The sequence below is a fragment of the Nerophis lumbriciformis genome, linkage group LG35 (assembly GCF_033978685.3).
Source record: "Nerophis lumbriciformis linkage group LG35, RoL_Nlum_v2.1, whole genome shotgun sequence".
Classification (NCBI taxonomy): domain Eukaryota; kingdom Metazoa; phylum Chordata; class Actinopteri; order Syngnathiformes; family Syngnathidae; genus Nerophis; species Nerophis lumbriciformis.
The window spans coordinates 23,019,274-23,163,452 of record NC_084582.2 but is presented as its reverse complement, the minus strand read 5'-3'; the positions used below and the strand labels follow the sequence as shown (position 1 = coordinate 23,163,452).

Here is a 144,179-nt window from a genome sequence, read left to right as displayed (position 1 = left end):
AGTTAAACAGGTAAAAGGTTTTTCTCCAGTGTGTGTTCTCATGTGTATTTGCAAACCACCAGTTCGTATAAAACGTTTACTACAAATCGGACAAGAAAAAGGTTTTTCTCCAGTGTGTATTTTCATGTGTTCTTTTAGCGCATTTTTTTTTTCAAAATCTCGCCCGCATTCTGAGCAGGAAAAAGGTTTTTCTCCAGTGTGTATCCTCATGTGTTTTTTCAAATGGTGTCTTTCAGTAAAATCTTTACCGCAGGTTGAACAAGAAAAAGGTTTTTCTCCAGTGTGTATTCTCATGTGTCCCTTCAGCACACTTTTAAGTGTAAAACCTTTACCACATTCAGAACAGTAGAAAGGTTTTTCCCCGGTGTGTGCTGTCATGTGTAGTTTCAAATGGTATCTTCGAGTAAAATCTTTACCACAGATTGAACAGGAAAAAGGTTTTTCTCCAGTGTGTTTTCTCATGTGTGTTTTCAGCACACTATTATGCGCAAAAGCTTTACCACACTCTGAGCAGAAAAAAGGTTTTTCTCCGGTGTGTGTTCTCATGTGTGTTTTCAATTGGTACCGTCGAGTAAAATCTTTACCGCAGATTGAACAGGAAAAAGGTTTTTCACCAGTGTGTATTCTCATGTGTATTTTCAGATGACTAGGGCTTTTGAATGTTGTGTCACAGTGAGAACATGTCAAGTGTGTGTTGTCAGTGTGACCTGTCTTATCTGCTTTAGAGTCTTCATCACCAGAATCGGAAGAGTGTTCCGTTGTGTCGTCACTATCTGATAGTGGAGCGAAGAGCTTGTCTGCTTGTGATCCCCCACAGTGGTCTCCATCAGCTTCTGTTGTCATGTGTTGACTTGAGCTGCTGCTTGGAGGCTCCGCCTCTCTCTTGTCCTCACCTTTGACCTCATCTTCAATCTTCACAATCACACCAGTCAATGGCATCTTGGTGACATCAACATCCTCCAGTCCTTCAAAATGCTCTCCCTCGTGACTGATGCTGTGTTCCTCCTCTTCCTCTTTAATGTGAACAAAGCTCTTCCTCTGTAATGTGAGGGAGGAATGGAACTCATTTTCTTCCTTAATGTAAGAGAAATGTGGCTTCTCCTCTTTGATGTAGGGTTGCTTTTGCTCATCCTCCTCCTCTTCCCCTTTAATGTGGGGGTAATGTGGCTCCTCCTCTTCCACTTTTAGTTGTTGGTGCTCCTCCTCTTCCTCTTTGATATAGGGGAACTGGGGCTTATCCTTCTCCATTCTTGAGGTCCACTTGTGCTGCTCAGGGAGAAGATGTTCTTCACAGATGTCTACAGGACACAAGAAAAGCAACACATAGTTTAGAAAAATCCATCTTTGCTAGTAGGCACATGAGACATTGTCCTGCCTATGTTCTGCTTTCAGTGCCACCCACACTGGATTAAATGTCATTTAGATTCAGAATGCCAAAGCCTAGCTGCCATATTTGTAAAAGTTGATTTAGCAATTAAATGTTTATATTTACCACATCAAACACTTGTTTGACTTTTCGAGCTGTATGTAAAAATGGGGCCATTGAAGTGGAACCTGTTTGCATCAACGGAGCTGTTTTAAAGGGTAACTGGACCTTTTTTTAAATGTATTTTGCATATACTTCACAATCCTTATAAGTAGGCCGGGGCGATATGCCCCAAAATAAAATCTTAAGATTTTTTCCCCTAATATTTAAGAAACCATTGAATACCAGTGAGAGATCATTCAAAACAAGTGTTTTATTTCATCAAAAACTAGCAGTTTGAGATGAGACTGCACACCTGCATCTTACCTATATTCTGTTATTCTTTTTAGACCATATATATATACATATATATATAAATATATATATATATATATATATATATAGTACTTTTTATGCATTCATTTACAAAAAACAAAAAGCAAAATCTGTATTGATTAAAATACCTCAGTTAAGAACAAATGTAGCATTGTACAATTGTATGCAAATAATGGTCTTCAACATTGAGATGAATAAAGAGCAAACTTCAAACTTCTGTCGTGAATAAAATACTTTCGTAAATAAAAATTGTAGTGTTATACATTGTATCCAAATAAATAATCAAGTAAAACTAGTTTGTTTCAGCAAGTGAACAAACCAAGGCAGTGATTGCTCAGTGCATTGTGCTTCTTTCTCATCAAACATACTTTGGGTAAATGATTCCACCATAGTAAGCTGCTTTTTAGCCCGTAGTCTGTCTGTTGTCGTCTTGTTCGCAGAGAATAAGTAGCATTCCCTACACTCGGCTGGAGGTTTTAAATTCAGATGTTGGAATAGGTTTGTTCTGCTGCTGTCTTTTTTAAACAAACTTTGCACTGTGCAGTCATTTGTTTCACGCCTGTTGCCGCAAAACCAAAGTAGAGGAAAGACGTGAGGAATCAAGAGCATGAATTATCAGGATCCAGGGATGGACCAATTGTGCTAAAAACCTTTTTACCAAAGTTATGGGTAGGAGGTCTAATGGACTCAAATAGATCTTTATTGAATGCACATTATATTTTAAGTATTTTAAAGAAACAGGTGAAAACTTATCACAGAATGGCTGTTGTTGGGTTGTAGTGGGTAGGGAAAGGATGGACAGCGGTATAATATTTGCCGTGACACTTAGTTGACAAAAAACATCATAAAATCACTGTCCTTGTCAGAAGACACAGGTGGAACTGGTGGTTGTGCACCAGGAATGTCATTTAAGGTGTCGAAAATGAGCCTCGGATATATTTTATTGGCGGTAATAAGATTCGCAAAATAAGAGGCTCATGCCACCTTAACTTGAATTCAACTAACAGATCTTATAGATGGAGACGATGGACAAAAAGTTGTGTTGCTTGGCTCTCAGACATTTGCGATGAGGCAATGAATATTGTCATCTAACCAGGGAGTGGGATTCACAGTTGCAATTTTATGAGGCTTCAAAAGGAGCAATTTCATCAAGAATGGCAGAGCAGTGAGATTGTTGTTGTTAGGAAATTGTGTTAGATGTCAATATAAACAGAATACAATGATTTGCAAATCATTTTCAACCCATATTCAGTTGAATATGCTACAAAGACAACACATTTGATGTTCGAACTGATAAACATTTTTTTCTTTTGCAAATAATCATTAACTTTAGAATTTGATGCCAGCAACACGTGACAAAGAAGTTGGGAAAGGTGGCAATAAATACTGGTAAAGTTGAGGAATGCTCATCAAACACTTATTTGGAACATCCCACAGGTGAACAGGCAAATTGGGAACAGGTGGGTGCCATGATTGGGTATAAAAGTAGATTCCATGAAATGTGCAGTCATTCACAAACAAGGATGGGGTGAGGGTCACCACTTTGTGAACAAATGCGTGAGCAAATTGTTGAACAGTTTAAGAAAAACCTTTCTCAACCAGCTATAGCAAGGAATTTAGGGATTTCACCATCTACGGTCTGTAATATCATCAAAGGGTTCAGAGAATCTGGAGAAATCAATGCACGTAAGCAGCTAAGCCCGTGACCTTCGATCCCTCAGGTTGTACCGCATCAACAAGCGACATCAGTGTGTAAAGGATATCACTACATGGGCTCAGAAACACTTCAGAAACCCACTGTCAGTAACTACAGTTGGTCGCTACATCTGTAAGTGCAAGTTAAAACTCTCCTATGCAAGGCGAAAACCGTTTATCAACAACACCCAGAAACGCCGTCGGCTTCGCTGGGCCTGAGCTCATCTAAGATGGACTGATACAAAGTGGAAAAGTGTTCTGTGGTCTGACGAGTTCACATTTCAAATTGTTTTTGGAAACTGTGGACGTAGTGTCCTCCGGACCAAAGAGGAAAAGAACCATCCGGATTGTTATAGGCGCAAAGTTGAAAAGCCAGCATCTGTGATGGTATGGGGGTGTATTAGTGCCCAAGACATGGGTAACTACACATCTGTGAAGGCGCCATTAATGCTGAAAGGTACATACAGAATTTGGAGCAACATGTGTTGCCATCCAAGCAAAGTTACCATGGACGCCCCTGCTTATTTCATGAAGACAATGTCAAGCCACGTGTTACATCAACGTGGCTTCATAGTAAAAGAGTGCGGGTACTAGACTGGCCTGCCTGTAGTCCAGACCTGTCTCCCATTGAAAATGTGTGGCGCGTTATGAAGCCTAAAATACCACAACGGAGACCCCCGGACTGTTGAACAACTTAAGCTGTACATCAAGCAAGAATGGGAAAGAATTCCACCTGAGAAGCTTAAAAAATGTGTCTCCTCAGTTCCCAAACGTTTACTGAGTGTTGTTAAAAGGAAAGGCCATGTAACACAGTGGTGAACATGCCCTTTTCCAACTACTTTGGCACGTGTTGCAGCCATGAAATTCCAAGTTAATTATTATTTGCAAAAAAAAAAATAAAGTTTATGAATTTGAACATCAAATATGTTGTCTTTGTAGTGCATTCAATTGAATATGGGTTGAAAAGGATTTGCAAATCATTGTATTCCGTTTATATTTACATCTAACACAATTTCCCAACTCATATGGAAATGGGGTTTGTAAATCAACAGTTCAAAAGACGATAATGTTCACTTTTCGCGAGGTGAAACCATGTTTAATAGCAGAGCAAGACCACCACCACGGCCTGTAGTTCTCAGACACATGAAATAGCAATCAGGTGGGCATATTTCCTTCACGGACACAATATTACTCCTTTTGATAAGTCTTAGTAAATTTTTTAAAATCTAAATCCAGAAAAGAGCCATTTATACCAGATAGTAGGAAGCTGAAAATAAATTTTTTCAGTAGGGATTAACGCTTTGGGAACCTGCAGAGGTAGTGGTAATGTGGAGCACTGTCAACAGAGAAGAGGAGAGGAGACAGGCACTGGAGAGTAGGTGTGGGATTTAAACAGCTTGCTGCTTCCTACCTTGCTCGAGGGCAGTCCGTCATACCAATAGAAGGACGGACGATTCCAAAATAAGTAAAAATTGTCAATTGAAAACCATGGATGGTGGTCTCGAGCCAAAAATGGAGCTGAAGGAGGCGGGTAAAGCACTCGGCAGCACGACCAAAGTTGGAATGAGGGCCGCTAACAAAAACAAACATCCCGCAAAGTTTTAAATAGTAAACCGTTTTTTAAGCCACTCTTTATAAGCTCAGACTGACCCCAGGCCACACCGTTAGTGTCAATGTGCGAAATGAGACATTTGATATATTGTGGAAATGTTTGCAGTAGAGCCAGGAGTTACTGTGTGACATCTGTAACAGTGGTGAAGAGGTCGCTGGTGTTGACTGTTCGCCGCTTCTGTGTACCCCCCAAAAACTGATGATATTATTGCTCACCTGGTGGTAAGTAAGTGACCGTTTAAATGTGTCTTTTTACTTTTTACAGTACTTTTGCGAGTGTGTGGTCCATCAGCAAGCCGCACCCACCCCCGCGAACGTGCTAACAGCAGCTCTGGCATTAGCCGGGTTCCAGACGAAGCAAAAGCCATTCAGCTCTTGGATGTATCTTGTCATCAAACGAAACCCCACATGTGGACTGCCATCTTCTCTTCTGTCGTGGATCATCTTGGCTTGTCTGACCGTCATCTACTGTTGTTGGGGCAAGTATCCTGGCTAACGTTAGCATCAGTTAACACAGACAGCTCGAGCACCGGCATGTTCGTCAGCTTATTGGAACTTCAGCGTCACCACACCAGCAAAGATCCGCGCGGACACCTCGATCTCCCTCGTGGCCCGGTTACATTCAACGGGGGTCTGACCACAGCGCCATAACATCCCTGTGGTCAGCTGAACGTCCCGTCGCGCAACACCTGCGTCGCGCTGCACGACAACAACGAGCACAGATATGAGCCAGCACACTGCAAAATCTGGAGTAGATCACAGTGTCCGCTGGCCTGCGGAAAAAAAGGACTCGATAAACCATAACCTATTTGAACAAATAAATGTAAAATCTTTATCCAATAAATCTGTATTTGTCCACAAACACATTAAGGACAAGGGGCTGGGCCTTCTCTACCTCACAGAAACGTGGCAGCAGCCAGAAGTTTATACAGCACTAAATGAGGCTTGCCCCTCTGGGTATAATTACCTGAGCAAAGCCCGTACAATTGGTCGTGGTGGTGGTCTCGCTGTTTTACGCCAGTGACATTGAACTGAGACTTCTGTCTATCCCAAATTTCTGTTCTTCTGAAAATCTACTACTCAAATGCCAACTCCCCCTTAATGTAACAATAGCTCTTATTTACCATCCAACAAAATCCCATTTATTACAGACATACACAATTTCCTCATTTCATTCTGTTCATCCTACATTTTGGTTATTGGTGATTTTAATATACATATGGACTCTTCCTCCAATCAGCTAGCCACAGAATTTAAATTAGTATTGGACTGCCTCAACCTCACCCAACATGTCAATGTATCCACCCACAATAAAGGCCATACCCTGGACCTAGTTATCACCAACTCCCTCACAGTCACGGATCATCACGTATATGACACTGGTCTATCTGGCTGTCTCCCTACCTTTTCCCTATGCAAAACCAAAATGTCCAATAACATCGATTCTGCCTCTTTCGGTCATCGTCTCCAACTGTTTCTCCCACCTACATCCTCCTCAGTCTCCAGCCTTGTGGATTTTTTACAATAACAGTCTATCCTCCATCCTGGTCTTTCATGCACCATTAAAAAAAAAAGGAAAGTCTCCTTCTCCCGATCTGCTCCATGGTAAACAGAGGAGCTGAGGCAAATGAAAAGGTCAGGCCGTGTCCTGGAGCAAGCCGGCGTAAAATCCGGCTTGACGGTGCATAAGTAGGCCTACCGGGAACATCAAAGGTCTTCCGCAAAAGCCCTTTCTGAGTCTAGGTCAGAACACTATTCCACAATCATCAATAATAAGCCAGGTAACTCCAAGCAGATCTTCTCTACAGTAAGTCACATTCTCAAACTTCAGATCACTCCATACTACACTCATACAGACAATAACTGCAACAAGTTCCTTAAATTTTTTACCTCCAAAATTGACAATATCTGCTCATTTATCATACAAACGCATAGTCACATTCAAGACATCCCAGCAACTTTCAGCACACACAATTTCTCACACTTCATCCCTACATCGCAGCAGGAGGTCGAGAAGATCATCTGCAGATCCAAACCCTCCACATGCTCCCTTGAACCCCTCCCTTCTCCTCTGCTCAAAACACACAACCTTTCCATTACTCTGCTCATAACAAAAATAAATAATCTTTCTCTCCAAACAGCCAACGTTCCTCCCTGCCTTAAAACCGCTCTGATAAAACCTCTGCTTAAAAAAACAACCTTAGACCCAATCCCTCTGTCAAATTACCGACCCATTTCAAATCTTCCATTCATTTCCAAAATCCTACAAAAGGTTGAGAACCTTCATAGACATCCAAGAAAAGGTTGTTTCCATTCAGCTTCACAGCCACCTCAAATCTAAAATCACCCTTATGAAAAATTCCAATCGGGTTTCCGCCCCTCCCACAGCACAGACACAGCTCTCATCGGAGTCACCAGTGATCCGGTTCTACATCCCTCCTCATTCTTCTTGACCTCTCTGCTGCGTTTCACACCATTGACCACAACATCCTCCTCCACCGTCTACAGCACTTCATCGGCCTCTCTGACACTGCCTTTCACTGGTTCCGCTCCTACCTGACTGACAGGACCAATCACGTGGTAATTTCATCCTCACACCGTCACCTGTGGGGTCCTCCAGCTAGGGAAAATTAAGAAACCTTGAGAAGGGACTAGGGATGTAACGATAAACGGTATAATGATAAACTGCGGTAAAATTCCAGACGGTTAGTAATTCCGTTAAAGTTTTTAATAAACGAAAAGCCGTCATTTATTAATGCATTTTAGTCAACATAGCTTAGTTATTTTATTATTATTATTATTAGCCTTTATTTAACCAGGTAAAATCCCATTGAGATCAAAGATCTCTTTTCCAAGGGAGACCTGGCCAAGAGGGCAGCAGCAAGGTTACATTAAAAAACAGTAAACAAATACATAAAACATCACATTTACAACATTAAAACTTGCTCACATGACACATGTGCATACAGACCAGGTAGACTGCAGTCCTTTCACAGAAGCTTTAAACTCATTGAACGTAACTAGGGTTTGAAGTTTAATATTCGATTGTAGGTTATTCCAAGCCTTCGGTGCTGAAAACCTAAATGCTTTCTTACCCAGTTCAGTTCTTACTTTGGGGACGACAAATTGCAGAACATTCATTGAACGAAGACTGTGACTTCCTTGTTTCTTTGTTAAAAGACAAGACAGATAAGATGGAGTGATACCCAGAATGGTTTTGTAGATGAAAACATACCAATGATTGAGGCGTCGAGCACATAAAGATGTACAGTTAACCATTAAGTATAACACACAATGGTGAGTAAGGGGCGCGCAGTTGGTGATGAATCTCAGTGCCCCGTGGTACACACTATCCAGCTTGTGGAGACAACCAGCAGTAGCATTCATGTACAACACATCTCCATAGTCAATAACAGGTAAAAAGGTTGTTTCCACCAATTTCTGTTTCACAGTAAAAGAAAAGCAATACTTGTTTCTATAATAAAATCCCAGTAAAAGTTTCAGTTTTTTTTACAACATACTGAACGTGCTCCTTAAAACTCAAGTGGTCATCAATTAAAAATCCTAAATATTTAAAAGCAGATACTAACATAATTTGTTGCCCATTTCTTGTTAAAATGTTCTCACACAGTGCTGATCTTACAGTTTTTGATGTGGTAAAGAGCATACACTTTGTTTTCTCTGCATTTAAAACCAGTTGAAGATAGCAAAGTTGTTCTTGTACTCTGTCAAATGCATGTTGTAGATATTTAAAAGCCTCAGCAAGAGTGGGTGCTGTGCAGTATATGACAGTATCATCAGCATAGAAATGGAAAGTTGAGTTCGGAATATTCTGTCCAAGATTATTTATGTAAATAGTGAATAATAAGGGGCCCAACACAGAACCTTGAGGGACACCCTTTTTCACTTCCTGAATGCTGAAGCGCCTGCGCAAGTGTACCAGAGCTGTTCAGCTTGCGAAACATGGCGGCGACTTCACAGACTTTGCTGTGAAAATGTTCCCTCCGAGCTAACGGAGCCCATCGCTTCGTTTTACTTCATTTCAATCGCTTCTACTTCCGTGGAGTCTCGGTGTGCGATTAAGAGCGCAATGCTGTTGGAGGAGAACAATACCTTATGTTGCAGTTTAATTTTTGAACGAGCAGCTGACATCCTTCCGTCAGCTGCTGGGACTGAGAGTTAGCATGCAGCAGGCGATGTGTCGGTAACTTTGCCACAACTTGTTTATAAAGTCTATAGTTTGTTTACTGAGATGCTCACTCCTCCTTTATTTAACTGCTAACCTGTTTTGTCCTCTCATCCAATTGAACGCAGGCTGAGTTGTCGGGGAGGCACAAAGATTGTGTATTAGATGTAAGAGGTATCACTCTTGTTTATTTTGTTTACATGGTTGTTGTTGAAGAACAAAGCTTGTTTAATTGACTTTATCTTCATTAGTCAAACTGTGGTGTGTTTTATATTGATATCAAAAAGTAAACAATGTTTTTACATTACTTGTGTTTTTTCATTGAACAAAGTAATTACTTTAATAACCATTCATGTGACATAGCATTTTGTTAAATGTTCTATGGTGTGTAATTAATTCTTATACGACAGATTTCTGCTCAAACTCTCAATGGATATGTCCAGATACAACATGTACATGTACACACATTAGTATATGTAATTGTGTGCACATGACTTTAAAAATACCCCCCTCTATGAACATTTAAAAATAGAGATAAGGGCATCATAAAAAACACTGACACGCTGATACTATTAGTGAACAAAAAACTAATATTTGTCTTTAAATATATAGATAATGTTTATCTCTAGCATTTGTATTAGATATCACAAATTACATGATGGCGTCACATTCACAACCCAACACTGTTTGACCTAACATACGGTAATTAACAATGCTGATTTTAATATTGATAAAAATAATCTTAATTATTATTTTGCCCACAACCGTGAAGCCCTATGTATAAGACGAGACCTCATATAGGAACACTATATTTATCTATATGGACAAAAAGTGCAGTTACGTTTTATGTCCATATGGTGTAATCTTGCAAAATGTTCACATTTATTTGTATTTATTTATAGTATTATTTTGTTTCTGCCATATTACTTTGTTTATAATGCTTGTTTTGCTTTCATATGCACATTCAACTTTCTACTTGAGGTACATATATACATGTTGCATGTGTTTATGTTTTTGTTTTGTTTTTTAAATAAAACTTGGTCAAAAGATTTCAGTATAAATATTTTTTGAAAATTTTAGCACAATTAAAAATTACCGCGATAACGATAACCGTGATAAATTTGGTCACAATAACTGTGATAAGAATTTTCATACCGAGACATCCCTAGAAGGGACCCAGATGTGGGGACCATCCTTACAGATGTCGTTGCAATGCATGTCCAGTTGATTTATATTCTATTTATATTTTTAGCACTACTGGGTACCTGGGGAGTCAGTCCTCATGTCTCCATTTAGTCTGGTCTGTAGCCTCTCAATGAAGACACTTTGTTGATTTATCTGTGTAGTGTGGGTTTGTCTGTGTCCCTGTACAAAGAAAAAAAAACATTAGTCACAATGAAACTGTGCTCTCCTACGAGTAGTTACAGTACTTTACAAACCTTTACTTCTGACATGCGCTTGTTGAGTCTTTATGGAAAGTTGTGTCCCAACTGAACAGGTCTTTGGTGATTGTGTCTGGCAGTCTGTATCAGTGTATGATGTCTGCTGACTTGTTGTATCTGTCTGTGGAAACACATTTTACAATACACTTTGTGAGCATTACTTCGCTCCAATATCATTCACATTAGGGCTGCAACTAACGACTATTTTGATAGTCGACTAGTCAACGACTATCTTAACGATTAGTCACATATACACATATTTAATGGCTCTAAATTTTCCACCGACTCAATTGCAGCTTAAGTTATTTTAGGCAGCTGTTACATAAAGTATAATGACTATTAAAATGTTGTCAATTTAAAAGAAAGAAAAGGCAAAGTGCTAAAAAAAAAAAAAAAAAAGCAATTAACCTTGTTTATGTAATTAAAAACAGTTAATATAGCAGCAATAAAAACAAAACACAACACAAAATCTAACTTCCTCTAAGACAAAAGCATTTTGTGATGTTTAAAAAGCTGCACACTGGTATATTGATTAACTCTTGGCAGTTTTAGCACTCTAATAGGCTCAATGTATAGAATTATATATTTGATTACCGTATTTTTCGGACTATAAATCACAGTTTTTTTCATAGTTTGGCCGGGGGTGTGACTTATACTCAGGAGCGACTTATGTGTGAAATGATTAACACATTACCGTAAAATATCAAATAATATTATTTAGCTCATTCACGTAAGAGACTAGAAGTATAAGATTTCACCGGATTTAGCCATTAGGAGTGACAGATTGTTTGGTAAACGTATAGCATGTTCTATATGTTATAGTTATTTGAATGACTCTTACCATAATATGTTACGTTAACATACCAGGCACGTTCTCAGTTGGTTATTTATGCCTCATATAACGTACACTTATTCAGCCTGTTGTTCACTATTCTTTATTTATTTTAAATTGCCTTTCAAATGTCTATTCTTGGTATTGGGTTTTATCAAATACATTTCCCCAAAAAATACGACTTATACTCCAGTGCGACTTATATATGTTTTTTTCCTTCTTTATTATGCATTTTCGGCCGGTGCGACTTATACTCCGGAGCAGCTTATACTCCAAAAAATACGGTAACTCTTCAAATATTGGTTATTTATTAGATTGTATGTTTAATCTTATGATACCTCCGCATTGGTGCGTGCCTGTCTGCGTGTGTTTGTGTGTGTGCACCATCCATTTTCTACCGCTTGTCCCTTATTATTTCTTTTTTTACGGCTGCTTTAAAAAGTATTTCAGTTGATGGCTGACTTCGGCTATAAATAATTGTTGTTGTTTTTTTCACAAAACTCCGTCTCACACTTACATTTGCATTACAAATTAAACCTATTATTATTATTATTATTGTTAGCTTGCTAGCAAGGTAGAAGGTAACACTCCTACCTAGGGATGATGTTTGATAAGAAATTATCGAGTTCGAGCCTATTATCGAATCCTCTTATCGAAAAGATTCCTAATCGATTCTCTTATCAAGTCCAGATAGGTTGTTGTATATGGAAAAAAACACACAATATTTGGTTTAACAAAAGCTCACTTTTATTATATAAGAAAAAAATAAAATCTAATAAATAAATAAATATTGACTGTTACCCCCCTAAAAATATTTAATAAAATAAATAAATATTGACTGTTGTTACCCAAAGTATATTAAGTGGGATTTTTCAGAAAAACAAATATATACAGTAACACAAAAACAACCTGTCTCTGTGATCACTATAGGTGTATAAATAATAATATAGTGTTAAATAAAATCAGTCCCTGGGGCACAAAACTGAAAATAATACAGCTCTCCAAAAAGTGCACTTCTGCTGCTATTTGACATAACTGTTTGTTATGATGCTTTGACATTTTTGCACTTTATTTCTTTATTGAAAGAAAATTCTATGAAGAGAAAAGTTGTTTGCAAATGTGGTTACAATGCTAACAAATGAAAAGTTAAAGCTAATAAAAGAAATACACTTTATTGAGTTAACATTATTTCTTTATAGGGGGAAAGATGTGATGTTATGAGCTAGGGAAAATAACAACTACACTACCCAGCATGCAACGGGAGTGATGAGCATGCGCGGTAGCCCCGAAAAGTGTTGTTGCATGTCGCCACCCGGCAGCTAAGAATGAGGTGATGAGCACGCTGTGAAAGCAAACGTCAAGAACTCAGCCAACACGCCTCGTCTGCATTATTTATAATTAGACAGACAACACATATACAGTGTGATTTTGTTTTGTTTACAAGGAAAGAAAAACAAAAGTTAAAATAGGGAGATGTCATATATGTTGTGTATATATGTATGTGCTGCGGTTGCTTTAAGAACGTTGCGACAGCGGCTGTAAAGGAGGTGCGTTGCTAGCCTGGTTGCTATGTTTCCGGTTGGTCGTAAAAGTGTTCGTCATGTGTTTGTACCCTGCTTAAATCTCTCAGTAAAGTTATTCATTGGATTATACCTTTTGTTTTGAACTTTATTACACCTTGGAGCGCTTTTTCCGTTCCATTTTTTTCCTGCTTTCCCTATCTGCGCCTAATGACTGAGCTACGTGACGTCATTTCTTGTGATGTCCCACGGAGCATTTCTGGTCGGGACCGGATTCGAATAAAGCACCAACTCTTTTTCTTTACTATAGTGGTCTCGATAACGGGTACCGGTTCTCAAAAAGGGATTCGAGTCCGAGGACTCGGTTCTTTTCTTATCAAACAACCGGGAAAACCGGTTTCGAGTATCATCCCTACTCCTACCGAGGTTGAGTCCGCATCCTCCCTCCAGATGTCCGAAATCATGCCTACGCGTTAAATGCTGGCGTATCACAGATGTACTGCCATTAAAAATAAGGTCTGCTCTGCAAAATGAGCACGGTGTTCATGTTTTTAACAAGAATAAAAGGAACTGTTCTCACCCTTTACATGTTAGCACTTGCCATGTTTTTGCAAGTGGCGGTGCGGACCCGCTTCCACCCAGAAAAATACGAGTGATGAAGTCATGACTATTCTCAACAAATATAATTGTTGGAGACAACATTTTATTGTCGCCTCATCGTTGCACCCCCTATTCACACATAAGCACTACTTCTACTGCTAGCTAACTAAATCAATGGCAAAACGCTGACTTTTTCAAGCTTATCAATGAACAGAAATGTGTATATGCCCACGACATTGTGTATATTAATAAACAAGAATTATTAAAAAGGATCAAACCCAGAGATTGTACACACTTTAGTGAAACACCAAAAAGCCTGATAAAATAATTATGTAAAATGTGTGTTTAACAAAACCTACACTGCTGCTTTGGCACAATCTTGTAAACAATAGCCTATAGCTAAGTTTTGTGTTGTTGTTTGTCTATGCACGGTGCAATCGGGTGTGTGTGCAATATGTATTTTGGTATTTTGGGATGTTGGTGAAGTGGTTGTCCTACATTAGAAGGCTAAGCTCAAAGCTACACTACAAATGGAGCTAACATTGCTAATGTTACAGGTCCCAAGTGACCAGGACGGTGGTAACAAATAGAAATCTTATTTGGTGGACGGCTGTTCTTTACGGAGCCCCTAATGGGACATGGATGTTTTTTTTTCCTGTCAGTGAACCGGAAGTGAAACAGACACAGTGATGGAAGAGCGGGAGCATGCGGGAGCCTACCCATCATCTGTGCTCTGTTGTGGGACCATAATACGATTTAATGTCCTTATATGTTAGGCTAATACTAAAATAGAAATCAATAAACGTCTCCCACGGATGATGGGTAGGCTCCTCCATCGCCTTGTCCGTTTCACTTCCGGTTCACCATCGCTGTGTCTGTTTTACTTCCGGTTCACTGACATCGGAAAAAAAACTTTCGCGATATCTCGCAAAACGTTTTTTTCCCTCCATGTCCCTTTAGGGGCCCCGTAGTTCTTCTTTCCCTAAAAAGCAAATACAAATTAACACAGGAATGAAGCACCGAAACTGTTCTTCTATTTATTCCACAATTACAATGTTTCCCTAGTTAACATGTCTGTTTAAAAAGCAAATGGTTGGCTGTCAAATCAAACAGAAAAAGTATACAACACACAGTGCGGTGTATATTTACCATTAACATTCAAATATAAATAAAACTACTTATCCAAATTCACATTGTTTCAAGTTGAAGTTCCTGTTTTCAGCATTGTTTGTCTAATGCTATTTCACACAGTGCAATTAAATAGTTTTGTTCCTGTGTAACATAGGTGAAATGCCACCATAAACATAATTTTGCTTTTAACACAATATTACTAGACATTCAAAGATGGTTTGTCTAATTTAGAAAATTAAATAGTATCTAGAGAATTGACAGTAAACAGAATGTTTTGTCTGCATGAGTGTTTTTCAACCATGAGATATTGCCGTGAGATATTGTCTGGTGTGCTGTTGGAAATTATTCAATTCCATCTATTTGGTCAGAAAAGTAATTTTTTGAAACCAGTTTCATGTTTAACATTTTCTGCTAGTGGTGTTCCTCGGGAATTTTTCAAAGAAAAAAATGTGCCTTGGCTCAAAAAAGGTTGAAAACACTGGTCTGCATCATACACAAGATGATCACTTTTCTTTTACTCTCAAGCACACAAATAACAGTTCTATACATACATATCAGATATCCCCAGTGTTGGGACTAACGCGTTACTGTAATGCCGTTATTTTCTGCGGTAACTAGTAGTCTAACGGTTTTTTTTTTTTAATATTCAGTAACTCAGTTACCGTTACTACATGATGCGTTACTGCGTTATTTTCCGTTATTTTTTATATAGTATCGGCTAGAAACTGAGAAGATCTGAGTGTGTTTTATTGCTGCGGTGTCGTCCTTCTGAATGTTACTGTGTCACAAGGAAGAGGCACGCCGCACGCTCTGTGTGGGTGTGTGTGTGTGGGGCGGGGGGACGTGTCTGTGTTTACTAACAAGACATGGCGGAGCCGAAGCAGAGTTTCTTAACATGGAGATATTCTCACTACTTGTCTTTTGTCGAGCACAAAGAAAAGAACATTTTAGTTAAATGTAAGTTGTGTCCTGGATCAAAGATCCTATCTACTGCCCAAAACAGCAATTAAAATCTGCTAAAACACCTACAAAAGCAACATGCTTCGACGAAGGTACACACTCTGTCAATTCTCTTATATACTCTATCATTCTAGACTTCTTGAGTGTTTGATTATCACATCACCCTAAATGTATAGACTATAAAGTTCACAAACATAAAGAGGGATCCTAGTGGGCCAGGCCAATCTTTCCTTTTCTCTAAACTAAAACTGGGGAAATGCGTAGAGTGTTCTGGGCTTCAGTACAGTGTTGATCTCATGAAGACATGATTTTATTTCACAATTCCTTGAGAAAAAAAACACCTGGTTAGGCGTGTGATACCAGTATGTGTGTTGTATATAGTGACATGACATATAATCTTGTCATGTGTGCATTCCTTGGGTGAAGCCAGGTTTACAGCTATGTTGTGACATGTTTTTATGATGCGGTTTGTTACTTATGTATGTTATGTTGCAGCTATTTAAAATAGTTTTGTCAATGTGTTCTGGCCCAAAATAAATTGGCCCTTTGAAACATAGCTTTGTCTTTGTGTGTTGTATGTAGACCACATTGCTTAGCAGAGTTCAGTGATGCAAATGCATGTCAAATTGATCAACACATTGTATTATTCTCCAGTGTAATAACAGTACTGAACTGAAGGCTAAAAGGGCATTAATGGGAGCCTTAAAAAAAAAGTTTTTAAATAAGTAACTAAATAGTTACTTTTCACGGTAACGCATAACTTTTTGGTGTAAGTAACTGAGTTACTTTTGAAATAAAATAACTAGTAACTGTAACTAGTTTTCAGTAACTAACCCAACACTGGACATCCCAATTCAGGGTCTGCATCCTTCGGAGGACCCGGCCTACGCAGCCTCAGAAGGCTGGACCTTCGGAGGGACCGTCTAGCCTGCGGAGGATTTCCTGGTTGACCCCCGCCACACAAAAATCCGGGTTGAACAAAGGCGCGCAAAGCATGTGACGTAGGCTGGCTTCAAATGAGCCCTTCGAGGGATGCAGACCCTGAATTGGGACACAGCTTTTGTCTCTATGCTGTGTGCGTGTTTCCACAATAATATATTTTACAACACGGCCATCTCAACAAAGGACTTTAAACAAACACAACTACTAACTCGACATTTCACGTCTACAATCCGACAAGAAGATCGTCAAACTTGTCATAAAACGTTCATGGAAGACGTTTATGTGATTTTCACCGTCTACCAACCTGAAAAGAAGAAATGAGGCACGGAAGCTGTCCTTTCTCCATCCAACATCAGTCTGGCAAGGAGGCGGAAGTGTCCTCGATCAAAGGAGTCCGGCGCACGTGGCGGGCGCTCACACTTTGGTTCCGCCCTCTCGTTTCCCAGTAATAATGTTTTGTTTCACACCAATAATTCCTCGATAATATTACACAGTAATAATATTTGGAAAATAAAATACTCCACAGTGTAAATAAATAGCCATCAGTCTTTTTTGTTCAGGACATGAAACAGAAAAACTACAAGGTAGACAACATGATGTAGCGGCTAGCTACGGGGTGTTAGCCAATGGCTTTGGCTGGGGGGCGGGACTTCCGGGGAAGTTAGGGAAGTGACGTTGTTGACAGGAAGTGTTAGTTCGAGTTTTGCCGGGAAAGAGGAAAGACGCACATTGGAGCTGTTGTGTGGTTACATTGCATCTTATCTAATAAAGACAAGACAAACGAATAAGTCTATGAGCCTACTGTTATGTTATTGTTTTAAATAACACATCGTTGGATGACTTGCAGAACTGTCTTTTAATCACGATCACATATTACAAACGCTACTTCAACACTCGTGCGTACAAGGTGTGTACCTCTCTGAAGAGTCCTACCTGACACATACTATATATTGGTTCCTAGTCATTTGTAGACTCTTACTACCACCATGTGGTCAAACACTATCATTACATCCCCCTTTCTAAACTAAGCACCCATTGCTAATACCATGTCATGTATTAAACAAATAACTTGTTTTTCTATCTTGACCACATGAATATGCAATATTTTCAAAAACTATCCATGCACCACAGTATTAAAAAACATTTAAAATATTTTTAAAAAACATGAACTCTTTAGCTTGTCAATCAGTTTGATATTATACGAGTTCAATAATACACGTAGTCATCATTCACAGGTTTCTTGATCTGCCTTGTGGATCTTCTCAACACAGGTTCAGGATCGTCAGTCACATCTTCATTCATGTGCTGCATTGGCATTGTTTCACAGTCAGTAGGTGTAGATGAAACCTCGGACTCAGCTGTTGCTTGGTTTGAAACAGTCGGTGTAGATGAAACCTCGGACTCGGCTGTTTCTTGGTTTGGAACAGTCTCTGGAACCCTCAGCAAACTGCGACGATTGCGACGTAGTATCTGTCCTTCTTCACTCCTCACAGTATATGATCGTGGTGATGTTTCTTGAAGAACAGTAGCTTTGGTTTTCCAACCATCAGGACTTTCAATTCTCACTGTGTCACTTGGTGATAGTGATGGGAGCGATTTGGCTGCTTTGTCATAAAACGACTTCTGCTTTAGCTTTTGTTGCTTTAGCTTCCGTTGTACTTTTTGACTCTGCGTTGGTGTAGACATACTTGGTAGCGTAGTACGAAGCTTTCTGTTCATCAGTAGTTCAGAGGGTGACAAGCCACACTCAAGAGGTGTCGCTCTGTAGCTAAGTAGTGCTAGGTATGGATCAGAGTTACTATCCACTGCTTTCTTCAAAAGTTGTTTGAGAATATGTACTCCTTTCTCAGCCTTTCCATTTGACTGTGCGTACAGAGGGCTTGACGTCACGTGTCTGAAATCATAGTGTTTTGCAAATTGCTGCCACTCTTTACTGTTGAAACATGGTCCATTGTCACTCACCACAGTATGCGGTATACCATGTCTAGCAAATATAGATTTGACATGCGTGATCACACAGTTTGATGATGTGCTTGATAGCAAAGCCATTTCAGGGAAATTAGAATAGTAGTCAATTACAACAACATACTCTTTGCCCTTCAAATAAAACAAGTCCATTCCCACTTTCTGCCATGGTGCAGTAAGAACTTCAGGCAATATCATGGGTTCTTTGGTTTGTTTGTTTCTGTATTTTTGACATGTTGCACATCTACCAATCATGTTGTCAATGTCTTTGTTGATTCCAGGCCAGTATACAGTGTCGCGTGCTCGTCTCTTGCACTTTTCAATCCCTAGATGACCTTCATGGATTCTTTGTAGTATATCCTGCCTCAATGTTTGTGGAATGACTATTCGGTTTCGCTTCAGTAAAAGTCCATCCACAACACTTAGTTCACCTCTAACATGGAAGAACCGTGGGCTGGAATGTGGAGGCCATCCATTCTGCATGTTGGTAATAACACGCTGCAACTCTTCATCTTTTGCCGTTTCCTCAGCGATTTGTTGTGATTTTATGTCTGACACTGGAAGTGTAGCTGACACCATATTCACATGGTTTTGTACATCCTCTTCAGTAGCACTGACGCTGTTTTTCATGGGTGCTCTTGAGAGTGCATCAGCCAGTATCAAGTGCTTTCCAGGTGTGTAGATGAGCTGAAAATCATATGGCTGCATCTTCATCATGAAACGTTGTATTCGTGGTGTCATGTCATTCAAGTTTTTCTTGATGATGGAAACTAGTGGGCGATGGTCTGTTTCTACAGTGAAGGTAGGGAGACCATAAACATAGTTGTGGAAGCTCTGCAGGCCATATGCTAACCCTAGACATTCCTTTTCTATTTGAGCATACCTACATTCAGCCTGTGTCATGGATCGTGATGCATAGGCTACTGGTTTCCAGTGTTCATCATCAGCCTGTAGTAAAACTCCACCCAGTCCATCTTTTGAAGCATCTGTTGACACCTTTGTTTTCTTTGTAGGGTCAAAGAACGTCAGCACAGGTGCAGTAGTGAGTGTTTCCTTCAGTCTCTGCCACTCATTCTCGTGCCTGGACGTCCACTTGAACTCTGTGTCATTGTGAAGGAGTTCACGAATGCAGGATGTTTTCACAGCAAGGTTTGGGATGAACTTGCCAATATAGTTGACCACGCCCAATATACGCTGTACACCTGTCTTGTCTGTGGGACTCGGCATTCTTTGTATGGCGTGTATTTTTTCATCATCAGGTTGAACGCCATGTGCACTGAGCTTGTCTCCCAGAAAAATTATCTCTGACACTCCAAACTGACACTTCTTTTTGTTTAATTTGAGTCCATATTGTTGTACTCTTTCCAACACTTTGGTCAGCCTTTCGTTGTGTTCTTTTGCTGTTCTTCCCCACACAGCAATGTCGTCGATGTACGCTCGCACGCCTTCCAAACCTTCAATGATATGTTCCATTGCTCTATGGAATATTTCTGATGCAGATTTGATCCCAAATGGTAGGCGTTGGAAGCAGTAGCGACCAAAAGGCGTGTTGAAAGTGCAGTATTTGCTACTGTTTTCGTCTAGTTTGATTTGCCAAAAGCCATTTGACGCATCCAATTTTGAGAAATATTTTGCACCAGCCATCTCACTGGCTATTTCTTCATGTTTTGGTATTTGGTAGTGCTCACGTTTTATGTTTTCATTCTAGTCTTTTGGATCCATGCATATTCTTAGATCGCCATTTTTCTTTTTCACACAGACCATGGAGTTTACCCAATCTGTTGGTTCCTCGATTTTCTTTATTACACCCAGTGTTGTCATCCGGTCCAGTTCCTTTTTGAGACGCTCTTTAAGTGCTGCTGGAACTCTTCGCGCTGCATGGACAACTGGACGTGCCTGCTCTTTAAGCTGTATTTTGTATGTAAAAGGTAAAGCACCAAAACCAGTGAACACACCAGCGTAGTTCTGCACTATTGAATCAGTTTCAATTTTTTGAGCGCTCACATCTGTGTTCACAAGATACACTCTTTTCACCAGTCCTAAAACTTCACATGCTTTGTCACCCAATATTGACTCACGTTCTTCAGTGACAACTGAAAATAGCAGGTAGTGCACTTTTCCTTTTACAGTGACTCTCAATTTGCATGTGCCCAGACTGTCGATGCTACGACCATTGTAGTCTTTCAGTACAACTGTTGTTTTGTGGATTTTCGGTTTTTCTCTCAATTCCTTGATGTCTGACATGTTGATCAAGTTTGCCTTTGCACCAGTATCTAGTTTCATGTTAACTCGAGTTCCATTTATTTGTAGCGGTGCAATCCACTTGTCTTTTTCAACAGCATTGACTACTTCTTCAGTTTTATTTTCACTGTTCACTAGGCCAACAAAGAATGTTTCACCCAGATCAGTGTCCTCCACTACATTGACAGATTTTTCCTTTTTAGCGCATGGTTTTCCTTTAGCAAAACATTGTTTGGCAAAGTGATTTTTTCCATAGCATTTGGAACACTGCTTACCAAATGCTGGACACTGCTTTGGCTTGTGCTGCGATCCACAGCGCTTGCATTGGAACATGACGTCACTCTTCTGCTGTGCAGGCTGCGACTTCCATCCCCTTGACACGACATGCACGTTATCGCCTCCCACGCTGATGGCTGCGGTGGACGCCATTTCACCAAACGTCTTGACGTGCATCTGTGACAATTCTGCTGCATGACAAATTTTAATGGCATTCTCCAACGACAATTCTGTCTCTCTCAACAGTCTTTCTCTGACTTTTTTGTCTTCTATGCCACATACAATCTGGTCCCTTATCATAGAGTCCTTCAGTGTAGCAAAGTTGCAAGTTTGTGCTTTCAGCCTCAAATCAGTCACAAAACTGTCAAAACTTTCTCCATGAGCTTGCACTCTTGAACGGAACACATATCTCTCATATGTCTCATTCTTCTTGGGAGAGCAATGCGCATCAAACTTTTCAATGACAACTTCCAACTTGTTTTTTTCATCTGGATTGTCAAACACAAAAGTGTTGTAAACTTCAATGGCATGTGGGCCTGCTATTGTAAGCAGTAACGCTACCTTCCTTGCATCCGGCTTATCCTGCAGTGCCATGGCCGCCATGTACAGCTGGAACTGCTGCTTGAAGGTGCGCCAATTGCTGTCGACATTTCCACTTAGCTTCAGCTTTTCAGGTGGCTTCAAATCCATGTCGCTTTTCACAATACACCACTTCAATGTTCGTTCACTCCTGGTACCATGTTATGTTATTGTTTTAAATAACACATCGTTGGATGACTTGCAGAACTGCCTTTTAATCACGATCACATATTACAAACGCTACTTCAACACTCGTGCGTACCAGGTGTGTACCTCTCTGAAGAGTCCTACCTGACACATACTATATATTGGTTCCTAGTCATTTGTAGACTCTTACTACCACCATGTGGTCAAACACTATCATTACACCTACGTTCCTGGGAACATTACACTGGTGTCAGAAGTAAAACCGGCGTTTTTCGAAAGAGACTTTGTCGCGGCAAGGACACGCTGCGTTCCGCGCATTAGCCAGTTAGCTTCAGTCTGTGAGTTAGCTAGGACCGCAAGCGTTTAGCATGTTTAGCTACGGTGAGCATAAGTTTAAAGTGGAGCGGGATGACGCTGTTTTGGAGCGGGTGACCGTCGAACAGCCGCCCTCCTGCTCGCACACGAGCGGCTCGTCGTCCCGTGGAGATGTAAAGATGTCGCCGCTGCCGCCCCCACCCGCAGCTTCCCCGCACGGCACGCCCCCCCACCGTCTGCTGCCTCAGTGAAGACGCCAAAATTTGCCGGTGGATTAGATTGGGAGGCGTTCCACGCTCAATTTGAACTTTTGGCGGACGCTAGAAGGTGGGAAGCAAGGGACAAAGCGTTGCAATTGGCTTTGTGTCTGGAGGGAGAGGCTCTTTCGTGCCTCCTGCTGCTGGACTCTGAACAACAGCGGTGCTACGCAGCCCTGGTGGGGGCGCTCAAGAGGAGGTTTGGGAGATGGTCTCAGCCAGCGCTTTTAAAAACTGAACTGAGAGGGAGGTGCAGAAAGCCTGGCGAGCCTCTCCGGGGGCTCGCTAATGACATTGAGGGCCAGGTGCGCCGTGCATATGGTCACCTGCCTGCTGATGCACGGAATGAGCTCGCAACTGACCTGTTTGTTGGAGCCATTACTCCTCCTGACCTGCGCGTGCAGGTGCAGCTTCAGCACCCGAGGTCCCTGCAGGAGGCACTGGAAGCTGCTGTTGAGAGGGAGATGCTGGGGAGTGCAGCTGCAGCCGGGGAACTGGAAATTAAACCCCATCCAGTGAGGGCGGCATCGTCACACACGTCTAGTGACGGGGCTCCGGCTTGGGCGACAGAAATTACCGAACTACTGAGGTCGGTGACTCTGCAAAGTCAACGTGGCCCGCGCCCCATGCAGGTCTGCTGGGGATGTGGCCAACCTGGACACTTTCGCAGGGAGTGCCCTGCCACTCGTCGTGAGCCGGGAAACGGCGCCAGGCCCGCATAGTCAGGGGTATGCGGGCCCCTACGTCCACCGCGGACCCTGACTCGCCAGCCCAGGCTCGTCAAGCGGGGGAGGGAGCCCAACAGCACAGCCAGGGGGGAGGGGCTCAATCCCCCCCAGAAGCAGACGACGACTCGCCTTCTGCTCCTTCTTCTCGCTTTCGGGCACCCGGAGGAGCCCAGCGACACAGCCAGGGGGGAGGGGCTCCATCCCCCCAGAAGTAGATGACAGCAGTGTGCCACCTATGGCGGTGGGCTGGACACGGGGGGGGCCCAAAGGTGGGGGCTCCTGCCATGTCGCTGTATCTGTCCAGGGGGTGCCTACCGTGGGCCTGGTAGACACGGGGTCATCGGTAACGCTGGTAAGACCGGACGTTCTGCCCAGCAGTACACCACTTGAGCCCACAGCAGTACAGCTACGCACAGTCACGGGCCAGCTAGCTCCTATGGTGGGGAAGGGGTTCCTGTGGTTGTGCGTGGGGGAAAAACGAGTTCGCCATCTAGTTTGGGTGGCAGACGTGCAAGACTGCTGCATCTTAGGGCTGGACTTCCTCCAAGTCACTGGGTGCCTGCTAGACATGGGGAGGGGTACACTTAACTTTCCGGGGGGCTCTACAGTTGCCATGGGTACCCTAGTTTCCGGGACCCTGCCCGTTTCACCGCATGCCTCTACAGTCTTGTTGCCTCACACCACACCTAGTTACTACCCCTGCCCTCTCCCTGTCTCCCTTCAGCCAATGAGGGGGGAGACAGAGCTGTGTATTACCCGGGGATGCCAGCCCTGGGCATCCCTACCCACGGCCCCCCACCCACAGCCATCATCCCCGGTCATGGGGGGAGGGGTGTGGAGGGAGGAGTATGGGGACTTGGAGAAACAGCAACAGGAGCAGCTGAAACAGCTGCTGATGGAATTCCAGGGCAGCTTTGCAATGAATGAGAGTGAAGTGGGAAGAACCCACTTGGCAGAGCATGTCATAGACACTGGCTTGGCGCGGCCCATCAAGTGCCACGCGCGCCGCATTCCCCTCGCTCGACAGCAGGTATGTGACAAGGCCGTAGATGACCTGCTGCGGGCTGACTTTATTGAGCCGTCTGAGAGCCCCTGGGCCGCACCTGTGGTCATGGTCGCGAAAAAGAAGGCTGGTGATTGGCGATTCTGTGTGGATTACAGACGGCTGAACGAAGTGACCACAAAGGACTCTTACCCCCTCCCCCGTATTGATGAGTCCCTGGACCTAGTTTCCGGCTCTTCGTGGTTCACCACTCTGGACCTTAAAAGCGGATATTATCAAGTCCCCCTTTCTCCTGAATCTCGCCCTAAATCCGCCTTCTGTACCGGCCGGGGCTTGTGGCAATTCAAAGTCCTTAGTTTTGGACTCTGCAATGCCCCCGCCACTTTTGCCCGGCTTATGGACAAAGTGCTGGCTGGTATACCCCGCCAAGAGTGCTTGGTATACCTGGACGACATCCTGGTACATGGGTGTTCTTTTGAAGCAGCCCTCGGGTCCCTGAGTCGAGTCCTGGAGAGGATTCGAGCAGCGGGCCTTAAACTGCACCCTGACAAATGCAGTTTCATGCGGCGAGGGGTAACCTTCTTGGGACATGAGCTGGGTGCCGATGGCATCGGCGCCATGGGCGAGAAGGTGCGGGCTGTGAGAGACTGGCCTGTCCCTCGGGACCAAGGACAGCTGAAGAGCTTCATCGGGCTTGCCTCTTACTATCGGAGGCACGTGCGGGGTTTTGCTACAATCGCCGCGCCCCTATATCGATTGCTGGAAAAAAGCAAAGACTTTGTGTGGTCCGAAGGGTGCCAGGAGGCATTCTGGGGGCTGAAACGGGCCCTGTGTGAGGCCCCGGTACTTGCCCCACCTGACCTCACCCTGCCCTTCTTACTGGACACTGATGCCAGCGGAGTGGGGGTTGGGGGGCTACTTGCACAGCCGTGGCAGGAAGGGGAGAGGGTGGTGGCCTACTTCAGCCAGAAACTCACAAAGTCGGAACGGAATTACTGTGTCACCCGCCGAGAACTCCTGGCAGTGGTGCTCTCTATCAGACACTTTAAATATTACCTGTGTGGCCTCCCCTTTGTGATTAGGACTGACCACTCTGCCCTCCAGTGGCTAATGACTTTCCGGGAGCCGGAGGGGCAGGTCGCCAGGTGGTTGGAAGAGCTACAAGGATACCACTTTGAAATAGAACATCGGCCAGGTACTCGCCACTCTAACGCGGACGCGCTCTCTCGCCGGCCGTGTGCAGCAGACGGATGTCGTTACTGCGAGCGCAGGGAAGCTCGGGAACAAGAGCGGCGGGCAGAGGGCGCCGAGTGTGCGGCCGTCAGTCAGGCTGATAACGTTGACTGCAGGGAACTACAGACTGTAACGAATGCTGATTGGAGGCACGCGCAGGAGGAGGACACAGACCTTCAGCCTGTCTTGCAGTGGGTGGAGGCTCGGCAGCGCCCACCTTGGGAGGCGGTGGTACCGTTCTCCAAGGCTACCAAGGGCCTGTGGGCCATGTTTGACTCACTGCGGGTGTCCCAAGGTGTGCTGCAGCGGGCATTTAAGGCCGCGGCCACGGGGGAAGAACAATGGCAGGTGGTGGTGCCAAAGGGACTGCAAGGGGCGGTGCTTAAGGCAGTGCATGGGGAAGGTGGGTCTGGACATTTCGGGGTCGCCAAAACACTTAAGCGGCTGCGACAGGGGTTCTATTGGGGTCGGCAGAAGAGAGATGTAGAAGACTTCTGCCGCCGCTGTGACCCCTGCGTTGCCCGCAAAGGCCCCACTGGGCGCTCACAGGCACCGCTCCAACAGTTCCCAGTGGGGTGCCCCATGGACAGGGTGGGGATTGACATTACAGGGCCGTACCCACGGTCTGACAAGGGGAACCGCTACGTCCTTTCCGCCATAGACTATTTCACCAAGTGGCCTGAGGCATACGCCATTCCCAACCAGGAGGCAGAGACCATTGCCGATGCCCTGGTGGAGGGCATGATAGGTCGGTTTGGCGTCATGGCGTCTTTGCACAGTGACCGAGGCACAAACTTTGAGTCCCGGGTGTTCGCGGCCTTGTGCGAGCGCCTGGGCATTCACAAAACCCGCACTACCCCATTGCACCCTCAGAGTGATGGGTTAGTGGAGCGGTTCCACCGCAACCTGGGAGACCAGCTCGCCATTGTCACCTCCCGCCACCAGCGTGACTGGGACCAACACCTACCACTGGTGCTGATGGCGTGTCGCTCTGCTGTCCAGGAATCCACGGGGTGCACACCGGCACTTCTCATGCTAGGGAGAGAGATGCGCACACCAGCAGAACTGGCCTTTGGCCGCCCACCGGATGCCCCGGCCTTCGCTGCAGGGCCAGAGTACGCCAGGAAACTACAAGACCGGCTGGACTCAGCCCACAGTTTCGCTCGGGAGCAGCTGCAGGAAGCTGGTGTAAAACAAAAACGCTACTATGACGTGACGACCCGAGGGAGGGACTTTGCGCCAGGCGAGTTGGTCTGGGTCTACAACCCGATTCGGAAGAAGGGCCGCAGTCCCAAGCTGGACAGCAAATGGACAGGACCCTGTAAGATACTCCAGAAGCTGGGAGAGGTTGTGTATCGTGTCCAGCTCCCCCCCGGGGCAGGAAGGTGGCCCTCCACAGAGACAGACTTTCCCCCTACCGGGGGGGTCCCCCTTCCCCTGCCTCGGATACACAGGTGACCTCTCCCTTGCCCGCCCAGCCCTTTACCAATACCCCGCTTACGCCCCAGGGGGAACCAATTTCCCCACTCCCCTCATCCCCCGCCCCCTCCAGCTCCCGCCCGAGGACTGGCACACCCGACCCAGCTGTTCCACTGCTGGGGGATGGAAGAGAGCGGCCGAGGCGGAAGAAGAGGCCTCCGGACCGCTTGCAAGACTTTGTGGTGTCCTTAGACTGAAGGACAATAAGGGAAGGGGGTGGGGGGGTTTGTGAACCTGCTTTTGTGTGATGTAAGGGTTATGTTTGTTTACACTGTTGTGTTTGCACTAATGGGTTGCTCTGATTTACATGCTGCTATGGTGTTGCCAAATGTTGCCTTACGGGTCAGTCCTCGAGGGCGAGGACTTTTTGTAAGGGGGGGGGGGGGGGGGGTGATGTAGCGGCTAGCTACGGGGTCTTAGCCAATGGCTTTGGCTGGGGGGCGGGACTTCCGGGGAAGTTAGGGAAGTGATGTTGTTGACAGGAAGTGTTAGTTCGAGTTTTGCCGGGAAAGAGGAAAGACGCACATTGGAGCTGTTGTGTGGTTACATTGCATCTTATCTAATAAAGACAAGACAAACGAATAAGTCTATGAGCCTACGTTCCTGGGAACATTACAATATATTAATATGAAGTCATTTAGTGCAAACATGAATATACAGCATGTCAACATGACGATCCAGATCTGCCAGAAAGGGAGTGGGATGAAGATAACGTGTTTGATCTCACCCCCAGAGTCTTATTGAGCTTCACTGTTACTTTGTTTTAGAATGATTGTACACACGTTAAATCATGGTGGCGTTCCCACGGGAAACACATAAGTATTACACTGTAACAACAATTTATACCAACAAGGTAAGAAGAATAAACAATACCAACGATGGTGAGGAAACATTGAGCACATGTTAATAACACTATGAGACAGAATACAACAGCAATTCAAATTCAAATGAAATACTTTCACCCTTAACCAGACCTGATGTTTATAAAATAGTCGAAATGGATAAATAGTAGGGATGTCCGATAATGGCTTTTTGCCGATATCCGATATTATCCAACTCTTTAATTACCGATATCAACCGATATATACAGTCGTGGAATTAACACATTATTATGCCTAATTTGGACAACCAGGTATGGTGAAGATAAGGTACTTTAAAAAAAATAAAAATAAAATGAAATAAGATAAATAAATTAAAAACATTTTCTTGAATAAAAAAGAAAGTTAAACAATATAAAAACAGTTACATTGAAACTAGTAATTAATGAAAATGAGTAAAATTAACTGTTAAAGGTTAGTACTATTAGTGAACCAGCAGCACGCACAATCATGTGCGCTTACGGACTGTATCCCTTGCAGACTGTATTGATATATATTTACATATAACGTAGGAACCAGAATATTAATAACAGAAAGAAACAACCCTTTTGTGTGAATGAGTGTGAATGAGTGTAAATAAGGGAGAAAGGTTTTTTGGGTTGGTGCACTAATTGTAAGTGTATCTTGTGTTTTTTATGTTGATTTAATTAAAAAAAAATTAATAAAAAAACGATACCGATAATTTTAAAAAAACGATACTGATAATTTCCGATATTACATTTTAACGCATTTATCGGCCGATATTATCGGACATCTCTAATAAATAGTTAGACATTTCTTGTGTTGTTGTAAGTGCAGTTTATTCCAGAGTTTCAGTCCGCATACAGACACACAAAAAAGTGTACGAGTGGTTTGAGCTCTCGGCAATAAGAAATATCCAAAACCTCTGAAGTTATAAGCCTTCACTGGTGTTATAAAAAAACATTGTAGGTTAGGCGGTAATCTTTTATGAAATGCTTTATATAAGATTATTGATGTATTGAATTTAACATGATCATCAAATTTGAGCAATTTTAAATGCATAAACAGATTACGAGTACTGTATGTTCTAAAAAAAAAAAAAACCTTGTGAATGATCCACATTGCTCTTTTCTGTAATATGATCCGAGGATTAATTGTGTTCTGGTAAGTATTCCCCCACACTCCAACAAAATACGTAAGGTATGGTAGTACCAAGGTGCAGTATGACGTACGGAGTGCATTTTCACCAAGGTATACTTTAGCTTTATTTAAAATTGAGAGGCTTTGGAGATTTTTCTTTTAATGATATTGGAGTTATGCTAAGGGTTAGGATTAGAATGGAGTATGGGGGATGAGTTAGGGTTAGGGTTAGGACCCGTAAAGGTCACAGCCCTGGGTAGCACTGTCCAACGGAACACTGACGGTCCCAAGCGCAAACCCCACCGAGGACCCCCGGAAGTCCAATCAGACACGCTTTATTAATGCAGGTCCCCCCGAAGGATCGGGTTTAGGAAGACTCCAAATGAGTTGCTGAAGCCTGTGTGTCAGCACTTTCATAGGCGAGTTCTGAGTGGTAGTGCTGACATCTCAGGTGGGCTTCACAGCGCCGCATGTAGTCTTTTGTAGGGCAGTTGAGGCTGGAGGAAGCGAGCTGAAAGAGGTGTCGACCGGGGGCCTGATGTATTCAGCACATTTTGGTCTGTCCCTCTCTGTTCCAGGTGGACTGCAGGTCGTGGGAAGGGGTTCATCGCAAGTCTCCGACTGTTTCTGTGGCTCTCTGAGATGGGACAGAGGGAATCTCCCGCCTGCATTTATGTCGCCGTCGTCTTGTCGCTCTGCGTTACAGGTGCGATGCAGGTACCGTCCGCGTGTCCGTTGAGCTATGGTCTGTCCGTCTGAGTTGCAGGTGCCAGGCAGGTCGTAGAAGGGAACTCACCAAGGGTCTCCGCCCGTGCCTGTAGTTCCCGGAACTGGACGAAGGGAGTTGCCAAGCTAAGGTCCTCAGTTGCTTGCAGCTCGCTCGGATGTGCCCTTGTATCCTGGCTGTGAGAAGGGGAGGGGGTGGATACTAAGCGAGAGGCTATTCGGGCCTCTGCTTGTACTAGAGTGTCGACTGCCAGTCTGCGCCCCGATTGTTTATTTGCCCAGACCGAGGCAAACCGAGGCAATCGGAAATGGGGACATTCAGTCTGTTCCGATCAAGAGGATCAGTTTGCCCATCTCAACTTGTAAGGTTTTTTGGTATTGGTCCCTCAAAATGCAAATTGTTGTGTCTACCCAATTTTTGCCGTTGTCCATGATCAAGGCTTGTGTATTGGGATGAATGACCGCCGGCCTGATCATGTTGGTCAGAGTGAGAACCATTTTAGATACAGTGGGCGGCTGATTTTCTTTAGTAATGTTTTTGAGATGATGTATAATTTTGATGATGTTATACATGCATCTGGCTTTGGAGTCAAATTGATTGTCATGCCTGGTATTGTCGGGGTGTTATGCTTTTTGGGTGTGTATGCTGGCAGAATATGTGCATGGAGTTCGAGAAAGGTTGAAGTGCAAGCAAGACCTCTATTATGATTTTGTATGCCTGTAGTGACACAATGTTGCCGCCGGGGGGCGGTCCATCGCCTGACCCAAGGTTTATCGCTATGACGTCGGCATGTGACGAAGCCGGGACAATTTGGGTCGCCAACTTGGTGTCTATGGTCCCCTGGTGTTGCTTCAGCATAGGTTACGCGAGGGGAACGCCGCGTCTGGTCAAGAAGCCGGCTATTTTGGCAGCTATATTCCGGGGGGAAGCAACTTGCGCCAGTGAGGTTGTCTCCACCGGACCGGAAATGGCGTCATATCGCCCTTCAACGTCATCGACATTGTGATAAATCTTGACAAAATATTGGAAAAAGTTCCAAATTTAAATTATTTACTGAACTTGTGTGAGCCTATGGCTTTGCACTTTGTTATATATATATTGTTTGCATTATATTTTAGTTTATAACCCCCTGGCGCTGATTTGTACTGTTTTTGATTATTAGTATGTCTCGACTGTTTGTAAGTGTTGCAGTTTATAAATAAAGGTTTATAAATTCAAACAAAAAAAACAAAAAATATATATATATAACAAAATAAATACATTGGAAAAAGTCGAGGTTGACTGCAAAAATGCTCCGTCAAAAAAAAAAGCATTAAAGTATTTTTGTCTCGCCGTCACAGCACGAATTAGGTGTTTTCGATAATTAACAAGAAAAACGAAAAAAAAAAAAAAAAAAAGTAGAGAAATATAGTAGGTATTTATTAAGACAAGTCAAGGCAACGTTTCGGTAAGTTATACCTCCTTCAGGTTGACTTAGCTAGCGTGAACGTCTCCTCGATGCTGTGTAAAATGACTTGTAAATAACAGGTAGGGTCAACCCGGAAGCAATATTTAAAGAGACAGTCGTCTTGCCATGCCGCTCATGGGCGACAGCACCCTCTTCAGGCCAAACACAGCTACAACAAGGTGTCTATTTTTTCTCCATTGTCGAAATTATGTAGAAAATAGAAATAATAATCAAACTAATAAATAACAAAATATTAATATTAAATAAAAAAATAAATAATATGAAATAACTTGAAAAATAACAAAACACACCCTTGGTTACACTGTTCCATTTTGGAATCTAAAAGAAGCATAACCAGGTGAAAAGAGAACTGTGTCCCAAAAAAAGTGTTTTTGGCCAGTTTTTTAAGGGATTTTTATAACTAAAATTCTGTTCTCTGCAACCCCAAATAAGTAGCACAGTAGTAATCCAATCCAATTCAATCCACTTTATTTATATAGCACATTTGAACAACAAAAATGTTTCCAAAGTGCTGCACAAAAATATTAAAAACAAGATTCAAATACTATCCTTAGCTCCAACAATGACTGAATAAAAACAACATAAATAAAAATATAAAATCAATATAAAAACGTAAATATGATTAAAAACGATTTTAAAGGGTAAAACTAATTAAAACAATAAATAGAAATAAACATGTAAAAACACAGAGGACCACACAACTCACATAGTGTTAAAAGCCAGAGAATCGTCATCTAGCGACTTCTCGCAACTTTTATGACAGCCAATAGCTACTTTCCTTACTGAAGAGTTGGCAACACTGTCCACTCTGACCTTGAACTGCTCATCGCCTTCTCATCTCTTCTCCAAAAGAGCTCAACATTTTCAGAATATTTTAAGTAATTTGTCGGCATCTTTTAATCCCACTCCTGGTGATGTTTGCACTGCGTTCAATAGCTCCTTGAACGTCGCCTGGTGAAAGAGAGCCCCTGATATCCCCGCCGACTGCGAAAATTACGTGTAGTTCCTGAATGCGACATGAAGGCGGCGGCGGCACCTTTTGATGTTGAGAGAAGCTCAACTTTCTGCGAATCTTTCAGGTAACGACGTTATTTTTCACCCTTTTCACGTCGTTTAATTATTTTTTAAAGTATTTACATCACTTTCGCGTGACGATATGCTGTAAAACATGCTTCATGAGACAACATGTACAATGTAGTGATTTCCTTCATACTCGCTGAACAGCAACTCGTCCTTAGAACGGAACATTAATACCTTATATAGTCATTATATATGATATAGTCATTACTTCATTCATTATTTTATTATTCACTGGTTAAATACAAAAGTGTCAATTAAGTGTATTAAAGTAGGGGCGATATTACTGTGGTACTATAGAATGCTAGTAAGTGCCTGTGTCAAGTTGGCCCCCCTTATAATTGCATCCATCCATCCATTTTTTTACCTCGTAATTGCAAATATTAAAATAACACTTCTGTTCATTGGTGCTGGTTTGTGCCATAATTATTTTTTAATTGTGCTGTTAGGTTAGGTAATTCTGAAATACATTTCTGACCAGTGACGTCACCCAGCCCCCTCCACTTGTCCAAATGTGTTCAAAATGATTTGTAATACATTTGTGCTGTCAAAAAACATTTGTGAACGTTTTACTATTCACGCGACATCCCCAAGCTTGTCCAAATCTCTCCAAACTTGTCCAAAACAGTTTTGCTACGCTTGTTCTATCAAAAAAAAAACAAAAAAACATTTGTGTTATTGATATTTCAGTATCAATCCGCATGTTACTTTGGGCGTGAATAACAATACAACGTTAATAACATTAAAACCACAGTAGCACACATTTTGTATTTGACAGCACAAACATAGCACAAATGTTCTGGAGACATTTGAACAAGGTGTGGTTCAGGCGGGCGCTGTGTATGAATAATAAAAAGTTTAACAGATTAAACCAGGGGTCCTCAAACTTTTTGACTCGGGGGCCGCTTTGGGTTAAACACATTTGGCCGGGGGTCGGGCTCTATATATACAGGTAAAAGCCAGTAAATTAGAATATTTTGAAAAACTTGATTTATTTCAGTAATTGCATTCAAAAGGTGTAACTTGTACATTATATTTATTCATTGCACACAGACTGATGCATTCAAATGTTTATTTTATTTAATTTTGATGATTTGAAGTGGCAACAAATGAAAATCCAAAATTCCGTGTGTCACAAAATTAGAATATTACTTAAGGCTAATACAAAAAAGGGATTTTTAGAAATGTTGGCCAACTGAAAAGTATGAAAATGAAAAATATGAGCATGTCCAATACTCAATACTTGGTTGGAGCTCCTTTTGCCTCAATTACTGCATTAATGCGGCGTGGCATGGAGTCGATGAGTTTCTGGCACTGCTCAGGTGTTATGAGAGCCCAGGTTGCTCTGATAGTGGCCTTCAACTCTTCTGCGTTTTTGGGTCTGGCATTCTGCATCTTCCTTTTCACAATACCCCACAGATTTTCTATGGGGCTAAGGTCAGGGGAGTTGGCGGGCCAATTTAGAACAGAAATACCATGGTCCGTAAACCAGGCACGGGTAGATTTTGCGCTGTGTGCAGGCGCCAAGTCCTGTTGGAACTTGAAATCTCCATCTCCATAGAGCAGGTCAGCAGCAGGAAGCATGAAGTGCTCTAAAACTTGCTGGTAGACGGCTGCGTTGACCCTGGATCTCAGGAAACAGAGTGGACCGACACCAGCAGATGACATGGCACCCCAAACCATCACCCAACCATGCAAATTTTGCATTTCCTTTGGAAATCGAGGTCCCAGAGTCTGGAGGAAGACAGGAGAGGCACAGGATCCACGTTGCCTGAAGTCTAGTGTAAAGTTTCCACCATCAGTGATGGTTTGGGGTGCCATGTCATCTGCTGGTGTCGGTCCACTCTGTTTCCTGAGATCCAGGGTCAACGCAGCCGTCTACCAGCAAGTTTTAGAGCACTTCATGCTTCCTGCTGCTGACCTGCTCTATGGAGATGGAGATTTCAAGTTCCAACAGGACTTGGCGCCTGCACACAACGCAAAATCTACCCGTGCCTGGTTTACGGACCATGGTATTTCTGTTCTAAATTGGCCCGCCAACTCCCCTGACCTTAGCCCCATAGAAAATCTGTGGGGTATTGTGAAAAGGAAGATGCAGAATGCCAGACCCAAAAACGCAGAAGAGTTGAAGGCCACTATCAGAGCAACCTGGGCTCTCATAACACCTGAGCAGTGCCAGAAACTCATCGACTCCATGCCACGCCGCATTAACGCAGTAATTGAGGCAAAAGGAGCTCCAACCAAGTATTGAGTATTGGACATGCTCATATTTTTCATTTTCATACTTTTCAGTTGGCCAACATTTCTAAAAATCCCTTTTTTGTATTAGCCTTAAGTAATATTCTAATTTTGTGACACACGGAATTTTGGATTTTCATTTGTTGCCACTTCAAATCATCAAAATTAAATGAAATAAATATTTGAATGCATCAGTCTGTGTGCAATGAATAAATATAATGTACAAGTTACACCTTTTGAATGCAATTACTGAAATAAATCAAGTTTTTCAAAATATTCTAATTTACTGGCTTTTACCTGTATATACATATACACACGTTAGGTCAGGAAAAAACACAGAGGCTATTTCATCCCTACAACCCTGTTTCAAAGGTTTCCCTGCTCTTCAGGGGATTTGATATCAAATGAAATAGCCTCCGTGTTTATTCCTGACCTAATGTATATTCCGCTCTACCAAAAAGAGCACTGTATAACGGATAAACCACAGTAACCTCGACTATATATATATATATATATATATATATATATATATATATATATATATATATATATATATATATATATATGTATATATATATATATATATATATATTAGGGCTGCAACAACTAATCGATTAAAATCGATTATAAAAATAGTTGGCGATTAATTTAGTCATCGATTCGTTGGAACTATGCTATGCTTATGCGCGAACGTTTTTCTTTTTTTTTTTAAATAAACCTTTATTTATAAACTGCAACATTTACAAACAGCTGAGAAACAATAATCAAAATAAGTACAAAAACAGCGCCAGGGCGGCGCTGAGGCTACGTCTCATGAGGTGCCAGTAAGCCAGCCAATGATGTGTCATGTGCAGCTCACGTGACGACGCCGTCTGCTTTGCTGGAAACATTCGAAAAATGGCGCAGGAAAACAGTACGGATAGTTTAGCGGAGAAACATCTTGAGGTTATTGCTTCAATGGAGAAAAGTGTACGACCTAAGTCGTCAAAAGTGTGGGAACACTTTACTTTAAAGACTTCAAACAAGACCGTTTCCTGCATAATGGCACAGAAGTACAACATTGCTTCAGGAGCACCTGAAAAGGAAACATGTTGGAGCCATGGATGAAGGGAAGAACTCACAGTACGTAACTTTTTAAGTCCATAGTGGCAACAGGCATTCATGAGTTCAGCTTTTTTGTGAGTAACGTTAACGTTATGCCTTTGCTGCAAGGCGGGGCTGATAATGTGTCTCCGGCACATTTGACTCAGTTTTGAGAGACAAAACGCACGGTTACCAATTTCGAAATAAACGTAACGGACAGAAATATCTCAGGTAGGTTTCATAATGGATCAATGTAGCCGATAAAGCTTTATAAATATATTTAGATTTGAGTGACGCTTTAGTATAACTAAACGTTATGAAGGTGCTGGAATATTTCATGCTATTATTCAGAGGCAGCCTAAAATTAATCCTTTATTATTCACAACAGAAACGTGTACAATATCTGATTCAGTTCTGATCTGATGAGTTACATTTCTGTGTTATTATTAGTGTATGCTGCATCCCCAATGTGCAGAACATGGTGCCAGTATGCTGTTTTTTTTTATAATAAAATACTGGAAAGGATAGAAATGTAGTTTGTCTCTTTTATCCGATTATTAATCGATTAATCAAAGTAATAATCGACAGATTAATCGATTATCAAATTAATCGTTAGTTGCAGCCCTAATATATATATATATATATATATATATATATATATATATTTCATGCATTAATTGACTGAAAGAGCACGCACTTGCTGCGCGCTTACCCGACACTGCGGCGCAAGCGCGATGTCTCGTTATCGATGAGAAAATGCATTTTTAGACAATATGACTTGCCTGAGTGGCTAGGAGACCCCTAGAGTAACAAGCGGTAGAAAATGGATTAAAAAGGACAGATTAAAAAAATAATAATAATAATAATAAAAAAAATAAAAAAAAATATATATAAAAAAAATATATATATATATATATATATACATATATATATATATATACTTCCCGCAGCCCATAGTATGGAGACCCTTAGATTAAACTATAATAGCACAAATGATTTTTCGATAGCACAAATGTTTGGGACACATTTGAACAGATTTGGACTAAAAGGAGATTGTGAATAGTAAAAACGTTAGTAACATTTAAAGCATAATAGCACAAATGTTTTGACAGCACAAATGTACCACAGACAAGTTTGGACAGATTTGGACAAGGTTGATATAATTAGAATTTATTCGAGTTACTTGAAAACCTTAGCAGCACACACAAAAACATTTTACGGCACAATCCAGCACAAAAGTAGCACAAACGTGTTAAATGTGTCTTATCGTGATTGCTTGACAGGCGTATGGGGCAAGAGGAGGACATCTTGTGGGAATCGCTGATCTCGTCTGTGAAAAGGGAGAGAAAAAAAGAGCCAAAGAAGGGCAAAAGCATCTCCAAAAGCAAACGCAACATTCCCGAAAAGACAAATGGGAGCGATGAGAAGAGCAAGCAAAAAGATGCAAAGCAAAGAAAGAAAGACAAGAAGAAGGAGAAGAAGAAGGAGAGGAGGAAATGTGTTACTTTCAAGACAAGTGAAATTTTCATGTCCAGCACCAACGAGTCCATACTGGTAGGAGACACCCACAACAAAAGCAAAAATAAAAGGAAAGTTGGCTTCGATTTGTCGTCCAGCCGCATTCTTGTTAAACGTCCCAACTCTGCATCTCCATCTCCAATCTTGTCACAAGACAAGGCGTATTCTCAGGTGAGTTATCATCACCAATGTCGAGAAGAAGATTCTCAGCTGGAGGACTTCAACAGCCAGGACTTGTTCATCACCCAAAAGACTTTCGGACCGTCCAGCTCTGAATCTAGCGGCGAGGGCGCATCCAAAGCCGTGTGGACACTACACGCAGATACACCACGCAGCTCTCTGGATGGTGTGGAACACCTGCAGAAGCATCCCAGGAACAAGAAGCAGGTGCATCGACTGAAGAAGCAAAACAAGAAGTGTTCCTTCTACACAGGAGGTGGGTCCAGCCCAGGTCTTGTCTCACATACTGCCAAGGCCCGTCCTCAGGTGGATGAGGGGGCCACTGCGGACGTGTCTCCAAAGGTAGCCAAGCTTTTAGTCCAGCAGACGTCCCTTAGACAAACGGTGAGCACCTCCACGCAGACACAGAACTTCTTCACCCCTCTGTACTCTTCCTACCTCTGCTTCCGCAAAACAAGACTGTGCGCTGAAGACGTCCACCCTCTGGACCTCAGCCTGCCGCATCGAGCCAGGAGACACCTTGGCAGGTGCGTGGAAGGAAGTGATGATGTCACCGAGGGGCGTGAGGAGCAAGCGAGCTGTGATCCTGTGTCCCATCCAATGATAGAGGAGAAGACAGAAGCTGATTTTGGACAAGAAGGTTGTGTCCGAGCCAAAAGGAAAGAGGACACAACCCCAAGTCCTCTGTCCGAATCTGAGACCAAGTCTGTGGACACCAACACCTCCAGCGACTGCAACCAAGCGTCCTGCCGCAGCAGAAAGTTGGACCCCATCCAGGTGATGAAATGCTTACCGTATTTTCCGGACTGTAAGGCGCACTTAAAATACTTTTTTTCTCAAAACTCGACAGTGCGCCTTACAACCCGGTGCGCCTAATGTACGGAATAATTCTGGTTTTGCTTACCGACCTCGAAGCCATTTTTTTAGATACACGGTGTAATGATAAGTGTGATCAGTAGATGGCAGTCAAACATAAGGGATACATGTAGACTGCACTATGATGGCAATATGACTCACGTAAACAACACCAACATTTTATATGTTCCATTGATAATATAGAACAGTGGTTCTCAACCTTTTTTCAGTGATGTACCCCCTGTGAAAATTGTTTTAATTCAAGTACCCCCTAATCAGAGCAAAGCATTTTTGGTTGAAAAAAAGAGATAAAGAAGTAAAATACAGTCATCATTTCTGATTTATTAAATTATATAACAGTGCAAAATATTGCTCATTTGTAGTGGTCTTTCTTGAATTATTAGGAAAAAAAGATAAACAAATAACTAAAAACTTGTTGAAAAATAAACAAGTGGTTCAATTATAAATAAAGATTTCTACACATAGAAGTAATCATCAACTTAAAGTGCCCTCTTTGGGGATTGTAATAGAGATCCATCTGGATTCATAAACTTAATTCTAAACATTTCTTCACAAAAAAATAAATCTTTAACATCAGTATTTATGGAACATGTCCACAAAAAATCTAGCTGTCAACACTGAATATTGCATTGTTGCATTTCTTTTCACAGTTCTTTTTGACAGACATTTTAGTGAGGGTCAAACCATCATGGCATGGGGGAAACTCTGGGTTTATGGTAATGAATGGAATAGCCTACTTGATTTGATGTTCAGTTTATGAACTTACATTCATATTTTGTTGAAGTAGTATTCAATAAATATATTTAAAAATGATTTTTGAATGATTGCTATTTTTAGAATCTTAAAAAAAATCTCACGTACCCCTTGGCATACCTTCAAGTACCCCCAGGGGTACGCGTACCCCCATTTGAGAACCACTGATATAGAACATTACACACTGCGCTCAAAAATCTATGAAAATGTTTTAGTACGACTTAAGTAAGCTATGTAGCCGCACCGCTTGATACATTTTCGGCGCATTAAACATACGAGTATTATTATGGTGTGTATAAAGTAAGACATATTATCTGGCGCGTTGTTGCGCGCGTCCGCCTTTCTAGTCGGTGCCGACCACGTTGTGGATAAGCTTCTTCTTTTTCTCTATCTTCTTGTTATGGGACATTTATCCTCCGCTGTTGCCATTTCTAATATAATGTAGTGTAAAGTTCTTACTTATATCTGTCAGTAAACTCGCCATGAATGCGCTAAAACACACCGGTGTAGTGTGTTTACATTATTTGGTCGGAGGTTTCTATCATATGTTTGAATTGAGTTTACCGTATTTTTCGGAGTATAAGTCGCACCTGAGTATAAGTCGCACCTGCCGAAAATGCATAATAAAGAAGGAAAAAAAACATATATATATGTCGCCCTGGAGTATAAGTCGCATTTTTGGGGGAAATGTATTTGATAAAACCCAACACCAAGAATAGACATTTGAAAGGCAATTTAAAATAAAGAATAGTATCTAGACTAGGGATGTTCCGATCCAGGTTTTTGCACTTCCGATCCGATACCGATATTGTTTTTGCACTTCCGATCCGATACCGATACTGACCGATACTGGCCTATCCGAGCATGTATTAAAGTTTAAAGTTATTTAGCCTACTTAGTTGTCAGAATCATGTTCAAAAGGGTTTTAGTACTCTTGATAACAACTAGCCAGCTGAATTAGGGGAGTCTGAATAATACACAATGGTTGGTAACAAGAAACTGACCTGTTTATTCAAGGATAAACACAAAATAGACAAAATTATACATGACAAACAGAAATGGCATCATTGAACTAGAAGGCTGGGCGATATGGCCTTTTTTTAATATTGCGATATTTTAAGGCCATATTGCGATACACGATATATATCTCGATATTTTGCCTTAGCCTTGAATGAACATTTGATGCATATAATCACAGCAGTATGATGATTCTATGTATCTACATTAAAACATTATTCTTCATACTGCATTAATATATGCTACTTTTAAACTTTCATGCAGAGAAGGAAATCACAACTAAAAAAATCACTATTTTTTTCATACGGTGTTGATCTGGAAATGTTTGCCTCGGCATTTTGATGGTGTGGATGTGTGGCACCGAATGGAGATAAGCGTCTCGACAGACGTTACAATATTTGAACAATGATGACGAAAACTGTTTTCTCTGTCATGTCCGTGTGTCGAAAATTGTTATGCGCTTATTTTTTTATTTGATTTTGTGCGTGGCATAGATTTGCCGTGCGCAGAGGATGCTTAAGCAATGCGCAATTGCACAGGTGCGCACCTTAGAGGGAGCGTTGCGCGCACGGCTGCGCTAGCATCACAGCTAACGTTAGCCATGCTGCTACGTCTCTGCTGTGAGAGGGCGTATACGTATGTGACGTAGGACGTGACAGTATGTGACGTGTGTAAGAAGGTGTGCTTGCTGTCTGTGAGAAGGAGACACAGGAAAGAGTGAGAAGAGCCTGTCGTGTAATGCCAGCAGCTAAAAGCAACTGCGTGAGAATCCACAGACCTGTGGATGTGTTGATGGTGTGCTGGAAAATGCGGAACGGAAATTAGGGAGCAGCAGAAAAGTGGAATGTATTATTTAAATCGGTGCGTTGGAAAACACTGACTGGATTTTTTTTTAAACTGGATCTGGATCGGCATTTTCCCATGCCTTGCCGATACGCATTTTTTTGCAAATATCGGCGGCCGATCCGATCCAAATATCGGATCGGGACATCCCTAATCTAGACATATCTAAACAAACTGAATACCGGTCACAGCAGTCATTTTTCAGCGAGACGTAAGAACTTGTTTTTGGGCAATATATTTTCTATTAATAATTTCACACATAAGTCGCTCCTGAGTATAAGTCGCACCCCCGGCCAAACTATGAAAAAAACTGCGACTTATAGTCCGAAAAATACGGTACTTTAACACTGTACTGTACTGTACACACCATAACTAAAGACCCTGTGTCGCTTGCAAAGATGTCACAGTGCGTATAAAGTACACTGTGTTGTGTGTATCATAACTGCATCCATACTGCTAAAACTAACATTTGCTTTTCCTCAGGTCAGACCCGTCCAGATGAGACTGAACGAGTCGTTTTTCTTTAAGGCCAAAGGGGACGGACTTTCGCCCAGACCTGAGTCACCGCTCATGAAACTCGCCGAGGGCAGAGTCGGCGAGCGGGACGTGAAAGGCAAGAAGAGACACTGACAAGTTAGCAGTTGTTTGTCATGTTTTCTGACGTTCCTTGTCTTAGAACAAAACGTTACTCGTGTTGAAAAATGGAGGCTAGCGTGGGGATTCGCTGCTCGTCATTAACGTCCTTACTTTTAATGCATGGATAAGGAAGTACCGTATTTTTTGGAGTATAAGTCGCACCGGAGTATAAGTCGCACCTGCCGAAAATGCATAATAAAGAAGGAAAAAAACATATATAAGTCGCACTGGAGCCCGGCCAAACTATGAAAAAAACTGCGACTTATAGTCCGAAAAATACGGTAATTACATGTTCAAGTTAACCTGAGATACTTTTGATTTATGTTATTGTGTTGTCAAAACATTATTAAGGCTTTTACGGAATTAATAAAGCAGATGTTATGGTATTGAACGTATTTGATTAGGGCTAGTGATAGCTGTTGACCTGCTACAGTATGTTTATTATTGATATTCCATGCGTTTCCTTGCATTCTTGCATTTTTGAGGGCCTCAAGATACACGAAAACTCACCTAAGTTTGCAAGCACCTAAGTAAAAGTTGGATACTTGAACACCAATGCTGAAACATCAGTAGCGCCCCCTTTACATTAAAAAAGCCTATTAAATGAATCCTTTGCACCCGTTTCACAGATACATTTTGTGGAAAAATCCATCATGACAGCAGGAACAAAAAGTCTCTACAACCCATGTCCACAAACAAAATGGAAGTCGTCTATTTTGGTTCGGATTGGTCATTTTGGGCCTGTCACTGCACAATTCACTGCGCAACACGCACAGCATAGCAACTTCTTGCTGCGCTTATTCAGTTTTTAAAGCTTTGAGTTGTAACAATTATTACAAAAATAACAATGTGTCTGGATGGCGAAAGTCATTCCCAAAAAATTAATTACTTCAATTATGAGCATGAAAAGAAAGCTTATTTAGTTACAGCAAACTACAGTATCCACCAACAAGGTCACCCAGATTCAAAGCTTAGCTGAAAAGGGCAGCTTTGTACAGTTAAAGTTAAAGTACCACTGATAGTCACACACACACACACTAGGTGTGGTGAAATTACCCTCTGCATTTGACCCATCCCCTTGTTACACCCCCTGGGAGGTGAGGGGAGCAGTGAGCAGCAACGGTGGCCGCGCTCGGGAATCATTTTGGTGATTTAACCCCCAATTCCAACCCTTGATGCTGAGTGCCAAGCAGGGAGGTAATGGGTCTCATTTTCAAAAAATCCATGTTGACAAAAACAATGACTAAACTAGATTAAGGCAATTCCTGAAGGAATTGCGTGTGAACGCTCCAATGCTGAAGTTGAGCTGAAATGCTGACAGAATGTAGTGTAAATGTAAGAATAGTTTGAATGTTGGAATGGTTTGAATGTTGAAAAGTTTGAATTTCCAGGGAAACCGGAATTTGGTTTGGAACTTGGGAAAGTGTTAGTTGGAATGTCCAGGATGAGGGGAATGTGTTGATGTTGGAACGGTTTGAATAGGTTGAAAAATGTGGGAATTGTGCAACTTGGAATAATGCCCCATTCATTTCAATGGGAACTTCCTGGAAATTTGGGAATTTGGGGAAAAGCGGGATTTTTTTGAAAATGTGTCCCGTGAAAAACCGTCCGACCGGAACTCTAATAACTAAAGTTCCTTGGGTGAATAATGTAAATTCACTACACCGGTATGTTTTAGCGCTTTCACTAGACGTATAAGTCCAAGTTTAAGGAAAAGGCAGACTGTCTTCTGACAATGGATTTATTACAATCTTCGCAAGCTGGGTAACGTTTGCTGTGGTCTGGAACAACATTCACTTCAGCTCAAATATACCTACAAATTGTCAGAGTTTGTAGGTGATGAACCCCAAGATGCAGAGAAGGCGGAAAGCATTGTGCGGGAAAACATGATTTAATGTTCATAAAATAAAGGAAAAAACACAAACCAGGAACTAGGAACAGGAAACAGGATGCCAGGAAAACAGGAACTGGAAGACGAGGAACAAAAAGACAGCAAGCTACAAACATCTACAATAAATAGCTTACCGCTAGCGCTTACAGCTACACTGGCATCGACAAGTAGGAATGACAATCCAGCACTGACTGGAGGAGAAGGCAGGTTTAAATAGCAGCTGGCTGATTGACACCAGGTGTGGCCAGGTGCCAATCAGCCACAGCTGAGGGGAAGCAGCACTCAGGGAGACAATCAGGAAATGAAGACAAAATAAAAGCGCTGACAGAAAACTAAGACAAACGCAGAGAAAAAACTAGAACACAGTCAAACTGTCAGGGACAAGCCTGACACAAACGAGGCATAATGATGCAATATGTACATACAGCTAGCTTAAATAGCATGTTAGCATCGATTAGCTTGCAGTCATGGATTGACCCAATATGCCTGATAAGCACTCCAGCACATCAACAAAGCTCACCTTTGTGCATTCACGCACAGCATAAAATGTTTGGTGGACAAAATGAGACAAAGAAGGAGTGGCATAAAACATGTCTTTCTGTGGCAGCATCGGAGAAAGTTGTACATGTAAACAAACTACGATGAATTCAAGGATCGCTGAAATTAGTAAGACAAAATGGTGCTTGCCAAATACTGTCATCAGTGAAGCATGTTTAATATAAACAGTGGGGATTTTAACAGTTAGGAAGGTTTGTGTCATGTTTGTCCTCCTACACAAACCTTATTAAAACAAAGAATATATTTTTTTCTTCATCTTTTTCCATTTTCACACATCTCTGAAAGAGGTCCAGGGAGCCACTAGGGCGGCGCTCAAGAGCCGCGCGGCTTTCGGGCCGCGGTTTGCTGACCCCCGTATTTGGCTATAGGCTACTAAGAGCTAGCAGCTAGACAACAGCTAAGCAAACAATAGCACACAAGCTAAAAATAAGCAATATGTGTCCTTAATTGAACAATAAAAACAGTACATTTGTCAATATAAACAATTACCAAATAATTATAGTTGCATATTATTACTAACGCATACAGAGTCTCCAAGGCAGAAGCGTATTAAAAAGTATCCAGTAACAAACATGTCCGCATCATTCAACTCACTGCTTCATGAGTACAACGTCATAAATTGTTGTGGCCACTAAGTGTTGCCAGAAAAACAATTGCAACTCCACTTCAACTTAAAGACAATATATGTCCATTCCAGATGGTAAATAATAAATATGTGTGTTGTCACACCTACCATTGTTCTTTTTCACTAATTTCACTCGATCAAACTTTTTCTTATATTCCACACTACGTATCAGATCAATACTCGTTACATTCCATATAGAAAGTGAAAAAGTTGAATAAAAATAAGAAATATCAAGCTGCCAAAATGCGCCAAACATGAAGTGTGGAGAGTGTTTTGCATTTTTCCCATTGTGCATTCTAATTGATTTAAATGGGTGTATTTTGTTTATGTTGCTTGGATGTTTTTTTTATAATACCCACATGGTTGAGTGAGCAGGTTGTGTCATGTGTGACTGTGTGTGTTCCCTTTTTTGTGTTGGTTGCATTTTTTGTGTGTGCCATGACTAGAGATGATGTTTGATAACAAATTACGAGTTCGAGCCTATTATCGAATCCTCTTATCGAACAGATTCCTTATCGATTCTCTTATCGACTCCAGATAGGTTGTTGTATATGGAAAAAAACACACAATATTTGGTTTAACAAAAGCTCACTTTTATTATATAAGAAAAAAATAAAATCTCATAAATAAATAAATATTGACTGTTACCCCCCTAAAAAAATAAAAAATAAATATTGACTTGTTACCCAAAGAATATTAAGTGGGATTTTTCAGAAAAACAAATATATACAGTAACACAAAAACAACCTGTCTCTGTGATCACTATAGGTGTATAAATAATAATATAGTGTTAAATAAAATCAGTCCCTTGGGCACAAAACTGAAAAGAATACAGCTCTCCAAAAAGTGCACTTCTGCTGCTATTTGACATAACTGTTTGTTATGACGCGTTGACATTTTTGCACTTTATTTCTTTATTGAAAGAAAATTCTATGAAGAGAAAAGTTGTTTGCAAATGTGGTTACAATGCTAAAAAATTTATAGTTAAAGCTAAAAAAAGAAATACACTTTATTGAGTTAACATTATTTCTTTATAGGGGGAAAGATGTGATGTTATGAGCTAGGGATTATAACAACTACACTACCCAGCATGCAACGGGAGTGACGAGCATGCGCGGTAGCCCCGAAAAGTGTTGTTGCATGTCGTCACCCGACAGCTAAGAATGAGGTTATGAGCACGCTGTGAAAGTAAACGTCAAGAACTCAGCCAACACGCCTCGTCTGCATTATTTATAATTAGACAGACAACACACATACAGTGTGATTTTGTTTTGTTTACAAGGAAAGAAAAACAAAAGTTCAAAAAGGGAGATGTCATATATGTTGTGTATATATGTATGTGCTGCGAACGTTGCGACAGCTGCCGTAAAGGAGGTGCGTTGCTAGCCTGGTTGCTATGTTTCCGATTGGTCGTAAAAGTGTTCGTCATGTGTTTGTACCCTGCTCAAATCTCTCAGTAAACTTATTCATTGGATTATACCTTTTTGTTTTGAACTTTATTACACCTAGGAGCGCTTTTTCCGGTCCATTGTTTTTCCTGCTTTCCCTATCTGCGCCTAATGACTGAGCTACGTGACGTCATTTCTTGTGATGTCTCACGGGGCATTTCTGGTCGGGACGGGATTCGTTCCTAGGGATTCGAATAAAGAACCAACTCTTTTTCTTTACTATAGTGGTCTCGATAACGGGTACCGGTTCTCAAAAAGGGATTCGAGTCCGAGGACTCGGTTCTTTTCTTATCGAACAACCGGGAAAACTGGTTTTGAGTATCATCCCTAGCCATGACTAGGGAAGGTTGTGTGGATTGGGTCGTATAAGTAAATGCTGTTCTGCACCTTTTTTAAGCACAAATCATGAACGTTGATCTGAATTTCTCTAAAAAGGTGCAGTCAGCAGTTTGTCAGATATTCCTGGTTAATTTAGAAAAAACCTAAGACCCAGAGACCTTAGAAAACTTTTGATGTCTCGCGGTCCAAATTAAAGGCCGTAGTTTGGACACCCCTCAATACTTTGATTAAATCAATAATAATGAAAAATGTCCTCTTACCGTGACTGAGTTCTGAACCAGCATCATTAATCATTGAGCTCTCCAACCACTAAAAACATTGCAGTTTTCTGTAAAACTGTATGGGTTTATTATTTGGGTGATGTTTGGCCAGCTGAATGAAAAGCATTGGTAAGCTGCTTTTTGAGAAACCCTGTACCAGTCAGATGGGCAATGATACATTGGCAGCTGATTCATCCTAGACCAGGGATATTCCACTAAATTGTTTTGGAGGCCACATACCAAGAAAGCTACAAACCAGGGTGATGGACAATTGGTTGTATTTTTTAATACTCGGAAGAACAAGCATCCTCTACAGTAGTCATTTGATTTTGGTCTACTTATCTTGTCAGTTACAGGGGCGCTTATCTGTTTTTAAGGACCTTCTACAAAAATAGCTGGTCAAAGATCATCTCTATGACAGCACTATTGCGTTTGTAAGATTCTGCTGCAAAAATGTAAGTCTTTCACAATCCTTTTGAAGTGAACTCACCAGTTGAATAGCAAAATGATGAAAGAGAGAGGACCTGAAATGGAACCTTGAGGAACACTACTAGTACAACGGAAGAAGCTGAACAAACGACTACTGACTGCATCTGAAGTAATCAAGCTAAAGAATGAAAAATATATATTATGAAAAAAATATTTAACTGCCAAAAAAGAGACTTCAATGGAGTGCCTCAGTTATGTACAAAACCCAAAACCAGTGAAGTTGGCACGTTGTGTAATTCACCGGATGTTTCTTTTTCTTCTTTGTTCCGGAGGACACGACGTCCACAGTTTCCAAAAACAATTTGAAATGTGGACTCGTCAGACCACAGAACACATTTCCACTTTGCATCAGTCCATCTTAGATGAGCTCGGGCCCAGCGAAGCAGGCGGCAATTCTGGGTGTTGTTGATAAATGGCTTTTGCTTTGCATAGTAGAGTTTTAACTTGCACTTACAGATGTAGCAATGAACTGTAGTTACTGACAGTGGTTTTCTGAAGTGTTCCTGGGCCCATGTGGTGATATCCTTTACACACTGATGTCGCTTTTAAATGCAGTATCGCCTGAGGGATCGAAGGTCACAGGCTTACCCGCTTACGTGCCCACCTGTTCCCAATTAGCCTGTTCACGTTTGGGTTGTTCCAAATAAGTGTTTGATGAGCATTCCTCAACTTTCTCAGTCTTTTTTGCCACGTGTGCCAGCTTTTTTGAAACATGTTGCAGGCATCAAATTCCAAATGAGCTAATATTTGCAAAAAATAACAAAAGTTTTCCAGTTTGAACGTTAAATATCTTGTCTTTGCAGTCTATTCAATTGAATATAAGTTGAAAAGGGTTTGCAAATCATTGTATTCTGTTTTTATTTGCCATTTACACAACGTGACAACTTCACTGCTTTTGGGTTTTGTAAATCCCAGGTTTGGACCCCAGTGTTGTGTTTGCTTGCAAGGTCAAAATGTGAATGCAAGGATCTGAAAATGTGTTTACAGTGCTCCAAGTTCCTCCATACAACATCATTCAATCAATGTTTACTTATATAGCCCTAAATCACGAGTGTCTCAAAGGGCTGCACAAGCCACGACGACATCCTCGGCTCAGATCCCACATCAGGGCAAGAAATAAACTCAACCCAATGGGATGACAATGACAAACCTTGGAGGGGACCGCAGATGGAAGTCGAGTGGATCTAGCATAATAGTGTGAGAGTCCAGTCCATAGTGGATCTAACATAATAGTGAGAGTCCAGTCCATAGTGTACCATATGTCCCGGCAAGAAATCTGCGTTCAAAGAACTCCGGCTTATTAGTGATTCCCAGAGCCCAAAAAAAGTCTGCGGGCTATAGAGCGTTTTCTATTCGGGCTCCAGTACTATGGAATGCCCACCCGGTAACAATTAGAGATGCTACCTCAGTAGAAGCATTTAAGTCCCATCTTAAAACTCATTTGTATACTCTAGCCTTTAAATAGCCCCCCTTTTAGACCAGTTGATCTGCCGTTTCTTTTTTTTTCTCCTCTGCTCCCTCCATCCCTTGTGGAGGGGGGGGGCACAGGTCCAGTGGCCATGGATGAAGTGCTGGCTGTCCAGAGTCGGGACCCGGGGTGGACCGCTCGCCTGTGCATCGGTTGGGAACATCTCTGCGCTGCTGACCCGTCTCCGCTCGGGATGGTTTCCTGCTGGCCCCACTATGGACTGGACTCTCACAATATTATGTCAGACCCACTCGACATCCATTGCATTCGGTCTCCCCTAGAGGGGGGGTTACCCACGTATGCGGTCCTCCCCAAGGTTTCTCAGAGACATTCACATCGACGTCCCACTGGGGTGAGTTTTTCCTTGCCCTTATGTGGACTCTGTACCGAGGATTTCGTTGTGGCTCGTGCAGCCCTTTGAGACACTTGTGATTTAGGGCTATATAAATAAACATTGATTGATTGATTGATTTTAAAATGTATTTCCGTGAGAGCCATATATTTTTTAACACTGAATACAACTAGATGCGTGCATTTTTAAGTAAAACCAACATTTTTTGAGTATAATAAGTCTCTTATTCTTTTTAATAACATTGTTATTCTGAAGCTAACCAATAATAAATACAATACTTCTTACCAGAAATACGACTACTTGAACAGGTGCGGTAGAAAACGGATGGATGGATTAAAATGCATGAGAATGTTTTATATTTTGCACGTTATTTTTAAAGGGGAACATTATCACCAGACCTATGTAAGCATCAATATATACCTTGATGTTGCAGAAAAAAGACAATATATTTTTTTAACCAATTTCCGAACTCTAAATGGGTGAATTTTGGCGAATTAAACGCCTTTCTAATATTCGCTCACAGAGCGATGACGTCACGTTGTGACGTCACATCGGGAAGCAATCCGCCATTTTCTCAAACACCGAGTCAAATCAGCTCTGTTATTTTCCGTTTTTCGACTGTTTTCCGTACCTTGGAGACATCATGCCTCGTCGGTGTGTTGTCGGAGGGTGTAACAACACGAACAGGGACGGATTCAAGTTGCACCAGTGGCCCAAAGATGCGAAAGTGGCAAGAAATTGGACGTTTGTTCCGCACACTTTACCGCCGAAAGCTATGCTACGACAGAGATGGCAAGAATGTGTGGATATCCTGTGACACTCAAAGCAGATGCATTTCCAACGATAAAGTCAAAGATATCTGCCGCCAGACCCCCATTGAATCTGCCGGAGTGTGTGAGCAATTCAGGGACAAAGGACCTCGGTAGCACGGCAAGCAATGGCGGCAGTTTGTTCCCGCAGACGAGCGAGCTAAACCCCCTGGATGTCTTGGCTCACACCGTCCCTTATGCCACCGAAGATGATCAAGAAAAGAATATCGACCCTAGCTTCCCTGGCCTGCTGACATCAACTCCAAAACTGGACAGATCAGCTTTCAGGAAAAGAGCGCGGATGAGGGTATGTCTACAGAATATATTAATTGATGAAAATTGGGCTGTCTGCACTCTCAAAGTGCATGTTGTTGCCAAATGTATTTCATATGCTGTAAACCTAGTTCATAGTTGTTAGTTTCCTTTAATGCCAAACAAACACATACCAATCGTTGGTTAGAAGGCGATCGCCGAATTCGTCCTCGCTTTCTCCCGTGTCGCTGGCTGTCGTGTCGGTTTCGCTTGCATACGGTTCAAACCGATATGGCTCAATAGCTTCAGTTTCTTCTTCAATTTCGTTTTCGCTACCTGCCTCCACACTACAACCATACGTTTCAATACATTCGTAATCTGTTGAATCGCTTAAGCCGCTGAAATCCAAGTTTGAATCCGAGCTAATGTCGCTATACCTTGCTGTTCTATGCGCCATGTTTGTTTTTGTTGGCTTCACTATGTGACGTCACAGGAAAATGGATGGGTGTTTATAACGATGGTTAAAATCAGGCATTTTGAAGCTTTTTTTAGGGATATTGCGTGATGGGTAAAATTTTGAAAAAAACTTCGAAAAATAAAATAAGCCAATGGGAACTGATTTTTAATGGTTTTACCCCTTCTGAAATTGTGATAATGTTCCCCTTTAATAACATTGTTATTCGGAAGCTAACCAATAATAACTAAAATACTTCTCACCATTAATGCGACTTCTTGAACAGGTGCGGTAGAAAACGGATGGATGGATTAAAATGCATGAGAATGTTTTATATTTTGCACGTTATTTTTAACACTGTGATTACCAGCTGAATTATTCATTACTTATCGTGTTAAGCAATGTCAGCTAAGATTTATCTGAGAGCCAGATGCAGTCATCAAAAGACCCTAACCCTGCACTAGTTGCACAGACGCTGTTCCTCAAATTTCAAGCAAAGTGCGGACTTTGAATGAACATAAACACCAGGCAGAAAACACAGTAAACATATTTTTATTCTTTTTTTCCCCAATTTCAGTTATGCCTGAAGAGCTTGATTCCCATCCAGCTCCACAGGTGGAAGAAGACATAGACAGGGATGGTGACAGGAAGCAGCAGGCTGTAGAAACACACATTATTACTGCTGGTGCAGCCTAGAGGGAAGTTCTCATCCACTGCAGCAGAGTAGAACAAACCAAATAGAGACACGATGGGCACCAGTCCAACCATCACAGACAGGGAGAACATACTTGCTCACTTAATATTTCTAACTTCTTAAACACTCTTCTGATGGATCAATGCACACCAGCAGCGCCCATCAAGATGAATTGGGTTGTATTTAAGAGGGGAGATTGTGTCCTTGTGCAGGAGATGTCTTCTCTAAGAGTCTGGCTTCCTGGGGGATCATGTTGGGGATGCCGTCGATGATGGGGTACGCGATGCCCAGCTCGTCATTGATCAGCTCGTTGGTCTTCTCATCAAACCTGGAGGGAGGAAAACAATTAGAAATGCATAACCAAGAGGTAGGTAAACACACTTTACAGTTAAAGCTAAAGTACCACTGATAGTCACACACACACATAGGGATGTCCCGATCCGATATTTGGATCGGATCGACCGCCGATATTTGCCAAAAAATGCGTATCGGCAAGGCATGGGAAAATGCCGATCCAGATCCAGTTTGAAAAAAACTCCGGTCCGTGTTTTCCAACGCACAGATTTAAATAATACATTCCACTTTTCTGCTGCTCCCTATTTCCCTTCCGCATTTTCCAGCACACCTTCAACACATCCACAGGTCTATGGATTCTCACGCAGTTGCTTTTAGCTGCTGGCATTGCACTACAGGCTCTTCCCACTCCTTCTTCTGTCTCCTTCTCACAGACAGCAAGCGCACGTTCTTACACACGTCACATACCTATACGTCCTCTCCCAGCAGAGACGTAGCAGCATGGCTAACGTTAGCTGTGATGCTAGCGCTAAGGTGCGCGCCTGCTCAAACGTCCTCTGCGCACGGCAAATCTAGGCCACGCACAAAATCAAATAAAAAAATAAGCGCATAACAAATTTCGACACACGGACACGACAGAGAAAACAGTTTTCGTCATCATTGTTCAAATATTGTAACGTCTGTCGAGACGCTTATCTCCATTCGGTGCCACACGCCCACACCATCAAAATGCCGAGGCAAACATTTCCACATCAACACCGTATGAAAAAATTAGTGATTTTTTTAGTTGTGATTTCCTTCTCTGCATGAAAGTTTAAAAGTAGCATATATTAATGCAGTATGAAGAAGAATGTTTTAATGTAGACATGCAAGCCTTGAAAGAACATTTTGAAAATCAAGACTACATTTCCTGCAAATGGGTGCATTTCTACCCTATATTTTAACTTTAGATTTATTCTCATACCAAACTCTTTTGGCTGTCTTTTTGACACTTACATCAGGCGCCCCCCTCCACACCCTGGATTATAAATAATGTAAATAATTCAATGTGATTATCTTGTGTGATGACTGTATTATGATGATAGTATATATCTGATAGTATATATCTGTATCATGAATCAATTTAAGTGGACCCCGACTTAAAGTTGAAAACCTTATTCGGGTGTTACCATTTAGTGGTCAATTGTACGGAATATGTACTTCACTGTGCAACTTACTAATAAAAGTCTCAATCAATCAATCAAAACACATAGAATCATCATACTGCTGTGATTATTTGCATCAAGTGTTCATTCAAGGCTAAGGCAAAATATCAAGATATATATCGTGTATCGCAATATGGCCTTAAATTATTGCAATATTAAAAAAAGGCCATATCGCCCAGCCCTAGTTTCAATGATGCCATTTCTGTTTGTCATGTATAATTTTGTCTATACTTGAATAAACAGGTCAGTTTCTTGTTACCAACCATTGTGTATTATTCAAACTCACCTAATTCAGCTGGCTAGTTGTTATCAAGAGTACTAAAACCCTTTTCAACATGATTCTGACAACTAAGTAGGCTAAATAACTTTAAACTTTAATACATGCTCGGATAGGCCAGTATCGGTTCGGAAGTGCAAAAACAATATCGGTATCGGGTCGGAAGTGCAAAAACCTGGATCGGGACATCCCTACACACACTAGATGTGGTGAAATTATCCTCTGCATTTGACCCATCCCCTTGTTCCACCCCTTGGGAGGTGAGGAGAGCAGTGAGCAGCAGCGGTGGCTGTGCTCAGTAATCATTTTGGTGATTTAACCCCCAATTCCAGTTTTTATACACTATTTTACCACCATAGAGTGTGTGTTTTTTGTGTCAAATAACATTTTATAAATCGTTTCTGAATTAAATGCAAATATCCTCACATTTACATCTTTGGACAATTTTAACAAATATTTTACATCAAAGCATAATAATTGTGTAAATGTATCGTATCCATAAGCGCTTTTAAGAAGGTTCGTTCTTGAAACCTTTATTTGTTAGAGCTATCAGACCGGATGTGTATTAACAGCGAGCGTGGCCGTTTGTACAATGTTTGTTACGTCGATGATGTCGTTCGCATCAAAATGAGACTTTTATTAGTAGGTTGCACAGTGAAGTACATATTCCGTACAATTGACCACTAAATGGTAACACCCGAATACGTTTTTCAACTTGTTTAAGTCGGGGTCCACTTCAATTAAAAGCAGATGAGATGTGTTGTGGGTGTGTGGCTTCTTCTTGCTAGTTAGCTTCGTAGTTAAGCCGCTGTTTCAAATGCTCGATATTGTTTGGTATTTCGAGATTGAATGAGAGTTCCCGGAGACATTATTTTCCAAAACGAACGTTGAGAAAAGTTGGTTTTGCATAAACGGACCCCTTTAAAAATGTACAAAACATAATGTCAGGAAAAAACGGCTGCTTCCGCTCGCTGATGTCGCTACTACATTTTCTATCATATATATGTATTCCCTTTAGTATCCGTGCGGAAGTGTACAAATTGAGGAGGAACGACAATCAAATATTTCCATCAGTAGTAAAAAAATAAACCACAGGACTTTTTTTTAACCTGAGCGTCTTTTTGGACAGCGGACATACGAGGAAGTCCAGCAGAGATGAGTCAAATGTCTTCGAGTCCGTAAATGTCCTCAGTGACGACACCGAAGCCAAAGGTAGAAGCGTGTGTCGCAAGGAGCGCTTTACAAAGGCAGATGTTGTCTGAAATGGGACAAAAACACTGCGCAACATGACAAAAGCTATTCAAGGTTTTTAGTGGCGAAAGAGATCCTAACCGGAAGTCCTTTCTTCTTCTTCGGGTTTATGGCGGTTGGCAAGCAACCTTCTGGTGTGCATTACCGCCACCTTCTGAAATGGAGTGTGGACCGAGGTGGAACCCTACACCAGTGGTTCTCAAATGGGCAGAGGTGGGACCAAGTCATTGTTTTGCAAGTCACAAGTAAGTCTCAAGTCTTTGCCCTCAAGTCCGAGTCAAGTCCCGAGTCAAGACAGGCAAGCCCCGAGTCAAGTCCAAAGTCAAGACTGGAAAGTCTCAAGTCAAGTCCTAAGTCCTGCATTTTGAGTTTCGAGTCCTTTCAAGTCCTTTTAACCACAGACTAATATATTAACACAGATTGTGTATGCTTTTCAAACGCTGTATTTATTTATTAAAACAAGTGCATTTTAAATTGCAGGAAAGAAAATTGTGCTGACATTGCACTTTATAATAGCACTATTAACCAGTCATTTTAAACATTAACTCATTCCTTTACAGAACAAACACATTAAAAAATAAAGTGCAAATGTACTTATTTGTACAAAAGTGTTAACATTGAAAAAACATGACATATACGTGAACATAACAAAAAAGTTGTACTTTTAATGTCAGGGCCCTATGCTGCATTGCATTTGCAAAAGACCAAATTAGCCAAGAGTCTGTCAGTCATTTGTGCACGATGGGGGCGTAGTATTTATTTTACATTTATTTTACTATTTTTGTCTTTTTTTAGGTGGCTAAAATACGCGGTGCTGCTGACCGCCGTCTAACGTTACGTGTGATATATTGACTAACGTAACCCTGCTTAAAAAAAATCACTGAACAAAAAGTATGAATAAGGTAGTGAACTGCAACAGATTCCCGTGTTTGCAATAACGTTATAACGTTAGCAGTGAGTTTACAGCCTCACTGATTTAACTACACAGCAAATAAAAGTCACGTTACTTAGCCAATAAACGTTATCTTACATTCAAAACGTACCGTTCTTTGTGCAACTTCAAATGCCGGACGAAGTTGGAAGTTGTTGCCTCTCCATCAGTAATTTTCGAACCGCATGTGTTGCATACTGCAAACCGTTTTGTGTTGACCACCTCGTAATTTTTATACCCAAACGAAATTATTTTAGGTATCATTTTTTGTTCACTGGCGTGTGGTTTGGACATGTCTTCTTCCTTGGTTGTCCTGCAATTTGATTGGATGAATGCTGTGTGATGAAAACAAAGTAGATCTAATTTGATTGGCTGTTGTACTGAGCTCAGTACAACAGCTGGTGTGCTCTAGAGCACACCAGCTGACACACGCAACGCTGATAGACAAGTACACAATGAAAAATACAGAGCACTCCCGAATAACTTTTTCATCTTTGGGTTTTGGGGAAAGTAGCAAGTCATGTCAAGTCATGTCAATTCAAAAGGCTCAAGTCCAAGTGAAGTCACAAGTCATTGATGTTAAAGTCTAAGTCGAGTTGCAAGTCTTTTTACATTTTGTCAAGTCGAGTCTAAAGTCATCAAATTCATGACTCGAGTCTGACTCGAGTCCAAGTCATGTGACTCGAGTCCACACCTCTGCAAATGGGGGTACTTGAAGCTATGCCAAGGGGTACGTGAGATTTTAAAAAAATATTCTAAAAATAGCAACAATTAAAAAATCCTTTATAAATATATTTATTGAATAATCAACAAAATATGAATGTAAGTTCATAAACTGAACATCAAATCAAGTAGGCTATTCCATTCAGTACAATGCAACTATGCAACAATTCAATATTCAGTGTTGACAGCTAGATTTTTTGTGGACATGTTCCATAAATATTGATGTTAAAGATTTCTTTTTTTGTGAAGAACTGTTTAGAATTAAGTTCATGAATCCAGATGGATCTCTATTACAATCCCCAAAGAGGGCACTTTAAGTTGATGATTACTTCTATGTGTAGAAATCTTTATTTATAATTGAATCACTTGTTTATTTTTCAACAAGTTTTTAGTTATTTTTATATCTTTTTTCCAAAAAGTTCTCGTTTGAATCACACATTAAGAGTGTTACTAAAACGGCCTTCTTTCATCTCCGTAATATCGCTAAAATTTGTTCTATTTTATCCACTAGCGACGCTGAGATCATTATTCATGCGTTCGTTACGTCTCGTCTCGACTACTGTAACGTATTATTTTCGGGTCTCCCTATGTCTAGCATTAAAAAATTACAGTTGGTACAAAATGCGGCTGCTAGACTTTTGACAAGAACAAGAAAGTTTGATCATATTACGCCTATACTGGCTCACCTGCACTGGCTTCCTGTGCACTTAAGAAGTGACTTTAAGGTTTTACTACTTACGTATAAAATACTACACGGTCTAGCTCCGTCCTATCTTGTCGATTGCATTGTACCATATGTCCCGGCAAGAAATCTGCGTTCAAAGAACTCCGGCTTATTAGTGATTCCCAGAGCCCAAAAAAAGTCTGCGGGCTATAGAGCGTTTTCTATTCGGGCTCCAGTACTATGGAATGCCCTCCCGGTAACAATTAGAGATGCTACCTCAGTAGAAGCATTTAAGTCCCATCTTAAAACTCATTTGTATACTCTAGCCTTTAAATAGCCCCCCTGTTAGACCAGTTGATCTGCCGTTTCTTTTCTTTTCTCCTCTGCTCCCCTTTTCCTTGAGGGGGGGGGGGCACAGGTCCGGTGGCCATGGATGAAGTGCTGGCTGTCCAGAGTCGGGACCCGGGGTGGACCGCTCGCCCGTGCATCGGCTGGGAACATCTCTACGCTGCTGACCCGTCTCCGCTCGGGATGGTGTCCTGCTGGCCCCACTATGGACTGGACTCTTACTATTATGTTGGATCCACTATGGACTGGACTCTCACAATATTATGTCAGACCCACTCGACATCCATTGCTTTCGGTCTCCCCTAGAGGGGGGGGGGGTTACCCACATATGCGGTCCTCTCCAAGGTTTCTCATCTTCATTCACATCGACGTCCCACTGGGGTGAGTTTTTCCTTGCCCGTATGTGGGCTTTGTACCGAGGATGTCGTTGTGGCTTGTGCAGCCCTTTGAGACACTTGTGATTTAGGGCTATATAAATAAAGATTGATTGATTGATTGAAAGACCACTACAAATGAGCAATATTTTGCACTGTTATACAATTTAATAAATCAGAAACTGATGACATAGTGCTGTAATTTACTTCTTTATCTCTTTTTTTTCAACCAAAAATGCTTTGCTCTGATTAGGGGGTACTTGAATTAAAAACAATTTTACAGGGGGTACATCACTGAAAAAAGGTTGAGAACCACTGCCCTACCCGATCTTTTTAAAATATGTATATAATGCTTAGTATCCTAGGTGTTCTGAGTGCAGCCTTAAAATATCTTCCACTACTAACCTAACCTTCTCTTTCGCTAACTTATTTCCCTGTCTCTCTTGTAGTTCCTACATTGTCCGGAAGTACTTTGGTGTGTGTAAAAATTATGTAGGTCCGCTTCCGGCGTTCGTTCCGTCTAATTGTTTGCATAATATGTTTGTGTCTTTCTGCATTTATTTTCATTTTGTTAGTAAATCAATTGTTGCTTGAAGTTGATTTAAAACATGTATACAGTTTCAATATGATACATCACATATCCATCCATCCATCCATCCATTTTCTACCGCTTATTCCCTTTGGGGTCGCGGGGGGCGCTGGAGCCTATCTCAGCTACAATCGGGCGAAAGGCGGGGTACACCCTGGACAAGTCGCCACCTCATCGCATCACATATAAACAAATGTAATTTAAAACATTTGTAGGCACGTACAACACTTAAGACCGGTGGTCCCCAAACTACGGCCCACGGGCCGGATACGGCCCCCCCAGCGTCCAAAATCCGGCGCGCAGGAAGTCCCAAGTTAAAAAAAACCCAAAAAACTATTTTTTTTGTATTATTTTTAAACAAATGTGTCCTTACTAGTCCATTTTCTACCGTCTCCTAGCCACTCAGGCAAATCATATTGTCTAAAAATGCATTTTACCATCGATAACGTGACATGCAGCAAGTGCGCTCTTTAAGTCAATTAGTGCGCAAGGAACATACATTATAAACATATATGTATATATATATATATATATATATATATATATATATATATATATATATATATATATATATACACACACACATATACATATATACATGGACATACACATTTATACACATTTACATATACATATATATACACACACATATACATATATACATGGACATACACATATATACACATTTACATATACATATATATACATACACACACACACACACACACACACATTTACACATATATATATATACACACATATATATATATATATATATATATATATATATATATATATATAACACGGCCCCCAGCCAAATTGTTTTACCCCAATGCGGCACCGGATTCAAAAAGTTTGGGGACCCCTGCTTAAGACCTTCAGTATATCAGTATGTGGAATTAAATTATGGAATAGATTAAGCAAAGCAATCAAACAATGTACTAATATGATCCACGTCAAGAAACTCTTCAAACTTAAAAATGTTTACAAAGTATGAAGAAGAAGAACCATGATAAACATTCTGAATTTATTTCATTCATCCATTCATTTTCAAAATCATCTTACCCATCTCACTATATGAAATATAACTTACTTCACCTAGTATTATTTATTTTTATTGTGATTACTTATGGAGTATATTGTGAATAAATTGAGAACAGGAAGTGACCAAAAGTTTTAGCAACTGTTATGTAAAACAAAAGGGGTAAGATTAATAAGCTCTACTTCTTCCTAGGGAATAAGCGGTAGAAAATGGATGGGATGGATGCTTCTTCCTACTCCTTTTCGAACATGTTGAAAAGAGGAACTGGAAATTGTGATGTATCATGTTGTATGCGTGCATGTTCCAAATAAAACTCACTCATATTTCCATTTCTCTTTACATGTCTGAAAAGGAGTAGGAAGAAGCAATGCTTAGTCATTCTTACCGCTTTTGCACTTCATGGCAATTATTCACATGCATGAAGATGGTAAATATAACATGACTATGGAAAAAGTGTTGAAAGCGTTCCTTTGTATGTCCACGCGGGTGCAGCAATGTTCTCCAGTTCTCATACTTAAACTTGGACATGAAATGTTATAGTTGTTATTAATGGGGACTAAAACAAAAATACATTAAGCAATTTAATTACATTTTAATTAATATTATCTATATATAATTTATTGAGGAATTACATATATAAATACAATTAAATATAGTGCATCTCTTATCGTCTAACAACATGTTTTAATTAGAGATGTCCGATAATGGCTTTTTTGCCGGTATCCAATATTCCGATATTGTCCAACTCTTAATTACCGATTCCGCTATCAACCGATACCGATATATACAGTCGAGGAATTAACACATTATGCCTAATTTTGTTGTGATGGCCCGCTGGATGCATTAAACAATCTAACAAGGTTTTCCAAAATAAATAAACTCAAGTTATGGAAAAAAATGCCAACATGGCACTGCCATATTTATTATTGAAGTCACAAAGTGCTTTTTTTTTTTTAACATGCCTCAAAACAGCAGCTTGGAATTTGGGACATGCTCTCCCTGAGAGAGCATGAGGAGGTTGAGGTGGGCATGGTTGAATTGGCGGTTGGGGGGATTAGGGGGTAACGGGGGTGTATATTGTAGCGTACCGGAAGAGTTGGTGCAAGGGGTTCTGGGTATTTGTTCTGTTGTGTTACGGTGCGGATGTTCTCCCGAAATGTGTTTGTCATTCTTGTTTTGTGTGGGTTCACAGTGTGGCGCATATTTGTAACAGTGTTAAAGTATAGAGCCGCCCTCAGTGTGACCTGTATGGCTGTTGACCAAGTATGAATGCATTCACTTGTGTGTGTGAAAAGCCGTAGATACTATGTGACTGGGCCGGCAGGCAAAGGCAGTGCCTTTAAGGTTTATTGGCGCTCTGTACTTCTCCCTACGTCCGTGTACACAGCGGCGTTTTAAAAAGTCAAACATTTTACTTTTTGAAACCGATAGCGATAATTTTGAAACCGATACCGATAATTTCCGATATTATATTTTAAAGCATTTATCGGCAGATATTATCGGACATCTCTAAACAATATTAAATGTTTTAAAAAAAGCAATACTAAAAACAATAATAACAACGATATCAATAAAACAAGATTAATAAAACAATGGTATTGAAACCGGCAGGAGGCCAAGGGGAAGACCCAGGACAGGTTGGGAAGACTATGTCTCCCGGCTGGCCTGGGAACGCCTCGGGATCTCCCGGGAGGAGCTGGACCGAAATGGCTGGGGAGAGGGAAGTCTGGGCTTCTCTACTTAGGCTGCTGCCCCCGCGACCCGACCTTGGATAAGCGGAAGAAAATGGATGGATGGATGGGTATTTAAACAATAATAATAAAAAATATTAATAAAACAATATTAGCAAAACAATACTAATAAAGGAATAATAAAACATTGTTAATGAAACAATACACAATAAAGTAATGTTTACAAATAACACTTTATCAAAGCGATGTTAATAAAACACAACACGTGTGAATAAAACATTATTCATCAAGCAATATTAATACAACTAATAATAAATGGTGAATGGGTCATACTTATATTGCACTTTTCTACAAACCCCGTTTCCATATGAGTTGGGAAATTGTGTTAGATATAAATATAAACGGAATACAATGATTTACAAATCTTTTTCAACCCATATTCAATTGAATGCACTACAAAGACAAGATATTTGATGTTCAAACTCATAAACTTGATTTTTTTTTTTTTTGCAAATAATAATTAGCTTAGAATTTCATGGCTGCAACACGTGCCAAAGTAGAAAGGGCATGTTTACCACTGTGTTACATGGCCTATCCTTTTAACAACACTCAGTAAACGTTTGGAAACTGAGGAGACACATTTTTTAAGCTTCTCAGGTGGAATTCTTTCCCATTCTTGTTTTATGTACAGCTTAAGTTGTTCAACAGTCCGGGGGTCTCCGTTGTGGTATTTTAGGCTTCATAATGCGCCACACATTTTCAATGGGAGACAGGTCTGGACTACAGGCAGGCCAGTCTAGTACCCCAGGGCCGGCCCGTGGCATAGGCCGTATAGGCAAATGCTAAGGGCGCTGTCCATCAGGGGGCGCCACGCCAGTGCCACAAATGTCGGAGAAAAAAAAAGAAGAAAAAAAAAAGTTGGTACTATTATTTCTAAATACAAAAAATAATCCCACGTTAATTAAAATGCAAAGTAAAGCCTATTTAATAGAAATATTATTTGTTACAACATTACGCCCCCTCCCCCCGCACGGTGCGCCCCCTCCCTTCCCGTATCATGACTCTTTTTGGACGTCACCACATCAAAAAATCAACACAAGATGTCAAAACGGCCAAAACTGTCAGGTGCCCAGGGAAGAAAAAAGAGAAAAGAAGAGGAGGAGAAACGAGAAAAAAGAGAGGTAGCAGGTAGGTGAGCCGAACATGAAATTATTTGTCTGTTACAGAATGTGATAGTAACCCGGCTTTTTAGCATTAAGCTAATGTCACATGATTCGGCAATTGCTAATCAATAAATAGCTAGTTCTGTTTTAACGTCGGGTTAATATTGTGGAGGGGGCTAAATTGTTATGGAAAATAATAATGTAACGTTAGGTAATTACAGTACTCCCACCTTACATTTTTCAGGGACATTTGTATTAGATCTTTTAAGCAGCTGTTTTTTGTTTACATTGTTATTGCCTTCTGGTTAGCTATGTTTGCCCTGCAGGTAATAGTCACTTTTCCACCCCTTTATATATTAGGTATAGTTGTAAGTAAAAAAAAAAAAAAGGTCAAAGACAAAGCTATTCGGTTTCTTGTGAGTATATACACTTCACTGCCGATGTGGGGGGGCGCCACCTAAAATCTTGCCTAGGGCGCCAGATTGGTTAGGGCCGGGCCTGTAGTACCCGCACTCTTTTACTATGAAGCCACGTTGATAAATAATGATAAATGGGTTGTACTTGTATAGCGCTTTTCTACCTTCAAGGTACTCAAAGCGCTTTGACACTACTTCCACATTTACCCATTCACACACACATTCACACACTGATGGAGGGAGCTGCCATGCAAGGCGCTAACCAGCACCTATCAGGAGCAAGGGTGAAGTGTCTTGCTCAGGACACAACGGACATGACGAGGTTGGTACTAGGTGGGGATTGAACCAGGGACCCTCGGGTCGCGCATGGCCACTCTTCCACTGCGCCACGCCGTCCCTGATGTAACACGTGGCTTGGCATTGTCTTGCTGAAATAAGCAGGGGCGTCCATGGTAACGTTGCTTGGATGGCAACATATGTTGCTCCAAAACCTGTATGTACCTTTCAGCATTAATGGCGCCTTCACAGATGTGTAAGTTACCCATGTCTTGGCACTAATACACCCCCATACCATCACAGATGCTGGCTTTTCAACTTTGCGCCTATAACAATCTGGATGGTTCTTTTCCTCTTTGGTCCGGAGGACAAGACGTCCACAGTTTCCAAAAACAATTAGAAATGTGGACTCGTCAGACCACAGAACACTTTTCCACTTTGTATCAGTCCATCTTAGATGAGCTCAGGCCCAGCGAAGCCGACGGCGTTTCTGGGTGTTGTTGATAAACGGTTTTCGCCTTGCATAGGAGTTTTAACTTGCACTTACAGATGTAGCGACCAACTGTAGTCACTGACTGGGTTTCTTAAGTGTTCCTGAGCCCATGTGGTGTTATCCTTTACACACTGATGTTGCTTGTTGATGCAGTACAGCCTGAGGGATCAAAGGTCACAGGCTTAGCTGCTTACGTGCAGTGATTTCTCCAGATTCTCTGAACCCTTTGATGATATTACGGACCGTAGATGGTGAAATCCCTAAATTCCTTGCAATAGCTGGTTGAGAAAGGTTTTTCTTAAACTGTTCAACAATTTGCTCACGCATTTGTTGACAAAGTGGTGACCCTCGCCCCATCCTTGTTTGTGAATGACTGAGCATTTCATGGAATCTACTTTTATACCCAATCGAGGCACCCACCTGTTCCCAATTTGCCTGATCACCTGTGGGATGTTCCAAATAAGTGTTTGATGAGCATTCCTCAACTTTATCAGTTTTTATTGCCACCTTTTCCAACTTCTTTGTCACGTGTTGCTGGCATCAAATTCTAAAGTTAATGATTATTTGCAAAAAAAATTTTTTTTTATCAGTTTGAACATCAAATATGTTGTCTTTGTAGCATATTCAACTGAATATGGGTTGAAAATGAATTGCAAATCATTGTATTCCGTTTATATCTACATCTAACACAATTTCCCAACTCATATGGAAACAGGGTTTGTACGTTCCAGGTACTCAAAACGCTTTGACACTATTTCGACGTTCAGCCATACACACACACTGATGGCGGGAGCTGCCATGCAAGGCGTTAACCTTGTGTGAAGTATCACAATAGACGTGACTCGGATGGCAGAAGCTGGGATCGAACTAGGAATCCTCAAGTTAATGGCACGGCCGCTCTCCCGACCGAGCCACGCCATCCCCGGTATTAATACAACAATATTAACAAAGCAGTATTAATACAACAATATGGTAAATAGTCCGTATTTATATAGTGCTTTACTAAACCTGGAATAGTACGTCACATTCACCCATTCACACACTGATGGCAGGAGCTGCCATGCAAGGCGCTAACCACGACCCATTAGGAGCAAAGATGAAGTGTTTTGCTCAAGGACCCAACGGCTGTGACTAGGATGGCGTCAGTTGGAATCGAACTTGGAACCCTGAAGTTGCTGGCACGGTTGCTCTAGCATCCGCGCTACGCCGCCCCGATATCAATAAAACAATGTTAATCAAACAAAAACAAATAATGTTAATAAAACATATGAATAACACCGTGTCAGTATAGCAGTGTTAATAAAATAATTTTAATAAAGCAGCATTAATACAGCAATATGAATAAAACAAGATCAATATAGCAGCATTATTATAGCAATATTAATAAAATAATGTAGAAATTGTAATAACTGGGCTGTAAAACTTAAGTTAACTCATAGGATGTAACTCATGTTTATGTGCAGATGAATCACACAAAGTGTACATGCACATTTACCTGCGTTTGGTTACCTGAAAGGTGTGTTGTTGTACGGCAGGTTTGTGCAGTTGAGGCCAGTCTCAGACAAAAACAAACAGGTGGCGACTTGTCCAGGGTGTACCCCGCCTTCCGCCCGATTGTAGCTGAGATAGGCTCCAGCGCCCCCCGCGACCCCAAAGGGAATAAGCGGTAGCAAATGGATGGATGGATGTTATAAATGTATTTTTCATATGATAAAATCACTTAACATTTACTTTACCACATACTACATACCTTGCACGATGTTGCCGATACATTTTTGTAGCATATACTTCTAGTTTGGTATAATCTACAGCCTATTTCATGTTTTTAAAGGCCTACTGAAACCCACTACTACCGACCACACAGTCTGATAGTTTATATATCAATGATGAAATCTTAACATTGCAACACATGCCAATACGGCCGGGTTAACTTATAAAGTGCAATTTTAAATTTCCCGGGAAACTTCCGGTTGAAAACGTTTAGGTATGATGACGTTTGCGCGTGACGTCGATGGTTGAAACGGAAGTATTCGGTCACCATTGTATCCAATGCAAACAGCTCTGTTAACATTGCAAAATTCCACAGTATTCTGGACATCTGTGTTGGTGAATCTTTTGCAATTTGTTCAATTAACAATGGAGACTGCAAAGAACAAACCTGTAGGTGGGATTGTGTATTAGCGTCTGGCTACAGCAACACAACCAGGAGGACTTTGAGTTGGCTAGCAGACGCGCTACCGTGACTACGCCGACCGCATCGATGATCGGGTGAAGTCCTTCGTCGCGCCGTCGATCGCTGGAACGCAGGTGAGCACCGGTGTTGATGAGCAGAAGAGAGCTGGCTAGGTGGAGAGCTAATGTTTTTAGCGTAGCTCTGTCGAGTCTCGTAGCTAAGTTAGCTTCAATGGCGTCGTTAGCAACAGCATTGCTAGGCTTTGTCAGGCTGTACAGCATTAACTGTGTGGTTACAGGTCCAGGGTTTGGTAGTATTGTTGATATTCTGTGTATCCTTTCAGTCAGGGGCTTATTTCTTTTGTTTCTATCTGCATTTAAGCACGATGCTATCACGTTAGCTCCGAAGCTAAAGTGCTTCACCGATGTATTGTCGTGGAGATAAAAGTCACTGTGAATTTCCATTTTGCGTTCTCGACTCTCATTTTCAAGAGGCTATAGTATCCGAGGTGGTTTAAAATACAAATCCGTGATCCACAATATAAAAAGGTGAGTGTGTGGAATCCAATGAGCCCTTGTACCTAAGTTACGGTCAGAGCGAAAAAAGATACGTCCTGCACTGCACTCTAATCCTTCACTCTCACGTTCCTCATCCACGAATCTTTCATCCTCGCTCAAATTAATGGGGTAATCGTCGCTTTCTCGGTCCGAATCGCTCTCGCTGCTGGTGTAAACAATGGGGAAATGTGAGGAGACTTTCAACTTGTGACGTCACGCTACTTCCGGTACAGGCAAGGCTTTTTTTAATCAGCGACCAAAAGTTGCGAACTTTATCGTCGTTGTTTTATACTAAATCCTTTCAGCAAAAATATGGCAATATCGCGAAATGATCCAAGTATGACACATAGAATGGATCTGCTATCCCTGTTTAAATAAAAAAAAATTCATTTCAGTAGGCCTCTAAAAGTGTTAGCAACTGCTATGTATTGTATTGTTGAAAAGGGGTAGGATTAAATAAGTGTTGCTTCTTTCTACTCATTTTGGAACATGTTGAATAGAGAAACTGAAAATGGTGATGTATCATGTTGTATGCATGCATGTTCGAAATAAAAGCAAGCTAATGGTTTTCTCTCATTCAATGGTGCTACCGGAAAACATTCCGAAAATTGTTACATCATAAGGAAACCCTATGGAGCAGGTTTTAAATTACTTGGGTTTTACTCTTGACCAGGAACTTTCATTTAAGCCCCATATTAACAACGTGGTCTCTAAGCTTAGGGTAAAGCTTGGTGTCATTTTTACAAATAAAAACTGCTTCTCTCTTAAGGTCAGAAAGAAATTGGTGACGACGACTAGCTTGCTCTTAATTGATTATGGAGACGTGCTTTATTTTAGTGCTTCATTTACAAACCCAAAACCAGTGTGATATGCCTTGGCGAGAATGAGGACTCAGATGGGGGATGATTGACACAGTCTTTATTTCAGCAGTTTTTTAGAACTCTCTTTAGACAGAGTGATTAAACAAATGGCTACAAACTCTATACTAGATACACTAGAGGTAAAAAGGGCATAAAACAATAAACGGAAAATCACTCCTGAGGGAGGAAAAAGGCAATAGCCAAATTCTACAAGGATCTAATAACAAAAAACCAACAATCTATGATTTGCTACTAGGGGTGTAACGGTACACAAAAATTTCGGTTCGGTACGTATCTCGTTTTAAGAGGTCACGGTTCGGTTCATTTTCGGTACAGTAAGAAAACAACAAAATACACATTTTTGGGTTATTTATTTACCAAATTTGCAAAATTTTCCACCAAAAATATTTTTCTTCGTGGAATATTTGATTTGAAGTAATCGGAACCTTGGCCAGGTCAATAATTCATAATAACATTGATTCAATATTATGTTTTGAGCAATGACAGTTTGAAAGAAAAAAAAAACAGCTTTGTTTTATTAGTCAACATTGCAACTTTTTCTAAATTACATTTAACCTTTAAGCTTTTTTATTTCACTTTTGTTATGTTTTTGTTTATTTTAATAGTATTTTTAGAACGTGCCGTGGGCCTTTAAAAAATTAGCTGTGAGCTGCAAATGGCCTCCGGGACACACTTTTAACACCCGTGTTATAGATAATAAATTAAATCTGATAAATCTATGGATAAAAAGCAGAGCTTGACGACGCATGCGCTTTTATCATAACTCTCGCGCTCGCGCTCTCTCTGTCTCTCCCTCACAAATGCTGCTGCGCGCACAATTTGTTTTGTTTTTAACCTTCTTAAACCTGAACGTACATTGTTAATACACGCAACCATAACTCAAAATGCCGGACATTTGAGGCATTTAAGAAACACCGCCTGGACAGCCCCGCAAAAGAGGACATGTCCGGTGAAAAGAGGACGTATGGTCAGTCTATCGTAGCCGGACATGTCCTCTTTTTCTAGCAGCTAGCGGCCTACTTCATAGACTGACCATACGTCCTCTTTTCACCGGACATGTCCTCTTTTGCGGGGCTGTCAGGGCGGAGTTTCTTAAATGCCTCAAATGTCCGGCATTTTGAGTATTGTTTACACAACGTGCAGTACGCTACTTAATATGTCCGTGTGGAAACTCGTTCGGTACACCTCCGCACCGAACCGAAACTCCCGTACCGAAACGGTTCGATAAAATACCCGTACCGTTACACCCCTATTAGCTACACAAAAGAAAAACCGCTCATGAAGAGGAGACAAGAAGCTTTAAACAGAAAGTACGCTATAAAGAGCTAAGAAAACTGAAAATTCAAGAGCTCGAAGAGGGGAAAAAGGAAGGCAAAGCACTAGTAATGGGTCCGGCAACACCGATGCATCGGCGCATGCGTCGAGCTCATAGTGCAGGGGTGTCAAACTCAAATACAGAGTGGGCCAAAATTTTAAACTGAACAAAGCCGCGGGCCAAGGTTGAACAAATTAACCTTTTAATAGGGACCCAAACAAGTTTTGCATTAAACATTGAACAAGCAAGGCTTATATAACTTTATAGTGACATGCAAAATCGAGTTTCAAATAATAATAATAATAATTAAAAAATATCAATGGCATATCAAATACAATTTAAATAAAAATTGAATGCCTCTTTTCTATTTGCAGCCTTCTGAGGTAAATATCAACATTAACTTTTTCCACAGGCTAATACATTTGAAAATAAAATAATGAATAAACCAACCATTCAGGACTTTAAACGGCTCAGTTTGCAACACACTGATCTAATCTGATGTGCCCAAACCAGATACCTGCCATCTTTTCTTGGATGCTAGTTCATTAATGTCAGGGCTCAGGCTGTGAGCTGAAGCAACCCTTATTATCGAACGAAGGTGTTCATCAGTCATTATTTCTCATATTCCAGTCTTGGGGGCGTGCCTGTAAGGCACTGCTTTTAACATCACGTCCGCTTTTCATCCCTTCTAACAACGTGCCCGCCCAGTTTCAAGATATGAGCGACTTCTGTACGCACACACACGTAAATGCAACGCATACTTCATCAACAGCGATACAGTTTACACTGAGAGTGGCCGTATAAGCAACTTTAATATTGTTAGAAATATACGCCAGACTGTGAATCCACACCAAACAAGAATGACAAACACATTTTGGGAGAACATCCGCACAGTAACACAACATAAACACAACAGAACAAATACCCAGAACCCTTTGCAGCACTAACTCTTCCGGGACGCTACAATATACATACACCCCCGCTACCTCCAACCCCCCCCCACACACACACACCTTGTAGCGTCCCGGAAGAGTTAGTGCGGCAAAGGGTTCTGGGTATTTATGGGTTCTGTTGTGTTTATGTTGTGTTACTGTGCGGATGTTCTCCCAAAATGTGTTTGTCATTCTTGTTTGGTGTGGATTCACAGAGTGGCGCATATTTCTAACAGTGTTAAAGGTTTTTATACTGGCACCCTCAGTGTAACCTGTATCGCTGAAGATCAAGTATGCGTTGCATTCACTTCTGTGTGCGTGCTACAGCCGCACATATTATGTAACTGGGCCAGCACTCGTTGGACTGGATGAAAAGGGGACGTTACAATTCTCGGGAGGGGCACTGAAATTTGGGAGTCTCCCGGGAGGTTTGGCAAGTATGAGAATTAGCGGTGTATCGCGGCACCGCCGCTGTATAGAATCGGCAGGCCAGCTCTAGTGTTAATTTGATATCGCCTCACGGGCCAAGTGAAATCAGAGTTTGACACCCATGTCATAGAGCGAAACCCTGTGTCGGTGCGTGTACCGCTTTTAGAAAGTCACGTGACGGATCATGAGCTGTTTCGGTCACGTGACCGATACTCGAACTGTGTTGCACTCCCGCCTCTTCTGTGTCCTGTGAGCGAGTCTTTTCTACAGCCGGAGAAATAATAACTAAGAAGAGAAATCGTTTGAAATGTAATACGTTGGAAAAACTTTTTTTTTTAATTAAAATGTGGGGAAAAACAAAAACATTCCCAGTCCACAAGCATCCTCATTCACAACACGTTCTCTTAGATTTCCATGTTATGATACATGTTCACATTATTTATTGACTGTATCTAAAAAAGATAAAAATATATCTTTATTTAAATTAAGATATGAAATAATCCTAAATGAAATACAATGACTTGGTTTATATTATTGTATATACTAGGTCATAAAATCAGTGTCAGTTGAGTCGGTCCATAGGTTGCCTGTAGGGATTTTTAATGTCCAGCAGATGTCAGTATTTAGTGACACAGTATCGACACAGTATCAATACAGCTTTGCAATGTGTCAAAACGCTTCATGACGCCTCATCAACCCATCACGACAAAGCACTATGAAATTAGCTATAAAAAAAACTGACCAAAAAAACTTTAGCAAATCAACATCACTCTTCTTCACAGGGTACAAAGAAATCAAGAAATAAGGCAAGGCAATACTTAACCACTTGGACAAGACTGTGGAAGACGGCTGGCGGTACACGACGAGACGATATACCCTAGCAACAAGACAGGGGAAGACGTGACACATGAGGGTGATGCAAGTGGGCACAATCAGGCAATCAGAAAAGACATCAGACCAGTGACACAGGAGCTAGAGCAAGTGGCCTAAAACGAGAGGAAGATTAGATTTTTAACATAAAACAGGAAGTTCGCCAGACAACCCCAAACAGGTCTTCCCTCACCGCGGTGTGACACAGTGAAGTTGGCATGTGTAAATCGTAAATAAAAACAGAATACAATGAGCGTTCTCCACGAGAACAAGTCTGCTGCAGGAGGAGTATGTTCTGATGGGGGAGGAGTATGCAAATATTCTTGACGTCAGACTGCTGCCATTGTTGGTGCCGTGAGGGGGAGAGAACCTTTTGCACCAATGCTAGCAGTCTGACGTCCAAGGCCTTTGGATATACTACCCATCGGCCCTTACTGGGACTGACTCAGACTGCATTTGAAGTTTATTTTTAGCGCTAGCATTACATAACACATTAGATCATAATCATCCGTAAATGTTGACAGGTAGTATCATATAGACTTCAATTTGCCTTGTTTTCTGCCACCATGTCTGTGCAAAGGGTAGCGGGACGTAGCCTACTTATACCAAATCGTTTCCTAGACCCATTGCGCTACTTCGGTAACGCATATACTAAAATTGGAACGATACAGAGAAGATTAGCATGGCCCCTGCGCAAGGATGACACGCAAATTCGTGAAGCGTTCCTCATTTTCATTTTAATAATAAATATTTTTCCTAACCCTAACCATGCAAGTATTGAAAAGTACCATATGCTTCATCTACATCATTCTTGCTACACACAGTGTCCCAGCTTTGTTCTCTCAAAATATCCTAGCTTTGTTCTCTCAGATCATTCTTCAAAGCTTTGATACTTTTCTCTGTGCTTCATTCGCCTCTTGCAGGACCTTAATTTCACGACTCACTGCTGTGCTGCACGCGCGCACAAAACAGAACACACACATCAGAATCAGAATCCGGTTCATTTGGCCAAGTATACTTGCATGTACAAGGAATTTGTTTTCGGCAGTTGTTAGCGCTCTAAACATACAACAAATAGACACGTATACATTCACTGAGCAAGCAAGTACTCGAGGTGCATACTTTACAGCAAGACATAACTAGTCACATATCAGCATTGTATACAAGTAAGACTATACAATATGTTGTGCAAAGTACAAATATATGCATAAATGAGGTATATAGTTACAACAAATGTAGAGAAAGAGTAGTGCAGTGCAAAAAAGGCCTGGTGCATGGTCTGTAATGTGCAATAAGTCTGGATGTATGAGTGATAAAGTCAGTAGTGCCAGTAAAGTCTGGCTGTGCTTGGGAACAGATCAGATTGTGTTGTCCACATTATATACTGTTCAGGAGAGTGATGGAAGTGGGAAAGAAGCTGTTCTTGTGTCTAGTAGTTTTTCAGGAAAGTCACAGCCACACCATCCCCCTTCACCCAGATGACTCCCACCCCCGTCTCCATTGTAGACTCCATCCGTTTCTTGGGCACCACCATCACCCAGGACCTCAAGTGGGAGCCGACCATCAGCTCCCTCATCAAAAAGGCCCAGCAGAGGATGTACTAGTCCGGGACAAGCATCGACTGCAGCGCATCGTACGTGCTGCTTAGAAGGTTATTGACTGCAAACTCCCATCCCTCCAGGACCTGTTCTCCTCCAGGAACCTCCTAGGAGGCGTGTGCGTCGGATCACAGCTGACTCTTCTCACCCTGGACACAAACTATTCACCCTGGACACAAACTATTCTCCACTCTCCCCTCAGGCAGGAGACTACGGTCCATCCAGACCCACACCTCCCGCCACCTGAACAGTTTTTTTCCCCTGCCATCAGGCACATGAACAATAACAAGATCTGATAGCCCAGTTACAGCTCATGTTATCCTATTTTATGTTTATATGTGTTTTATGTTGCACGATTGCACCAAGTAAAATTCCTAGTTTGTGAACCCGTTCTCAAACAATGGTAATAAAAACTATTCTGATTCCGAAAAGCTTCAAAAATTGGTCTCCTCAGTTCCCTGAGTGTTGTTAAAAGAAAAAGGCCATGTAACAGTGGTAAAAATGCCCCTGCGGCAACTTATTTGCAATGTGTTGCTGCCTATGATTATTTGCAAAAAAATACATTGTTTCTCAGTTTGAACATTAACTATCTTGTCCTTGCAGTGTATTCAATTGAATATAAGTTGGAAAGGATTTGCAAATCATTGTATTCTGTTTTTATTTACAAATTACACAACGTGCCAACTTCGCTGGTTTTGGGTTTTGTAGTTACGTCAACAGATATTTCCCTTTATGGGTTAGTTTGTGGGCCATACTATATCGGGATATAAGTTTTGATCCATATTGCCCAGCCAGGTTTTCCAAAGCCCTATTTTCACCTCTTATTGTAAAGTTTTCACAGTTCACATTTTTGAAACAATTCTAACCATTCCACCATCAAAACCGTTCTCTTATTTGGGACAACAACAGTTCATTTTTATTGTACAAATTCCCAAGTTTCCCCCAAATTCCGAAATACAAATTCTCAGATCAAAGTGTTACTACATCAACATTTGTCAACCACTTTAAACAATTCCCTAACACCAACCCATTCTAATCATCTAGGACAATTGTGATAATATTTATATTTTTAAAATGTCCTGGTTTTCCTGAAGTCCCCAAAATTCCAGGAAATTCTCATTGAAAAGAATGGAGATTTTCAAAGTTCCACAACTCCCACATTTCACATCCGATTCTAACCCTTCCACCATCCACACACTCCACTCACCCTGGACATTCAGGAATCTGATAATTCCCGCATTACCCGGAATTAACAGGAATTTACCCCCACTGAAAATTAATGGACAATATACCTTTACCTAGACCAGTGGTTCTCAAATGGGGGTACGCGTACCCCTGGGGGTACTTGAAGGTATGCCAAGGGGTACGTGAGATTTTTTCAAAATATTCTATAAATAGCATCAATTCAAAAATCCTTTATAAATTGGAAAAAAAGCTTTTTTTCCAAATAGTTCAAGAAAGACGCTCCTGCTACTTGTTACTCAACTGCTAGCATACTACCGTTAGCATGCTATCTTTTGCAGCTATTTTTTACACTTTTTTTGCTAATTTCACAGCCATACATCTTATAGCTACATAACTTGATATGTGATACATGCTATCTATTATTAGCATGCTAGCATCTTAACAGTAGCATACTAACTTTTTTTTGGATAATTTTGCAACCGTGTTCCCCAGAGTCATACAACTCCATAGTTGCCACATGCCAACTATTAGTATGCTATCGTTAGCATGCTGACTTTTTCAGCTAATTTAACACTTTTTCTGCTAATTCCACAGCCATACACTTTGGAGTCATACAACTTGGTATGCCACATGTTAACCGTTAGCATTTACATGCTAACTTTTTCAGCTAATTTTGCAACAGTTTACCCCAGAGTCGTACAACTCTACATAATTTAGCTGTTCATGCTAACTTTTTTTGTTTTGCTATTTTTGCAAAACATGACTCATTAAATTTGGTACCTGACACATGCTAACTGTTAGCATGATAACGCTAGCATTTCAGTTCGACTCACGCATTTCGGCGGATGCAGTCACACACAATTCCTACCCGAACTGCACGGATAGTCTAGTATGGTGTTTTATTCTTTTTAATTTATACTTTTTTTACATTTTAAATACATTTTCGATTTTTCTACTTTCTTATTTTATATTTGTCTAGCTAGTGGCAACAAACAGGGAAAATTAAGCACATTTTTACTTCTTAAGGCTGACAGTATTGGAGGTGTTAGAAATTACATACGTTGATCTAAGTTGGTGACAACTGAAAAGTAAGTAATACATATAAAGTTTTGAATCCTGATTGCACTACATTGAGAAAACGTGCTGGTTTTAGTTTTTGCAAGTAGTATTTTTTTAATATTTAGCAAGGTCGACCACACACTTAAATAACAAAAAACATCAAGGTAATGATATTTGTCTTCTGTAATGGCATATTGGTAAGGACTTGTGAAGAAAGCCATGTGATCAAGAGGCATGAGCGTTCTCCACGAGAACAAGTCCGCTGGAGGAGGAGTATGTTCTGATGGGGGAGGAGTATGCAAATATTCTTGACGTCAGACTGCTGCCATTGTTGGTGCCGTGAGGGGGAGTGAATTTTTTGCACCAATGCTAGCAGTCTGACGTCCAAGGCCTTTGGATCTACTACCCATCGGCCCTTACTGGGACTGACTCAGACTGCATTTGAAGTTTATTTTTAGCGCTAGCATTGCATACACACATTAGATCATAATCATCCTTAAATGTTGACAGGTAGTATCATATAGACTTCAATTTGGCTTGTTTTCTAGCACCATGTCTGTGCAACAGGTAGCGGGACGTAGCCTACTTATACCAAATCGTTTCCTAGACCCATTGCGCTACTTCGGTAACGCATATACTAAAATTGGAACGATACAGAGAAGATTAGCATGGCCCCTGCGCAAGGATGACACGCAAATTCGTGAAGCGTTCCTCATTTTTATTTTAATAATAAATATTTTTCCTAACCCTAACCATAAAAGTATTGAAAAGTACCATATGCTTCATCTACATCATTCTTACTGCACACAGTGTCCCACCTTTGTTCTCTCAAAATATCCCAGCTTTGTTCTCTCAGATCATTCTTCAAAGCTGTGATACTTTTCTCTGCGCTTCATTCGCTACATGCTTCATCTACATCAGGCCTGGCCAACCCGCAGCTCTTTGGCTGGTTTAATGCAGCTCTTGACTCTTTAAAAAAAAAAAAAAAAAAAAAAAAAAAAAAAAAAATTGTTTATTTTTTTTTTTTCCAAATCATTAGTACCCACGAGGTGTAGATGCGACAAACTCTTTGATGTCAGAGGCCCACGTTGCCGCGTTACTGTATTGTAGTATATCTACTGTCCCTGGCTTTCGCTGGGACGAAAAACACTACATTTCCCAAAATGCAGCGCGACCGAGACACACGGCCGTTTTATTGGACTTTCGGCGTTCTGCCTCTTATATCGGCCGTGATCGTGATCATCACGAAAAAAAAAGGAAATACTTGGATTACAATATCCGCATTACTTTTTCCGCCCAGTTTAGCCGGTTTGAGTTGCACATAAGAAGAAGAAGAAGAAGCCGATTTGAGTGACGTCAAACGTGCATGTGCGTGAGACCACAGTAGTAAACAATGTGTGACAAGTTTGCTCTCAAAATGGCAGGGAAAAAAAGCACAGCAAAACAAAAATATGAAGAACACAGGACATTTTAACAAGTGTGGGAGAGTTTATATTTTTTTGTTGAACGTAATGGCAAGCCATTCTGCCTTATATGTCAGGCATCATTAGCATTTCAAAGCTTCAAATCTTCAGCGTCACTTTAGCTCACTCCATGCTAACATCGACCAGGAATTTCCAAAAGGGACAGAACTTCCCAAGCACAAGTTGGCCACTTTGAAAAGTCAGGCAGAAAAGCAGAAATAGTTTTTCCAAAAATTTACGAAGCACTCAGAGACCGCCCTGCGATGAGGTGGCGACTTGTCCAGGGTGTACCCCGCCTTCCGCCCGATTGTAGCTGAGATAGGCTCCAGCGACCCCAAAGGGAATAAGCGGTAGAAAATGGATGGATGGGCACTCAGAGACCGTAACGCTTTCATCATATCAACTGGCTTGGAACATTGCACAGGCTAAAAAGCCATACAATGAAGGGGACTTCGTTAAAAAATGCCTCAGTGACGCTGTTGAAATCTTGTCTCCTGAAGACAACAAACTAAAAAGAAAGGTATCAGAAGTCCAACTGTCCCGCCACACTGTTGAACGCAGAATATCGGACATTAACACAGCTATTGAATCACAGTTGCACTCTGACCTTCAAGCATGACAGTATTTTAGTGTCGCATTGGATGAGAGTTGTGACATACAAGACAAGCCTCAGTTGGCAATATTTGCACAGTCTGTGTCAAACGATTGTGTGATAAAAGAAGAACTCCTTGATAATGTGCCACTAAAAGACAGAACCTGTGAAAGAAACAATGATGGCTGCATTTGCGAAAGCAAATCTGACCCCACCAAAAAACGAACTGCAATAGCCACAGATGGAGCACCAGCCATGATCGGATCTGTGAATGGGCTTGTGGGGCTGTGAAAGCTGACGAAACAATTACGAGTTTTGGAATTTCCACTGCATTATCCACAGGGAGCAAATCGTATCTAATACATTGAATTTAGACAACGTCATGAAGCCTGTGATGGAAATCGTCAACTACATCTGCACACATGCACTTAACCACAAGCAATTCAGGAATCTTATTGCTGAGCTGGACCAAGGGCTTCCAGGTGACCTGCTGCTGCACTGCACTGTGAGGTGGCTGTCAAAAGGTAAGGTACTTTCTCGCTTTTTTAAGCTTTTGGATGCTGTAAAACTGTTCATGGAAGAGAAGGAAAAGGACTATCCCGAGCTCTTGGACCTCGAGTGGATTATGGATCTGGCCTTTTTGGTCGACATGCTGTGTCACTTGGACAGACTGAACCTGACCCTGCAGAGTAAGTTAAAAAGGCTACCTGACCTGGTGCAAAGTGTGTTTGCGTTCATCAACAAATTGAAGCGGTTCTAGGCGCATATTCAAAAGGGAGATTTAACGCATTTTCCTACTCTGCTCAAAGCCAGCTGGCAAGTCACCAGCGCCGCCCTGAAAAACAAAAGAGACAGATATGCGACACTGGTTGAAAACCTGCACGTAAGCTTTGTGACACGGTTCCATGATCTCCAACTGAAATGGCCACAGATTAAATTCCTCGTCACAGATGAGGTTGCGGCTGAGTTGGAGATGATCAATCTTTGTGAGGAGGACAAAAGGGAGCATTGAGTTCTGGAAAAGTGTGCCAATGGAAAAATACCCCAATGTCAAACGGGCTGCGCTTAAGATATTGTCAATGTTTGGGTCAACATACGTCTGTGAGTCTGTTTTCTACCCTGAAACATGTGAAGTCAAAGCATCGATCTGTTCTGACTGACACCCATGTGAAAGAATTGCTTCGAGTGGCAACAACGGAATACAAGCCAGATTTGAAGAGGATTGTCCACGACAAGGAATGCCAGAAGTCACACTAAGCCACATACATAGTAAGACAAAAAATATATTTTACATTATGGATAATTATGATGCGTTCAAGAGTCTTACGGCCTGAGGGAAGAAGCTGTTAGAGAACCTGGAGGTTCTGCTTCGGAGGCTGCGGAACCTCTTTTTAGAGTCCAGCAGTGAAAACATTCCTTGGTGGGGGTGGGAGGAGTCTTTGCAGATTTTCTGAGCCCTGGTCAGGCAGCGGCTTTTTGCGATCTCCTGGATAGGAGGAAGAGGAGTCCTGATGATCTTTTCCGCCGTCATCACCACTCTCTGGAGAGACTTCCAGTCTGAGGCATTGCAGGCTCCAGTCCAGACAGAGATGCTGTTGGTTAGCAGGCTCTCTATAGTGCCTCTGTAGAATGTGGTGAGAATGGGGGGAGGGAGCTGTGCTCTTTTCATCCGACGCAAAAAGTGCATGCGCTGCTGAGCTCTTTTTACAAGAGCTCCGGTGTGTAGGGACCAGGTTATATTGTCAGTTATCTGCATCCCCAGGAACTTGGTGCTGCTTACCATCTCCACCGCTGTGCCGTTGATGAAGAGTGGAGCGTGGCTGGACTGGTGCTTCCTGAAGTCAACGATGATCTCCTTGGTCTTGTCGACATTCAGGACCAGGTTGTTGGTTCTGCACCAGTCAACCAGATGTTTCACCTCTTCCCTGTAGTCCATGTCGTTGTTGTCACGGATGAGGCCCACTACTGTCGTGTCGTCCGCATACTTCACAATGTGGTTAGTAGTGGACCTGGCGCAGCAGTCATGGGTCATCAACATGAACAGCAGCGGACTCAGGACGCAGCCCTAGGGGGAGCCGGTGCTCAGGGAGATGGCACTGGAGGTGTTGTCGCCCACTCTCACAGACTGGGGTCTGTCTGTGAGGAAGTCAAGCAGCCAGTACTGAATCCAAGGGGGGCCAGTAGTTTGCTCACCAAGTGCTGCGAGATGATGGTGTTGAATGCTGAGCTGAAGTCCAGAAACAACATCCGCACGTGTGTGTCCTTTCCTTCCAGATGTTCTAAGCTCAGGTGGAGTGCAGAGGAGATGGCGTCCTCTGTGGAGCGGTTAGGGCGATAAGCAAACTGGTATGGGTCGAATGTGGGGGGAAGTCTGGAGATAATATATTCCTTTACCAGCCTCTCGAAGCATTTGATGGGGGTGAGTGCAAAGGGGCGGTAATCATTGAGGGAGGTAATTGTGGGTTTTTTAGGCACTGGAATGATTGTGGCCGTGTTAAAACATGATGGTACCACAGCCTGGGTCAGCGAGATGTTGAAAATGTCTGTGAGAACCCCAGCCAGCTGGTCTGCACATCCCTTAAGCACCTTGCCCGGAATGTCATCAGGTCCCGGTGCTTTCCGGGGATTCACTCTCCTCAGGGTTTTCCAAACATCCGCTATGTCCAGTTTGAGCGGCTGCTCGTCAGGGCGAGGGATGGATTTTCTCGCCGGAGTGGTGTTAAGTGCCTCAAACCTCGCAAAGTAGTTGTTAAGGTCATTTAGGAAGCTGATACTGTTGTCACAGGGACGAGGGGCAGCTTTATAGTCCGTGATGACCTGTATGCCCTGCCACATTCGTCTAGTGTTTGTGGGGTTCTCGAAGAAGTCCTGCACTTTCTGACTATGAGCACGCTTTGCAATCTTAATGGCACGGTTCAGGTTAGCTCTGGTTGTTTTTAATGCTACCATGTTGCCAGACCTAAAAGTCTTGCTCCGAGCCTTCAGCATTGCACGTACCTCACTTCTCGTTGTTCTTGATCACACTGATGTCCTCCATGCACTTCTGAATGTATGCACAGACACAGACACTGCATACTCCTCCACACATGTGATTTTCGGTGGCGGCTGCCTTGAACATGTCCCAGTCTGTGGTTTCGAAGCAGTCTTGTAATGCTTCCATTGCTCCCTCTGGTCAGGTCCTCACCTTCTTTACTGTAGCTTGCTTCCTGATCAGCAGGGGCTTGTATGCAGGAATTAGCATCACAGATAGATAGTCTGAGGAGCCGAGGTGGGGCGTGGTGCAGCTTTATACGCATGTTTAATATTGCCAAACACCATGTCCAGCTTGCTTCCACCCCTGGTTGCAAAATTCACATATTGATGGAAATGAGGCAACACAGTTTTCATGTTAGCTTGGTTAAAATTCCCTGCCACGATGAAAACTCCCTCTGCATGTTGAGATTGCAGTTCATCGATGGAGCATTACAACGCATTCAAAGCTTCTTTGGTGTTTGCACTGGGAGGAATGTACACTGCTGTGAAGATCATAGCACTGAATTCCCGGGATAAATAAAATGGCCTGCATTTTATAGTTAATATTTCTACATCGGGAGAGCAGTGACATGAGACTATCTTCCCATTATTGCACCAGTTGTTGTTGATATATATACAAACACCACCGCCTCGGGATTTACCAGCGAGAGTTCTGCTCCTGTCCGACCGAAACATAGTTAGCCCCTCGTTGCTAACTGCCTCGTCCGGAAAAGATGGTTTCAGCCACGTTTCTGTGAGAAATATGACGCAGCAGTCCCTCATCTCGCGTCTTGCATATACATCCAGTTTAAGGTAGTCCAGTTTGTTCTCCGGCTTATTAGTGATTCCCAGAGCCCAAAACAAGTCTGCGGGCTATAGAGCTTTTTCTATTAGGGCTCCAGTACTCTGAAATGCCCTCCCGGTAACAGTTAGAGATGCTACCTCAGTAGAAGCATTTAAGTCCCATCTAAAAACTCATTTGTATCCTCTAGTCTTTAAATAGACCCCCCTTTTAGACCAGTTGATCTGCCGTTTCGTTTGTTTTCTGCTCTGCCCCCCTCTCCCTCGTGGAGGGGGGGGGGGGGGGGGGCACAGGTTTGGTGGCCATGGATGAAATGCTGGCTGTCCAGAGTCGGGACCCGGGGTGGACCGCTCACCTGTGCATCGGTTGGGGACATCTCTGCGCTGCTGACCTGTCTCCGCTCGGGATGGTCCTCTGCTATGGTCCACTATGGACTGGACTATCACTATTATGTTAGATCCACTATGGACTGGATTTTCACAATATTATGCTAGATCCACTCAACGTCCATTGCACCGGTCGCCCTAGAGGGGTGGGGGTCACCCACATCTGCGGTCCTCTCCAAGGTTTCTCCTTGTCATCCCACTGGGTTGAGTTTTTCCTTGCCCTGATGTGGGATCTGAACCGAGGATGTCGTTGTGGCTTGTGCAGCCCTTTGAGACACTTGTGATTTAGGGCTATATAAATAAACATTGATTTATTGACATATAAAGTTTTGAATCCTGACTGCACTACATTGAGAAAACGTGCTGGTTTTAGTTTTTGCCAGTAGTATATTGTTTAATATTTAGCAAGGTTGATCACACACTTAAATAACAAAAAACTTCAAGGCAATGATAATATTTGTCTTCTGTAATGGCATATTGGTAAGGACTAGTGAAGAAAGCCATGTGATCAACAAGCACGAGCGTTCTTCACGAGAACAAGTCTGCTGGAGGAGTATGCAAATATTCTGGACGTCAGACTGCTGCCATTGTTGGTGCCGTGAGGGGGAGGGAATCTTTCGCACCAATGCTAGCAGTCTGACGTCCAAGGCCTTTGGATATACTACCCATCGGCCCTTACTGGGACTGACTCAGACTGCATTTGAAGTTTATTTTTAGCGCTAGCATTACATACACACATTAGATCATAATCATCCGTCAATGTTGACAAGTAGTATCATATTCACTTCAATTTGGCTTGTTTTCTGCCGCCATGTCTGTGCAAAAGGTAGCAGGACGTAGCCTACTTATACCAAATCGTTTCCCAGACCTACTTCGGTAATGCATATACTAAAATTGGAACGATACAGAGATTAGCATGGCCCCTGCGCGAGGATGGCACGCAAATTTGTGAAGCGTTTTCTCATTTTTATTTTAATAATAAATATTTTTCCTAACACTAACCATGTAAGTATTGAAAAGTACCATATGCTTTGCCGCGTGTCTAGAAGAGGTGAAAACCTTTCTGGGTAGCAGAGGGCTCACATATCCTGTGTTGGAACAGCCAGAGTGGCTGGAAAAGCTACACTTCACCTGAACACGCTTCACCTGAACACGCTAAACACAGCTCTTCAGGGGAAAGGACACACAGCCCTGCACATGTTGGAGGAGGTTTTGGCATTCGAGCGCAAGTTGACAGTGCTTGCCAGAGATTTACAGAAAGGTACACTGTCACACTTCCCCAGTTTGAGTGAGTTGAAAAAAGCTCACATTGTGAATTTAGAGTATTTGCATTCTACAGTCATTGCGATGCAAACATCGTTTGGGAAACGATTCACTGAGTTTAGAGAGGGAAAAAACACATTATCCTTCCCTGTCACTCCCCTCAGCCTCGATCCATCCTTGTTGAATATGACAGCAGTTCCAGGTGTGAGTCCACACCTGGAACTGGCTGACAAAGACATGTTGGTGTCCAAGTTAAAGCGCCTGACAGCGGACCTTGAAGATATTTCACGACAGAAGGCCATTCTTGCTCAGAATCACAATTGGTGTGATATTGAAAACCTCCCCAAACCAGACAAACTTCTGTTCGAAACTTGGAACGCTATGCCCGACTTCTATGTGAACATGAAGAAGTATGCACTTGGAGTCCTGTCGATCTTTGGATCCACATATGTATGTGAGCAGGTGTTCTCCAACATGAACTTTATTAAAAACAAACATCGCACAGGCCTCACAGATGAGAGCTTACAATCATGTGTGAAGATGAAGGTGACGTCATACAGCCCTGATGTGGAGACGCTGTGCGCTGCTGTTCAGGAACAGAAATCCCATTGACCAAGTATGATAAATATTTTAATTTCCTATAATTTTGCATATATTCAAAATTTTTAATTGTTCAGTGAAATAGACATTTTATTATTCAGGTTGGCAGCTGACTGCACGGCGCCAGTAGAAGGATGACGGCACAGAGAGAGAGGAAGGCATTTTTTGTTCTCTGCCAGTGGATTATTTAAATTCGGCGTTTTGTTTTTTCATTAATACAAGGAGGACTTAAATAGACATTAAAGTATTTTACTTAACCTTCAACCCAACGTCTTTTTCTGAGTTAAAAACGTTTTGTTGAATGCAGAAATGTTATTTCATTTTCTCTGCAGTCGTTCATTGATTTCATAAATGTAACCCATAATAGTTTGTTTCGACATAGCACGAAGTAAAAAAAAATTTATATACAGTGTTATTTCATTTAAAATTTCAAAAAAGTTTTGCGGCTCCCATTGTTTTCTTTAATCCGTGAAACGGGTCAAAATGGCTCTTTGAGTGAAAGACCCCTGATCTAGGACAATTGTGATAATATTTATATTTTTAAAATGTCCTGGTTTTCCTGAAGTTCCCAAAATTCCAGGAAATTCTCATTGAAAAGAATGGATATTTTCAAAGTTCCACAACTCCCACATTTCTCATCCGATTCTAACTGTTCCACCATCCACACACTCCACTCACCCTGGACATTCAGGGATCTGATAATTCCCGCATTACCCGGAATTAACAGGAATTTACCCCCACTGAAAATTAATGGGTAATATACCTTTACCTAGACCATATTTCTTAACAGACTTGAACGCTACCAAAGACGAAATGCTCCTGGTGCTTGTTACTCAACTGCTAGCATACTACCGTTAGCATGCTATCTTTTGCAGCTATTTTTTTTACACTTTTTTGGCTAATTTCACAGCCATACGTTTTATAGCTACATAACTTGATATGTGATACATGCTATCTATTATTAGCATGCTAGCATCTTAACAGTAAAATGCTAACTTTTTTTGGATAATTTTGCAACCGTGTTCCCCAGAGTCATACAACTTCATAGTTGCCACATGCCAACTATTAGTATGCTATCATTAGCATGCTGACTTTTTCAGCTAATTTAACACTTTTTCTGCTAATTTCACAGCCATACACTTATGAGTCATATAACTTGGTATGCCACATGTTAACAGTTAACATTTACATGCTAACTTTTTCAGCTAATTTTGCAACAGTTTACACCAGAGTTGTACAACTCTACATAATTTAGCTGTTCATGCTAACTTTTTTGTTTTGCTATCTTTGCAAAACATGACTCATTAAATTTGGTACATGACACATGCTAACTGTTAGCATGATAACGCTAGCATATCAGTTTGACTCGCGCATTTCGGTGGATGCAGTCACACACAATCCGTACCTGAACTGCACGGATAGTCTAATATAAATGATAATGATAAATGGGTTGTACTTGTATAGCGCTTTTCTACCTTCAAGGTACTCAAAGCGCTTTGACACTACTTCCACATTTACCCATTCACACACACATTCACACACTGATGGAGGGAGCTGCCATGCAAGGCGCTAACCAGCACCCATCAGGAGCAAGGGTGAAGTGTCTTGCTCAGGACACAACGGACATGACGAGGTTGGTACTAGGTGGGGATTGAACCAGGCACCCTCGGGTCGTGCACGGCCACTCTTCCACTGCGCCACGCCGTCCCGTATGGTCTTTTATTCTTTTTAATTTATACTTTTTTACATTTTAAATACATTTTCGATTTTTCTACTTTCTCATTTTATGTTTGTCTAGCTAGTGGCAACAAACAGGGAAAATTAAGCACATTTTTACTTCTTAAGGCTGACAGTATTGGAGGTGTTAGAAATTACATATGTTGATCTAAGTTGGTGACAACTGGAAAGTAAGTAATACATATAAAGTTTTGAATCCTGACTGCACTACATTGAGAAAACGTGCTGGTTTTAGTTTTAGCAAGTAATATTTTTTGAATATTTAGCAAGGTCGACCACACACTTAAATAACAAAAAACATAAAGGTAATGATATTTGTCTTCTGTAATGGCATATTGGTAAGGACTTGTGAAGAAAGCTATGTGATCAAGAGGCATGAGCGTTCTCCACGAGAACAAGTCTGCTGGAGGAGGAGTATGTTCTGATGGGGGAGGAGTATGCAAATATTCTTGACGTCAGACCTGCCATTGTTGGTGCCGTGAAGGGGAGGGAACATTTTGCACCAATGCTCGCAGTCTGGCTTGTTTTCTGCCACCATGTCTGTGCAAAATGTAGCGGGACATAGCCTACTTATACCAAATCGTTTCCTAGACCCATTGCGCTACTTCGGTAACGCATATACTAAAATTGGAACGATACAGAGAAGATTAGCATGGCCCCTGCGCAAGGATGACACGCAAATTCGTGAAGCGTTCCTCATTTTTATTTAATTAATAAATATTTTTCCTAACCCTAACCATGCAAGTATTGAAAAGTACAGTGTTTCCCACACATTCATTTATTTGTGGCGGCCCGCCACGAAATAATTACGTCCGCCACAAATGGATTTTTCGGCTTTTGACTCGCTCGACCGTTCATAAAAGCAATGGGACTGTCTGTGAATGTTGCTTGTAGTTACACCTCCGGTGCAGTAGGTGGCGGTAGCCTACTATGCATTGTAACTGCGCCAATAGCACTTAATTCACCTGGTGGGCCAGAGAAAGAAGAAGACGAAGAAGAAGAAGAGGGACGGACGGGATTAAAATACTCGCCGGCTACTTTTCATAATGATGGCGCTTCCTACGTTTCTACCTCAAACGTCCAAAAGATGCTGAAAGCCTTGATCCAGGATGCCATGGGGAAAAAAACTTAAATGGTGCCTTTTGGCGATAGTTAGCAGCTTGGTGGCTCATAGCCGGCTAGCTAACGCTTGCGAGCGTGGTAGCATTGCTTCATTTTTACAGGTGTTATAGGTAGATAGGTTATAGCTGCATCGCTCGCGGCTCGTCATATATTTAACGTTAATCCGCGATTTCACCGAGCGTTTCACTGACGCTGCTTCATTAACACCGCCGCTGTTTGACTGTCAATAAACACACATGGACTGAAGCTAAATTGTCCACTGTCCACTGCAGCATGTGAATGCAATGAAAAGAATAAAATCTAAAATCTGAGCCAACCAGCTGTTAAAATGTTGTCCAGGTTAATGTTTTGGCCATTAAAGGCCTTTCATTTCAAGATTTCAACTATGATCGGGCTTTAAACAGGTGGCTGACCTGTTCAGATGAGTGTAACTGCTACTGGTCAAAATAATGTGAAATAGCATTTAATTTTACATGTATGCAATGCCCTTTAAATGTAATTATAGATAATAATAATAATAATAATAAATACTGTGTAGTGTTGTAAATAGTCAACGGGAAGAATTTTAGTAAGATATAAGCCATGAGCACTACACAGCCAGAAAAAAACCTAGGCAGGACAAGTAAAAAGATTGGGGCAAGTAGATTTGAGAAGTCGGGCAAGTAGAAAAAAACCTTAACGTTGAACCCTGCATGTGTTGAGCTGCTGCCGCTTAAGGTTAGACGGCACTGTACATAGGGCGGTTCTGCTCGTTAGTAATAAATTCTAATGTTGGATGTTCACTCCTTCACACAGATGAGTATAGAAAAATATTTTCAATGGCCGAAAAGGGCTCGACTTGGAGAGGAGGTAGGCCTACAGTCCGGACCACAGGTGCGACCTGTTCAGCAGCAGCAGGAGGAGGAGGTTGACTGACTGTGGCAGGACACCTCTGCCTCTGTTTCACTTCATGTTGCTGGTAAATAATATGGTTGTAGTAGTAGGCTAAAGTTAAATTATTTAGTATTCACTAATTAAGAGACATTTTAGCTTTTATATTTTATAAGATATATTTTTTGTAAGAACCACAATTAAATGATAAATGATAAATGGGTTGTACTTGTATAGCGCTTTTCTACCTTCAAGGTACTCAAAGCGCTTTGACACTACTTCCACATTTACCCATTCACACACACATTCACACACTGATGGAGGGAGCTGCCATGCAAGGCGCTAACCAGCACCCATCAGGAGCAAGGGTGAAGTGTCTTGCTCAGGACACAACGGACATGACGAGGTTGGTACTAGGTGGGGATTGAACCAAGGACCCACGGGTCGCGCACGGCCACTCTACCACTGCGCCACGCCGTCCCAATTAATAAATATATTTCAGTGAATCACTAATTGTTCAAATCTGTATATAAATATGTACATAAAATGTTGTAATTATATTCCAACTCCGCGTTCTTCTTGGTCATCGCCGCTGCCGCCGCCACCCCCCACCCCCCGACCACACCACCACAAATAGATGCCTGTCCTGTCGGAAACACTGAAGTACCATTTGCTTCATCCTGCGATGAGGTGGCGACTTGTCCAGGGTGTACCCCGCCTTCCGCCCGATTGTAGCTGAGATAGGCTCCAGCGCCCCCCGCGACCCCAAAGGGAATAAGCGGTAGAAAATGGATGGATGGATATGCTTCATCAACATCAGGCCTGGCCAACCCGCAGCTCTTTGGCTGGTTTATTAGAGATGCGCGGTTTGCAGACACAACCGCAGAGTCCGCGGATTATCCGCGGGTCGGGCGGTTGAAATAAAAAAAAATTTGATTTTATCCGCGGGTCGGGTCGGGCGGTTGAAATTAAAAAAAATTAGATTTTATCCGCGGGTCGGGTCGGGCGGTTGAAATTAAAAAAAATTAGATTTTAAATAGATTCAGGCGGGTGGCAGTTAAACCAATTCGGAAATATATATACATAGTTAAATGTTGTTACCCACATACGAAAAACGAGCAGGCACCTGCAGCATATGCCACAACAGATGAAGAAAAAAAAAGAGATGGACACTTTTACGGAGCGGAGAAGGGACGCCTCGCCGGGGGTCCGGGACCGAGGCCTCTTCCCCCGAGAGGGCCCCACCGGGAGCCGTAGCTGAGGTGATCCGCGAGAAGGGCCCGACGCACGTCCAGGGTCACCACCGCGCCCACCGCACCGACACCCCGCCTCGTCCGCCTTCGCCGCGGCCGGCGTCACGCGCAGCAGGTAAGCAGCTTACCTGCCCGCCACCCCCGTGGCCGGGGACTCGTAACAGGGGTCACTCCGCGCGCTCCACCCGCGCAGCTTACCTGCCCACCACCCCCGTTGCCGGGGGCGCGTAACAGGGGTCACTCCGCGCGCAGTGCGCTCACGAAAGGGGTGGGGCTCACCCTGGTGAGCCGAGTGGGCCACTTTTGGTAAGCAGAACTGGCGCTGCGGGATGAACCGAACGCCGGGTTAAGGCGCCCGATGCCGACGCTCATCAGACCCCAGAAAAGGTGTTGGTTGATATAGACAGCAGGACGGTGGCCATGGAAGTCGGAACCCGCGAAGGAGTGTGTAACAACCCACCTGCCGAATCAACTAGCCCTGAAAATGGATGGCGTTGGAGCGTCGGGCCCATACCCGGCCGTCGCCGGCAGCGAGAGCCGCGAGGGCTAGGCCGCGACGAGTAGGATGGCCGCCGCGGTGCGCGCTGAAGCATCGGGCGCGAGCCCGGGTGGAGCCGCCGCGGGTGAGAGGGACATCGCACCTCCACGCGCTTGGAGGTGCGCTCAGCGCGGCTCCCAGATGATTGCGCACTGGTGTGCGTCTGGGCCGTGACAGCGTGGCACGCATTGAATGTCTCTGCTAACATTGGATCAGTCTCCTTTCTTTAACAGGCAAAAGCTTTATAACCTCACTAATGCCTTGCATCGTCTATATTAGATATATAACAACGGGCGAGTGCGGGCGGGTGCGGTTTTGATTAAATGTTAGTTCGGGTGGATGCGGATGGTTGACGACTTTTGTGATGCGGTTGCGGATGAAATAATTGTTTATCCGCGCATCTCTAATATATATATATATTTTAACACTTTAACACTTTTTCTGCTAATTCCACAGCCATACACTTTGGAGTCATATAACTTGGTATGCCACATGTTAACTGTTAGCATTTACATGCTAACTTTTTCAGCTAATTTTGCAACAGTTTACCCCAGAGTCGTACAACTCTACTAATTTAGCTGTTCATGCTAACTTTTTTGTTTTGCTATTTTTGCAAAACATGACTCATTAAATTTGGTACCTGACACATGCTAACTGTTAGCATGATACCGCTAGCATTTCAGTTTGACTCGCGCATTTCGGTGGATGCAGTCACACACAATTCCTACCCGAACTGCACGGATAGTCTAGTATGGTGTTTTATTCTTTTTAATTTATACTTTTTTTACATTTTAAATACATTTTCGATTTTTCTACTTTCTCATTTTATGTTTGTCTAGCTAGTGGCAACAAACAGGGAAAATTAAGCATATTTTTACTTCTTAAGGCTGACAGTATTGGAGGTGTTAGAAATTACATATGTTGATCTAAGTTGGTGACAACTGGAAAGTAAGTAATACATATAAAGTTTTGAATCCTGATTGCACTACATTGAGAAAACGTTCTGGTTTTAGTTTTTGCAAGTAATATTTTTTGAATATTTAGCTAGGTCGACCACACACTTAAATAACAAAAAACATCAAGGTAATGATATTTGTCTTCTGTAATGGCATATTGGTAAGGACTTGTGAAGAAAGCTATGTAATCAAGAGGCATGAGCGTTCTCCACGAGAACAAGTCTGCTGGAGGAGGAGTATGTTCTGATGGGGGAGGAGTATGCAAATATTTTTGACGTCAGACTGCTGCCATTGTTGGTGCCGTGAAGGGGAGGGAACATTTTGCACCATTGCTCGCAGTCTGGCTTGTTTTCTGCCACCATGTCTGTGCAAAATGTAGCGGGACATAGCCTACTTATACCAAATCGTTTCCTAGACCCATTGCGCTACTTCGGTAACGCATATACTAAAATTGGAACGATACAGAGAAGATTAGCATGGCCCCTGCGCAAGGATGACACGCAAATTCGTGAAGCGTTCCTCATTTTTATTTAAATAATAAATATTTTTCCTAACCCTAACCATGCAAGTATTGAAAAGTACCATATGCTTCATCAACATCAGGCCTGGCCAACCCGCAGCTCTTTGGCTGGTTTAATGCAGCTCTTAACTCTTTTAAAAAAAAAAAAAAAAAAATTAAATAAATTAAAAAAAAATAAAAAATAAATAAATAAATAAATAAATATATATATATATATATATATATATATATATATATATATATATATATATATATATATATGTATATATATATATATATATATATATATATATATATATATATAAACACTTTAACACTTTTTCTGCTAATTCCACAGCCATACACTTTGGAGTCATATAACTTGGTATGCCACATGTTAACTGTTAGCATTTACATGCTAACTTTTTCAGCTAATTTTGCAACAGTTTACCCCAGAGTCGTACAACTCTACATAATTTAGCTGTTCATGCTAACTTTTTTGTTTTGCTATTTTTGCAAAACATGACTCATTAAATTTGGTACATGACACATGCTAACTGTTAGCATGATACCGCTAGCATATCAGTTTGACTCGCGCATTTCGGTGGATGCAGTCACACACAATTCCTACCCGAACTGCACGGATAGTCTAGTATGGTGTTTTATTCTTTTTAATTTATACTTTTTTTACATTTTAAATAAATTTTCGATTTTTCTACTTTCTCATTTTATGTTTGTCTAGCTAGTGGCAACAAACAGGGAAAATTAAGCATATTTTTACTTCTTAAGGCTGACAGTATTGGAGGTGTTAGAAATTACATATGTTGATCTAAGTTGGTGACAACTGGAAAGTAAGTAATACATATAAAGTTTTGAATCCTGATTGCACTACATTGAGAAAACATGCTGGTTTTAGTTTTTGCAAGTAATATTTTTTGAATATTTAGCAAGGTCGACCACACACTTAAATAACAAAAAACATCAAGGTAATGATAGTTGTCTTCTGTAATGGCATATTGGTAAGGACTTGTGAAGAGAGCTATGTGATCAAGAGGCATGAGCGTTCTCCACGAGAACAAGTCTGCTGGAGGAGGAGTATGTTCTGATGGGGGAGGAGTATGCAAATATTCTTGACGTCAGACTGCTGCCATTGTTGGTGCCGTGAACGGGAGGAAACAATTTGCACCAATGCTCGCAGTCTGGCTTGTTTCTGCCACCATGTCTGTGCAAAATGTAGCGGGACATAGCCTACTTATACCAAATCGTTTCCGAGACCCATTGCGCTACTTCGGTAACGCATATACCGTATTTTCCGCACCATAAGGCGCCCTGGGTTATAAGCCCCGCCTTCAATGAACGGCATATTTCAAAACTTTGTCCACCTATAAGCCGCCCCGTGTTGTAAGCCGCATCTAACTGCGCTAAAGGAATGTCAAAAAAACAGTCAGATAGGTCAGTCAAACTTTAATAATATATTAAAAACCAGCGTTCTAACAACTCTGTTCACTCCCAAAATGTACGCAAATGTGCAATCACAAACATAGTAAAATTCAAAATAGTGCAGAGCAATAGCAACATAATGTTGCTCGAACGTTAATGTCACAACACACAAAATAAACATAACGCTCACTTTCTGAAGTTATTCTTCATTCATAAATCCCTCAAATTCTTCTCCTTCGGTGTCCGAATTGAAAAGTTGGGCGAATGTGGGATCCAAAATGGCCGGCTCCGTCTCGTCGAAGTAATCGGAGTCAGTGTCGCTGTTGTCCAGCAGTTCTGTGAATCCTGCCTTCCGGAAAGCTCGGACCACAGTTGTGACCGAAATATCTGGCCAGGCATTTACGATCCACTGGCAGATGTTGGCGTATGTCGTCCGGCGCTGTCTCCCTGTCTTAGTGAAGGTGTGTTCGCCTTCGGTCATCTATTGTTCCCACGCCGTTCGCAGTCGTGATTTGAATGCCCTGTTGACACCAATATCCAGCGGTTGGAGGTCTTTTGTCAATCCACCCGGAATGACGGCGAGTATTGAATTAAGCGCGTAAGCGTGTCTCTTAATGTGATGTTATGAGCTAGCAAATATAACAACTACACTACCCAGCATGCAACGATAGTGACGAGCATGCGCGGTAGCCCTGAGAAGCGTTGTTGTATGCCGGCAGTTAGAATGTGGTTATGAGCACGCTGTGAGTAAACGTTGAGAACTCAGTTAACACGCCTCGTCTGCATTATTTATAATTAGACAGACAACACACTTAATAGGAGCCATTTTGGGGTCTTTACATAAACACACAAATGGAAATGAAACGTCACATATCCCAGCATGCACCGCGCGCTTCTTCTTCTTCTACGGGGAAAAAAGATGGCGGCTGTTTACCGTAGTTGCGAGACCGAAACTTTATGAAAATTAATATTAATATTAACCCATATATAAGGCGCACCGGATTATAAGGCGCACTGTCAGCTTTTGAGAAAATTTGTGGTTTTTAGGTGCGCCTTATAGTGCGGAAAATACGGTACTAAAATTGGAACGATACAGAGAAGATTAGCATGGCCCCTGCGCAAGGATGACACGCAAATTCGTGAAGCGTTCCTCATTTTTATTTAGATAATAAATATTTTTCCTAACCCTAACCATGCAAGTATTGAAAAGTACCATATGCTTCATCTACATCAGGCCTGGCCAACCCGCAGCTCTTTGGCTGATTTAATGCAGCTCTTAACTCTTTAAAAAAAATAGAAATAAATACAATTAAATTAAAAAATTTAAGAAAAAAAATAAATATATATATATATATATTTTTTTTTTTTTCCAAATCATTAGTGCCCACAAGGTGTAGATGCGACAAACTCTTTGATGTCAGAGGCCCACGTTGCCGTGTTACTGTACTGTAGTATATCTACTGTCCCTGGCCTTCGCCGGGACGAAAAACACTACATTTCCCAAAATGCAGCACGACCGAGACACACGGTCGTTTCATTGTCTGCTCAGCACAAGTAGGGCGTTTTTTCAAAATCTAGCTTGTAAAACACCGTGGCGTTCAACATGCGGCCTCTTCTATCGGCCCGTGATCGTGATCATCACGGGAAAAAAAAGGAAATACTTGGATTACAATATCCGGATTACTTTTTCCGCCCATCTTAAGCCGGTTTGAGTTGCACATAAGAAGAAGAAGAAGAAGAAGAAGAAGAAGAAGACGACGATTTGAGTGACGTCAAACGTGCATGTGCATGAGACCACAGTAGTAAACAATGTGTGACAAGTTTGCTCTCAAAATGGCACGGAAAAAAAGCACAGCAAAACAAAAATATGAAGAACACAGGACATTTTAACAAGTGTAGGAGAGTTTATATTTTTTTGTTGAACGTAATGGCAAGCCATTCTGCCTTATATGTCAGGCGTCATTAGCATTTCAAAGCTTCAAATCTTCAGCGTCACTTTAGCTCACTCCATGCTAACATCGACCAGGAATTTCCAAAAGGGACAGAACTTCGCCAGCACAAGTTGGCCACTTTGAAAAGTCAGGCAGAAAAGCAGAAATAGTTTTTCCAAAAATTTACGAAGCACTCAGAGACCGTAACGTTTGCATCACATCAACTGGCTTGGAACAATGCACAGGCTAAAAAGCCATACAATGAAGGGGACTGAAATCTTGTCTCCTGAAGACGACAAACTAAAAATAAAGGTATCAGAAGTCCAACTGTCCCGCCACACTGTTGAACGCAGAATATCGGACAGTAACACAGCTATTGAATCACAGTTGCACTCTGACCTTCAAGCATGACAGTATTTTAGTGTCGCATTGGATGAGAGTTGTGACATACAAGACAAGCCTCAGTTGGCAATATTTGCACGGTCTGTGCCAAACGATTGTGTGATAAAAGAAGAACTCCTTGATAATGTGCCATTAAAAGACAGAACCTGCGAAAGAAACAATGATGGCTGCATTTGCGAAAGCAAATCTGACCCCACCAAGAAACTAACTGCAATAGCCACAGATGGAGCACCAGCCATGATCGGATCTGTGAATGGGCTTGTGGGGTTGTGCAAAGCTGACGAAACAATTAAGAGTTTTGGAATTTCCACTGCATTATCCACAGGGCAACTCGTATCTAATACATTGAATTTAGACAACGTCATGAAGCCCGTGATGGAAATCGTCAACCACATCCGCACACATGCAGTTAAACACAAGCAATTCAGGAATCTTATCGCTGAGCTGGACCAAGGGCTTCCAGGTGACCTGCCGCTGCACTGCACTGTGAGGTGGCTGTCAAAAGGTAAGGTACTTTCTCGCTTTTTTTAGCTTTTGGATGCTGTGAAACTGTTCATGGAAGAGAAGGATAAGGACTATCCCGAGCTCTCGGACCTCGAGTGGATTATGGATCTGGCCTTTTTGGTCGACATGCTGTGTCACTTGGACAGACTGAACCTGACCCTGCAGAGTAAGTTAATAATGCTACCTGACCTGGTGCAAAGTGTGTTTGCGTTCATCAACAAATTGAAGCGGTTCTAGGCGCATATTCAAAAGGGAGATTTAACGCATTTTCCCACTCTGCTAAAAGCCAGCGGGCAAGTCACCAGCGCCGCCCTGAAAAAGAAGAGAGACAGATATGCGACACTGGTTGAAAACCTGCACGTAAGCTTTGTGACACGGTTCCATGATCTCCAACTGAAAAGGCCACAGATTACATTCCTCGTCACAGATGAGGCTGCGGCTGAGTTGGAGGTGATCGATCTTTGTGAGGAGGACAAACTGAAAGGGACCATTGAGCTCTGGAAAAGTGTGCCAATGGAAAAATACCCCAATGTCAAACGGGCTGCGCTTAAGATACTGTCAATGTTTGGGTCAACATACGTCTACGAGTCTGTGTTTTCTACCCTGAAACATGTGAAATCAAAGCATCAATCTGTTCTGACTGACACCCATGTGAAAGAATTGCTTCGAGTGGCAACAACAGAATACAAGCCAGATTTGAAGAGGATTGTCCACGACAAGGAATGCCAGAAGTCCCACTAAGCAACATGCATAGTAGGAGAAAAAATATATTTTTGTATGTGGACTTGGTTGCACTGAGAGTTTGTGTGTGAGACAGTGCACACAATGTTAATTGTTGAAAATAACTGGCCTGTGGTCTTAGTACTGTAGAAGTCATGTTGGTGTGTGACATTTACAATAAATCTGGCTGAGCATAGGTCTGTGTGTGTGTGTGTGTGTGTGTGTGTGTGTGTGTGTGTGTGTGTGTGTGTGTGTGTGTGTGTGTGTGTGTGTGTGTGTGTGCGCGCGTGAGGAAGGGATGGGGTGATGTTCATGTGTGCCCATGTGTAGGATCTGGCTCTTTGCAGTAACACAGTAAAAAAAAAAGTGTCTCTTAGTCTCTGACTGGTTGGCCACCCCTGATCTACATCATTCTTACTGCACACATTGCCCCAGCTTTGTTCTCTCAAAATATCCCAGCTTTGTTCCCTCAGATCATTCTTCAAAGCTTTGATACTTTTCTCTGTGCTTCATTCGCCTTTTGCAGGACCTTAATTTCGCGACTCACTGCTGTGCTGCACGCGCGCACAAAAGAGAACACACACATCAGAATCAGAATCCGGTTAATTTGGCCAAGTATACTTGCATATAAAAGGAATTTGTCTTCGGCAGTTGTTAGCGCTCTACACATACAACAAATAGACACGTATGCATTCACTGAGCAAGCAAGTACTCAAGGTGCATACTTTACAGAAAGACATAACTAGTCACCTATCAGCATTATATACAAGTAAGACTATACAAGATTTTGTGCAAAGTAAAAATATATGCATAAATGAGGTATATAGTTACAACAAATGTAGAGAAAGAGTAGTGCAGTGCAAAGAAAGCCAGGTGCATGGTCTGTAATGTGCAATAAGTCTGTAATATGCAGGATGCATGAGTGATAGTCAGTAGTGCCAGTAAAGTCTGGCTGTGCTTGGGAACAGATCAGATTGTGTTGTCCACATTATCTGCCGTTCAAGAGAGTGATGAAAGTGGGAAAGAAGCTGTTCTTGTGCCTAGTAGTTTTTGTGTGCAGGGATATGTGTCGTCTGCCAGAGGGGAGGAGGTTGAAGACAGTGTATGCCGGGTGTGTGGGGTCTTTGGTGATGTCCTCTGCCCTCTTCCTGGTCCTGCTGGAGTACAAGTCCTGTACAGGGGTTCAGTTCAAGGTTGTGTTGACACCAAAGCACCAGCCTCCTGCCGATATGCAGACTGGTCACCATCCTAAATGAGCCCAATGACAGTGGTGTCATCTGCAAATTTCAAGTGTTTGACAGCTGGATCCTTGGAGGTGCAGTCATTTGTGTATAGGGAGAAGAGCAATGGAGAAAGGACACATCTCTGTGGCGCTCCAGTGTTGATTGACCTTGTTCCAGATGTGATGTCTTTCAACCGCACAAGCTGGCTCCTGTTTGTCAGGAAGCTGGAGATCCACTGACAAGTAGTAGGAGGCACAGCGAGGTGGGAGAGTTTGGCGGTGAGGATTTCAGGTATGATGGTGTTGAACGCGGAGCTGAAGTCAACAAACAGTATCCTGGCATAGGTTCCTGGTTGGTCATGATGTTGCAGGATGAAGTGCAGTTAACTGCATCATCCACTGGCCTGTTTTCTCTGTAGGGGTCCAGTTGGTGGCCTATGGTGCTTTTAAGATGGGACAGCACTAACCGTTCAAAGGACTTAATGACGACTGAAGTCAAGGCCACAGGTGTGTCGTCGTTCAGTTCAGTGATGGAGGATTCCTCAGGGAGTGGAATGATGTGGAGTTTTTGAAGCATGAGGGGACATCGCACAGATCCAGTGATCTGTTGAATATCTGTGTGAAGACAGGTGCTAGTTGGACAGCACAGGTCCTGAGACAGGAAGGTGTAACTCTGTCAGGTCCTAGCGCCTTTCGGATGTTCTGTCTCTGAAAGAGGCGGCGAACATCTTCCTAATGTATGATCAGTGTGGATTGTGTTGGGCGGGGGAGGGTTAGCAAGGTGAGTGGAGGTGATTGCAGCTGGACTGGAATGGGGGAGGGGTGAAGATGGTCCTTTATCAAAACATCAATAGAAGCTATTCAGCTCCTCAGCAATGCCATAATTAGCATCAACATTGGGTGATGGGTCTTTTGTAGGTGGTCATTTCTAGAATACTTTTCCAGAACAAAGACGAGTTGTTTGCTGAAAACTGGACTTTCAGCTTTTCAGAGAATTTATTTTTTGCACCTCTGATTTCCTTATTCAAAGTGTTCCTGATTGTTTTGTACAGAGACCTGTCTCCTGCTCTTTATACCTCCTCCTTTGCCTGACACTACTTGCTCAGTTTTGCTATGAACCATGGTTTGTTGTTGTTGAAGATGCTGAAAGTCTTTGTTGGCACACATACTTACTCACAGAAACTAAAGTGAGATGTCACAGTGTCTGTGAGCTTGTCCAAGTCACTTGTGGCATCCTCAAACACACTCCAGTCTGTACAGTCAAAGCAGTCCTGTAACTCTTCCATCGCCTCATTTGTCCATTTCTTTACGTTTCTGAATGCAGGCTTTGCAGATTTGAATTTTTGATTGTAAATTGGGATGAGATGGATCAAATTGTCATCAGAGCAGCCAAGAGCCGCACGTGGGACATAGTGGCATGCCCCTTTAAGAGCCGTGTAGCAGTGATCTAGTAGGTTATTGTCTATGGTGGGACATTTAATGTGCTGTCCGTATTTCGGAAGTTTGTGGTTTAATTTAGCTCTGTTAACCCTTGTGTGGTGTTTCGGGTCTGTGGGACCCGTTTTCGATTTTTATTAAAAGAAAAATGATACAATTATTTAATTTTTCAAACTGAGACTAACTGGCTTTGGCTCATTTTCTGTGAAGAAAATATATCAGAATACATATTTAATGACCACACACCATACACCCCCCCCCTACACATTTATATTACATATAAGATGTTCGGGTCCACTGGACCCGGGGCTAATAGCAGTGTGGAAATGTATGTTCTGTGTACCGCACGCACGCACGCACGCACACACACACACACGTTCATATTGTTGTTACTCAGCCAGTGTTTGTGGGTCTTAGACTTAGATTTACTTTTTATTGTCATTCAAATTTGAACTTTGCAGTACAGATAAGAACGAAATTGTGTTGCATTAGCTCATGGTAGTGCAAGATAAAGAAGCAATAAGGTGCATATATAAATAAATAAATAGGTTACTGTACAGATAAATATATTGCACTTTTGCAAATGCATCCACATTTATGGATGTATGTTATATTGTCTTTATATTCCAACCAGTTAATCAATTTTTTGGGGGAATTGAGGGGATTATTATGATGCATTCAAGAGTCTTACGGCCTGAGGGAAGAAGCTGTTACAGAACCTGGAGGTTCTGCTATGGAAGCTGCGGAACCTCTTTCTAGAGTCCAGCAGTGAAAATAGTCCTTGGTGGAGGTGGGAGGAGTCTCTGCAGATTTTCTAATCCCTGGTCTGTCAGCGGCTTTATGCAATCTCCTGGATAGGAGGAAGAGGAGTGCTGGTGATCTTTTCCACCGTTCTCACCACTCTCTGGAAAGACTTCCAGTCTGAGGCACTGCAGGCTCCAGTCCAGACAGAGATGCTGTTAGTCAGCAGGCTCTCTATAGTGCCTCTGTAGAATATGGTGAGAATGGGGGGAGGGAGCTGTGCTCTTTTTATCCGACGCAAAAAGTGCATGCGCTGCTGAGCTCTTTTTACAAGAGCTCCGGTGTGTACGGACCAGGTCATATTGTCAGTTATCTGCACCTCCAGGAACTTGGTGCTGCTTACCATCTCCACCGCTTTGCTGTTGATGAAGAGTGGAGCATGGCTGGACTGGTGCTTCCTGAATTCGACGGTGATCTTCTTGGTCTTGTCAAGGTTCTGGACCAGGTTGTTGGTTCTGCACCACTCAACCAGATGTTTCACCTCCTTCCTGTAGTCCATGTCGTTGTTGTCACGGATGACGCCCACTACTGTTGTGTCGTCTGCATACTTCACAACGTGGTTAGTAGTGGACCTGGCGCAGCAGTCATGGGTCATCAACGTGAACAGCAGCGGAATCTGGACGCAGCCCTGGGGAGAGCCGGTGCTCAGGGAGATGGCACTGGAGGTGTTGTTGCCCACTCTCACAGATTGGGGTCTGTCTGTGAGGAAGTCAAGCAGCCAGTTGCATAGGGGGGTACTGAATCCAAGGGGGGCCAGTTTGCTCACCAAGTGCTGCGGGATGATGGATTGAACATAGAAGAAGATTCCAACGTAGATGTTGCTGCAGAAAAATAACTTTGTAAATTGATCACCACACGCAGAGGTAAACTCAGCGTTCTCACAAGGAAGTGCAATGACATTTACTCGCTGATTGAAGCCAATGAAAGTGAAGACTGTTCGCAAACATTTGGAAACTTTTCATGCATATTTGGCAGAATTTATGGACGTACAAGTTGCTGTTCAAGAACTTTTAAATGAGGACGAAAAAGAAGCCAATCACAAGGATTGGTATGAGCCCAAATTAATTAGATTCAAGACGTTCTTGGAGGAAGTCACTGCATGGCTCGACAAAACAAAGCTTGCAGCAGCTGCTGAAGATTTATTTGATGATGTTCAACCTGAAGATAGAGTGTCTCAAACTAGCAGGCAAGCTACAAGCAAGGCCTCAAACAGGTCTAGTAAATCCCAGCATACCAGTGTGTCATCTGAAAGCGCAAAGAGCGCTTTGCTGATCAAAAGTGGCAGTAATGTGCCCAGTTCACCTGGCAGCAAACGCTCAAGCATTAAATCCAACACGTATGTGGCACAATTACAAGCTCAATTGGAACTCGCTACATTACAAGCAAAGGCGCAAGCCTTAGAGGCAAAGCATGCTCTCGATTTTGAAGAAGCACAAATTAAAGCTAAAAAAAACATTGGCCCTCAGAACGGAATTGGCTGTTGCTGACTCTAAGATACAGGTTTTTGCATTAGAACAAAATCAAGATCAGCTGTCACATCTGAGTGAGTCAAAACAAGCAGCATCTTCTTCCTCCATCATAGCCACTTAATATACTGTAGTTCCAAGGACAGCCCCAAGACCTAAGCCAAGAAAAGCACATGCTAATAATTCTCCAAAGCCAATGCCTACACCAGGAACTAAAGCAGACACTAAAAACCATCTCCAAACACAAGAGCACCCCATGACAATTCAATTCGACAATAGTGCTATTGCAGAAGTCATGAAAAAGCACAATGACATCACTGAAATGCTGGTTAAACAGCACCGGCTGTCTTTACTTCCTCCAATTGACATTCCTGCCTAATGGTGACCCATTAAGGTTCCACTCTTTCATTAAGGCCTTTGAGCAAGGAATAGAAGCCAAAACAGAAAGCATGTATTATCTCGAGCAGTTCACCTCTGGAAAACCAAAGACTCTTGTTCAGAGTTACATCCACATAGACCCATGAAATGATTTACTTACCATGAATTGATTTACTTGGACCCCGACTTAAACATGTTGAAAAACTTATTTGAGTGTTACCATTTAGTGGTCAATTGTACGGAATATGTACAATAATGTGCAATCTACTAATAAAAGTTTCAATCAATTTCAAAAACCTGAATAGTGAATATGGAAGCCAAAAAGCAACTTGAATGGCATTTTGACAATAAAACTAAATTAACATCTGCCTTCATGGATAAAGCTTTAAACTGGTGGCCTATAAAGGGAGATGAAGGTGCTGCTTTACATGCATAAGCATTGTTTTTAAAAGATGCTGCTTTGAAGGAGGCCGACTTTATTGGAGAGCTTGAAAATGTAACCAACATCAGAGTTCTGGTATCAAAACTACCTTTAAGACTCCGCGACAAGTGGCGATTGATTGTGATATGGAAGAAAATAACGAAAAGGCAAAATTCAAAGATTTACTGCAATTTATTGAAAAACAAGCAAAGGCTGCATTGAATCCTGTCTTTGGGGAGATGCAGGCGCCAAAAGAAAGAACATCTAAATTAAAAACAATCCCCACATACAAGCCAAAAGGTAGCAGCTTTGCAACCACTGTTGCACAAATGTCAGAGTCAGACACCAACTCGATGGTAATTAATAGCCAATCAAATGCAAATGCAGCAAGCTCTTTGGACAAAAGTTGTGCATTCTGCAATAAAGAACATTTCATTGGGAGATGCAATGCAAAACCAAAACTCAAAAAAGGTGAAGTTCATTAAAACTAATGGCCTATGCTTTGTAGGGATGATACTCAAAACCGGTTTTCCCGGTTGTTCGATAAGAAAAGAACCGAATCCTCGGAATCGAATCCCTTTATGAGAACCGGTACCTGTTATCGAGACCACTATAGTAAAGAAAAAGAGTTGGTTCTTTATTCAAATCTCGTCCCGACCAGAAATGCTCCGTGGGACATCACAAGAAATGACGTCACGTAGCTCAGTCATTAGGCGCAGATAGCGAAAGCAGGAAAAAAATGGACCGGAAAAAGCGCTCCAAGGTGTAATAAAGTTCAAAACAAAAGGTATAATCCAATGAATAACTTTACTGAGAGATTTAAGCAGGGTACAAACACATGACGAACACTTTTACGACCAACCGGAAACATAGCAACCAGGCTAGCAACGCACCTCCTTTACGGCAGCTGTCGCAACGTTCTTAAAGCAACCGCAGCACATACATATATATACAAAATATATGACATCACCCTTTTTTAACTTTTGTTTTTCTTTCCTTGTAAACAAAACAAAATCACACTGTATATGTGTTGTTTGTCTAATTATAAATAATGCAGACGAGGCGTGTTGGCTGAGTTCTTGACGTTTACTTTCACAGCGTGCTCATAACCTCATTCTTAGCTGTCGGGTGACGACATGCAACAATACTTTTCGGGTCTACCGCGCATGCTCGTCACTCCTGTTGCATGCTGGGTAGTGTAGTTGTTATTTTCCCTAGCTCATAACATCACATCTTTCCCCCTTTAAAGAAATAATGTTAAATCAATAAAGTGTATTTCTTTTTTTTAGCTTTAACTTTTCATTTTTTTAGCATTGCAACCACATTTGCAAACAACTTTTCTCTTCATAGAATTTTCTTTCAATAAAGAAATAAAGTGCAAAAATGTCAAAGCATCATAACAGTTATGTCAAATAGCAGCAGAAGTGCACTTTTTGGAAAGCTGTATTATTTTCAGTTTTGTGCCCAAGGGACTGATTTTATTTAACACTATATTATTATTTATACACCTATAGTGATCACAGAGACAGGTTGTTTTTGTGTTACTGTATACATTTGTCTGCGATGAGGTGGCGACTTGTCCAGGGTGTACCCCGCCTTCCGCCCGATTGTAGCTGAGATAGGCTCCAGCGCCCCCTGCGACCCCAAAGGGAATAAGCGGTAGAAAATGGATGGATGGATGGATGGATGTATACATTTGTTTTTCTGAAAAATCCCACTTAATACACTTTGGGTAACAACAGTCAATATTTTTTTTATTTTTTTTAGGGGGGTAACAGTCAATATTTATTTATTAGATTTTATTTTTTTCTTATATAATAAAAGTGAGCTTTTGTTAAACCAAATATTGTGTGTTTTTTTTCCATATACAACAACCTATCTGGACTCGATAAGAGAATCGATAAGGAATCGGTTCGATAAGAGGATTCGATAATAGGCTCGAACTCGATAATTTCTTATCAAACATCATCCCTAATGCTTTGTGGCTGCTTAAAGAAAGAGCATATCAGTAAGAGCTGTCCCAAACGGCATACATGCAACATTTTCCAAAATAACCACCCTTCTATTCTCCACATTGTCAAAGGCACTAATCAAAAACCATTATAAGCAACTGCTCCACGAACAGAACCATCAATGTACAGTGCTCTGGTCTCCTTGGACCCTCCTGTCCATACTGGGGCTGGAACATCCGAGTGTGCGCTGTCTTTCGTACTTGTGCAAGTGAAGTTGGATAAAGGCAACACAATTGTGAAAACGTATGCATTCCTTGATCCAGGCAGCTCTGCCACATTTTGCTTGGAAAACTTTGTAATGACTGATTTAAATACCACAGGACAGAAAGTAGACATTCTGTTCTGGATCAAAAGAGACCAGTAACTTGCCACAAGCTCACTGGCCTAGAGGTGTCTCCTTTAAATGAGAACTACTTTTTGAGATTGCCTGATGTGTATACCCAAAAGACAATTCATGTGACACAAGACAACATTCCCAAGCAGGAAGACATAAAAAGATGGCCTTACCTAAAAGATGTTGATTTAACGCCAATAGATGTTAGTATTGGGCTGCTCATTGGTGTGAATGCTCCTAAAGCACTAGAGCCCTGGAAGATTGTGAACAGTGAAGGTACTAGGCCCTATGCTGTCAGGACCCGCTTTGGGTGGGTCATCAATGGCCCGCTGGGTCAAAATATGAGTACTGCCTCAGCTCAGGTCAATCTAATCTCTGTAAGTGCTTAGGAAGAGCTTTTTGTGAAACAGTACAATCAAATTGATTTTGCGCTGGACCCCCTGTAGAGTTCAACCCCTACTGCATCCTAGCCCCACTGAGTCACTGAGGTAAAAGACTATATTTTATTATAACAATTACATAATCAGTTGTTATTTGTATACATTATAATAATTCTATCTACATTGGTATTGGATTATATGCAAAATGATTATATGCAGTGGTTTGTAAACCTAAATACTGTACATATTATATTGTAAATAGTATTTCAATTTAGGGCTGCAACGATTTGTCGACAAATATCGACAGTAAAATTTGTCGCAGACAATTATATTTGTCAGCAATAGTCGTGATGTCATCACTTGTGTTTTTCCAGGCAGAAGCGGGTCGCGAGCCACCACTCGAAAGTAAACAACATGTAACCATTTCCTCTTATTCTTGTTAAAAACATGAGTAGCTTGCTCATTTTGCAAAGCAGACATTGTTTTTAAGGCAGTCTGTAACACCCGAGCATTTATTGCGGAGGCATGAAGTCGGCCATCTCGAGGGAGGATGCGGTCTCAGCCTCGGTAAGATTGTTAGCTTGTCTTGTGCCTTGCTAGCTAGCTAGTGAGTGTGAAACAAAGTTGCGTAAAACATAGATTTAACTATCATTTTAGCCAAAGTCAGCCAGCTAAACTTTGTCAACATCAATTCAATTACTTTTTAGAGCAGTGTCAATTTGCAATGCTGTAAAAAATTTTTTTTACTCATTGTATCAATTACAGTTACAGTGCTAAAACTGCCAAGAGTTAATCAATAGTCAATATATCAGTGTGCAGCTTTTTCAACACATCATCACAAAAAGTTTGTTTTTCTTTTAGAGGAAGTGTATGTTTTTATTGCTACTATTTTAACTGTTTTTTTTAACTCATAAACAAAGCTTTCATTAAATGCTCAGTCATTCACAAACATGGATGGGGCGAGGGTCACCACTTGGTGAACAAATGCGGGAGCCAATTGTCGAACAGTTAAAGAACAACATTTCTCAACAAGCTATTGCAAGGAATTTAGGGATTTCACCATCTACGGTCCTTAATATCATCAAAAGGTTCAGAGAATCTGGAGAAAGCACTGCACGTAAGCGATATTACGGACCTTCGATCCCTCAGGCGGTACTGCATTAAAAAGCGACATCAGTATGTAACGGATTAAGGCTGAAACGACGCGTCGACATAGTCGACGTCATCGGTTACGTAAATACGTCGACGCCGTTTTTGTGCGTCGACGCGTCGCATATTTACGTCACACTACCGTCATGGCGGAGCGCAAAGCAGACGATGCAAGCGGTGCGAGCGAGGGGAAAAAAGCACGCCAACAGTCGTCAAAAGTGTGGGAGTAGTTCAATAAACGGCCTAATAATGTAGCGGCGAACAGCTGTCTCGTCAGCTGACGCGCGAGCTCGCAACCGTGGCTGCTTAGCAACCAGCCAAACCCCACTTAATACAATTATATTTTATCTTAGAGCACATCCGCATCCCTATTCACCTAGGCAACCCCAGGAAATGTATATAATTCGGCATTATTTCGGCCACTCGGCTTATATGATCAGAGCCGATCAGTTTACGTTAACGCGCAGATATAACGCGGCGCGCTCCCGTCTCATCTGCTGGTGCGCGAGCCCGGTAATTAGATAGCTGTGTCAAATCAAGGAGTACAAAAGACGCCAGCGCAGAGTGAAAAAAGGTTTAGTTCATCACAGATAACCCAGAGTTGTGCCAAAAGTGTACCAAAACCAAAAGCTGAACGGACAGCCGGTAAGACTTTATTTCTCTTTGTGGGTGTGGCGCACCTGTTGCGCTGGTGAGATGGGGGGGTGCGGGGGAGTTGTGTGCATGTAGCGTGCTTAGTCTGGAGGCTAAATACACACAGTGTTTTGTGTAACTGTTGTTTAGTAAGGAAGTGTTGATATTCTTTGCTTAGTTTGATAAATGTTGGAGCAGTTTGCTTCGTCAGGAGGGTGAAGTCGCTCAACTTAAAGTGTTGGATTTAACTGTGTTGGATCATTGGCTGCTGGTGAGGGCATAGAAAAAAGGGGCATTTTTCTACCAGTAGTCAGCGTTTAAGATTGAGTGTTTCACTGCTAAATTAATAATATATTTATATTGAATATGGATTTTAAATATGTATCTATAAATAGGTGGTTAATTGGTTAGGTATTTATGTATTTACATATTGGGTTTTCTGCTGCATTTATCTATTGTGTTTCTGGGTTTAAATGTATTTTATATGTATCTTGGTGCATTTACTGTATGTTGAGACAATTTATTTAAAATCTGTTTTAACTTAAAGGGAAAAGATGTGTCCATTTTCTTGCACTTGTTTAATGGTTAAGAGTTTGATAGCCAAATTAATAATTGTAAATTATGGGATTGATAATTGATTGATTTTTTACAGCATGTTAATCATGTGGTGTTTTGTCCTTAAAGGTTTTTCACCTACTAAAGAAGCTAAAGGCTACTAAAGAAGCTAAAGGCTACTAAAGAAGCTAAAGGCTACTAAAGACAGCTAATGACAGCTAAAGAAACTAAAGTCTACTAAAGTCTACTAACACTAATAAAGACTGCTAAAAAGACTAAAGAAGAAAAAAGAAGCTGTTTCTTCGTTGGAAAAACTGTTGCAAACTAAAGGAAAATAAAAGGAAAAAGTAACTACTGTCTGGTCTTTTGAGTGAAATCCAGAAGCCACATTCAGCATTGGTACATCCCTTCAAGTGTGGGATAAGCACAGCGAAAAAAGCAAAACACTTGACAGTTGTTGTATGCACACTGTGTCGAGCGGAAATGGCCTATCATAGCAGCACAACGGCTATGAACGAACATTTGAAAAGAAAACACCCGACAGCGTTCTTGCCAACACCATCAACTAGTCAATCGTCATTGTTACAGAATATATTGTCATGTTGTTGTCAATGTTGACTGAGTGGACATACTTTTTTTTTTTGTAAATAAAAGTCATGCCTTTTGAAAAAACTGGCCTAAATTTATTTTTTCATCTTCATTTTAAATACAAAAGTAATCGGTAAAAGGAAAAATAATCTATAGATTAATCGAAAAAATAATTGATAGATTAACCGATTAATCGAAAAAATAATCTATAAATTAATCGATAGAAAAATAATCATTAGCTGCAGCCTTATAACAGATATGACCACATGGGCTCAAGAACACCTCAGAAAACCACTGTCAGTAACTAGTTTGTCGCTACATCTTTAAGTGCAAGTTAAAACTCTACTATGCAAAGCGAATGCGATTTATCAACAACCCACAAATGAGTGGCCTAGAGTGGCCTGCCTGTAGTACAGACCTGTCTCCCATTGAAAATTATGAAGCCTAAAATACCACAACAGAGACCGTGGACTGTTGAACAACTTAAGCTATACATCAACCAAGAATGGGAAGGAATTCCACCTGAAAAGCTTCAAAAATTGGTCTCCACAGTTCCCAAACGTTGACTGAGTGTTGTTAAAAGGAAAGGCCATGTAACACAGTGGCAAAAATGCCACTGTGCCAACTTTTTTGCAATGTGTTGCTGCCATTAAATTCAAAGTTAATGATTATTTGCAAAAAAAAAAGTTTCTCAGTTCGAACATTAAATATCTTGTCTTTGCAGTTTATTCAATTGAATATAAATTGAAAAGGATTTGCAAATCATTGTATTCTGTTTTTATTTACAGATTACACAAGGTGCCAACTTCACTTGCTTAGGGTTTTGTACATTTGCAAAAAAATGATTGCCCTAAATAAATAAAACTTTCAAATTCTGCCCACCTTACACACAACAATCACTGAATTACAAAAATAATGTCAGCAAAACGTTCTATTGAATATTTAAACATAATATATATTTCTTACCTTTAAATCTTTCTGTCAGCTGCAAAGTGGTGATGACAAAGCTCTCCACTGATCTAAATCAAACAAAAGCAATGTAAACAAAAATAACTTATTCAGTTATGATTAGTTATAATAAATATAATTCAAACATATCCACGTTAAAAGCAGTGTTGGGACTAACGCGTTACTTTGTAACGCCGTTAGTTTCGGCGGTAACTAGTAATCTAACGCGTTATTTTTTTTTATTCAGTAATTTAGTTACCGTTACTACATGATGCGTTACTGCGTTATTTTACGTTACTTTTGATGTAGTATCGGCTAGAAACAGAAGCGCTGCGGTGTCGTTCTTCTGAATCTTCCTCTGTCACAAGCCGGAGAGAAGAAAAGTGGCGCGGTCTATGTGTGTGTGTGTGTGGGTGTGGGGAGGGGATGACGCACACAAGTCCGCGGTTTGATATATGAAACAAAAAAAAAAGTTGTTGACACGTTCAGTCCACACACAGCGTGGTCATGGCGAGCGGAGTAACGGAGGAGCTTGAACACCCCCGCCATTGAATCGGTGTGTTTAAAAGTGCAGACTCGGTTGTGCAAAACGAGGGTTTTAAACACATGCTGAACATGCTTGAACCACGTTACAAGAAATGCTAAAGCTGCCTGCTCATACATGATGTCCCAACGAGGTGGATATGTTGGAGCAGCAGGCAGCTATATACTCTGCATTGACCCACAACACCCTGAAGACAAATGTCACCCTGTCTGATGATGATGTGAGAGTGGCAGGTGAGGTCCTCCAGGTGCTTAAACCCCTCAAAACTGTTCCATCTCTACTGAGCACTGAAACTTCACCATCTGTGTCAATGATCCTGCCACTGAAAACAAGTATTCTACAATCCATGGCTCCAAGTGTGGAAGACAGCAGCATCACTCCAGATATCAGGCTTTATGTTTCAAGGAAGATGATGTGCCTTCTTATGTTGCACTTTAACTTGTTTTTTATTCATGGTCATTGGTCCAAGTTTAAAGAAAGGAGGAATGCCTTTTTATGTTGCACTGTTTTTCATTAATTATGTTAAAAGGAAAATAAAAATGTATGTCAAGTTGATCAACAGATTGTATTATTCTCCAGTGCAATAACAGTACTGAAATGAAGGCAAAAAGGGCATTAATGGGAGCTTTAAAAAAAAAGAAGAAAAAAAGAAGTAACTAAATAGCTACTTTTCACATTAACGCATTACTTTTTGGTGTAAGTAACTGAGTTAGTAACTGAGTTACTTTTGAAATAAAGTAACTAGTAACTGTAACTAGTTACTGGTTTTCAGTAACAGAATCAGAATCAGAATCAGAATCAGCTTTATTGTCATTACGCATGGTAACGAGATTGAGGCCATTCCATACAGTGCGATGTGTGCATGCTAGAAAAACAATGTGCAAATATATAAAAATATAAAAAATGTAGAAGTGCAATGAATATGGTGTGAAATGAATATATACATGAAAAAAACAAAAACAGGGTGGTTGGTGGAATGGGTTATTGCACCGAAGAGAAGGCAGTTATGAGGGACAATGGGGCAGTCCGTTCAGGATGGTTATGGCCCTGGGGAAGAAGCTGTTCTTTAGCCTGTTTGTTTTGGTTTTAATGCACCTGTAGCGCTTCCCAGAGGGCAGCAGGTGGAACAGGTCAGAGCCAGGGTGGGTGCTGTCCTTGATGATGGCACTGGCTCTGTTGAGGCAGCGGGAGGTGTAGATGTCCGTCAGAGAGGGGAGAGGGCGGCCGATGATCTTCTGAGCCGTCTTGACCATTCTTTGCAGCCTCTCCCTGTCTGCTGCAGTGCAGCTGCCGTACCATACCGTAATACAGTAGGTCAGCAGGCTCTCGATGGACGAGCGGTAGAAGGTCAGCAGCAGGTCAGGCTTCAGGTTGTACTTCCCGAGGACTCTAAGGAAGTGTAGCCGCTGCTGAGCCTTCTTGATGATTGATGTGGTGTTGACTGTCCAGGAGAAGTCATTAGAGATGTGGACTCCAAGGTACCTGAAGGTGTGGACCCTCTCTACACGCTCGCCGTTGATGTAGAGGGGGGCAGGGTCGGTGCTGCTCCTCCTGAAGTCGACGATGATCTCTCTGGTCTTGCTGGTGTTGAGAGCGAGGTTGTTCTCCGAAGACCAGGCCGTCAGCTTCAGGACCTCCTCTCTGTAGGCAGCCTCGTCACCCCTGGAGATGAGCCCGACCACTGTGGTATCGTCGGCGAACTTGACGGTAAGGTTGTCACTGTGGGCCGGACTGCAGTCATGGGTGTAAAGGCAGTAGAGGAGGGGGCTCAGCACACAGCCCTGTGGGGAGCCGATGCTCAGCTTGCGGGAGGATGAGAGGTGCGGGCCAAGTCTCACATTCTGGGGTCGGTCCGTTAGGAAGTCCCTTATCCAGGCGTTTGTGAGAGGGGGGAGGCCAGTTTATTGCAGAGTCTGTCCGGGATTGTTGTATTGAAGGCAGAGCTATAGTCCACAGAGAGCATCCGGACGTAGCTCTGCTGCTGCTCCAGGTGGTTCAGAGCAGAGTGGAGAGCAACAGCGATGGCGTCCTCTGTGGACCTGTTCGCCCGGTATGCGAACTGGTGGGGGTCGAAGTCTGGAGGGATATGGTCCTTGATGTGCTGGAGAACAAGTCGCTTGAAGCACTTCATGATTACCGGAGTGAGGGCCACTGGTCGGTAATCATTCAGGCTGGTGATGGGAGACTTCTTCGGCACCGGGATTATTGTAGATGACTTCAGGCAGGATGGGATGACTGCCTGAGCCAAGGAGAGGTTGAAGATCCTGGTGAGGGGGGGAGCGAGCTGGTGGGCGCACGTCCTGAGCACCTTTCCAGGTACTCCGTCTGGTCCGGTAGACTTCCTGGGGTTCACAGCCAGGAGCACTCGTCTGACACTGTGCTCCTGTACAGTGAGTGGAGTGGCGCCAGAGCCCGGTGGGGGCGGGGGCAGGGCTGGAGCAGATGAGTGTCGCTGGGGGGTTTCGAAACGGGCAAAGAAACAGTTAAGCTCCTCTGCCAGTGTCGCACTCTGATCCGCAGTTGTCATATTGCAGCCTCTGAAGTTCGTGATGTCATGAATGCCCCGCCACACCTCCCGTGAGTTTTTGCTGGACAGATGGGACTCTATGCACCTCCTGTGGTCCGCCTTTGCTTTTTTAATCCCTCTCTTCAGGTCGGCTCTAGCAACACTGTACAGTGCCCTGTCCCCTGACCTGAAGGCTGCGTCGCGGGCCCTGAGGAGTGTGCGGACCTGGCTGGTCATCCAGGGTTTCTTGTTGGGGTAAACCCGGATGGTTTTTTCCACAGTCACATTCCCGATGCAGAACTTTATGTAGTCCAGCACCGTTCCTGTGGCTGTCTCCAGCTCCTGTTGTTGGAAGAGGTCCCAGTCTGTGTGTTGGAAGCAGTCCTGAAGTTTGGGGAGTGCATCGTCAGGCCAGGTCATAACAGTCTTTGTGATAGGCCTGGCCTGGCGTCTGATGGGGGTGTAGGTAGGAGAGAGCAGGAGGGAAAGATGGTCTGACTGTCCAAGCTGGGGGAGGGGTGTAGCTCTGTACGCGTGCTTTATGTTGGTATACACGTGGTCCAGGGTGTTCTTGCCCCTTGTAGAACACTTCACGTGCTGGTAGAACTTAGGGAGTACAGTCTTCAGATTGGCCTTATTAAAATCCCCTGCTATGATATGAACACCGTCGGGGTGGGCCCGCTGCTGTTCGTTGACGGTCCATTCTGGGGTCGGTCCGTTAGGAAGTCCCTTATCCAGGCGTTTGTGAGAGGGGGGAGGCCAAGAGTGTCCAGTTTATTGCAGAGTCTGTCCGGGATTATTGTATTGAAGGCAGAGCTATAGTCCACAGAGAGCATCCGGACGTAGCTCTGCTGCTGCTCCAGGTGGTTCAGAGCAGAGTGGAGAGCAACAGCGATGGCGTCCTCTGTGGACCTGTTCGCCCGGTATGCGAACTGGTGGGGGTCGAAGTCTGGAGGGATATGGTCCTTGATGTGCTGGAGAACAAGTCGCTTGAAGCACTTCATGATTACCGGAGTGAGGGCCACTGGTCGGTAATCATTCAGGCTGGTGATGGGAGACTTCTTCGGCACCGGGATTATTGTAGATGACTTCAGGCAGGATGGGATGACTGCCTGAGCCAGGGAGAGGTTGAAGATCCTGGTGAGGGGGGGAGCGAGCTGGTGGGCGCACGTCCTGAGCACCTTTCCAGGTACTCCGTCTGGTCCGGTAGCCTTCCTGGGGTTCACAGCCAGGAGCACTCGTCTGACACTGTGCTCCTGTACAGTGAGTGGAGTGGCGCCAGAGCCCGGTGGGGGCGGGGGCAGGGCTGGAGCAGATGAGTGTCGCTGGGGGGTTTCGAAACGGGCAAAGAAACAGTTAAGCTCCTCTGCCAGTGTCGCACTCTGATCCGCAGTTGTCATATTGCAGCCTCTGAAGTTCGTGATGTCATGAATGCCCCGCCACACCTCCCGTGAGTTTTTGCTGGACAGATGGGACTTTATGCACCTCCTGTGGTCCGCCTTTGCTTTTTTAATCCCTCTCTTCAGGTCGGCTCTAGCAACACTGTACAGTGCCCTGTCCCCTGACCTGAAGGCTGCGTCGCGGGCCCTGAGGAGTGTGCGGACCTGGCTGGTCATCCAGGGTTTCTTGTTGGGGTAAACCCGGATGGTTTTTTCCACAGTCACATTCCCGATGCAGAACTTTATGTAGTCCAGCACCGTTCCTGTGGCTGTCTCCAGCTCCTGTTGTTGGAAGAGGTCCCAGTCTGTGTGTTGGAAGCAGTCCTGAAGTTTGGGGAGTGCATCGTCAGGCCAGGTCATAACAGTCTTTGTGATAGGCCTGGCCTGGCGTCTGATGGGGGTGTAGGTAGGAGAGAGCAGGAGGGAAAGATGGTCTGACTGTCCAAGCTGGGGGAGGGGTGTAGCTCTGTACGCGTGCTTTATGTTGGTATACACGTGGTCCAGGGTGTTCTTGCCCCTTGTAGAACACTTCACGTGCTGGTAGAACTTAGGGAGTACAGTCTTCAGATTGGCCTTATTAAAATCCCCTGCTATGATATGAACACCGTCGGGGTGGGCCCGCTGCTGTTCGTTGACGGTGTTCAGCAGAAGAGAGAGCGCTGTGTTTACTTTGGCGTCCGGTGGAATATACACAGCCGTGATGATAACAACAGACAGCTCTCTCGGGAGAAAAAAAGGCCGACATCTAACAGACATGTACTCCACGTCCGGGCAACAGTGCTGTTTAGTGATTGTCCCGTTGTTGCACCAGTTCTCATGCACGTAGATACAGAGCCCCCCTCCTCTGCTCTTACCGGAGTCCTTAGTTCTGTCCCGGCGGAGCAGAGTGCGTCCGGCTAGCTGCATGCTAGCATCGGGTATTTCCGGGTTAAGCCAGGTTTCGGTGATAATCATAGCACAACAGTCCCGAACATAGCGGTTTCCAGCAAGTTGCAACTCCAGGTCGTCCATCTTCTGTACAAGGGATCTGGCATTAGAGAGGAACAGGCTCGGTAGAGGTGGCTTGTGGGGTTGTTTCCTAAGCCTGAGCAAGACGCCGGACCTGCGGCCACGCTTCTGCTTCCTCTCCCTCCTCCGTCTGCGCCGTCTCCCAGACCCGACAACAAACCACGGAGAGCCCTGTGCTCTCGCTATGTCATCTGGGATGTTGTGCTCGTGGTGAAAGTCGCTCGAAACAGATATCTGGTGCGAGTTACCGATATCCAAGAGTGACTGGCGGGTGTACCGGGTGTTTGCAGTACAGGTGGTGCACAAAACTAACCCAACACTGGTTAAAAGCATACATACAAGCATCAGAATGTAATGATATGTAGATGTCAAGCTTGTTCATGTGTGATTTAGCTTCACAAGAAAGACTTATTCTCATTCTGCCTATATTTAGCTTCACAAGAAAGACCAATCTTCATTCTGCCTATCTAATATACTTAACTGACTCGAGTTATGTCATTAAACTAGCTACGACCAGGAACTAAGAAACTACCTAGCAAATAAATTAATCTTAAGATAGCGAATCAACAAGCTGGCAAATCTAAAGTAAACATGAACATCTGTCGGTAGGTATTTTTGTACTTGTTTCATTCGGTAATTACTGAGAACAAAAGGAAAGTTTTGAATGACGTGCTGATTGCTAATGACGAACTAGCGACATGCTACGTTAGCTTAACCCAACAAACAAGCTTCAGTATAAATGTAGTACTTCCTTAACAACAGTCAGTGTGAATTGATTATTTAAACTGACAAACCTTTTATTGTCAGTTTTCCTCGCCACAGGGACACTTTGTTGAGGTTCCGTGTGTGTCCTCTTCTTCAACGTGATGTCAAACGTTTTTGTCACAACTCCTCCACATATTTTTAAGCAATAAAATTGAGTTCAATAAAATCTATTCATGATGGAATGGAGCAGTGGTTAGGAAGCAGAATAGCAATCACACCTTTAATAGGGATCTGAGTTCAATCCCATGTTTAAATGAGATGCCAACAGATTACATTCCCTTATATTTTCCCCAGAAATGTTATTACATTTGTACAAACAGATTAATTACAGTGCTTAGAAAAATTAATAATTTGTGTTTTATATAAACTATATTAAAAACAAAACCTAACTACACTTATCTCCAAAAAAATCTTAAAACAGTGCCACTTTTTCAAGGAACTCAAATTATAGTCAAAGTTGGAACCTGGACTAAACTATTCCAGCTCTGTACTGCGATCTAGTGGTTAAAATTGGGAGGGCATTCTTCACTCACGTTTAGAGTGAACATGGTGCAAAATTACAGTTGCCTGCTGTAGGCTGGTTGAGACAATGTGTGTTGAGACATAACTTGTTGACTTATTGTTTACTTCACAAACTCAGTCTGAACTTGCCATTGATTCACACGATTGGGTTGAGTAAATGCAATTGGCTCTCTAGTCCTCACTACTTCCCTCTGCTGGTGATGAAGGATGAAACGAGTTAGTTAGTGTGCCCTCTACTGGACACGTAGCACAAATACATCTTTGAAGAACACCATGTTACTTGTGTTTTATTAGTGAAAAATATGTTTTGACATCAGTGTCAATCAGCCAACTTTCAGCAGATTGCGATTATTGTCTAATAGTTATGATGGTGGGACGGCTGGTTACACCAGGCCTTGTCTTTATGTTGGGTTTGGTTAGTGTTTTCCGATTTGTGTTAGTTCATGTCTTGTGCTTTTATTTTGGTGGCTCTTCCGGTTTTGTTGGTGTTTTCTCGTGGCTGCTTCACTTTTGTCCCAGAGCATTTCCCCTCACCTGTTTAAGTTTCTATCTTTGTTGTCGGGCCATTCTTGATGTTATCTATTCTCTATTCGCTGGTGACCATAGACAATCCTTTTGGATGCAAAGCGCAAGTACACTCGTACTCTGTGGATGCAGTCAGCTCCACATTTCCTGTGTTTTGTATTTTGTTTTGTTTTCGTCAAAGCCTGTCCGGTCAGAGCACTTCCCTGTTGCTCTCGCTTTTTGTTCATTTATTTTAAAAAATTCTCCTTTTTTACCTCAAGCTCCAACCTCGTTCATTTGCATCCTTAAAATTACAACAAACTCCGGCGTCTCCCATGACGCACCGTTTGTCAACGTTTAACAGATGAGATATTATTAAGCTGCAGTATACGTTAGGTAGATGCTTAGAAGATGCTCACAATAAATGTAAATATGCTTCACACACGAAAAGTAAAAAGTACAAAGCTGCGTCGCAAGGGGGATGTTTGGCGTGATTTTGGGTCTAACACAGCTCAGGAGCGCGGCGGCCATTGCATCCATTTTTGTTCACAAATACCTCCTGGTGGTGGCCATTAAAGCCAATCTGTTGTAAACTGGCATGTTGGGAAGTGTTTAAGATTCCAACGATGCGGAAAACTTTGGGCAGATTGCAGGTTTCAATATCATCCATCCATCCATTTTCTACCGCTTGTCCCTCTATCACAAGGCAAAATACAAAATAAAAAGACGTGCCGCTGGTAAACGCACGTGAAGCTCAAAGCATAAAATGTGGCTCCTCCGATAGCATGAAAAAACTTAGTAGTGTAAGCTAACAGACATTCGCATGCCGATAACAATGGACTAGCGTCCACATGATGGTGGACGGGCATAAAAAAGGGAGTGATTAGGATTTGCAACCGGTGTGAGTCCTGATTAGCCAAATTGATACTGGTGTGAAAAACTCAATCCACCTAGCAACAAGGAAACGTAAACGAGGAAGAAAATGCGTATTGAGAACATAACAGAACACTAAACTAAGGAGAAAAATATTTAACACAAACACAGAATATGACCTGTGAAGACAGGTCAGCCGACGACAAGACGGACATAAGCACCACCACAACCTCAACAGCCAAAGAGTTTCTTTCACAAGTCTTGGGCGTCGCTGCTAATGGCACAGAGGGCGTCCACGATTTGGCCACATACGTGACCGACGAAGAGGCGGACACGGGCAAGAATACTTCAACAGCCATTGTGGTCCACACCCAAGTTCTGGACATGGCTGCTGATGGCGCGGGGGGCGTCCATGGACCGCGAATCCTCGCAGCCGACAGGGAGCTGACTGCCCCAAACTGGAGGCGAAGCTGAAGCTGACTGCAAAGCTTGAGCTGGAAGCGATAAAAGGAAACTGCAGCGGCGCTGTCAGACCTGGTGGAGGCGGCCTTGTTGGACCTACCTGAGAGACTGGTAGCATTTGACCCACTTTAGTCGTTGGCGGCGTCTGACCCACTTGAGTAGCTGGAGCAAGCTTGGCTCGAGCGGACGTCGAAGGTGGAGCGAGCTTGGCTTGAGCGAGCGTCGAAGCTGGAGTGAGCTTGGCTTCAGCGAGTGTCGAAATTGGAGCGAGCTTGGCTTGAACGGGCGTCAACGCTGGAGCAAACTTGGCTTGAGCGGGCGTAGAAGCTGGAGCGAACTTGGATTGAGCGGGCGTCGAAGCTGGAGCGAACTTGGATTAGGCGGGTGTCGAAGCTGGAGCGAGCTTGGCTTGAGCGGGCGTCGAAGCTGGAGCGAGCTTGGCTTGAGCGAGAGTCGAGGCTTGAGCGAGCTTGGCTTGAGCGAGAGTCGAAGCTGGAGCAGGCTTGGCTTGAGCAGACATCGACATAAGAAGCTGACCCTTCATCACTAGCTCTATCAGAACCTTCCGGTACCACTCGTACATCCACGCTGCCCTATACTTCTCTGGATGGTCCCCAATAGATTGCGGCGCAGGAGCAGGAAGTGGAGTGTGTGTGAATCTGTGTGAAACGCGTCACCTGCGCACGCCCCCTTTCATGATTGACGTCAATGTCTACTTGCGGTCATTGGAGGGCGCCATCGTGCCTTCTTCGAACACTAGTGTGACAACATCATGCTACGACAGGCTAGAATCTTGGACGTGCTGGATGACATCCCAAGCCGCGTAAACAGAAGAATGGTGAGAAGTAATCATACCAACATTAGGCTTGAGTGGGAGGAAAGCGCAGCTGACTGTGTCGGCATCTGGCGAGAGAGAGATGCAAATGGGGATCGTGTTGGGGACGACTTCCGGGCGCCCTGAGATCGGTAGCAGCTTTCTGCCTCCGTTAACTTCACCATCAACCAACTCCACGCTTCCATTGTCTTAGTAGAGAGATCCACCTTTGTCTCCTCTTTGCAGAGGTGGGACCAAGTCATTGTTTTGCAAGTCACAAGTAAGTCTCAAGTCTTTGCCCTCAAGTCTCAAGTCAAGTCCCGAGTCAAGACAGGCAAGTCTTGAGTCAAGTCCAAAGTCAAGACTGGAAAGTTTCAAGTCCCAAGTCCTGCATTTTGAGTTTTGAGTCCTTACAAGTCATTTTAACCACAGACTAATATTTTTACACAGATTGTGTATGCTTTTAAAACGCTGTATTTTTTTATTAAAACAAGTGCATTTGAAATTGCAGGAAAAAAAATAGTGCTGACATTGCACTTCATAATAGCACTATTAACCAGTCATTTTAAACATTTAACTCATTCCTTTACAGCAGTGGTCCCCAACCACCGGGCCACGGCCCGGTACCGGTTCGTGGATCAATTGGTACCGGGCCGCACAAGAAATTAAAAACATTTTTTTTTTAATTTATTAAATCAACATAAAAATTTAATTTATTTCTGGTTCCTACATCATATATCAATATAGAGCAATACAGTCTGCAGGGATACAGTCCGTAAGCACACATGATTGTATTTTTCTATTTTTCTATGACGTCTCGTCTGCGCCAGTAGGCATTAGCGCTCGATGCTGCGTCTACTTATAAGATGTCTATGGTTATAACGTTAGCAGTGAGTTTACAGCCTCATTGATTTAACTACACAGCAAATAAAAGTTACGTTACTTAGCCAATAAATGTTAGCTTACATTCAAAACTTAACCTTCTTTGTGTATCTTCAAATGTCGAACGAAGTTGGAAGTTGCTGCGTCTCCATCTGTAATATTCGAAGTCGTCGTTTTAATACCCGAACGAAACCAACTTTGGTATAAATCTTTCTCACTGGCGCGTTGTTTGACAACTCTTGTTCGGTGGTTGTCCTGCAATTTGATTGGATGAATGCTGTGGGACGAAAACAACGTTGATCTAATTTGATTGGCTATTGTACTGAGAGCACACACGCTGACAAGCAGCACACACGCTGATAGATAAGACAGACACGTACAAAATGAAAGCTACGGAGCGCTGAATAACTTTTTAATCTTTGGGTATTGGGGAAAGTAGCAAGTCACGTCAAGTCAAAAGGCTCAAGTCCAAGTGAAGTCACAAGTCATTGATGTTAAAGTCTAAGTCGAGTTGCAAGTCTCTACATTTTGTCAAGTCGAGTCTAAAGTCATCAAATTCATGACTCGAGTCCAAGTCATGTGACTCGAGTCCACACCTCTGCCTCTTTTTCCTTCTGCTCTCATTTCGTTGGAGGATCCTTTGTTTGTCTTTGTCCAAGAGAAACATTTTGTTTGGCTGTCTCAATCTGTCATCTGACTGAGCAGCATCTCTAGACATGAATCGTTTGGCTAAAAAAAAGTTGACCAGGATGACCAAATTGTGGATGTGACAGCAACGGAGTTGAAGCAGTCTGTAGCTCGCTTCGACCAGGTGGAGGAATCCGTGGGTCCTGGGAATCGTGAAGGCGGGCCGAAGCCAGTGAGGTCGGCTTCCGTCCGCATTGACGAGTTTAGGTGAAAATAGATTGGTGTTTGAGCTGGGCGGAACAGAGTAGACCGGGACGGCTTTGCCATTGGGTCCCTGAATTCAAGTCATGTGCTCCTCGGGCAAATAATGGAAACCCTACGCCTCCAATGCCTCCAGTTGTCGCCAGTTCCACTCCAAGAGGCCTTCGAACGAAAGGGTCCTCCTCGAAATTGCTTGTCGGCTGGTCCATTCTGTTGTAAGCTGGCATGTTGGGAAGTGTTTGTGATTTCAAAGATGCAGAGTACTTTGATCTGCTTGCAGGTAACAATGTGGCGTTAACCCACTTTTTGTGTCTTTTTACGCATGGAGATTAGAAAGAACGCGCATTTTAAGCATTGAAATCAGAAAGGACGCACATTTCCGGAGATGCAGTTTTTTTTTTACTGACCCTGCCTTCTCCGGGTCAAAACTCCGGTTAGCTTGTTTTGCTGGTGTTGTGCCAAAATGTGATTCCCTGCCAAAAATATATTTCCTTCGCGGGACCGCGCACCGCTTGCTAAACATGCATTGCTTGGCTTCGTTTGTCCACAGCGGATTATTAGATGTAAGACAAATACTTTATCTTCATGGTTATTGTAATGCTACGTGTTTGACATTATTCAAGCCTTTATCGTGTGCGGAAAATTGACAAATTGCCTTTTCTGTGGTATTAATGAGATTTAAAGGACTGTTGTTAGTCCTATGTTGTGATTAAAACCTATTTCTTGTTTGGCAGATACATACAATTGTAACTGTTATTTCTTTGTGCACATAATAAATATTTATAAAGTGTTTCGATGTGTTCATTTATGTAAAATGTTCATTATATGTAATATTGACAAAAAGTGATTCAACGTAATATTTTGATATTTAAAGTTAAAGTACCAATGATTGCCACACACACACTAGGTGTGGTGAAATTTGTCCTCTGCATTTGACCCATCACCCTTGATCACCCCCTGGGAGGTGAGGGGAGCAGTGGGCAGCAGCGGTGCCTGCCGTGCCCGGGAATGATTTTTGGTGATTTAACCCCCAATTCCAACCCTTGATGCTGAGTGCCAAGCAGGGGTAATGGGTCCCATTTTTATATACTTTGTGACTTTTTACACATTGGAATCAGAAAGGACACGCATTTTCGTAAGTCCGCACGTCCCCGGGATGCTGATTTTTTTATTCTTTTTTACCGACCCTGTCTACTACGCTTGCTTGCTTTTTTTTTCATCGATTATCGCTTTCCGCCAGTGTTTTGTTTATATTTGCCATCCCGGTTTATTGCGTTTTTATTGGTCGTCTTCAAAGTAATGAACTTTCCGGTACAATTTCTTAAATTTTGATTCGCCGAAAGTTTTATCAATCACAAATACTGCCTCAGTTTGCACTCGGACAACTTTACCTCGAAGGGCTGTCAAAAGAAAGACTTCATAGTAAACACTAAGGTGAGTGTAAAGTCAATCTTTTTAACTTTATCCTGTGCCATTTCTCCAGTAAATTAGTTGTTTTAGTCTTTGCGAGTCCATGGAAACTTCACTTTTGTCTCCTGCTGGAGCGACATCGTTCGAGGCTGGAGACAGGCTAGCTGTTAGCTTCAAGCTAACCAGCGCCCGACCAGACTCCTCCACCCCAAAAACATACTTTGCAGGTCACCAAACGGGGAAAATATGTGCCGTTTGAAATGTTAATGTGAGAGGAGTATTCAAAAGGAGTCTCTTGGAGAAGTGGCTGACAAACTAGCAAGTGTCGATCGCATCGCTGACAGTGACGTCATCACCGTCATTGTTTACTGAAGCAGAGATGCTGACTGCGTTATGATAAATGCGCATGCGTCGCCAGGCTGCTTTTTATCAATAGATTTATTAGATTAAATGTTTTATAATCTATAACAGGGCCGTCAAAAGTGTGGTCCGGAGGCCATTTGCAGCCCGCTGCTAATGTTTTAAAGGCCTGCGGCACATTCTAAAAATATAAAAAATATTTAAAAAAACATAACAGAAGTGGAATAAAAAAGCTTACAGGTGAAATGTAATTTAGAAAAAGTTGCAATGTTGACTAACAGAACAAAGATGGTTTTTTTCGTTAAAACTGTCATTGCTCAAAACATAATATTGAATCAAAATCAATGTTTTTATGAATTATTGACCTATCCAAGGCTCCGATTACTTCACAAAAAATATTCCACTGTGAAAAATATTTTTTGTGGAAAATTTTGTGTGTTTGCCATAAAAAAACAGTTTTCTTTGACAAAAAGGGCAGAAAACAAACAAACAAAAAAACAACATAAAAACATAACAAAAAAAACTCACGATTTAAGTGTTACATAAATCATGTATGTATGTCCTGGCACACGATTATCATAATTTCATGACCGAAGCAAAACACTTTTTATACTTTTATACTGAAATAAATACACCTACAACTTATTAAATACAAACATAGAAAAAACTACCGGCAGCTGTAAAGTTTAGACCCATGAAGGAAAGAAGAAAGTGAATGAATGTTTATAACTTAATACATTTACATATGCATACAAATTTTTTTCTTTTGTATTGTTTTTTTTATGAATTAAGTAACATTTATGACAACCTTTTAACCAAAACACAATATAGAATGTGAGATATAACAGGATAATGCATACAGTACATTTATCATTTGTTTTCAAAACGGTTACAATAAAGTGGGATCCCAAACATTTACTGTGGGACCCCATTTTTATGACTTGATGGGGTCCCTGGGAAAATTGAAAATTCCTAGCACCAACACTGAATATGTTACTGCATATGTCAGCAGACTAATTAGGAGCCTTTGTTTGTTTATTTACTACTAAAAGACAATTTGTCTAATAAGTTCACTATTTTATTTAAGGACAACATTTTTCTTTGATTGCAATAAGAAACAGATGTTTAATGTACCGCAAGATATTTTGTTCAAATAAAACCGATAATGCCATTTTTTATGGTCGCCTTTGTTTCGAAAAGTATTGAAAAACATTTTGGTACATGTACCAAAATGTTGACATCGGGACAACCCTATTACTATTAAAGTAAACTGTATTGATGTTTATTTATCTATTCATTTAATGATATATTGTTGTTGTAATTAGGGTTGAAAAAGAAAGTGAACAACTGTGTTAGAAATTGTTACTAGACAGAAAAAGGGTGGATTAAAAAAGCTCTACTTCTTCCTACTCCTTTTCGGACATGTTAGAATGTGAAACTGTAAACGTGATGTAAACATTGTAGCTGTAAATATGTTCTAAACACATCACATCACGTGACAACCGTGAGGAAGGCAACAGCTGTAGCCGAAACCATCAGGTAAGTAAACACACAGGTCTGTGTTTAAGAATAACAAATTGCATTAATTATTGAAGACCTAATGAACCTCTTTGGATTACCGTATTTTTCGGATTATAAATCGCAGTTTTTTTCATAGTTTGGCCGGGGGTGCGACATATACTCCGGAGCGACTTATGTGTGAAATTATTAACACATTACCGAAAAATATCAAATACTATTATTTATCTCATTCGCGTAAAAGACGAAGCAAATGTCCGCAATCGTCACACACACGTCAGCAATCGTCACACACGTCAACCAATAAGAATTCGGCGGAGCGGGTCATGGCAGAAGTGCATTGTGCGTCATGGCAGAAGTGCATTGTGGGTCATGGGATGCTAACTGCTGCTACATCCGTAGCTACTGAAATGGAATATTTCAACATTGCTGTAACTTAGAAAAACTGAGAAGAATGGCACCGAAAAGGAAATCATATACTGCAGATTACTAGCCGGACGTAGTGAAATATGCAGCAGAAAACGGAGATCGAGCAGCAAAAAGAAAGGGAGCGGCACATACCAGTAGCGATGAGGAAGAAGATTTCATCGGATTTAGCGATCATCGGATTTAGCGATTAGGAGTGACAGATTGTTTGGTAAACGTATAGCATGTTCTATATGTTATAGTTATTTGAATGACTCTTACCATAATATGTTACGTAAACATACCAGGCACGTTCTCTGTTGGTTTTTTATGCGTCATATAACGTACACTTATTCAGCCTGTTGTTCACTATTCTTTATTAATTTTAAATTGCCTTTCAAATGTCTATTCTTGGTGTTGGATTTTATCAAATAAATTTCCCCCAAAAATGCGACTTATACTCGAGTGAGACGTAAATATATGTTTTTTTCCTTCTTTATTATGCATTTTCGGCCGGTGTGACGTATTCTCCGGAGTGACTTATAATCTGAAAAATACGGTACATCATGATGAGTGAGGCTTGTCGAGAGACTCCATTGCTGCAGTAGAAAAACAAACAAAACTGGACCGCGTATGTGCCACGAAAGATGGACAAAAACTGGATTACCCGGCAAAAACAGGAAGTTTGATATGTATGCAGATGAGAAAATACTGTTGGCGACTCACGAGTGAAGAGGGGTGCGTGTCTGCGGTGAAAGCAGCTAAGCAGACTAGAGAACAGCTCTCACAAGAATTCAAATAAATGCCCCGTCCGATATAAAAAGCATATTTGGAGAAAATTATTGTCAATGACTTACTTATTTCGCCAGCATTGGACAGAAGCAGCAGACCTCCATTTCACTGTGTCCAATGCAAGACTCTCCAGATCAGTTGTGATCTTTCTCCATGCGGGTGACCCTTTCCTCTCCCCATGCCGCGGGTCCACTCTGGTGAGGACCTTTCGGTGTCTTCCTTCTTCCATCCTGTCGATGAGTAATTTTTTTTTTTTTAATTAAAAAAGAGGACTTTACTAATGCAGGGCAACAGACTGGTACTTGAGCAGTGTTTATTACCATCTACTTCACTAATTATTGTAATTTTAATACTACATAATGCCATCATGTGTGTGTAGCTTCTGAAGTAGTTCTGTTGTAAAAGGTTGTTAAAAAACGGGTTGAAAAAGGACGGTAAAGATACACGTAAAAATGCCAAATATCGGTGCCGATAATTTGTCGATCCTTAACACTGAATCAGAGATACTCTTATTTATTTACAGACATAATTTTGTATTACATTATTGTTTATTTTGTTAATATCAGAGTCTGTTCTGCAAAAAGATGATCTCTAGAAGCACACAGCTAATGGACAGGAACCCACAGTTAAAATATACATCATCATATAATATACAGTACAATACAATTCCTTTCAAAATCTACCAACCAAATACACATTTACAATTTCATACCAACCTACCAACAGGTTGACATTTATAAAAAAGGAATCTTTAAAATCCGCCAAATCAGTCTCGATTTCCTATTATTCAAATTTTATTAAAAAGATGCATCTTGAAGATGTGCGATCATCTCATCATACACACAGAGGTCAAGACCAAAATTATGTGACTAATGTGAATCCCTCAACCATAAGGGCCGTGCTAAATAAACTATGCATAACGTCGCAATACACGTCGCTTAAAACGATTTTTAAAAATGTTTACAGAATGTTATTCTTTTCTAAAACTATCAATCTCATTCCAGATCATTGGGCCTCAACGGGCTATACTAAAGCTTGTACACTTTAGATGACCATGTTTCCCTCTTAATAAAGGTTTGCTTCTGGTGTTAAATCTATGAGAAGTAGTAGTCACTGTAATGAGCTGGCAGAGTCTAGAATTTAATTTGTATACTGCATTATACATAATACAAGCACTGTGGAAGCTGTTGCACTCAGTAAGCTTCAAAAGAGTGTACCCATAAAAAAGAGGATTTGAGGGAGCATTAATGTTTCCCCATTAATGCTCACACACGAATGACTTTCTTCTAAAGAATCTCCAGTTTTTTAAAATAACTGGGATACGTGTTATACCATACGACATTGCAATAGTTTATATATGGTTCAAAAAGTCCGATACAAAATTAGGAGAGCGTTAAGTGGAAGAAACTGCCTCAATTTTGAGAGTACACCGACATATTTAGATAACTTATTCATTAAATATTCGATATGCTTTTCAAATGTATAAATCCATACATATATATACACCAAGGAATTTAGTGCTCTCAACTCTCTCAATTGCTTTACCATTTATTTTAATCAGTATCCTATCAAAAGTTGTTACGGCTTCTTTTTGAACAAAATATAATAAAGTTTGTTTTCTTTATATTTAAGGATAATTTATTACATTTGAACCAATTATCTACTTTAACTAATTCACTATTGACGATAGCTTGAAGGCTTTCAGGATGTTTGTGTGACAAGAATACATTTGTGTCATCAGCAAAAATGACTGTGAAGAATAATTAATGAGTTCACAAAGTCATTTATATATAATATAATAAAGAACTCTTTATTTTAAAAATGCATAATTCTCCTAATATTCATCGCAAGAAAACAATACTTATATATTTTTTTACTCTCTGAAATACTCATTCATGTTGCTAAGCTGTAAAATCGCCAGAGGTGGGTAGTAACGCGCTACATTTACTCCGTTACATCTACTTGAGTAACTTTTGGGATAAATTGTACTTCTAAGAGTAGTTTTAATGCAACTTACTTTTACTTGAGTATATTTATAGAGAAGAAACGCTACTTTTACTCCGCTACTTTTATCTACATTCAGCTCGCTACTCGCTACTAATTTTTATCGATCTGTTAATGCACGCTTTGTTTGTTTTGGTCTGTCAGACAGACCTTCAAAGTGCCTGCCTTACTGGTGACGTTTCACTCCGTTCCACCAATAAAATGCAGTCACTAGTGACGTTTGACTCCGTTCCACCAATCAGATGCAGTCACTGGTGACGTTGGACCAATCAAACAGAGCCAGGCGGTCACATGACCTGACTTAAACAAGTTGAAAAACTTATTGGGGTGTTACCATTTAGTGGTCAATTGTACGGAATATGTACTGTACTGTGCAATCTACTAATACAAGTTTCAATCAATCAATCAAAAGTGTGAAGGAAAAAAGACACTTTTTTATTTCAAACGTACATCCCGTCACAAGCCTAAAGACTGACTGCACAGTTCCTGTCTTCACAATAAAAGTGCCGCTCCATCGCGCCTGCGCTTTCAAAATAAGAGTCTCCGAAAGCCAGCGCAAACAAGCTAGCAAGCTACGGAATTTGCCGCCAATGTATTTCTTGTAAAGTGTGTGAAAACGAATATGGAAGCTGGACAAATAAGATACCAAAAACCAACCACTTCAGTGTTTCCCACAGGACGGGCATCTATTTGTGGTGGTGTGGTCGGAGGGCGGGGGCGGCAGCGGCGATGACCGAGAAGAACGCGGAGTTGGAATATAATTACAACATTTTATGTACATATTTATATAAAGATTTGAACAATTAGTGATTCACTGAAATATATTTATTAATTGTGGTTCTTACAAAAAATATATCTTATAAAATATAAAAGCTAAAATGTCTCTTAAAGCTCTGCCCCTTTAATTAGTGAATACTAAATAATTTAACTTTAGCCTACTACTACAACCATATTATTTACCAGCAACATGAAGTGAAACAGAGGCAGAGGTGTCCTGCCACAGTCAGTCAACCTCCTCCTCCTCCTCCTGCTGCTGAACAGGTCGCACCTGTGGTCCGGACTGTAGGCCTACCTCCTCTCCAAGTCGAGCCCTTTTCGGCCGTTGAAAATATATTTCTATACTCATCTGTGTGAAGGAGTGAACATCCAACATTAGAATTTATTACTAACGAGCAGAAGCGCTCTATGTACAGTGCCGTCTAACCTTAAGCGGCAGCAACTCAACACATGCAGGGTTCAACGTTAAGGTTTTTTCTACTTGCCCGACTTCTCAAATCTACTTGCCCCAATATTTTTACTTGTCCTGCCTAGGTTTTTTTCTGGCTGTGTAGTGCTCATGGCTTATATCTTACTAAAATCCTTCCCGTTGACTATTTACAACACTACACAGTATTTATTATTATTATTATCAATCAATCAATCAATCTTTATTTATATAGCCCTAAATCACAAGTGTCTCAAAGGGCTGCACAAGCCACAACGACATCCTCGGTACAAAGCCCACATACGGGCAAGGAAAAACTCACCCCAGTGGGACGTCGATGTGAATGACTATGAGAAACCTTGGAGAGGACCGCATATGTGGGTAACCCCCCCCCTCTAGGGGAGACCGAAAGCAATGGATGTCGAGTGGGTCTGACATAATATTGTGAGAGTCCAGTCCATAGTCTATAATTACATTTAAATGGCATTGCATACATGTAAAATTAAATGCTATTTCACATTATTTGACCAGTAGCAGTTACACCCATCTGAACAGGTCAGCCACCTGTTTAAAGCCCGATCACAGTTGAAATCTTGAAATGAAGGGCCTTTAATGGCCAAAACATTAACCTGGACAACATTTTAACAGCTGGTTGGCTCAGATTGTATTCTTTTCATTGCATTCACATGCTGCAGTGGACAGTGGACAATTTAGCTTCAGTCCATGTGTGTTTATTGACAACATGGTTATAACCTGGACACGTTAGCTCGTCGGTATTGTAACACGTGACTGTTACTACGTGCGTCTGCCCCGGGCCACGAGTCAAACAGCGGCGGTGTTAATGAAGCAGCGTCAGGCTGCTCACCGTCAGTGAAACGCTCGGTGAAATCACGGATTAACGTTAAATATATGACGAGCCGCGAGCGATGCAGCTATAACCTATCTACAAGTGATGGGTTGATGAGGCGTCATGAAGCGTTTCGACACATTGCAAAACTGTATTGATACTGTGTCGATACTGTGTCACTAAATACTGACATCTGCTGGACATTAAAAATCCCTACAGGCAACCTATGGACCGACTCAACTGACACTGATTTTATGACCTAGTACAGTGGTTCTCAAATGGGGGTACGCGAACCCCTGGGGGTACTTGAAGGTATACCAAGGGGTACGTGAGATTTTAAAAAAATATTCTAAAAATAGTAACAATTCAAAAATCCTTTATAAATATATTTATTGAATAATACTTCAACAAAATATGAATGTAAGTTCATAAACTCAGTGAAGGTTTGTCACTAAAATGTCTGTCAAAAAGAATTGTGAAAAGAAATGCAACAATGCAATATTCAGTGTTGACAGCTAGATTGTTTGTGGACATGTTCCATAAATATTGATGTTAAAGATTTTTTTTTTGTGAAGAAATGTTTAGAATTAAGTTGATGAATCCAGATGGATCTCTAATACAATCCCCAAAGAGGGCACTTTAAGTTGATGATTACTTCTATGTGTAGAAATCTTTATTTATAATTGAATCACTTGTTTATTTTTCAACAAGTTTTTAGTTATTTTTATATCTTTTTTCCAAATAGTTCAAGAAAGACCACTACAAATGAGCAATATTTTGCACTGTTATACAATTTAATAAATCAGAAACTGATGACATAGTGCTGTATTTTACTTCTTTATCTTTTTTTTTCAACCAAAAATGCTTTGCTCTGATTAGGGGGTACTTGAATTAAAAAAAATTCACAGGGGGTACATTGCTGAAAAAAGGTTGAGAACCACTGACCTAGTATATACAATAATATAAACCAAGTCATTGTATTTCATTTAGGATTATTTCATAACTTCATTTAAATAAAAATATATTTTTTGTCTTTTTAGACACAGTCAATAAATAATGTGAACATGTATCATAACATGGAAATCTAAGAGAACGTGTTGTGAATGAGGATGCTTGTGGACCTGGAAATTATTATTTAATTTTTTTTACACATTTTTATTTAAAAAAAAACAGTTTTTCCAACGTATTCAATTTTAGACGCTTTCTCTTCTTAGTTATTATTTCTCCGGCTGTAGAAAAGACCTGGTCACAGGGCACAGAGGAGGCGTCAGTGCGACACAGTTCGCGTATCGGTCACGTGACCAAAACATCTCATGATCGGTCACGTGACTTTCTAAAAGCGGTACGCGCACCGACACAGGGTTTCGCTCTTTGAGCTCGACGCATGCGCCGATGCATCGGTGTTGCCGTACCCATCACTACTATCTACCTATAACCTGTAAAAATGAAGCAATGCTACCACGCTAGCAAGCGTTAGCTAGCCGGCTATGAGCCACCAAGCTGCTAACTGTCGCCAAAAGGCACCATTTAAGTTTCTTTCCCCATGGCATCCTGGATCAAGGCTTTCAGCAGCTTTTGGACGTTTGAGGTAGAAACGTAGGAAGCGCCATCATTATGAAAAGTAGCCGTCGAGTATTTTGATTCGGTCCGTCCGTCACGTCCGTCCGTCCCTCTTCTTCTTCTTGCTATTGGCGGAGTTACAATGCATAGTAGGCTACCGCCACCTACTGCACCGGAGGTGTAACTACAAGCAACATTCACAGACAGTCCCATTGCTTTTATGAGCGGTCGAGCGAGTCAAAAGCCGAAAAATCCATTTGTGGCGGACATAATTCTTTCGTGGCGGGCCGCCACAAATAAATGAATGTGTGGGAAACACTGCACTTTCATGTGGTATTAGACAGAAAGGAGGAACTTTTTTTCTCCTGCATTTGAAAACGTGGACGTTAAGCACTGCTGTCTGATTACAATCAATGCAAGTCATCAGAATCAGGTAATACACCAACTTATATTCTTGTCAACATGAAAGAAAGGAATCTATATGTGTTAAACATGCATGTATATTCATTAAAACACCTTTAACATGTAAACAAAAACGGCAAAATAAATAAATATAAATGATATACTGTATATATCAATGTATGTGTATATATGTATATATGTATGTATGTATATATATATATATATATATATATATATGATATGTGTGTGTATGTTACTCATCAGTTACTCAGTACTTGAGTAGTTTTTTCACAACATACTTTTTACTTTTACTCAAGTAAATATTTGGGTGACTACTCATTACTTTTACTTGAGTAATAAATCTCTAAAGTAACAGTACTCTTACTTGAGTACAATTTCTGGCTACTCTACCCACCTCTGAAAATCGCCATATGTTCGACAAAGACTTAGCAAAAATTTAAATGCAAAAACCACAAACTATGTCTCTGCTTACAATACACTGAACAGAACTTGTCGCCACGCAAAATGATACACACAAAATGAATGGAAATGGAACATTAGATGACCTGTCTAGAAGGAAAACAACAACTTGCACGTCCAAAGTTAGTCCAAGACTTGCCCGCAATGCCCTCCATCTTGAAAATGCTGGACCATAATTTTTGGGCTGTTCTTTGTTCTTTTTAGATGTACAGCATCTTTCTTTTCGTCCTCTTCTTGTTTTGTTTTTTAGCAGTATGGCTAGTAATAACAATATGAGGGTTCGGCAGCCATGCTTTACTGCAAACAAGTTTGCACCATCCACGCCCTTCACTATATATGTGTCAGCCAATAAGGAGGCTCCTTCCGGCTCTGCTCACCCCTCCTTTCTCTAAATCAGGGGCTTCAAACATACGGGCCGCGAACAGGTTTTATCCTGCCTGCGGGATGAGTTTGCCAAGTATAAAAATGAGCCGACATTTTTTATGAAAGAAACTGCTGTTCTACATGTGTTCACTAGATGTCGCAATAGCAATTATTTTTATCTTTGTAGATTATGCTACATATGTAAAAAATAAAATAAACCATATGATGTTAGTGCACCAGTCGAGGAAAATGAACAAACTACATAAATAACATACTGTAATTTGATTTTGATATTATCTTTTTATCTTGATACATTGGAAATTAACACCAATGAGTTGACTGATAAACATTATCACATAATTTACTCAGAAAGTATAAATAACGACAAATAAAGATAGAATACTATTAACCGCAACATGTAAGAGTAAAAAAACCCCAACAACATTATGATTTGTACATTTTCAGAATGAGCTTGATCTAATTTAAAACAAAGAAAACAATCTGAAGTTGTCTTAATTTAAAAGTTATCGTGCTGTGATTTTTACCAGTCTGGCCCACTTGGGAGTAGATTTTTCTCCATGTGGCCCCCGATCTAAAATGAGTTTGACACCCCTGCTCTAAATCCAGTAGTTGGATCTGGAGGGGTTGACCACCAGGAAGACAATATTCTGGGGTTTGGTTTACTAATATAGTTATAAGGCAGACAGACAGACAAAACGCAGACATACATTTTTTTTCAGAAATGATTAATGTTACGATATACTGATTTTTTTGTTTTGTTAAAGAATATGACCTAGGTCAGTGTTTTTCAACCTTTTTTGGGCCAAGGCCATTTTTTACGTTGACAAAATGTGGAGGCACACCACCAGCAGAAATCATTAAAAAACGAAACTCAGTTGACAGTAAAAAGTCGTTGTCGTAATTGTTGCATATGACTTTAAATCATAACCAACTATGCATCACTATAGCTCTTGTCTCAAAGTAGGTGTACTGTCACCACCTGTCACATCACACCCTGACTTATTTGGACTTTTTTGCTGTTTTCCTGTGTGTAGTGCAGTGTTTCCCACACATTCATTTATTTGTGGCGGCCCGCCACGAAAGAATTACGTCCGCCACAAATGGATTTTTCGGCTTTTGACTCGCTCGACCGCTCATAAAAGCAATGGGACTCTGTCTGTGAATGTACCTTGTAGTTACAACTCCGGTGCAGTAGGTGGCGGTAGCCTACTATGCATTGTAACTCCGCCAATAGCACTTAATTCACCTGGTGGGCCAGAAGAAGACGAAGAAGACGAAGAAGACGAAGACGGACGGACGGGATCAAAATACGAGGGTAATATAGGTTATGGTAGATAGGTTATAGCTGCATCGCTCGCGGCTCGACATATATTTAACGTTAATCCGTGTTTCACTGACGGTGAGCAGCCTGACGCTGCTTCATTAACACCGCCGCTGTTTGACTCTGGGTCCGGGGCAGACGGACGTAATAACAATCACCTGTTTTCATACCGACGAGCTAACGTGTCCAGGTTATAACCCTGTTGTCAATAAACACCCGTGGAGACGGTGCTTCAGATACTACATTAATACTCAAGCTAAAATGTCCACTGTCCACTGCAGCATGTGAATGCAATGAAAATAATAAAATCTGAGCCAACCAGCTGTTAAAATGTTGTCCAGGTTAATGTTTTGGCCATTAAAGGCCCTTCATTTCAAGATTTCAACTGTGATCGGGCTTTAAACAGGTGGCTGACCTGTTCAGATGGGTGTAACTGCTACTGGTCAAATAATGTGAAATAGCATTTAATTTTACATGTATGCAATGCCATTTAAATGTAATTATAGATAATAATAATAATAAATACTGTGTAGTGTTGTAAATAGTCAACGGGAAGGATTTTAGTAAGATATAAGCCATGAGCACTACACAGCCAGAAAAAAACCTAGGCAGAACAAGTAAAAATATTGGGGCAAGTAGATTTGAGAAGTCGGGCAAGTAGAAAAATTAGGGCGGAGGGAACAGGTGAGACTCAGCAAACACTGAAAAATAAAGCAGGGTCAGATCAGAAATGCACTTTTCTCATGAAAAGGGTCCTAATTTATATTCTTATGTGCCTTATAGAGAGGACCACGACAAAACATACACCTCTGCCTCTGTTTCACTTTATGTTGCTGGTAAATAATATGGTTGTAGTAGTAGGCTAAAGTTAAATTATTTAGTATGCACTAATTAAAGGGGCAGAGCTTTAAGAGACATTTTAGCTTTTATATTTTATAAGATATATTTTTTGTAAGAACCACAATTAATAAATATATTTCAGTGAATAACTAATTGTTCAAATCTGTATATAAATATGTACATAAAGTGTTGTAATTATATTCCAACTCCGCGTTCTTCTTGGTCATCGCCGCTGCCGCCGCCACCCCCCACCCCCGACCACACCACCACAAATAGATGCCTGTCCTGTGGGAAACACTGTAGTGTTTTACTTCTTGTCATGCGCTCCTATTTTGGTGGCTTTTTCTCTTATTTTTGGTATTTTCCTGTAGCAGTTTCATGTCTTCCTTTGAGCGATATTTCCCGCATCTACTTTGTTTTAGCAATCAAGAATATTTGAGTTGTTTTTATCCTTCTTTGTGGGGGCATTGTTGATTGTCATGTCATGTACATTGTCTTTGCTCCAGTCAGTCTTTGCTGTTGTCCAGCATCCTGTTTTTGTTTACTTTGTAGCCAGTTCAGTTTTAGTTTCGTTCTGCATAGCCTTCCCTAAGCTTCAATGCCTTTTCTTAGGGGCACTCACCTTTTTTTTTATTTTTGGTTTAAGCATTAGACACCTTTTTACCTGCACACTGCCTCCCGCTGTTTCCCACATCTACAAAGCAATTAGCTACCGGCTGCCACCTACTGATATGGAAGAGTATTACACGGTTACTCTGCCGAGCTCTAGACAGCACCGTCACTCAACAACAACGCATAATTTGCAGGCTATAATTACTGGTTTGCAAAAAATATTTTTAACCCATATGGGTGAAATGAGATAATCTCCCACGGCACACTAGACTGTATGTCACGGCACACTAGTGTGCCGCGGCACAGTGGTTAAAAAATACTGACCTAGGTCACCCCAACTTCATTTACATTTTACATAACACATACCTACACAATGCGCTTCAGAAATCAACAAAATAGCGATTTCATGTAACACAAGCAGACATATCGACATTGTGTGCAATGGGGGAGCCGTCGAGTATTTGAAGTTGACAGCGAATGATGAAACATAATCCCCATATTAAATTACAACATAAAAACATGAACGCCAACGAGGAATAAGTTTAGTGAAAATGCTATTTAAGTTCATGACGAAGAGTGCTTTAACTCCCGGGACCCTTCCATGGTACATTTTTTGTATGAACATGTTGGTCAAAGGCAGTTGCTATATCGCTTGTTAGCTTACTTTAGCTTAGCATCAACTCGACTTTAGAAAGATAAGAGCGAGCCGCGTTAGCCTATCACCAAGTGAAGATGCTGTTTTAGCAACTATGTTCGTCCAAATACAAATAATACAATATACATTACCTTGTAGATATTTATGTTTGGCGGCGGTCAAAAGGTTAAACTAAAATAAAGGAGATACGTTGGTAGTCGGAGCGTAGTTCGTCGAAGGAAAAAGGGACCGATAGCTTTCAACTTGTAAACGTCACGTCATGGACACGATGTAGGTACTGTGAACGCGCTTTCCCGCGGGCTGGTCAACCAATCATGAGACAGTTTGTTCGGAGGTCAGACTCAAATTACAAGGTGATATGTTAAGGGGCGTGGCTAGCACAGTTGCCAGTTTGTGACAAATAAGGTTGATTTGTGTTGGGATGAGAAACAGGGCGGCCATCTTGGGGTGGGCGGGGGGGGGGGGGTTCCTTTACCACGCAAGGCATGCGTTGACGAATGAAAAAGAATCATACCTTGCTGTTTTCTCTATCGATTTTCATGCAGTTTACTTTGTGCGTTATACACGCTTCACTGTTGGATAAAAGTGGAGGGAAATCTTTTTTCTGCCTAAACAAAAGGCTTACAATTACTTGCACATATACTTACATAACTCTTTCAAATATCCACTTGTTTGCTTTTATGAAGTCATATCATGTATGTGTTGATAAAGTCATATCATGTATGTGTTTATAAAGTCCTATACTGTATGTGTTTGTAAAGTCATATCATGTATGTGTTTATAAAGTCATATATTGCGTGTGTGTGTGTTTTATTTAATTTTTCTTTATTATATCACCCTCTCTAAAACTTGTTGACCTGTATCTCACCTTTTTTGTAAGGGGCGCCGGACGTTGGCAGACCCGTAAGCGATCCTGTTCTGTCTCCCTGTAATGTTTGTCTGATCTTAAATGGGATTGTGCTGAAAATATAAATTTCCCCTCGGGGATTAATAAAGTAATTCTGATTCTGATTCTGATTTATAAAGTCATATATTGCATGTGTTTATAAAGTCATATCTTGTATGCGTTTCTAAAGTCATATCTTGTATGTGTTTATAAAGTCATATCTTGTTTGTGTTTATAAAGTCATATCATGTTTGTGTTTATAAAGTCATATCTTGTATGCGTTTATAAAGTCATATCATGTACGTGTTTATAAAGTCATATATTGTATGTGTTTATGTCGAGTTTATAAAGTCATATCATGTTTATAAAGTCATATCTTGTACATGTTTATAAAATCATATGTTGTATGTGTTTATGTTGAGTTTAAAAAGTCATATCATGTTTATAAAGTCATATCATGTTTGTGTTTATAAAGTCATATCATGTTTGTGTTTATAAAGTCATATCTTGTATGTGTTTATAAAGTCAGATATTGTATGTTTAGAGTCATATCATGTACGTGTTTATAAAGTCATATATTGTTTGTGTTTCTAAAGTCATATCTTGTTTGTGTTTATAAAGTCATATCTTGTTTGTGTTTATAAAGTCATATCATGTTTGTGTTTATAAAGTCATATCTTGTATGCGTTTATAAAGTCATATCATGTACGTGTTTATAAAGTCATATATTGTATGTGTTTATGTCGAGTTTATAAAGTCATATCATGTTTATAAAGTCATATCTTGTACATGTTTATAAAATCATATGTTGTATGTGTTTATGTTGAGTTTAAAAAGTCATATCATGGTTATAAAGTCATATCATGTTTGTGTTTATAAAGTCATATCATGTTTGTGTTTATAAAGTCATATCTTGTATGTGTTTATAAAGTCATATATTGTATGTTTAGAGTCATATCATGTACGTGTTTATAAAGTCATATATTGTTTGTGTTTCTAAAGTCATATCTTGTTTGTGTTTATAAAGTCATATCTTGTTTGTGTTTATAAAGTCATATCATGTTTGTGTTTATAAAGTCATATCTTGTATGCGTTTATAAAGTCATATCATGTACGTGTTTATAAAGTCATATATTGTATGTGTTTATGTCGAGTTTATAAAGTCATATCATGTTTATAAAGTCATATCTTGTACATGTTTATAAAATCATATGTTGTATGTGTTTATGTTGAGTTTAAAAAGTCATATCATGTTTATAAAGTCATATCATGTTTGTGTTTATAAAGTCATATCATGTTTGTGTTTATAAAGTCATATCTTGTATGTGTTTATAAAGTCATATATTGTATGTTTAGAGTCATATCATGTACGTGTTTATAAAGTCATATATTGCATGTGTTTATAAAGTCATATCTTGTATGTGTTTATAAAGTCATATCTTGTTTGTGTTTATAAAGTCATATCATGTTTGTGTTTATAAAGTCATATCTTGTATGCGTTTATAAAGTCATATCATGTACGTGTTTATAAAGTCATATATTGTATGTGTTTATGTCGAGTTTATAAAGTCATATCATGTTTATAAAGTCATATCTTGTACATGTTTATAAAATCATATGTTGTATGTGTTTATGTTGAGTTTAAAAAGTCATATCATGTTTATAAAGTCATATCATGTTTGTGTTTATAAAGTCATATCATGTTTGTGTTTATAAAGTCATATCTTGTATGTGTTTATAAAGTCATATATTGTATGTTTAGAGTCATATCATGTACGTGTTTATAAAGTCATATATTGTTTGTGTTTCTAAAGTCATATCTTGTTTGTGTTTATAAAGTCATATCTTGTTTGTGTTTATAAAGTCATATCATGTTTGTGTTTATAAAGTCATATCTTGTATGCGTTTATAAAGTCATATCATGTACGTGTTTATAAAGTCATATATTGTATGTGTTTATGTCGAGTTTATAAAGTCATATCATGTTTATAAAGTCATATCTTGTACATGTTTATAAAATCATATGTTGTATGTGTTTATGTTGAGTTTAAAAAGTCATATCATGGTTATAAAGTCATATCATGTTTGTGTTTATAAAGTCATATCATGTTTGTGTTTATAAAGTCATATCTTGTATGTGTTTATAAAGTCATATATTGTATGTTTAGAGTCATATCATGTACGTGTTTATAAAGTCATATATTGTTTGTGTTTCTAAAGTCATATCTTGTTTGTGTTTATAAAGTCATATCTTGTTTGTGTTTATAAAGTCATATCATGTTTGTGTTTATAAAGTCATATCTTGTATGCGTTTATAAAGTCATATCATGTACGTGTTTATAAAGTCATATATTGTATGTGTTTATGTCGAGTTTATAAAGTCATATCATGTTTATAAAGTCATATCTTGTACATGTTTATAAAATCATATGTTGTATGTGTTTATGTTGAGTTTAAAAAGTCATATCATGTTTATAAAGTCATATCATGTTTGTGTTTATAAAGTCATATCATGTTTGTGTTTATAAAGTCATATCTTGTATGTGTTTATAAAGTCATATATTGTATGTTTAGAGTCATATCATGTACGTGTTTATAAAGTCATATATTGCATGTGTTTATAAAGTCATATCTTGTATGTGTTTATAAAGTCATATCTTGTTTGTGTTTATAAAGTCATATCATGTTTGTGTTTATAAAGTCATATCTTGTATGCGTTTATAAAGTCATATCATGTACGTGTTTATAAAGTCATATATTGTATGTGTTTATGTCGAGTTTATAAAGTCATATCATGTTTATAAAGTCATATCTTGTACATGTTTATAAAATCATATGTTGTATGTGTTTATGTTGAGTTTAAAAAGTCATATCATGTTTATAAAGTCATATCATGTTTGTGTTTATAAAGTCATATCATGTTTGTGTTTATAAAGTCATATCTTGTATGTGTTTATAAAGTCATATATTGTATGTTTAGAGTCATATCATGTACGTGTTTATAAAGTCATATATTGTTTGTGTTTCTAAAGTCATATCTTGTTTGTGTTTATAAAGTCATATCTTGTTTGTGTTTATAAAGTCATATCATGTTTGTGTTTATAAAGTCATATCTTGTATGCGTTTATAAAGTCATATCATGTACGTGTTTATAAAGTCATATATTGTATGTGTTTATGTTGAGTTTATAAAGTCATATCATGTTTATAAAGTCATATCATCCATCCATCCATCCATCCATCTTCTTCCGCTTATCCGAGGTCGGGTCGCGGGGGCAGCAGCCTAAGCAGGGAAGCCCAGACTTCCCTCTCCCCAGCCACTTTGTCCAGCTCTTCCTGTGGGACCCCGAGGCGTTCCCAGGCCAGCCGGGAGACATAGTCTTCCCAACGTGTCCTGGGTCTTCCCCGCGGCCTCCTACCGGTCGGACGTGCCCTAAACACCTCCCAAGGGAGGCGTTCGGGTGGCATCCTGGCCAGATGCCCGAACCACCTCATCTGGCTCCTCTCGATGTGGAGGAGCAGCGGCTTTACTTTGAGCTCCCCTCGGATGGCAGAGCTTCTCACCCTATCTCTAAGGGAGAGCCCCGCCACCCGGCGGAGGAAACTCATTTCGGCCGCTTGTACCCGTGATCTTGTCCTTTCGGTCATAACCCAAAGCTCATGACCATAGGTGAGAATGGGAACGTAGATCGACCGGTAAATTGAGAGCTTTGCCTTCCGGCTCAGCTCCTTCTTCACCACAACGGATCGATACAGCGTCCGCATTACTGAAGACGCCGCACCGATCCGCCTGTCGATCTCACGATCCACTCTTCCCTCACTCGTGAACAAGACTCTGAGGTACTTGAACTCCTCCACTTGGGGCAAGATCTCCTCCCCAACCCGGAGATGGCACTCCACCCTTTTCCGGGCGAGAACCATGGACTCGGACTTGGAGGTGCTGATTCTCATCCCAGTCGCTTCACACTCAGCTGCGAACCGATCCAGTGAGAGCTGAAGATCCTGGCCAGATGAAGCCATCAGGACCACATCATCTGCAAAAAGCAGAGACCTAATCCTGCAGCCACCAAACCAGATCCCCTCAACGCCTTGACTGCGCCTAGAAATTGTACGTGTTTATAAAGTCATATATTGTATGTGTTTATGTTGAGTTTATAAAGTCATATCATGTTTATAAAGTCATATCTTGTACGTGTTTATAAAGTCATATCTTGTATGTGTTTATGTTGAGTTTAAAAAGTCATATCATGTTTATAAAGTCATATCATCCATCCATCCATCCATTTTCTACCGCTTATTCCCTTCGGGGTCGCGGGGGGCGCTGGAGCCTATCTCAGCTACAATTGGGCGTAAGGCGGGGTACACCCTGGACAAGTCGCCACCTCATCGCAGGGCTAAGTCATATCATGTTTGTGTTTATAAAGTCATATCTTGTATGTGTTTATAAAGTCATATATTGTATGTTTAGAGTCATATCATGTACGTGTTTATATATTCATACATTGTTTGTGTTTCTAAAGTCATATCTTGTTTGTGTTTCTAAAGTCATATCTTGTTTGTGTTTATAAAGTCATATCATGTTTGTGTTTATAAAGTCATATCTTGTAAGTGTTTATAAAGTCATATATTGTATGCGTTTATAAAGTCATATCATGTACGTGTTTATAAAGTCATATCTTGTATGTGTTTATAAAGTCATATCTTGTATGTGTTTATAAAGTCATATGATGTATGTGTTTATAAAGTCATATCTTGTATGTGTTTATAAAGTCATATCTTGTATTTGTTTATAAAGTCATATCTTGTATGTGTTTATAAAGTCATATCTTGTTTGTGTTTAAAAAGTCATATCTTGTTTGTGTTTATAAAGTCATATCATGTTTGTGTTTATAAAGTCATATCTTGTAAGTGTTTATAAAGTCATATATTGTATGCGTTTATAAAGTCATATCATGTACGTGTTTATAAAGTCATATCTTGTATGTGTTTATAAAGTCATATCTTGTATGTGTTTATAAAGTCATATGATGTATGTGTTTATAAAGTCATATCTTGTATGTGTTTATAAAGTCATATCTTGTATTTGTTTATAAAGTCATATCTTGTATGTGTTTATAAAGTCATATCTTGTTTGTGTTTAAAAAGTCCTATCTTGTTTGTGTTTATAAAGTCATATCTTGTATGCATTTATAGAGTATTATCATGTACGTGTTTATAAAGTCACATATTGTATGTGTTTATAGAGTCATGTTTGTGTTTACAAAGTCATATTTTGTTTGTGTTTATAAAGTCATATTTTGTATGTGTTTATAAAGTCATATCTTGTATGTGTTTATAAAGTCATATCTTGTATGTGTTTATAAAGTCATATCTTATATGCGTTTATAAAGTTATATCTTGTATGTGTTTATAAAGTCATATCTTGTATGCGTGCTTGATGTACAGCTTAAATTGTTCAACAGTTCAGGGTCTCCGTTGTGGTATTTTAGGCTTCATATTGCACCACACTTTTTCAAAGGGAGACAGGTCTGGACTACAGGCAGGCCAGTCTAGTACCTGTACTCTTTTACTATGAAGCCACACTGTTGTAACACGTGGCTTGGCATTGTCTTGCTGAAATAAGCAGGGGCGTCCATGATAACGTTGCTTGGCAACATAAGTTGCTCCAAAACCTGTATGCACCTTTCAGCATTAATGGCGCCTTCACAGATGTGTAAGTTACCCATGCCTTGGGCACTAATGCACCCCCGTACAATCACAGATGCTGGCTTTTGAATTTTGCGCCTATAACAATCCGGATGGTTCTTTCCCTCTTTGTTCCGGAGGACACAACGCCCACAGTTTCCAAAAACAATTTGAAATGTGGACTCTTCAGAACACAGAACACCTTTCCACTCTGCATCAGTCCATCTTAGATGAGCTCGGGCCCAGCAAAGCCATCTGCGTTTCTGGGTGTTGTTGATAAATGGCTTTTGCTTTGCATAATAGAGTTTTAACTTACAGATGTAGCGATGAACTGTAGTTACTGACAGTGGTTTTCTGAAGTGTTCCTGAGCCCATGTGGTGATATCCTTTACACACTGATGTTGCTTTTTGATGCAGTACCACCTGAGGGATCGTAGGTCCGTAATATCATCCCTTACGTGCAATGATTTCTCCAGATTCTCTGAACTTTTTGATGATATTACGGACCTTAGATGATGAAATCCCTAAATTCCTTGCAATAGCTCATTGAGAAATGTTGTTCTTAAACTGTTCGACAATTTGCTCACGCATTTGTTCACAAAGTGGTGACCCTCGCCCCATCCTTGTTTGTGAATGACTGAGCAAATCATGGCACCTACCTGTTCCCAATTAGCCTGTTCACCTATGCGCCACACTGTGAACCCACACCAAACAAGAATGACAAACACATTTCGGGAGAACATCCACACCGTAGCACAACATAAACACAACAGAACAAATACCCATAATCCCTTGCATTCCTAACTATTCCGGGCTACAATATACACCCCCGCTACCACCAACCCCCCCGGCCCCCAATTCGAAGGTCTCAATGTTGGCAAGTATGCCATAGACACTTCTGCACATGGCTCTCAAACTCAAGGCCCGGGGCCCAGATATGCACAGCCACATCATTTTATCTGGCCCGCCACATAATTGTAGCTGGCCAGCCACAACATTTCTCTGGCCCGCCACGTCATTTATTTGGCCCGCCACCTCATTTAAACTGCCACATCATTTGATTGGCCCGCCACAACATTTTATCTGGCCCGCAACGTCATTTTTGTGGCCCCCCACTTCAAAATTCAGTTTGTTAAGTGTTTTAAAATTTAGTGTATAAAAAATCAGTGAATAAATATTTGTTGCTTTAAAACTGCCAGTAAATTTAAGAAACATATTTAAAAATGTAATTAAATTGTCAGCATAATTTGCTCTGTGATATAACTTCAGTGTAAATATCTTTTTTATTTTATTTATTTTTTATTTTTTTGTCCTGTCCAGCTTCTCAGGCAAATCATATAGTTGATGTAGATGCCCATATCGGCTGTTCAGATTTACTTTACAAAAGAGAAGTGTGGGATACTTCTCTTGTTGCCTTATTTGTATTTGACTTTATTAAATGTATTTATATTATCATTTGGTGCAGCCGGGCCGGAGCAGGAGGGAAGAGAAAGAGAGAAAAAAGAAGACAGAGGGGCAAACACAACAACAACAACAATAGAGCAACATCAGCAAATATGACATGTACAAATATGATGGTAAAAGTTAGCAGTTAGCAAAAATAAAAAATAATACAGAAATGACAATGAGCATTATTACACTATAAATGGAGCAATACAAATACCAATAGAAATAGCGCTATTGATAATGAACAATACCAATAATTTACCTCTATTATCAACAATACAGTTGTTTAAATGCAACAATACATATACGTAATGATAACTGGAGATACGAAAGAATGCAGAAAAATGGAGGGAAAGAAAGAGAAGCAACCTACATTAACCTTGTAGATTGTTATAGTATCAAAAGGTTAAGCTTTGTCAGTCTGCCCTGTGTTATACCCAGTTTACCCTAGGGCAACAACGTTAATATATGTTTGATGAAACGTGATTATGTGCATGAGTGTATGTATGCATATGTACTTGTATATGTACAGAATGTGTATATGTTTGTACAGCGAATGCATATGTACAGTATGTGTATATATGTGTGTTTGTACAGTGAAGGTATATGTACAGTATGTGTATGTTTGTATAATGAATGTACGTGTGGATGTACGAACTTTGAGTATGTAAATATGTAATGTATTTGTGTATGTATGTGGGAGCGTAGGTACCTATGTATGTATGTATGTATGTGAGTATATGTGAATTTGTATGTACAATATATTTGACTCCCAGTGTGTGTGGGAGCCAGAGTACGGCCCCAGCCCCCCCGAGAGCCCAACCCACAAACAGTAGGTGTGGTGCCCAGGGAACCAGGGACCACCGACCTCACGCAGCCAGGCCGGCCAGTGACAGGAACCCCCAGAGGCCCACCGGGCCGCCCACAAGGGTCAGCAGCAGGCCGCAGACAGACGCACCCGGCAGAGGACAAGGCACGAGAAAAGCAGGGGACAGCCAGACCCCAAGCCAGCGAGAGACCACACCCCACACGGGCAGAAAGGCGGGACGCCTCGCCCGAGGGGCCCAGAGACTCCCCGCAACCGGACGGGAAGACCTCCCCCACCCCGCTGGCAACCGGGCCCCCACGAGCCCACCCCCCAACCCTGGAGAGCGTGGCGAGGCCCGCCCACGGCCACCCCACCCAAGTCGGCCGCCGCAGGACCACCCAGCACGGGGCCACGGGAACCACCCACCCCACCCGTAGGGACCCCAACGATGGAGATGGAACAACCAGCAACCGCCCCGCCGAGTCTCCCCCCTGAGGTAGGGGAAAAAAAATAATATTAATAAAATATATTAAAAAACAAACCCGCACAAACACACCACCGCCCAAACAACCGAGACACAGCATCTAGACCAGACATGGGGGCCGCTCTGCCACCACATCAAGTCACCAACAGAGACCACAAAGTGCAAGGTCGAGCCACACGGGCACGGACCCCACCTAACAGAAAGCGAGACCCGCGCGACGCCACACACAAATAAATAATACGATTTAAAAAAATGTGTGTGCCCTTTATTCCATCAAAGATGAGAATGAATGACTCCTTACATGAAAGAGACTCAAAATGGCGGTCACAACAAACCCCCACCTTTGACGGTCACTTAAAGGGCTGCACCGAATTACTCACTCTTAATGGCATATATGAATGCTAAACAAGAACAATGACAGTGAATAATGACGACAAAGTCCCGCCCGTTCGTCGGGCCCCCGCGACGGCTGCACTTTCCCCAGTGCGGTATCATCTGCGACGTTTCTACCGTGTCGGTGTCCGCGGGGACGTACGTGCGGCGTATTCTCGTACATGCCCTCGCGTGCTCGGTGTGCCGCATCCCCGGAGGCTGCACCCACCGCACGGCGATATAGCTCTCCTCGCAGCAAGGGGCGCCGAGGCGTTCACGACCTCCCCGGTATTCGCGATTTTATTTACATTTAATTATATATTTTCACGATTTACAAATATAATAATTGCCAGTAAAGAATGCAATGCAAACAATTATTAAAATCAATATCAAGTGTTTAATTTCCACGTCAACATATAAGACAATACACAATATACAACATAATACAAAACTATATAATGCAAAAAGTTATATACAAAGTAGTTACAGAGTATTTACAGCACTAGAAAAGGGAAAATACAAAAATCAGAGGGCCAATTATGGCTACGGAGGTGGCTTTGGCAAAATCTTCCGCAGCAGCATCGTTGAATGAGCGTGTGGGTTGAGTACAGGGGTGTGTGGGTTGGGCACAGGAAAAGCAAGTGGCTGGGTTGCTCTCGTGTGCTGGGTTTGCCTCTGTGGGTGACAAGATGAAGCAATCAGTAAAGAAGTTGAGGTAGTGCAGGTCAAAGACGTGGGCAACAATCATAAACAAACACTAGTACCTGTCTTTGGGTGTCCTGTCTCCTCTTCTCAGCCAGCCACTCCTCCACCGAACGCCCCTGCGAACGTGCGCAAAAGGTCTCGTTTCTGTAGCGACTGTGGCCATGCTCCTTATTCTTTGGTTGCCCACAGAGTTTGCACTTGAAAGTCGCTTGGGCGGAGGGGGGGTCCAAAATACCACCTCGACTAAGTGCCTTCTTTTTCCTATACCAGGCTGTTGAGCGTGGTATCCTAGTGGTGGAGCCCGATGTGGCGGCAGCAGCAGCGGCGGATGGAGCAGGAGCAGCAGCGAATAGAACAGGAGCAGCAGCAGCAGCAGCAGCAGCGACAGATGGAGCAGGAGGAGCAGCAGCAGCAGAGGAAGGAGGAGCAGCAGCGGATGGAACAGGAGCAGCAGCAGCAGCAGCATCAGCGACGGATAGAGCAGGAGGAGCAGCAGAAGCAGAGGAGGGAGGAGCAGCAGCGGATGGAACAGGAGCAGCAGCAGCAGCAACAGCACGGTAGAGCTCTGGCACCACAGGCCCCCTCCGTGTGCAAGCCAGACCAGAGCTGTCACCTGGGTGCTGATAATTGTGGGCATCATGTGGTTGTGTGACGTCTTCCATCAGTTCCCTGGCTGCATCCAGGAAGGGACTGTGTCGTCGTCGCTGCTGCACTTTGTGCTGGCACTGTCGCAACAACATCGGCATGTCCTTACACCTCTTGTTGAACCTGTGTGTGTACATATACATATATGTATTAACATTTACACCAATAATCAGCACTGTTGTTTTACGAAGCATACATAGTATTATTACACAAGCATTACCATTGAGTGAGCGTGCAGTGGTTGACCTCCATGAGGCGAATGCTGCAGCCAGCAACTTTGATGGCTCGGTTGCTGGACAGGTTCTCGCGAATGCGAGTGTAGTCCCGCATTATTAGCGACCATCGTCTCTGCCGCAACCCCGAAATGCTGTGCTCTTGGCTGTGGTGGCTCGACAGCTGAATAAAGATGGCCTCCATCAACCTGCTGCTGTCCGGAGAGTGTGCAACCTCGGCGCCCCGCCCGATGTACAAACTAGATGGAAAGAACATCAACATCACACTGATTAGTACACACATTGAAAAAGAGAATAAATTGTTTTGAAAAGGACACAAGTTAATAAAATAAATTGTTTTGCACACATACCGTTTTACACTGGCCACCCCTTCCAAGTGTTGCTGCCTGGAGACCTTAAAGCGTCCCTTGTTCAGCTTGGGAGTGTTGCGGGGGGGAAGGCTGAGAGGAGCTTTGTCTCCGTCTGTCAGCTTTTGCCAAAGTTTGATAATCTCCCTCTCCTGCCGGGGCTGCACAAACATTTGGCGCCGCAGCGCAACAAGGGCGGTGGCCAAGCGACAGACATGCTGGTATCCGCCGTGCCCGTCTGGACCTAACACATCCTGTGTCAAAAAACAGATCTTTATTACTCACGTTCAAAATCGTCAGGTAAGTCAGGAGAAAGACGACACTTACTTCTTCTTCTTTCTCTTCTGCCGGCTCATCATCGGGAGGCCGAGTCATGAAGGAATCGCGGTCACCTGGATACTGCTCGATTCCCACTGGGGCGTCATTGTAACCCTCATAATT

The 144,179-nt window shown here is 41.6% G+C and overlaps 3 protein-coding genes and 6 non-coding genes across 12 annotated transcripts in view; 7 read left to right on the top strand and 2 right to left on the bottom strand.

The window, feature by feature from the left end:
* Positions 1-22,298, bottom strand: part of LOC133575379 (uncharacterized) — a 23,104-nt gene extending 806 nt beyond the window's left edge. The window contains exons 1-5 of the mRNA XM_061928073.2: positions 22,151-22,298; positions 17,025-17,518; positions 10,733-10,856; positions 10,559-10,658; positions 1-1,298 (exon numbers count right to left, since the gene is read on the bottom strand). The exon at positions 1-1,298 is cut by the window's left edge and continues 806 nt beyond it. Coding sequence (XP_061784057.1) covers positions 1-1,298; positions 10,559-10,658; positions 10,733-10,747 — 1,413 coding nt within the window. The 5' untranslated portion in view covers positions 10,748-10,856; positions 17,025-17,518; positions 22,151-22,298. The remainder of the gene's footprint in view (positions 1,299-10,558; positions 10,659-10,732; positions 10,857-17,024; positions 17,519-22,150) is intronic.
* A 9,793-nt stretch (positions 22,299-32,091) lies between these two features.
* On the top strand, positions 32,092-41,841 carry LOC133575395 (uncharacterized). The gene is made up of 3 exons (XM_061928098.1): positions 32,092-32,196; positions 36,799-37,990; positions 41,186-41,841. Exons 1-3 carry the CDS (start codon positions 32,135-32,137, stop codon positions 41,330-41,332), a joined length of 1,401 nt encoding a protein of 466 aa, XP_061784082.1. The 5' UTR covers positions 32,092-32,134; the 3' UTR covers positions 41,333-41,841.
* Positions 41,842-50,819: 8,978 nt separating this feature from the next.
* On the bottom strand, positions 50,820-132,398 carry LOC133575275 (phosphatidylinositol N-acetylglucosaminyltransferase subunit Y-like). 4 transcript variants are annotated; one of them, XM_061927897.1, is made up of 5 exons: positions 132,260-132,398; positions 121,885-122,049; positions 106,146-106,198; positions 69,825-69,878; positions 50,820-51,305 (listed from the first exon to the last, which is right to left on the bottom strand). In XM_061927897.1, the coding sequence occupies exon 5, from the start codon at positions 51,067-51,069 to the stop codon at positions 50,857-50,859; it is 213 nt and encodes a 70-aa protein (XP_061783881.1). In that variant the 5' UTR covers positions 51,070-51,305; positions 69,825-69,878; positions 106,146-106,198; positions 121,885-122,049; positions 132,260-132,398; the 3' UTR covers positions 50,820-50,856. The 4 variants fall into 4 exon arrangements, 3 of the variants coding, with proteins under 3 accessions (XP_061783881.1, XP_061783876.1, XP_061783877.1); XM_061927893.1 differs by having other exon boundaries at positions 51,159-51,305; XR_012049335.1 differs by lacking the exon at positions 69,825-69,878 and having other exon boundaries at positions 51,159-51,305.
* Positions 70,500-70,605, top strand: LOC133575436 (U6 spliceosomal RNA). The gene has a single exon (XR_009811498.1). It is a non-coding gene; the product is annotated as a U6 spliceosomal RNA (small nuclear RNA).
* Positions 74,328-74,433, top strand: LOC133575446 (U6 spliceosomal RNA). The gene has a single exon (XR_009811506.1). It is a non-coding gene; the product is annotated as a U6 spliceosomal RNA (small nuclear RNA).
* On the top strand, positions 80,835-80,936 carry LOC133575438 (U6 spliceosomal RNA). Its single transcript, XR_009811500.1, has one exon. It is a non-coding gene; the product is annotated as a U6 spliceosomal RNA (small nuclear RNA).
* On the top strand, positions 84,167-84,272 carry LOC133575434 (U6 spliceosomal RNA). Its single transcript, XR_009811496.1, has one exon. It is a non-coding gene; the product is annotated as a U6 spliceosomal RNA (small nuclear RNA).
* Positions 88,730-88,835, top strand: LOC133575435 (U6 spliceosomal RNA). Its single transcript, XR_009811497.1, has one exon. It is a non-coding gene; the product is annotated as a U6 spliceosomal RNA (small nuclear RNA).
* LOC133575437 (U6 spliceosomal RNA) lies at positions 91,302-91,405 on the top strand. The gene has a single exon (XR_009811499.1). It is a non-coding gene; the product is annotated as a U6 spliceosomal RNA (small nuclear RNA).
* Positions 132,399-144,179: the final 11,781 nt, after the last annotated feature.

Bases quoted from the DNA above. Each gene is read 5' to 3' on its own strand.
- LOC133575395 (XM_061928098.1), top strand. From the start codon at position 32,135: ATGAAGGCGGCGGCGGCACCTTTTGATGTTGAGAGAAGCTCAACTTTC. The intron at 32,197-36,798 runs GTAACGACGTTA...ATTGCTTGACAG, and splicing joins ACTTTCTGCGAATCTTTCAG to GCGTATGGGGCAAGAGGAGG. The intron at 37,991-41,185 runs GTGATGAAATGC...GCTTTTCCTCAG, and splicing joins GAAAGTTGGACCCCATCCAG to GTCAGACCCGTCCAGATGAG.
- LOC133575275 (XM_061927892.2), bottom strand. From the start codon at position 122,048: ATGGAAGAAGGAAGACACCGAAAGGTCCTCACCAGAGTGGACCCGCGG. The intron at 51,306-121,884 runs GTAAGTCATTGA...TCCTCCCTCCAG, and splicing joins GTCCAATGCTGGCGAAATAA to GTTTGATGAGAAGACCAACG.